This window comes from Salmo salar, chromosome ssa25, assembly GCF_905237065.1.
Source record: "Salmo salar chromosome ssa25, Ssal_v3.1, whole genome shotgun sequence".
NCBI lineage: Eukaryota > Metazoa > Chordata > Actinopteri > Salmoniformes > Salmonidae > Salmo > Salmo salar.
The window spans coordinates 53,898,080-54,007,066 of NC_059466.1; the positions used below are offsets into that span (position 1 = coordinate 53,898,080).

The 108,987-nt window shown below is 42.3% G+C and overlaps 1 protein-coding gene across 1 annotated transcript; it reads left to right on the plus strand.

Annotated features, from left to right (window-relative positions):
* The first annotated feature begins 1,603 nt into the window (after positions 1 to 1,603).
* Positions 1,604 to 97,466, plus strand: LOC106591790 (neurexophilin-2). Its single transcript, XM_045707789.1, has 3 exons — positions 1,604 to 2,094; positions 2,376 to 2,516; positions 96,321 to 97,466. The coding sequence occupies exons 2-3, from the start codon at positions 2,472 to 2,474 to the stop codon at positions 97,098 to 97,100; spliced, it is 825 nt and encodes a 274-aa protein (XP_045563745.1). The 5' UTR covers positions 1,604 to 2,094; positions 2,376 to 2,471; the 3' UTR covers positions 97,101 to 97,466.
* Positions 97,467 to 108,987: the final 11,521 nt, after the last annotated feature.

A 108,987-nucleotide genomic window follows, 5' to 3' on the forward strand; every position in this document is an offset into this window, starting at 1 on the left:
AGCTCCTCACCCCTCCCTGTTCCTCCTAGGTAGACCCCCTAACCCAGCTCCTCACCCCTCCCTGTTCCTCCTAGGTAGACCCCCTAACCCAGCTCCTCACCCCTCCCTGTTCCTCCTAGGTAGACCCCCTAACCCAGCTCCTCACCCCTCCCTGTTCCTCCTAGGTAGACCCCCTAACCCAGCTCCTCACCCCTCCCTGTTCCTCCTAGGTAGACCCCCTAACCCAGCTCCTCACCCCCCTGTTCCTCCTAGGTAGACCCCCTAACCCAGCTCCTCACCCCTCCCTGTTCCTCCTAGGTAGACCCCCTAACCCAGCTCCTCACCCCTCCCTGTTCCTCCTAGGTAGACCCCCTAACCCAGCTCCTCACCCCCTGTTCCTCCTAGGTAGACCCCCTAACCCAGCTCCTCACCCCTCCCTGTTCCTCCTAGGTAGACCCCCTAACCCAGCTCCTCACCCCTCCCTGTTCCTCCTAGGTAGACCCCCTAACCCAGCTCCTCACCCCTAACCCAGTTCCTCCTAGGTAGACCCCCTAACCCAGCTCCTCACCAGCCCTCCCAGTTCCTCCTAGGTAGACCCCCTAACCCAGCTCCTCACCCCTCCCTGTTCCTCCTAGGTAGACCCCCTAACCCAGCTCCTCACCCCTCCCTGTTCCTCCTAGGTAGACCCCCTAACCCAGCTCCTCACCCCTCCCTGTTCCTCCTAGGTAGACCCCCTAACCCAGCTCCTCACCCTAACCCAGCTCCTCACCACTCCCTGTTCCTCCTAGGTAGACCCCCTAACCCAGCTCCTCACCCCTCCCTGTTCCTCCTAGGTAGACCCCCTAACCCAGCTCCTCACCCCTCCCTGTTCCTCCTAGGTAGACCCCCTAACCCAGCTCCTCACCCCTCCCTGTTCCTCCTAGGTAGACCCCCTAACCCAGCTCCTCACCCCTCCCTGTTCCTCCTAGGTAGACCCCCTAACCCAGCTCCTCACCCCTCCCTGTTCCTCCTAGGTAGACCCCCTAACCCAGCTCCTCACCCCTCCCTGTTCCTCCTAGGTAGACCCCCTAACCCAGCTCCTCACCCCTCCCTGTTCCTCCTAGGTAGACCCCCTAACCCAGCTCCTCACCCCTCCCTGTTCCTCCTAGGTAGACCCCCTAACCCAGCTCCTCACCCCCCTGTTCCTCCTAGGTAGACCCCCTAACCCAGCTCCTCACCCCCCCTGTTCCTCCTAGGTAGACCCCTAACCCAGCTCCTCACCCCCCCTGTTCCTCCTAGGTAGACCCCCTAACCCAGCTCCTCACCCCTCCCTGTTCCTCCTAGGTAGACCCCCTAACCCAGCTCCTCACCCCTCCCTGTTCCTCCTAGGTAGACCCCCTAACCCAGCTCCTCACCCCTCCCTGTTCCTCCTAGGTAGACCCCCTAACCCAGCTCCTCACCCCTCCCTGTTCCTCCTAGGTAGACCCCCTAACCCAGCTCCTCACCCCTCCCTGTTCCTCCTAGGTAGACCCCCTAACCCAGCTCCTCACCCCTCCCTGTTCCTCCTAGGTAGACCCCCTAACCCAGCTCCTCACCCCTCCCTGTTCCTCCTAGGTCGACTCTAAAGGGAAGTCTCTCTGTGTGCCCAGACAGAGGATTGGACTCTTTGAACGCGTGGCTGTTAATGCGCATTCAGACAAACTCTCAACTACTGAGAGGATACTCTGCTCCGCACGCTAGAGCAGTAGCCTGTACTCTACAGCGTCCGCTGACCAAACATAGTGCATGCTCTGGTAGAAAACATCATTTAACCAAGACAATGTGTTTTTATCGCTTTATGAAAATGCTGCTCTGGAAAAAGTAAAAAAAAATAAAAGAGCAGCCAGATGGGAAATAGGCTTTAAGGCTGGACTCACCGGAAGATGAAGTCTCAATCAAGACACCGAATGCAGTCACTGGAAATGAATTTGAACACAATTCTTTGGTAGAATTAGCAGGGGTTTTTTTTCCCCCAATAAACAAGAGGTTTCTGCTTTGGAACAGTGAAACCAGTTGATAGGTCGTCAGCGGTCTGCAACCTGGGCGGACTGCTCTCCTGAATCGCATGGATTCATGGTCTATCCCGAAATAACGAAGGTATTGCGTTTTGGGGGAAAAAGTTCAGGTGGATTTGAATGTGATTAGTAATGCATGTAGTCTATTCATCCATAGTATTGTGAGGTTATGTAGCCTACTCTAAATGTATTTTTAAGGAATGAAAAAAACAACTTTAGTGGAAGGTTTGGGCTTGTCTGCTATTCTTCCTGTGACGGGCTGTACCAGGGGGATGCATTTCATACATGTGTCGTGTGTAAATAAATATTAATGTCAGTAAGCTACGCTATAATATGTTGGTGGTGTTTTTATTCCGTCCACAGCCAATCACCGCAATGACATCTACACGTGCGTCCTCTTGTCCCAAAACGTTCCAGAGTGGATTTAATCGTCATTCCTCCTAAATAAAGTTACAAAACATGACAACACCAAGATCACTCCTGGTCATTTTCCTCCTACATCAGGTGAGTGATTTCATGTTTAGTAAACTATTTTCTCTCTGCAGGTGTTAGGAATAACCTACAGTCGAACGCGCACAAAGACATTATTTTGTTAATTCAGTGTATTCATGGTAAAATGTCATTACAAGGTCATTTAGGCTCAGTAAGGATCTGGTTGCGCTTTAATATATACATTGTAAATCATGGCAAATATATACATAGATTGTCAGATAATAAGAGTTTAGTTTAATATTACTGTATTAACAGCAAGTTAAACGTGGTAATATTGTCCTTTGATATTTGCAAGCCACCTACAAAAAAGTCTGTATTCAATGTATACATTTTACTTTACAGAAATTAGTTGAAGATTGGTCTGCCTGTCACTGTGTTGATAGTAATGATAACAGTAATGATAATTATAGCTTTACAGGAGAAATCTATTTAATGCAACTAATTGTAATAACCATGTCATTATTTATAAATCGCTGAAATTATATAATATAAACTCTATGTTCTCCGTCTTGTAGAGTTCTCTATTAGAACCTCTATATTCTCCATCTAGTGGAGTTTTCTATTAGAACCTCTATATTCTCTGTCTAGTAGAGTTCTCTATTAGAACCTCTATATTCTCCGTCTAGTAGAGTTCTCTATTAGAACCTCTGTATTCTCCATGTAGTAGAGTTCTCTATTAGAACCTCTATATTCTCCGTCTAGTAGAGTTCTCTATGAGAACCTCTATATTCTCCATCTAGTAAACCTCTATATTCTCCGTCTAAGAGAGTTCTCTATTAGAACCTCTGTATTCTTAATCTACTAGAGTTCTCTATTAGAACCTCTATATTCTCCGTCTACAAGAGTTCTCTATTAGAACCTCTATATTCTCCGTCTAGTAGAGTTCTCTATGAGAACCTCTATATTCTCCGTCTAGTAGAGTTCTCTATTAGAACCTCTATATTCTTCGTCTAGGAGAGTTCTCTATTAGAACCTCTATATTCTCTGTCTAGTAAACCTCTATATTCTCCGTCTAGGAGAGTTCTCTATTAGAACCTCTGTATTCTTAATCTACTAGAGTTCTCTATTAGAACCTCTATATTCTCCGTCTAGTAAACCTCTATATTCTCCGTCTAGGAGAGTTCTCTATTAGAACCTCTATATTCTCTGTCTAGTAGAGTGCTCTATTAGAACCTCTATATTCTCCGTCTAGTAGAGTTCTCTATTAGAACCTCTATATTCTCCGTCTAGTAGAGTTCTCTATTAGAACCTCTATATTCTCCGTCTAGGAGAGTTCTCTATTAGAACCTCTATATTCTCCGTCTAGTACAGTTCTCTATTAGAACCTCTATATTCTCCATCTAGTAGAGTTCTCTATTAGAACCTCTATATTCTCCGTCTACAAGAGTTCTCTATTAGAACCTCTATATTCTCCGTCTAGTAGAGTTCTCTATTAGAACCTCTATATTCTCTGTCTAGTAGAGTTCTCTATTAGAACCTCTATATTCTCCGTCTAGTGGAATTCTCTATTAGAACCTCTATATTCTCTGTCTAGTAGAGTTCTCTATTAGAACCTCTATATTCTCCGTCTAGTAGAGTTCTCTATTAGAACCTCTATATTCTCTGTCTAGTAGAGTTCTCTATTAGAACCTCTATATTCTCTGTCTAGTAGAGTTCTCTATTAGAACCTCTATATTCTCCGTCTAGTGGAGTTCTCTATTAGAACCTCTATATTCTCTGTCTAGTAGAGTTCTCTATTAGAACCTCTATATTCTCCGTCTAGTAGAGTTCTCTATTAGAACCTCTATATTCTCCGTCTAGTAGAGTTCTCTATTAGATCCTCTATATTCTCCGTCTAGTGGAGTTCTCTATTAGAACCTCTATATTCTCCGTCTAGTAGAGTTCTCTATTAGTACCTCTATATTCTCCGTCTAGTAGAGTTCTCTATTAGAACCTCTATATTCTCCGTCTAGTAGAGTTCTCTATTAGAACCTCTATATTCTCCGTCTAGTAGAGTTCTCTATTAGTACCTCTATATTCTCCGTCTAGTAGAGTTCTCTATTAGAACTTTTATATTCTCCGTCTTGTAGAGTTCTCTATTAGAACCTCTATATTCTCCTTCTAGTAGAGTTCTCTATTAGAACCTCTATATTCTCCGTCTAGTAGAGTTCTCTATTAGAACCTCTATATTCTCCGTCTAGTAGAGTTCTCTATTAGAACCTCTATATTCTCCGTCTAGAAGAGTTCTCTATTAGAACCTCTATATTCTCCGTCTAGTAGAGTTCTCTATTAGAACCTCTATATTCTCTGTCTAGTAGAGTTCTCTATTAGAACCTCTATATTCTCCGTCTAGTAGAGTTCTCTATTAGAACCTCTATATTCTCCGTCTAGTAGAGTTCTCTATTAGAACCTCTATATTGTCAGTCTAGGAGAGTTCTCTATTAGAACCTCTGTATTCTCCATGTAGTAGAGTTCTCTATTAGAACCTCTATTTTCTCCATCTAGTAAACCTCTATATTCTCCGTCTAAGAGAGTTCTCTATGAGAACCTCTATATTCTCTGTCTAGTAGAGTTCTCTATTAGAACCTCTATATTCTCCGTCTAGGAGAGTTCTCTATTAGAACCTCTATATTTTCTGTCTAGTAAACCTCTATATTCTCCGTCTAGGAGAGTTCTCTATTAGAACCTCTGTATTCTTAATCTAGTAGAGTTCTCTATTAGAACCTCTATATTCTCCGTCTAGTTCTCTATTAGAACCTCTATATTCTCTGTCTAGTAAACCTCTATATTCTCCGTCTAGGAGAGTTCTCTATTAGAACCTCTATATTCTCTGTCTAGTAGAGCTCTCTATTAGAACCTCTATATTCTCCGTCTAGTAGAGTTCTCTATTAGAACCTCTATATTCTCCGTCTAGTAGAGTTCTCTATTAGAACCTCTATATTCTCCGTCTAGGAGAGTTCTCTATTAGAACCTCTATATTCTCCGTCTAGTATAGTTCTCTATTAGAACCTCTATATTCTCCGTCTAGAAGAGTTCTCTATTAGAACCTCTATATTCTCCGTCTAGTAGAGTTCTCTATTAGAACCTCTATATTCTCTGTCTAGTAGAGTTCTCTATTAGAACCTCTATATTCTCTGTCTAGTGGAGTTCTCTATTAGAACCTCTATATTCTCCATCTAGTAGAGTTCTCTATTAGAACCTCTATATTCTCAGTCTAGGAGAGTTCTCTATTAGAACCTCTGTATTCTCCATGTAGTAGAGTTCTCTATTAGAACCTCTATATTCTCCATCTAGTAAACCTCTATATTCTCCGTCTAAGAGAGTTCTCTATGAGAACCTCTATATTCTCCGTCTAGTAGAGTTCTCTATTAGAACCTCTATATTCTCCGTCTAGGAGAGTTCTCTATTAGAACCTCTATATTCTCTGTCTAGTAAACCTCTATATTCTCCGTCTAGGAGAGTTCTCTATTAGAACCTCTGTATTCTTAATCTACTAGAGTTCTCTATTAGAACCTCTATATTCTCCGTCTAGTAAACCTCTATATTCTCCGTCTAGGAGAGTTCTCTATTAGAACCTCTATATTCTCTGTCTAGTAGAGTGCTCTATTAGAACCTCTATATTCTCCGTCTAGTAGAGTTCTCTATTAGAACCTCTATATTCTCCGTCTAGTAGAGTTCTCTATTAGAACCTCTATATTCTCCGTCTAGGAGAGTTCTCTATTAGAACCTCTATATTCTCCGTCTAGTACAGTTCTCTATTAGAACCTCTATATTCTCCATCTAGTAGAGTTCTCTATTAGAACCTCTATATTCTCCGTCTACAAGAGTTCTCTATTAGAACCTCTATATTCTCCGTCTAGTAGAGTTCTCTATTAGAACCTCTATATTCTCTGTCTAGTAGAGTTCTCTATTAGAACCTCTATATTCTCCGTCTAGTGGAATTCTCTATTAGAACCTCTATATTCTCTGTCTAGTAGAGTTCTCTATTAGAACCTCTATATTCTCCGTCTAGTAGAGTTCTCTATTAGAACCTCTATATTCTCTGTCTAGTAGAGTTCTCTATTAGAACCTCTATATTCTCTGTCTAGTAGAGTTCTCTATTAGAACCTCTATATTCTCCGTCTAGTGGAGTTCTCTATTAGAACCTCTATATTCTCTGTCTAGTAGAGTTCTCTATTAGAACCTCTATATTCTCCGTCTAGTAGAGTTCTCTATTAGAACCTCTATATTCTCCGTCTAGTGGAATTCTCTATTAGATCCTCTATATTCTCCGTCTAGTGGAGTTCTCTATTAGAACCTCTATATTCTCCGTCTAGTAGAGTTCTCTATTAGTACCTCTATATTCTCCGTCTAGGAGAGTTCTCTATTAGAACCTCTATATTCTCTGTCTAGTAGAGTGCTCTATTAGAACCTCTATATTCTCCGTCTAGTAGAGTTCTCTATTAGAACCTCTATATTCTCCGTCTAGTAGAGTTCTCTATTAGAACCTCTATATTCTCCGTCTAGGAGAGTTCTCTATTAGAACCTCTATATTCTCCGTCTAGTACAGTTCTCTATTAGAACCTCTATATTCTCCATCTAGTAGAGTTCTCTATTAGAACCTCTATATTCTCCGTCTACAAGAGTTCTCTATTAGAACCTCTATATTCTCCGTCTAGTAGAGTTCTCTATTAGAACCTCTATATTCTCTGTCTAGTAGAGTTCTCTATTAGAACCTCTATATTCTCCGTCTAGTGGAATTCTCTATTAGAACCTCTATATTCTCTGTCTAGTAGAGTTCTCTATTAGAACCTCTATATTCTCCGTCTAGTAGAGTTCTCTATTAGAACCTCTATATTCTCTGTCTAGTAGAGTTCTCTATTAGAACCTCTATATTCTCTGTCTAGTAGAGTTCTCTATTAGAACCTCTATATTCTCCGTCTAGTGGAGTTCTCTATTAGAACCTCTATATTCTCTGTCTAGTAGAGTTCTCTATTAGAACCTCTATATTCTCCGTCTAGTAGAGTTCTCTATTAGAACCTCTATATTCTCCGTCTAGTGGAATTCTCTATTAGATCCTCTATATTCTCCGTCTAGTGGAGTTCTCTATTAGAACCTCTATATTCTCCGTCTAGTAGAGTTCTCTATTAGTACCTCTATATTCTCCGTCTAGTAGAGTTCTCTATTAGAACCTCTATATTCTCCGTCTAGTAGAGTTCTCTATTAGAACCTCTATATTCTCCGTCTAGTAGAGTTCTCTATTAGTACCTCTATATTCTCCGTCTAGTAGAGTTCTCTATTAGAACTTTTATATTCTCCGTCTTGTAGAGTTCTCTATTAGAACCTCTATATTCTCCTTCTAGTAGAGTTCTCTATTAGAACCTCTATATTCTCCGTCTAGTAGAGTTCTCTATTAGAACCTCTATATTCTCCATCTAGTAGAGTTCTCTATTAGAACCTCTATATTCTCCGTCTAGAAGAGTTCTCTATTAGAACCTCTATATTCTCCGTCTAGTAGAGTTCTCTATTAGAACCTCTATATTCTCTGTCTAGTAGAGTTCTCTATTACAACCTCTATATTCTCCGTCTAGTAGAGTTCTCTATTAGAACCTCTATATTCTCCGTCTAGTAGAGTTCTCTATTAGAACCTCTATATTGTCAGTCTAGGAGAGTTCTCTATTAGAACCTCTGTATTCTCCATGTAGTAGAGTTCTCTATTAGAACCTCTATTTTCTCCATCTAGTAAACCTCTATATTCTCCGTCTAAGAGAGTTCTCTATGAGAACCTCTATATTCTCTGTCTAGTAGAGTTCTCTATTAGAACCTCTATATTCTCCGTCTAGGAGAGTTCTCTATTAGAACCTCTATATTTTCTGTCTAGTAAACCTCTATATTCTCCGTCTAGGAGAGTTCTCTATTAGAACCTCTGTATTCTTAATCTAGTAGAGTTCTCTATTAGAACCTCTATATTCTCCGTCTAGTTCTCTATTAGAACCTCTATATTCTCTGTCTAGTAAACCTCTATATTCTCCGTCTAGGAGAGTTCTCTATTAGAACCTCTATATTCTCTGTCTAGTAGAGCTCTCTATTAGAACCTCTATATTCTCCGTCTAGTAGAGTTCTCTATTAGAACCTCTATATTCTCCGTCTAGTAGAGTTCTCTATTAGAACCTCTATATTCTCCGTCTAGGAGAGTTCTCTATTAGAACCTCTATATTCTCCGTCTAGTATAGTTCTCTATTAGAACCTCTATATTCTCCGTCTAGAAGAGTTCTCTATTAGAACCTCTATATTCTCCGTCTAGTAGAGTTCTCTATTAGAACCTCTATATTCTCTGTCTAGTAGAGTTCTCTATTAGAACCTCTATATTCTCTGTCTAGTGGAGTTCTCTATTAGAACCTCTATATTCTCCATCTAGTAGAGTTCTCTATTAGAACCTCTATATTTTCAGTCTAGGAGAGTTCTCTATTAGAACCTCTGTATTCTCCATGTAGTAGAGTTCTCTATTAGAACCTCTATATTCTCCATCTAGTAAATCTCTATATTCTCCGTCTAAGAGAGTTCTCTATGAGAACCTCTATATTCTCCGTCTAGTAGAGTTCTCTATTAGAACCTCTATATTCTCCGTCTAGGAGAGTTCTCTATTACAACCTCTATATTCTCTGTCTAGTAAACCTCTATATTCTCCGTCTAGGAGAGTTCTCTATTAGAACCTCTGTATTCTTAATCTACTAGAGTTCTCTATTAGAACCTCTATATTCTCCGTCTAGTAAACCTCTATATTCTCCGTCTAGGAGAGTTCTCTATTAGAACCTCTATATTCTCTGTCTAGTAGAGTGCTCTATTAGAACCTCTATATTCTCCGTCTAGTAGAGTTCTCTATTAGAACCTCTATATTCTCCGTCTAGTAGAGTTCTCTATTAGAACCTCTATATTCTCCGTCTAGGAGAGTTCTCTATTAGAACCTCTATATTCTCCGTCTAGTACAGTTCTCTATTAGAACCTCTATATTCTCCATCTAGTAGAGTTCTCTATTAGAACCTCTATATTCTCCGTCTACAAGAGTTCTCTATTAGAACCTCTATATTCTCCGTCTAGTAGAGTTCTCTATTAGAACCTCTATATTCTCTGTCTAGTAGAGTTCTCTATTAGAACCTCTATATTCTCCGTCTAGTGGAATTCTCTATTAGAACCTCTATATTCTCTGTCTAGTAGAGTTCTCTATTAGAACCTCTATATTCTCCGTCTAGTAGAGTTCTCTATTAGAACCTCTATATTCTCTGTCTAGTAGAGTTCTCTATTAGAACCTCTATATTCTCTGTCTAGTAGAGTTCTCTATTAGAACCTCTATATTCTCCGTCTAGTGGAGTTCTCTATTAGAACCTCTATATTCTCTGTCTAGTAGAGTTCTCTATTAGAACCTCTATATTCTCCGTCTAGTAGAGTTCTCTATTAGAACCTCTATATTCTCCGTCTAGTAGAGTTCTCTATTAGAACCTCTATATTCTCCGTCTAGTGGAATTCTCTATTAGAACCTCTATATTCTCCGTCTAGTAGAGTTCTCTATTAGTACCTCTATATTCTCCGTCTAGTAGAGTTCTCTATTAGAACCTCTATATTCTCCGTCTAGTAGAGTTCTCTATTAGAACCTCTATATTCTCCGTCTAGTAGAGTTCTCTATTAGTACCTCTTATATTCTCCGTCTTGTAGAGTTCTCTATTAGAACCTCTATATTCTCCGTCTAGTAGAGTTCTCTATTAGAACCTCTATATTCTCCGTCTAGTAGAGTTCTCTATTAGAACCTCTATATTCTCCGTCTAGTAGAGTTCTCTATTAGAACCTCTATATTCTCCGTCTAGTAGAGTTCTCTATTAGAACCTCTATATTCTCCGTCTAGTAGAGTTCTCTATTAGAACCTCTATATTCTCCGTCTAGTAGAGTTCTCTATTAGAACCTCTATATTCTCCGTCTAGTAGAGTTCTCTATTAGAACCTCTGTATTCTCCGTCTAGTAGAGTTCTCTATTAGAACCTCTATATTCTCAGTCTAGGAGAGTTCTCTATTAGAACCTCTGTATTCTCCATGTAGTAGAGTTCTCTATTAGAACCTCTATATTCTCCATCTAGTAAACCTCTATATTCTCCGTCTAAGAGAGTTCTCTATGAGAACCTCTATATTCTCCGTCTAGTAGAGTTCTCTATTAGAACCTCTATATTCTCCGTCTAGGAGAGTTCTCTATTAGAACCTCTATATTCTCTGTCTAGTAAACCTCTATATTCTCCGTCTAGGAGAGTTCTCTATTAGAACCTCTGTATTCTTAATCTAGTAGAGTTCTCTATTAGAACCTCTATATTCTCCGTCTAGTTCTCTATTAGAACCTCTATATTCTCTGTCTAGTAAACCTCTATATTCTCCGTCTAGGAGAGTTCTCTATTAGAACCTCTATATTCTCTGTCTAGTAGAGCTCTCTATTAGAACCTCTATATTCTCCGTCTAGTAGAGTTCTCTATTAGAACCTCTATATTCTCCGTCTAGTAGAGTTCTCTATTAGAACCTCTATATTCTCCGTCTAGGAGAGTTCTCTATTAGAACCTCTATATTCTCCGTCTAGTAGAGTTCTCTATTAGAACCTCTATATTCTCCGTCTAGAAGAGTTCTCTATTAGAACCTCTATATTCTCCGTCTAGTAGAGTTCTCTATTAGAACCTCTATATTCTCTGTCTAGTAGAGTTCTCTATTAGAACCTCTATATTCTCCGTCTAGGGGAGTTCTCTATTAGAACCTCTATATTCTCTATCTAGTAGAGCTATTAGAACCTCTATATTCTCAGTCTAGGAGAGTTCTCTATTAGAACCTCTGTATTCTCCATCTAGTAGAGTTCTCTATTAGAACCTCTATATTCTCCATCTAGTAAACCTCTATATTCTCCGTCTAAGAGAGTTCTCTATGAGAACCTCTATATTCTCCGTCTAGTAGAGTTCTCTATTAGAACCTCTATATTCTCCGTCTAGGAGAGTTCTCTATTACAACCTCTATATTCTCTGTCTAGTAAACCTCTATATTCTCCGTCTAGGAGAGTTCTCTATTAGAACCTCTGTATTCTTAGTCTAGTAGAGTTCTCTATTAGAACCTCTATATTCTCCGTCTAGTAGAGTTCTCTATTAGAACCTCTATATTCTCTGTCTAGTAGAGTTCTCTATTAGAACCTCTATATTCTCCGTCTAGTAGAGTTCTCTATTAGTACCTCTATATTCTCTGTCTAGTAGAGTTCTCTGTTAGAACCTCTATATTCTCCGTCTAGTAGAGTTCTCTATTAGAACCTCTATATTCTCCGTCTAGTAGAGTTCTCTATTAGTACCTCTATATTCTCCGTCTAGTAGAGTTCTCTATTAGAACTTTTATATTCTCCGTCTTGTAGAGTTCTCTATTAGAACCTCTATATTCTCCTTCTAGTAGAGTTCTCTATTAGAACCTCTATATTCTCCGTCTAGTAGAGTTCTCTATTAGAACCTCTATATTCTCCGTCTAGTAGAGTTCTCTATTAGAACCTCTATATTCTCCGTCTAGTAGAGTTCTCTATTAGAACCTCTATATTCTCCATCTAGTAGAGTTCTCTTTTAGAACCCATATATTCTCCGTCTAGTAGAGTTCTCTATTAGAACCTCTATATTCTCCGTCTAGTAGAGTTCTCTATTAGAACCTCTATATTCTCCGTCTAGTATAGTTCTCTATTAGAACCTCTATATTCTCCATCTAGTAGAGTTCTCTATTAGAACCTCTATATTCTCCGTCTAGAAGAGTTCTCTATTAGAACCTCTATATTCTCCGTCTAGTAGAGTTCTCTATTAGAACCTCTATATTCTCCGTCTAGTAAACCTCTATATTCTCCGTCTAAGAGAGTTCTCTATGAGAACCTCTATATTCTCCGTCTAGGAGAGTTCTCTATTAGAACCTCTGTATTCTTAATCTAGTAGAGTTCTCTATTAGAACCTCTATATTCTCCGTCTAGTTCTCTATTAGAACCTCTATATTCTCTGTCTAGTAAACCTCTATATTCTCCGTCTAGGAGAGTTCTCTATTAGAACCTCTATATTCTCCGTCTAGTAGAGTTCTCTATTAGAACCTCTATATTCTCCGTCTCGTAGAGTTCTCTATTAGAACCTCTATATTCTCCGTCTAGTGGAGTTCTCTATTAGAACCTCTATATTCTCCGTCTAGTAGAGTTCTCTATTAGAACCTCTATATTCTCCGTCTAGTGGAGTTCTCTATTAGAACCTCTATATTCTCCGTCTAGTAGAGTTCTCTATTAGAACCTCTATATTCTCCGTCTAGTAGAGGTCTCTATTAGAACCTCTATATTCTCCTTCTAGTAGAGTTCTCTATTAGAACCTCTATATTCTCCGTCTAGTAGAGTTCTCTATTAGAACCTCTATATTCTCCGTCTAGTAGAGTTCTCTATTAGAACCTCTATATTCTCCGTCTAGTGGAGTTCTCTATTGCTACTCATAGTGATGCGTCCCGTCCATATGATGTGATTTACAGAGTTAATATCCCAATACGCTGGTGCTTGTTAGCACATGATATTCAGCGTTCATTAATGTTAGTTTGACAGTACACTGTGATAATAGTCAGAATCTACAGAAGACACAGAGCTGATGAGTGAAGGTGCTGAGCATCGCTCCACATACAGTGATAGTACAACATGATAAATCATATGACTGTGTAATACATGTTCTCTCGTTTACTCTCGTTTACTCATACTGTATGCCGTAGAATTCACAATCCAATCCTAGTTTGTTTTCCTTCTTATTTCTAAATGTGCAGTGTTTCTTTAGAGGTATGAAGTGGTTCTGTTTTTAGCGCTGAATTAATGACAGCATAAAAAGTCTAAACCAGTAGCGTAATATGAGCGATTTCCTTTAGTCCACATTGTGTCAAGTCCTATTACATAGGGCATGTTTCAGTCCAGCTTCAGTGTTAATGGGTCAGAACAGCTTCAGTGTTAATGGGTCAGAACAGCTTCAGTGTTAATGGGTCAGAACAGCTTCAGTGTTAATGGGTCAGAACAGCTTCAGTGTTAATGGGTCATGTCTCAGAACAGCTTCAGTGTTAATGGGTCAGAACAGCTTCAGTGTGAATGGGTCAGAACAGCTTCAGTGTTAATGGGTCAGTCCAGTTTCAGTGTTAATGGGTCATGTCTCAGAACAGCTTCAGTGTTAATGGGTCAGAACAGCTTCAGTGTTAATGGGTCAGAACAGCTTCAGTGTTAATGGGTCAGAACAGCTTCAGTGTTAATGGGTCAGAACAGTTTCAGTGTTAATGGGTCAGAACAGCTTCAGTGTTAATGGGTTAGAACAGCTTCAGTGTTAATGGGTCAGAACAGCTTCAGTGTTAATGGGTCAGAACAGCTTCAGTGTTAATGGGTCATGTCTCAGAACAGCTTCAGTGTTAATGGGTCAGAACAGCTTCAGTGTTAATGGGTCATGTCTCAGAACAGCTTCAGTGTTAATGGGTCAGAACAGCTTCAGTGTTAATGGGTCAGAACAGCTTCAGTGTTAATGGGTCAGAACAGCTTCAGTGTTAATGGGTCAGAACAGCTTCAGTGTTAATGGGTCAGAACAGTTTCAGTGTTAATGGGTCAGAACAGCTTCAGTGTTAATGGGTCAGAACAGCTTCAGTGTTAATGGGTCAGAACAGCTTCAGTGTTAATGGGTCAGAACAGTTTCAGTGTTAATGGGTCATGTCTCAGAACAGCTTCAGTGTTAATGGGTCAGAACAGCTTCAGTGTTAATGGGTCAGAACAGTTTCAGTGTTAATGGGTCATGTCTCAGAACAGCTTCAGTGTTAATGGGTCAGAACAGTTTCAGTGTTAATGGGTCATGTCTAAGAACAGCTTCAGTGTTAATGGGTCAGAACAGCTTCAGTGTTAATGGGTCATGTCTCAGAACAGCTTCAGTGTTAATGGGTCAGAACAGCTTCAGTGTGAATGGGTCAGAACAGCTTCAGTGTTAATGGGTCAGTCCAGTTTCAGTGTTAATGGGTCATGTCTCAGAACAGCTTCAGTGTTAATGGGTCAGAACAGCTTCAGTGTTAATGGGTCAGAACAGCTTCAGTGTTAATGGGTCAGAACAGCTTCAGTGTTAATGGGTCAGAACAGCTTCAGTGTTAATGGGTCAGAACAGCTTCAGTGTTAATGGGTCAGAACAGCTTCAGTGTTAATGGGTCAGAACAGCTTCAGTGTTAATGGGTCAGAACAGCTTCAGTGTTAATGGGTCAGAACAGCTTCAGTGTTAATGGGTCAGAACAGCTTCAGTGTTAATGGGTCAGTCCAGTTTCAGTGTTAATGGGTCAGAACAGCTTCAGTGTTAATGGGTCATGTCTCAGAACAGCTTCAGTGTTAATGGGTCAGAACAGCTTCAGTGTTAATGGGTCATGTCTCAGAACAGCTTCAGTGTTAATGGGTCAGAACAATTTCAGTGTTAATGGGTCATGTCTCAGAACAGCTTCAGTGTTAATGGGTCAGAACAGTTTCAGTGTTAATGGGTCAGAACAGCTTCAGTGTTAATGGGTCAGAACAGCTTCAGTGTTAATGGGTCAGAACAGCTTCAGTGTTAATGGGTCAGAACAGCTTCAGTGTTAATGGGTCAGAACAGTTTCAGTGTTAATGGGTCATGTCTCAGAACAGCTTCAGTGTTAATGGGTCAGAACAGTTTCAGTGTTAATGGGTCAGAACAGCTTCAGTGTTAATGGGTCAGAACAGCTTCAGTGTTAATGGGTCAGAACAGCTTCAGTGTTAATGGGTCAGAACAGTTTCAGTGTTAATGGGTCAGAACAGCTTCAGTGTTAATGGGTCAGAACAGCTTCAGTGTTAATGGGTCAGAACAGCTTCAGTGTTAATGGGTCAGAACAGCTTCAGTGTTAATGGGTCAGAACAGCTTCAGTGTTAATGGGTCATGTCTCAGAACAGCTTCAGTGTTAATGGGTCAGAACAGCTTCAGTGTTAATGGGTCATGTCTCAGAACAGCTTCAGTGTTAATGGGTCAGAACAGCTTCAGTGTTAATGGGTCAGAACAGCTTCAGTGTTAATGGGTCAGAACAGCTTCAGTGTTAATGGGTCTAGATGCTTCAACATTCTATGGTTATAATTACCAGCTCTTTGTGGGTTGCACTTCAGATGCATGTGTGAGTTGTTTACAGGTTGATTCTGGGGCCGTATCTTCCAGCAACACTAACGAGTTAGGATGCAGTGTGGATGTTAACCCTCTTCTAAAGACATGCATGGATGACATAAATAGTAATTCATAAAATTATTTTCATTTAATGGATTTGAACAAGATTTAACCTTTGGATGTAATCCTTAATGATCGGCCCGTTCAGATGAACGCATCACAACAACCCACTGATACACAACAGAGCCTGCTCAAACAATAATAATCTCTGAACACAAGGGCTTTCTGAACCTTACAGTTCATCTTCTCTTCTGGAATATATGATTTGAAGATAAATCTGTGTAAATCCAGGGAATTTATTCCTGTATTTACCATCTTAATCTGGGCAAAGCCCTCTGTGACCCGATGTTGTTTTCCCTGCAGGACGCTTTAATCTCTCCAAAGATAGATCAGAAGATTTAAGGAAATAAAACTCCACATTATTCACTGTTAGTATTTAAATGTTCCTTTGCAGTAGCAGTACAGATGTCGGATTTTAATTTGACCTGTTTCGTTGCAGGAGGAAAATAATCCTGCAGTCCGTGGTTTCAAATATCTGAGTAAATATTTAGAATCTGTGTTCGTATACAATGCAGTACTGTACCTACAGGAAGTACAGGGCATTCGGAAAGTATTCAGACTCCTTGACTTTTTCCACATTTTGTTACATCACAGCCTTATTCTAAAATGTATGAAATTGTTTTTTCCCCTCATCAATCTACACACAATACCCCGTAATGACATCACAATAGCCCGTAATGACATCACAATAGCCCGTAATGACATCACAATACCCCATCATGACATCACAATAGCCCGTAATGACATCACAATACCCCATCATGACATCACAATACCCCATCATGACATCACAATAGCCCATAATGACATCACAATACCCCATCATGACATCACAATAGCCCGTAATGACATCACAATACCCCATCATGACATCACAATACCCCGTAATGACATCACAATAGCCCGTAATGACATCACAATAGCCCGTAATGACATCACAATACCCCATCATGACATCACAATAGCCCGTAATGACATCACAATAGCCCGTAATGACAAAGAAAAAACTTTTTTGTTGTTGATTTTTTTCCGACCCTTTAAAAAACATTACATTTACATAAGTATTCAGACCCTTTACTCAGTACTTTGTTGAAGAACATTTGGCAGCGATTACAGCCTCGAGTCTTCTTGGGTATGACGCTACAAGCTTGGCACCCCTGTATTTGGGAGGCTCCTGAGTGGTGCAGCGATCTAAGGCACTGCATCTCAGTGCTAGAGGCTTCACTACAGACCCTGGTTCGATCCCGGGCTGTATCACAACTGGCAGTGATCGTAGGGCGGCACACAATTGGCCCAGCATCGTCCGGGTTAGGGAAGGGTTTGGCTGTCATTGTAAAATAAGAATTTGTTCTTAACTGGCTTGCCTAGTTAAATAAAGGTTAAATAAAAAATGTAACATTTGGGGAGTTTCTCCCATTCTTCTCTGCAGATTCTCTCAAGCTCTGTCAGGTTGGATGGGGAGCGTCGCTGCACAGCTATTTTCAGGTCTCTCCAGAGATGTTCGATCGGGTTCAAGTCCGGGCTCGGGCTGGGCCAATCAAGGATATTCAGAGACTTGTCCCCAAGCCACTTCTGCGTTGTTTTAGCTGTGTGCTTAGAGTCATTGTCCTGTTGGAAGGTGAACCTTCGCCCCAGTCTGAGGTCCTGAACACTCTGGAGTAGGTTTTCATCAAGGATCTCTCTGAACTTTGCTCCGTTCAACTTTCCCTCGATCCTGACTAGTCTCCCAGTCCCTGCTGCTGAAAAGAATCCCCACAGTGTGATGCTGCCACCACCATGCTTCACCGTAGGGATGGTTCCAAGTTTCCTCCAGATGTGACGCTTGGCATTCAGGCCAAAGAGTTCAATCTTGGTTTCATCAGACCAGAGAATCTTGTTTCTCATGGTCTGAGTCCTTCAGGTGCCTTTTGGCAAACTCCAAGCAGGCTGTCATGTGCCTTTTACTGAGGAGTGGCTTCCGTCTGGCCACTCTACCATAAAGGCCTGATTGGTGGAGTGCTGCAGAGATGGTTGTCCTTCTGGAAGGTTCTCACATCTCCACAGAGGATCTCTGGAGCTCTGTCAGAGTGACCATCGGGTTCTTGGTCACCTCCCTGACTAAGGCCCTTCTACCCGATTGCTCAGTTTGGCCGGGCGGCCAGCTCTAGGAAGAGTCTTGGTGGTTCCAAACTTCTTCCATTTAAGAATGATGGAGGCCACTGTGTTCTTGGGGACCTTCAATCCTGCAGAAATGTTTTAGTACCCTTCCCCAGATCTGTGCCTCGACACAATCCTGTCTCGGAGCCCTACGGACAATTCTATCGACCTCATGGCTTGGTTTTTGCTCTGACATGCACTGTCAACTGTGGTGGGAAAAGTAACCAATTTTCATACTTGAGTAAAAGTAAAGATACCTCGTCACCCAGTAAAATATTACTTGATTAAAAGTATTTGGTTTTAAATGTACTTAAGTATCAAAAGTAAAAGTATATATAATTTATAATGTCTTATATTAAACCAGACGACATGATTTTCTTCTTTTTTAAATTTACGGATAGCCAGGGCACAGATCAACGCTCAGACACAATTTACAAACAAAGCATTTGTGTTTAGTGAGTCCTCCAGATCAGAGGCAGTAGAGATGACCAGGGATGTTCTCTGTTTAGTGAGTCCTCCAGATCAGAGACAGTAGGGATGACCAGGGATGTTCTCTGTTTAGTGAGTCCTCCAGATCAGAGGCAGTAGAGATGACCAGGGATGTTCTCTGTTTAGTGAGTCCTCCAGATCAGAGGCAGTAGGGATGACCAGGGATGTTCTCTGTTTAGTGAGTCCTCCAGATCAGAGGCAGTAGGGATGACCAGGGATGTTCTCTGTTTAGTGAGTCCTCCACATCAGAGGCAGTAAGGATGACCTGGGATGTTCTGTTTAGTGAGTCCTCCAGATCAGAGGCAGTAGGGATGACCAGGGATGTTCTCTGTTTAGTGAGTCCTCCAGATCAGAGGCAGTAGGGACGACCAGGGATGTTCTCTGTTTAGTGAGTCCTCCAGATCAGAGGCAGTAGGGATGACCAGGGATGTTCTCTGTTTAGTGAGTCCTCCAGATCAGAAGCAGTAGGGATGACCAGGGATGTTCTCTGTTTAGTGAGTCCTCCAGATCAGAGGCAGTAGGGATGACCAGGGATGTTCTCTGTTTAGTGAAAATGTGGAAAAAGTCAAGGGGTCTGAATTTCCGAATGCCCTGTATATAATGATGAAAAATATATACGCAACATGCAACAATTTCAAAGATTTTAATGAGTTACAGTTAATATAAGGAAGTCAGTCAAATTAAATAAATAAATTACGCCATAATCGATGGATTTCACATGACTGGGCAGGGATCCATGGATGGGCCTTGGAAGGCATAGCCCCCCCCCATATGGCAGCCAGCCCACCCATTGCAGAGCCAGGCCCAGCCAATCAGAATGAGTTTTTCCCCACAAAAGGGCTTTATTACAGACAGAAATACTCCTCAGTAATGTAGTGTAGTGCAGTAGTAATGTTGTAAAATAGTAATATAGCGTAGTGGTAGCAGTAACAGTAGTAATGTTGTAAAGTATTAATGTAGCGTAGTGGTAGCAGTAGTAATGTTGTAATGTTGTAAAGTAGTAATGTAGCGTAGTGGTAGAAGTAGTAATGTTGTAAAGTATTAATGTAGCGTAGTGGTAGCAGTAGTAATGTTGTAAAGTATTAATGTAGCATAGTGGTAGCAGTAGTAATGTTGTAAAGTAGTAATGTAGTGTAGTGGTAGCAGTAGTAATGTTGTAATGTTGTAAAGTAGTAATGTAGCGTAGTGGTAACAGTAGTAATGTTGTAAAGTAGTAATGTAGCGTAGTGGTAGCAGTAGTAATGTTGTAATGTTGTAAAGTGGTAATGTAGCGTAGTGGTAACAGTAGTAATGTTGTAAAGTAGTAATGTAGCGTAGTGGTAGCAGTAGCAGTAGTAACGTTGTAAAGTATTAATGTAGAGTAGTGGTAACAGTAGTAATGTTGTAAAGTAGTAATGTAGCGTAGTGGTAGCAGTAGTAATGTTGTAATGTTGTAAAGTAGTAATGTAGCGTAGTGGTAACAGTAGTAATGTTGTAAAGTAGTAATGTAGCGTAGTGGTAGCAGTAGCAGTAGTAACGTTGTAAAGTATTAATGTAGAGTAGTGGTAGCAGTAACAGTAGTAATGTTGTAAAGTATTAATGTAGCGTAGTGGTAGCAGTAGTAATGTTGTAAAGTAGTAATGTAGCGTAGTGGTAGCAGTAGTAATGTTGTAAAGTATTAATGTAGCGTAGTGGTAGCAGTAGTAATGTAGCGTAGTGGTAGCAGTAGTAATTTTATGATATAGTAATGTAGCAATATATAGTAGTAGCATATAATATATATATATATAGTATATGATATAGTAATGTAGCAATGTATTGTATTGTTAGCAGTTGCAGTAGTAATGGGCTCCCAAGTGGCGCAGGGGTCTAAGGCACTGCATCTCAGTGCTAGAGGTGTCACTACAGACACCCTGGTTCGAATCCAGGCTGTATCACAACTGACTGTGATTATAAAATAGTAATGTAGCATAGTAATAGCAGTAGTAATGTTGTAAAATAGTATTGTGGTGTAGTGGTAACAGTTGCAGTAGTAAGGTTGTAAAATAGTAATGTTGTGTAGTGGTAGCAGTAGTAATGCTACTGTAGCAGTAGTAATGTTGTAAAGTAGTAATGAGGTGTAGTGGTAGAACAAGCAGTAGTAACGTTGTAATGTAGCATAGTGGTGGTTGTTGTAGCAGCAGTAGCAATGTAGTGTATTGGTAGCAGTAGTAATGTGGCACTTGTCATCTCCCGTCTGGATTATTGCAACTCGCTGCTGGCTGGGCTCCCTGCCTGTGCCATTAAACCCCTACAACTCATCCAGAACGCCGCAGCCCGTCTGGTGTTCAACCTTCCCAAGTTCTCTCACGTCACCCCGCTCCTCCGCTCTCTCCACTGGCTTCCAGTCGAAGCTCGCATCCGCTACAAGACCATGGTGCTTGCCTACGGAGCTGTGAGGGGAACGGCACCTCCGTACCTTCAGGCTCTGATCAGGCCCTACACCCAAACAAGGGCACTCCGTTCATCCACCTCTGGCCTGCTCGCCTCCCTACCTCTGAGGAAGCACAGGTCCCGCTCAGCCCAGTCAAAACTGTTCGCTGCTCTGGCACCCCAATGGTGGAACAAGCTCCCTCACGACGCCAGGACAGCGGAGTCAATCACCACCTTCCGGAGACACCTGAAACCCCACCTCTTCAAGGAATACCTGGGATAGGATAAAGTAATCCTTCTAACCCCCCCCTTAAAAGATTTAGATGCACTATTGTAAAGTGGTTGTTCCACTGGATATTATAAGGTGAATGCACCAATTTGTAAGTCGCTCTGGATAAGAGCGTCTGCTAAATGACTTAAATGTAAATGTAAATGTAAATGTTGTAAAGTAGTAATGTGGCATAGTGGTTGCAGTAGTAATGTTGTAAAATGATGGTAGTGTTGTTGTATGAGTAGTAATGTTGTAAGTAGTAATAGCAGTAGTAATGTCATAAAGTAGTAATGTTTACAGTTGCAGTAGTAATGTTGTAAAGTAGTAATATAGAATAGCAGTAGCAGTATTAATGTAGCGTAGCAGTAGTAATGTTTTAAAGTAATAATGTAGTGTAGTGGTAGCAGTAGCAGTAGTAACGTTGTAAAGTATTAATGTAGCGTAGTGGTAGCAGTAACAGTAGTAATGTTGTAAAGTATTAATGTAGCGTAGTGGTAGCAGTAGTAATGTTCTGAAGTAGTAATGTAGCGTATTGGTAGCAGTTGCAGTAGTAATGTACAATTGTTATGTAGCATAGTGGCAGCGGTAGTAGTGTTGCAAAGTAGTCATGTAAAGTATCAGTATCAGTTCCAGTAGTAATGTTGTAAAATAGTAATGTTGCATAGTGAAGGCAGTATTAATGATGTAAAGTATTAATGTAGCATATTGGTAGTAGTAGTAATGTTCTAAAGTAGTAATGTAGCGTAGTGGTAGCAGTATTAATGATGTAAAGTATTCATGTAGCATATTGGTAGTAGTACTTATGTTCTAAAGTAGTAATGTAGCGTAGTGGTAGCAGTATTAATGTTGTGTAGTAGTAGTAGCAGTAGAATGTTGTAAATTAGTAATGTAGATTTGTAATAGCAGTTGCAGTAGTAATGTTGTAAAATTGTAATGTAGCATAGTGGTAGCAGTTGTAGTGTTGTAAAGTAGTAATGTTCCGTAGTACAGTAGTAATGTTGAAAAATAGTAATGCAACATAGTGGTGGCAGTAGCACTAGTAATGTTGTAAAATAGTAATGTAGCGTAGTGGAAGCAGTAGCAGTAGTAAAGTAGCAATGTAGTGTTGTTGTAGCAGTAGTAATGTTGTAAAATAGTAATGTAGCGTAGTGGTAGCAGTTGCATTAGTAATGTTGTAAAATAGCAATGTGTAATGGTAACAGTAGCAGTAGTAATGTTGTAAAGTAGTAATGTATCGTGCTGGTAGCAGTTGCATTAGTAATGTTGTAAAGAAGCATTGTTGTGCAGTGGTAGCAGTAGTAATGCTGTAAGGTAGTATTGTAGCGTAATGGTACTGTAGCGGTGGTAATGTTGTAGAGTAGTAATGTAGCATTGTGGTAATACTAGCAGTAGTAATGTTATAAAATAGTAATGTAGCATAGTGGTAATAGTAGTAATGTCATAAAGTAGTAATGTAGCATATTTGTAGCAGTTGCATTAGTAATGTTGTAAAATAGCAATGTGTAATGGTAACAGTAGCAGTAGTAATGTTGTAAAGTAGAAACGTAGCATATTGGTAGAAGTAGTAATGTTGTAAAAAAGTAATGTGGCGTAGTGGTAGCAGTAGTAATGTTGTAAAGTAGTCGTTTAAAGTAGAAATAGCAGTATTAATGTAGCATAGTGGTAGCAGTAGTAATGTTTTAAATTAATAATGTAGTGTAGTGGTAGCAGTAGCAATGTTATAAAATAGAATTGTAGTAATGTTGTAAAGTATTAATGTAGTGGTAGCAGTAGCAGTAGTAATGTTGTAAAGTATTAATGTAATTTAGTGGTAGCAGTAGCAGTAGTAATGTTGTAAAATAGTAATGTAATGTAGTGGTAGCATTAGCAGTAGTAATGTTGTAAAGTATTAATGTAATTTAGTGGTAGCAGTAGCAGTAGTAATGTTGTAAAGTATTAATGTAGCGTAGTGGTAGCAGTAGTAACATTGTAAAGTATTAATGTAGCGTAGTGGTAGCAGTAGCAGAAGTAATGTTGTAAAGTATTAATGTGGCGTAGCAGTAGCAGTAGTAATGTTGTAAAGTATTATTGTAGCGTAGTGGTAGCAGTAGTAATGTTGTAAAATAGTAATGTAGCGTAGTGGTAGCAGTAGCAGTAGTAACATTGTAAAGTATAAATGTAGTGGTAGCAGTAGCAGTAGTAATGTTGTAAAGTATTAATGTAGCGTAGTGGTAACAGTAGCAGTAGTAACATTGTAAAGTAGTAATGTAGCGTAGTGGTAGCAGTAGTAATGTTGTAAAGTATTAATGTAGCGTAGTGGTAGCAGTAGTAATGTTGTAAAGTATTAATGTAGCGTAGTGGTAGCAGTAGCAGTAGTAATGTTGTAAAGTATTAATGTAGCGCAGTGGTAGCAGTAGCAGTAGTAATGTTGTAAAGTATTAATGTGGCGTAGCAGTAGCAGTAGTAATGTTGTAAAGTATTATTGTAGCGTAGTGGTAGCAGTAGTAATGTTGTAAAGTATTAATGTAACGTAGTGGTAGCAGTAGCAGTAGTAATGTTGTAAAGTATTAATGTAGCGTAGTAGTAGCAGTAGTAATGTTGCAAAGTATTAATGTAATGTAGTGGTAGCAGTAGCAGTAGTAATGTTGTAAAGTATTAATGTAGTGTAGTGGTAACAGTAGTAATGTTGTAATGTCGTGTAGTGGTAGCAGTAGTAATGTTGTAAAATAGTAATGTAGCGTAGTGGTAGCAGTAGTAATGTTGTAAAGTATTAATGTAGTGTAGTGGTAGCAGTAGTAATGTAGCGTAGTGGTAGCAGTAGTAATGTTGTAAAGTATTAATGTAGTGTAGTGGTAGCAGTAGCAGCAGTAATGTTGTAAAATAGTAATGTAGCGTAGCAGTAGCAGTAGTAATGTTGTAAAGTATTAATGTAGCGTAGTGGTAGCAGTAGTAATGTTGTAAAGTATTAATGTAGTGTAGTGGTAGCAGTAGTAATGTTGTAAAGTATTAATGTAGTGTAGTGGTAGCAGTAGTAATGTTGTAAAGTATTAATGTAGTGTAGTGGTAGCAGTAGTAATGTTGTAAAGTATTAATGTAGTGTAGTGGTAGCAGTAGCAGCAGTAATGTTGTAAAATAGTAATGTAGCGTAGTGGTAGCAGAGGACTGTAGCAGAGGACTGCAGCAGATGACTGATTTACAATGCTATCAAATTAATTATTCACAGGTTAAACTTGTGTAGGGCTGTAAAAATATTCAAATTGCATTAAAGTTGCTTTCGAAAGCCCTGTGCAGCGCTATGCGTGGCTATGGCCCTATTCTCACTTCCCATCCTCCCCGTAGCCCCAACCAGCCTCCCTGTGGGCCTCCTGTCCCCTGGCTCCCTCCCTGAGGACCCTCGCTGTCTATGGACATATTGGCTGTGCCACACACACCACACACACACAAACACACACACACCCACACACACACACACACACACACACACACACACACACACACACACACACACACACACACACACACACACACACACACACACACACACACACACACACACACACACACACACACACACACACACACCACACACACCCACACCCACACCCACACACACGGTGTAGCCACAGCATCTGTGCAGTCCCCTAGGGAGAGATAGGGGGGTCAGAGTCTTCACAGGAACTATTCTCTCTGTGACATCTGCTGCAGTCCCCTAGGGAGAGATAGGGGGGTCAGAGTCTTCACAGGAACCATTCTCTCTGTGACATCTGCTGCAGTCAGTGCCTGATCATCTGACAGCACAACAATGTATCTGAGGACAGAGCCACTTGAGCTCTGCTCTCTAATGTTTTACTGTATTAGTAGATCATGTATCACTGTTCTAGTCCTATAGTGTACATGATGTATCATGGAATGTTGGGACAAAAAAAGGTTTACTGTTCAGGATTACTAATGAAAAGATGACTACATTCACCATGTCTTAATGGAGTATCTCACTACGAAGCTCGGTGTTGCTTTATGTCACAACCCAAACATCCACAAAGCAGCTGGATGCATGTAACTGAGCTATGTTACAGTCTCTACTATAAACTATTACGAGTCATTCTGGTGTGCACAGATTCATGGGATGGACTCCCTGCTGGAGATGGAGTATTCTATAAAGAGATGTAGTATTCTATAAAGAGATATAGTATTCTATAAAGGGATGTAGTTTTCTATAAAGAGATGTAGTATTCTATAAAGAGATATAGTATTCTATAAAGAGATATAGTATTCTATAAAGAGATGTAGTATTCTATAAAGAGATATAGTATTCTATAAAGAGATGTAGTATTCTATAAATAGATGTAGTATTCTATAAAGAGATGTAGTATTCTATAAAGAGATGTAGTATTCTATAAGGAGATATAGTATTCTATAAAGAGATGTAGTATTCTATAAAGCGATATAGTATTCTATAAAGAAATGTAGTATTCTATAGAGAGATGTAGTATTCTATAGAGAGATGTAGTATTCAATAAAGAGATGTAGTATTCTATAAGAAATGTAGTATTCTATAAAGAGATGTAGTATTCTATAAGGAGATATAGTATTCTATAAAGAGATATCGTATTCTATAAAGAGATGTAGTATTCTATAAAGAGATGTAGTGTTCTATAAAGAGATATAGTATTCTATAAAGAGATATAGTATTCTATAAAGAGGTGTAGTATTCTATAAAAAGATGTAGTATTCTATAAAGAGATATAGTATTCTATAAAGAGATGTAATATTCTATAAAGAGATATAGTATTCTATAAAGAGATATAGTATTCTATAAAGAGATGTAGTATTCTGCTATAAAGAGATGTGGTATTCTATAAAGAGATGCTGTGTTCTGTAAAGAGATGTAGTATTCTATAAAGAGATGTAGTATTCTATAAAGAGATGTAGTATTCTATAAAGAAATGCAGTATTCTATAAAGAGATGAGGGTATTCTATAAAGAGATGTAGTATTCTATAAGAGATATAGTATTCTATAAAGAGATGTAGTATTCTGTAAAGAGATGTAGTATTCTATAAAGAGATGTAGTATTCTATAGAGAGATGAGGGTATTCTATAAAGAGATGTAGTATTCTGTAAAGAGATGTAGTATTCTATAAAGATATCTAGTATTCTGTAAAGGAATGTAGTATTCTATAAAGAGATGAGGGTATTCTATAAAGAGATGTAGTATTCTATAAGAGATGTAGTATTCTATAAAGAGATGTAGTATTCTATAAAGATATCTAGTATTCTATAAAGAGATGTAGTATTTTGTAAAGAGATGAGGGTATTCTATAAAGAGATGTAGTATTCTATAAAGATATCTAGTATTCTATAAAGAGATGTAGTATTCTATAGAGAGATGTAGCCTGCTATAAAGTGATGTAGTATTCTGTAAAGTAATGTAGTATTCTATAAAGAGATGTAGTATTCTATAGAGAGATGTAATGTCCTATAAAGAGATGTAGTATTCTATAGAGAGATGTAATGTCCTATAGAGATGTAGTATTCTGTAAAGTAATGTAGTATTCTATAAAGAGATGTAGTATTCTGTAAAGTAATATAATATTCTATAAAGAGATGTAGTATTCCATATAGAATGCTTATTAATTCAATAGGATCTCATTAGACTTTTAAAATGTATTACCTTTTATTGTGGCATAAATTCAACCTGTCGCGTTTTCATCTGATTGTCAAAGAAATCACTTGTGAGGGTTCCTTTACTAGGCTCTATGCTCATCCACTCTCAACATATTTCCAGCCTCCAAACAGTGGTGAATGAAAAGAGACATCTTTTACACAAAACACCAGAAAGTGCAGGTGTAATGACATTTGGCTGATCTGCCTTGTTCTCGTCTAACCACATCGCATTTTGGAGTGTAGGCTATACCAGCCGTTTCAAAGTCCATTCGCTAATGTGGCATGCCTCTGTCATGCCTCTGACATGCCTCTGTCATGCCTATGACATGCCTCTGTCATGGCTCTGTCATGCCTCTGACATGCCTCTGTCATGCCTCTGTCATGCCTCTGACATGCCTATGACATGCCTATGACATGCCTCTGTCATGCCTATGACATGCCTATGACATGCCTATGACATGCCTCTGTCATGCCTATGACATGTCTCTGTCATGCCTCTGACATGTTTTACCAGTACGGTGTACCCCCACAATTTATTTTGCCGTTACGCCATACCGCCTTACTTTCACCGTGGCTGCACACCCCCTGGCTGCACACCCCCTGGTTGCACACCCCCTGGTTGCACACGCCCTGGCTGCACACCCCCTGGTTGCACACGCCCTGGCTGCACACCCCCTGGCTGCACACCCCCTGGCTGCACACCCCCTGGTTGCACACGCCCTGGCTGCACACCCCCTGGCTGCACACCCCCTGGTTGCACACCCCCTGGCTGCACACCCCCTGGTTGCACACCCCCTGGCTGCACACCCCCTGGTTGCACACCCCCTGGTTGCACACGCCCTGGCTGCACACCCCCTGGTTGCACACCCCCTGGCTGCACACCCCCTGGTTGCACACGCCCTGGCTGCACACCCCCTGGTTGCACACGCCCTTTTAACCTCAGAACAGCCTCAATCCTTTGGGGCATGGACTCTACAAGGTGTTGAATGTGTTTCACAGGGATGCTGGCCCATGTTGACTCCAATGCTTCCCACATTTGTGTCAAGTTGGCTGGATGTCCTTTGGGTGGTGGACCATTCTTGATACACACAGGAAACTGTTGAGTGTGAAAAACCCAGCAGTTCTTGACACAAACCGGTGCACCTGGCACCTACTACCATTCCCTGTTAAAAAGGCACTTAAATCTTTTGTCTTGTCCATTCACCCTCTGAATGGCACTCATACACAATCCATGACTTAATTGTCTCAAGGCTTAAAAATCCTTCTTTAACCCGTCTCCTCCCCTTAATCTACACTGATTGAAGTGGATTTAACAAGTGACATCAATAAGGGATCATAGCTTTCACCTGGATTCACCTGGTCAGTCTATGTCATGGAAAGAGCAGGTGTTTCTTAATGTTTTGTAGTGTATGTAAAGAATTTTTTCCATTACGTCATAAAGTATACTGCAAATGGTTTACTTAAAATGGACCAGAATATTTTTGTTGCTTAAATGTTGCAATAAAATGGAAGCCAGTGTTAGACAGAGAGAGTGGAAGGGAAAGTTGAAGGGGTTCGTCAAGGACACCAGTTTGAGTCCCGTCTTCATAATAAACCATACATTGTGTCTAAACTAAAGTCTCTCCAGGGCATGCTCTTCTTCAGCCCTCTTCCCTTCCCTGGGCACAATTAGCTCTGCTTTCATTCTTTATTTATTGTATATTTAAAGGCAACTAACAGTGTCAGTGTAATAACTGTACTCTTGAGGATTAGGAGCTGCAGCTTTAATCTCATGCTTCTAATAATGCTGCATGGACTGATTGATTCGTTTTTCAGGAAGCTTATGTCAGAAAAACTAATCCGTCTTTGGATTGTGCCAGCCTTGTACGGTTTTCCGCTCCGCCACTTTATCATTGCAGTGAATTCCAGAGCTGCTGGGCTGTGATAAGGCTGGTTTCTTTCTCAGTCCCTTCCCCACGGACAATCAAAACACTGTTTATATTCTTGTGAAGTGGCTGTAGCATCGACGGCAGCCCCGGCTTCACATCACCCTCTCCCAGGACTGGCCTTCTGAGGCACAGCAACTTTTCCTCTCCAAAACGCCCGACAAGCCAAATGGGAGAGAAATATATTGGAGGAAATGGCAGTTGGTCAAGCCAGCAACCCAGGAATGGCTCTGTATGTGATTACATTAGGATTTGAGTGAGTTTGTAAAGACGAGAGGCTTATAAGGTGTTGATGTGTATCAGAGCTCATATTGGGGTCAAAGTGTTTTAGCAAGAAGACCTGACTAAACCCCTCATAAACAGTCACAGTGATGGAGCCAGAGAGCCTGACTAAACCCCTCATAAACAGTCACAGTGTTGTACATATTGGGGATGTAACAGTAGGTCTTAGTGATATTATATATTAGTGATGTAACGGTAGGTATTAGTGGTATAATATATTAGTGGTGTAACAGTAGGTATTAGTAGTGTAACATATTAGTGGTGTAACAGTAGGTATTAGTAGTGTAACATATTAGTGGTGTAACAGTAGGTATTAGTGGTGTAACAGTAGGTATTAGTGGTGTAACAGTAGGTATTAGTGGTGTAACAGTTGGTATTAGTGGTGTAACAGTAGGTATTAGTGGTGTAATATATTAGTGGTGTAACAGTAGGTATTAGTGGTTTAACAGTAGGTATTAGTGGTGTAATATATTAGTGGTGTAACAGTAGGTATTAGTGGTGTAACAGTAGGTATTAGTGGTGTAACAGTAGGTATTAGTGGTGTAATATATTAGTGGTGTAACAGTAGGTATTAGTGGTTTAACAGTAGGTATTAGTGGTGTAATATATTAGTGGTGTAACAGTAGGTATTAGTGGTGTAACAGTAGGTATTAGTGGTGTAACAGTTGGTATTAGTGGTGTAACAGTAGGTATTAGTGGTGTAATAAATTAGTGGTGTAACAGTAGGTATTAGTGGTGTAATAGTAGGTATTAGTGGTGTAATATATTAGTGGTGTAACAGTAGGTATTAGTGGTGTAATATATTAGTGGTGTAACAGTAGGTATTAGTGGTGTAACAGTAGGTATTAGTGGTGTAACAGTAGGTATTAGTGGTGTAATATATTCGTGATGTAACAGTAGGTATTAGTGGTGTAACAGTAGGTATTAGTGGTGTAACAGTTGGTATTAGTGGTGTAACAGTAGGTATTAGTGGTGTAATATATTAGTGGTGTTACAGTAGGTATTAGTGGTGTAACAGTAGGTATTAGTGGTGTAATATATTAGTGGTGTAACAGTAGGTATTAGTGGTGTAACAGTAGGTATTAGTGGTGTAACAGTAGGTATTAGTGGTGTAATATATTAGTGATGTAACAGTAGGTATTAGTGGTGTAATATATTAGTTGTGTAACAGTAGGTATTAGTGGTGTAACAGTAGGAATTAGTGGTGTAACAGTAGGAATTAGTGGTGTAACAGTAGGTATTAGTGGTGTAATATATTAGTGGTGTAACAGTAGGTATTAGTGGTGTAACAGTAGGAATTAGTGGTGTAACAGTAGGTATTAGTGGTGTAATATATTACTTGTGTAACAGTAGGTATTAGTGGTATAATATATTAGTGGTGTAATATATTAGTGGTGTAACAGTAGGTATTATTGGTATAATATATTAGTGATGTAACAGTAGGTATTAGTGGTGTAACAGTAGGTATTAGTGGTGTAATATATTACTTGTGTAACAGTAGGTATTAGTGGTATAATATATTAGTGGTGTAACAGTAGGTATTAGTGGTATAATATATTAGTGGTGTAACAGTAGGTATTAGTGTTGTATTATATTAGTGATGTAACAGTATATTTTAGTGGTTGTAACAGTAGGTATTAGTGGTATAATATATTAGCCATGTAAACGCAGGTAATAGTGTTGTAATATATTAGTGATGTAACAGTAGGTATTAGTGGTGTAATATATTAGTGACGTAACTGTAGGTATTAGTGGTGTAATATATTAGTGGGGTAACAGTAGGTATTAGTGTTGTAATATATTAGTGGTGTAACAGTAGGTATTAGTGGTGTAATATATTAGTGATGTAACAGTAGGTATTAGTGATATAACAGTAGGTATTAGTGGTGTAATATATTAGTGGAGTAACAGTAGGTATTAGTGATGTAACAGTAGGTATTAGTGATGTAACTGTAGGTATTAGTGGTGTAACAGTAGGTATTAGTGATGTAACAGTAGGTATTAGTGATGTAACAGTAGGTGTTAGTGGTGTAATATATTAGTGGTGTAACAGTAGGTATTAGTTTTGTAATATATTAGTGGTGTAACAGTAGGTATTAGTGTTGTAATATATTAGTGGTGTAACAGTAGGTATTAGTGATGTAACAGTAGGTATTAGTGGTCTAATATATTAGTGATGTAACAGTAGGTATTAGTGATGTAACAGTAGGTATTAGTGGTGTAACATAGGGATTAGTGTTGTAATATATTAGTGGTGTAACAGTAGGTATTAGTGATGTAACAGTAGGTATTAGTGGTGTAACATAGGTATTAGTGGTGTAATATATCAAATCAAATCAAATGTATTTATAAAGCCCTTCTTACATCAGCTGATATCTCAAAGTGCTGTACAGAAAACCAGCCTAAAACCCCAAACAGCAAGTAATGTAGGTGAAGAAGCAAGATGGCTAGGAAAAACTCCCTAGAAAGGCCAGAACCTAGGAAGAAACCTAGAGAGGAACTAGGCTATGAGGGGTGACCAGTCCTCTTCTGGCTGTGCCGGGTGGAGATTATAACAGAACATGGCCAAGATGTTCCAATGTTCATAAATGACCAGCAGGGTCAAATAATAACAATCACAGTGGTTGTGGAGGGTGCAACAGGTCAGCACCTCAGGAATAAATGTCAGTTGGCTTTTCATAGCCGAATATATTAGTGGTGTAATATATTAGTGGTGTAATATATTAGTGATTAACAGTAGGTATTAGTGGTGTATTATATTAGTGGTGTAACAGTAGGTATTAGTGTTGTAATATATTATTAATGTAAAATTAGGTATTAGTGGTGTAACTGTAGGTATTAGTGGTTAAATATTGAATTGTGTAACTGTAGGTATTAGTGGTTAAATATTGAAAGGGGGAACAGTAGGTATTAGTGATGTAACAGTAGGAATTAGTGGTCTAATATATTAGTGGTGTAACAGTAGGTATTAGTGATGTAACAGTAGGTATTAGTGATGTAACAGTAGGTATTAGTGGTCTAATATATTAGTGGTGTAACAGTAGGTATTAGTGGTGTAACAGTAGGTATTAGTGGTGTAACAGTAGGTATTAGTGGTGTAATACATTAGTGATTAACAGTAGGTATTAGTGATTAACAGTAGGTATTAGTGTTGTAACAGTAGTTATTAGTCATGTAACAGCAGGTATTAGTGCTGTAATATATTAGTGGTGTAAAAGTAGGTATTAGTGTTGTAATATATTATTAGTGTAAAATTAGGTATTAGTGGTATAGTATATTAGTGATATAACAGTAGGTATTAGTTGGGTAATATATTAGTTGTGTAACAGTAGATGTTAGTGGGATAATATTATTGATATAACAGTAGGTATTAGTGGTTAAATATTGAAAGGGGGAACAGTAGGTTTTAGTGGTGTAACAGTAGGTATTAGTGGTGTAACAGTAGGTATTAGTGATGTAACAGTAGTTTTTATTGATTAACAGTAGGTATTAGTGGTGTAACAGTAGGTATTAGTGGTATAATATATTAGTGGTGTAACAGTAGGTATTAGTGGTGTAACAGTAGGTATTAGTGGTGTAACAGTAGGTATTAGTATTGTAATATATTCGTTATGTAACAGTAGGTATTAGTGGTGTAACAGTAGGTATTAGTGATGTAATATATTAGTGTTGTAACCGTAGGTATTAGTGTTGTAATATATTAGTGATGTAACAGTAGGTATTAGTGGTGTAACAGTATAGTGTTGTAATATATTATTGGTGTAACAGTAGGTATTAGTGGTTTAACAGTAGGTATTAGTGATGTAATAGTAGGTATTAGTGGGGTAACAGTAGGTATTAGTGATGTAACAGTAGGTATTAGTGGTGTAACAGTAGGTATTAGTGGGGTAACAGTAGGTATTAGTGATGTAACAGTAGGTATTAGTGGTGTAACAGTAGGTATTAGTGGTGTAACAGTAGGTATTAGTGATGTAACAGTAGGTATTAGTGGTGTAACAGTAGGTATTAGTGATATATTAGTGGTGTATCGGTAGGTGTTAGTGGTGTAGCAGCAGGTATTTTTGATGTATATCCTGAGGCTGCATTTATTGTAGCTGGGGATTTTAACAAGGCTAATCTGAAAACAAGGCTCTCTAAATTTTATTACCATATTGAAACAACCACCCGGGCTGGCAAACCCTGGATCATTGTTATTCTACCTTCCGCGTCGCATATAAATCCCTCCCCCGCCCTCCTTTTGGAAAATCTGACCACGACTCCATTTTGTTGCTCCCAGCCTATAGACAGAAACTAAAACAGGAAGCACCCGTGCTCAGGTTTGTTCAACGCTGGTCCGAACAATCGGATTCCACGCTTCAAGATTGCTTCGATCACTTAGACTGGGATATGTTCCATATAGCGTCAGACAATAACATTTGTGAATATGCTGTTTCGGTGAGCGAGTTTATTAGCAAGTGCATCGGTGATGTTGTACCCTCAGCGTCTATCAAAACATTCCCCAGTCAGAAACCGTGGATTGATGGCAGCATTCGCGCAAAACTGAAAGCGCGAACCACTGCTTTTAATCAGGGCAAGGTGACAGGAAACATGCCCGAATACAAACAGTGCAGCTATTCCCTACATAGTACCCTCCAAACTTGTCATTAAGCTCGAGACCCTGGGTCTTGACCCCGCCCTGTGGAACTGGGTCCTGGACTTCCTGTTGGGCCTCCCCCAGGTGGTGAGGGTAGGTAACAATACCTCCACCCCCTGATCTTCAACACTGGGGCCCCACAAGGGTGCGTTCTCAGCCCTCTCCTGTACTCCCTGTTCACCCATGACTGCGTGGCCATGCACGCCTCCAACTCAATCATCAAGTTTGCAGACGACACTACAGTGGTAGGCTTGATTACCAACAATGACGAGTCGGCCTACAGGGAGGAGGTGAGGGCCCTCGGAGTGTGGTGTCAGGAACATTTTATTTATTTATTTCACCTTTATTTAACCAGGTAGGCAAGTTGAGAACAAGTTCTCATTTACAATTGCGATCTGGCCAAGATAAAGCAAAGCAGTTCGACACATACAACAACACAGAGTTACACATGGAGTAAAACAAACATACAGTCAATAATACAGTAGAAAAATAAGTCTATATACAATGTGAGCAAATGAGGTGAGATAAGGGAGGTAAAGGCAAAAAAAAGAAATAGAAATAATGGGGTGCAAAGGAGCAAAATAAAAATAAAATAAATAAATACAGTAGGGGAAGAGGTAGTTGTTTGGGCTAAATTATAGCTGGGCTATGTACAGGTGCAGTGATCTGTGAGCTGCTCTGACAACTGGTGCTTAAAGCTAGTGAGAGAGATAAGTGTTTCCAGTTTCAGAGATTTTTGTAGTTCATTCCAGTCATTGGCAGCAGAGAACTGGAAGGAGAGACGGCCAAAGGAGGAATTGGCTTTGGGGGTGACCAGAGAGATATACCTGCTGGAGTGCGTGCTACAGGTGGGTGCTGCTATGGTGACCAGTGAGCTGAGATAAGGGGGGACTTTACCTAGCAGGGTCTTGTAGATGACCTGGAGCCAGTGGGTTTGGCAACGAGTATGAAGCAAGGGCCAGCCAACGAGAGCGTACAGGTCGCAGTGGTGGGTAGTATATGGGGCTTTGGTGACAAAACGTATGGGACTGTGATAGACTGCATCCAGTTTATTGAGTAGGGTATTGAGTAGGGTATTGGAGGCTATTTTGTAAATGACATCGCCGAAGTCGAGGATCGGTAGGATGGTCAGTTTTACGAGGGTATGTTTGGCAGCATGAGTGAAGGATATTTTGTTGCAAAATAGGAAGCCGATTCTAGATTTAACCTTGGATTGGAGATGTTTAATGTGAGTCTGGAAGGAGAGTTTACAGTCTAACCAGACACCTAGGTATTTGTAGTTGTCCACATACTCTAAGTCAGAACCGTCCAGAGTAGTGATGCTAGTCAGGCGGGCAGGTGCGGGCAGCGATCGGTTGAAGAGCATGCATTTAGTTTTACTTGTATTTAAGAGCAGTTGGAGGCCACGGAAGGAGAGTTGTATGGCATTGAAGCTCGTCTGGAGGGTTGTTAACACAGTGTCCAAAGAAGGGCCAGAAGTATACAGAATGGTGTCGTCAGCGTAGAGGTGGATCAAAGACTCACCAGCAGCAAGAGCGACATCATTGATGAATACAGAGAAAAGAGTTGGCCCAAGAATTGAACCCTGTGGCACCCACATAGAGACTACCAGAGGCCCGGACAACAGGCCATCCGATTTGACACATTGAACTCTATCAGAGAAGTAGTTGGTGAACCAGGCGAGGCAATCATTTGAGAAACCAAGGCTATTGAGTTTGCCGATGAGTATGTGGTGATTGACAGAGTCAAAAACCTTGGCCAGGTCAATGAATACGGCAGCACAGTATTGTTTCTTATCAATGGCGGTTACGATATCGTTTAGGACCTTCAGCGTGGCTGAGGTACACCCATGACCAGCTCTGAAAACAGATTGCATAGCAGAGAAGGTGCGGTGGGATTCGAAATGGTCGGTAATCTGTTTGTTGACTTGGCTTTCGAAGACCTTAGACAGACAGGGTAGGATAGATATAGGTCTGTAGCAGTTTGGGTCAAGAGTGTCCCCTCCTTTGAAGAGGGGGATGACAGCAGCTGCTTTCCAATCTTTGGGAATCTCAGACAACACGAAGGAGAGGTTGAACAGGCTAGTAATAGGGGTTGCAATAATTTCGGCAGATCATTTTAGAAAGAAAGGGTCCAGATTGTCTAGCCCGGCTGATTTGTAGGGGTCCAGATTTTTCAGCTCTTTCAGAACATCAGCTGACTGGATTTGGGAGAAGGAGAAATGGGGAAGGCTTGGGCGAGTAGCTGTGGGGGGTGCAGTGCTGTTGACCGCAGTAGGGGTAGCCAGGTGGAAAGCATGGCCAGCTGTAGACAAATGCTTATTGAAAACCAATTATAGTGGATTTATCGGAGGTGACAGAGTTTCCTTTCCTCAGTGCAGTGGGCAGCTGGGAGGAGGTGTTCTTCTTCTCCATGGACTTTACAGTGTCCCAGAACTTTTTTGAGTTTGTGTTGCAGGAAGCAAATTTCTGCTTGAAAAAGCTAGCCTTGGTTTTCTAACTGCCTGTGTATATTGGTTTCTAACTTCCCTGAAAAGCTGCATATCGCGGGGGCAGTTCGATGCTAATGCAGAACGCCACAGGATGTTTTTGTGTTGGTTAAGGGCAGTCAGGTCTTCAGAGAACCAAGGGCTATATCTGTTCCTGGTTCTAAATTTCTTGAATGGGGCATGCTTATTTAAGATGGTGAGGAAGGCATTTAAAAAAAATAACCAGGCATCCTCTACTGACGGGATGAGGTCAATATCCTTCCAGGATACCCGGGCCAGGTCAATTAGAAAGGCCTGCTCGCTGAAATGTTTCAGGGAGCGTTTGACAGTGATGAGTGGAGGTTGTTTGACCGCTGACCCATTACGGATGCAGGCAATGAGGCAGTGATCGCTGAGATCTTGGTTGAAAACAGCAAAGGTGTATTTAGAGGGCAAGTTGGTTAGGATGATATCTATGAGGGTGCCCATGTTTATGGCTTTGGGGTGGTACCTGGTAGGTTCATTGATAATTTGTGTGACATTGAGGGCATCAAGCTTAGATTGTAGGATGGCTGGGGTGTTAAGCATGTCCCAGTTTAGGTCACCAAGCAGCACGAGCTCAGAAGATAGATGGGGGGCAAACAGTTCACATATGGTGTCCAGAGCACAGCTGGGGGCAGAGGGTGGTCTATAGCAGGCGGCAACGGTGAGAGACTTGTTTTTAGAGAGGTGGATTTTTAAAAATAGAAGTTCAAATTGTTTGGGCACAGACCTGGATAGTAGGACAGAACTCTGCAGGCTATCTCTGCAGTAGATTGGAACACCGCCCCCTTTGGCCATTCTATCTTGTCTGAAAATGTTGTAGATAGGGATGAAGATTTCAGAGTTTTTGGTGGACTTCCTAAGCCAGGATTCAGACACGGCTAGGACATCCAGGTTGGCAGAGTGTGCTAAAGCAGTGAATAAAACAAACTTAGGGAGAAGGCTTCTAATGTTAACATGCATGAAACCAAGGCTTTTACGGTTACAGAAGTCATCAAAAGAGAGCGCCTGGGGAATAGGAGTGGAGCTAGGCACTGCAGGTCCTGGATTAACCTCTACATCACCAGAGGAACAGAGGAGGAGTAGGATAAGGATATGGCTAAAAGCTATGAGAATTGGTCGTCTATGACATCCAGAAGAGAGAGTAAAAGGAGCAGGTTTCTGGGGGCGATAAAATAGCTTCAAGGTATAATGTACAGACAAAGGTATGGTAGGATGTGAATACAGTGGAGGTAAACCTAGGCATTGAGTGATGATGAGAGAGATATAGTCTCTAGAAACATCATTGAAACCAGAAGATGTCATAGCATGTGTGGAAGGTGGAACTGAAAGGTTGGATAAGGTATAATGAGCGGGGCTAGAGGCTCTACAGTGAAATAAGCCAATAAACACTAACCAGAACAGCAATGGTCAAGGCATATTGACATTGAGGAGAGGGATGCTTAGCCGAGTGATCAAAGAGTCCAGTGAGATTCAGACAGCTAGCCGGGCCATAGGTAGCAAGCTGGCAGAAGATGGAGGGAGGTCTGTTTTTAGCCACATCGTGCGTTTCCGTCTGTAGATTAGTGGGGTTCCGTGTGGTAGTGGGGTATTAGTGTTGTAATATATTAGTGGTGTAACAGTCGGTATAAGTGGTGTAACAGTAGGTATTAGTGGTGTAATATATTAGTGGTGTAACAGTAGGTATTAGTGGTGTAACAGTCGGTATTAGTGGTGTAACAGTCGGGATTAGTGGTGTAATATATTAGTGGTGTAACAGTAGGTATTAGTGGTGTAATATATTAGTGATGTAACAGTAGGTATTAGTGGTGTAATATATTAGTGGTGTAACAGTAGGTATTAGTGGTGTAACAGTCGGTATTAGTGGTGTAATATATTAGTGGTGTAACAGTAGGTATTAGTGGTGTAATATATTAGTGATGTAACAGTAGGTATTAGTGGTATAATATATTAGTGGTGTAACAGTAGGTATTAGTGGTGTAATATATTAGTGGTGTAACAGTCGGTATTAGTGGTGTAATATATTAGTGGTGTAACAGTAGCTATTAGTGGTGTAATATATTAGTGATGTAACAGTAGGTATTAGTGGTATAATATATTAGTGGTGTAACAGTAGGTATTAGTGAAGTAACAGTAGGTATTAGTGGTGTAATATATTAGTGATGTAACAGTAGGTATTAGTGGTATAACAGTAGGTATTAGTGGTGTAATATATTAGTGGTGTAACAGTAGGTATTAGTGGTGTAACAGTCGGTATTAGTGGTGTAACAGTCGGGATTAGTGGTGTAATATATTAGTGGTGTAACAGTAGGTATTAGTGGTGTAATATATTAGTGGTGTAACAGTAGGTATTAGTGGTGTAATATATTAGTGGTGTAACAGTAGGTATTAGTGGTGTAACAGTCGGTATTAGTGGTGTAATATATTAGTGGTGTAACAGTAGGTATTAGTGGTGTAATATATTAGTGATGTAACAGTAGGTATTAGTGGTATAATATATTAGTGGTGTAACAGTAGGTATTAGTGAGTAACAGTAGGTATTAGTGGTGTAACATGTATTAGTGGTGTAACAGTAGGTATTAGTGGTATAACAGTAGCTATTAGTGGTGTAATATATTAGTGGTGTAACAGTAGGTATTAGTGGTGTAATATATTCGTGGTGTAACAGTAGGTATTAGTGATGTAACAGTAGGTATTAGTGTTGTAATATATTAGTGGTGTAACAGTAGGTATTAGTGGTGTAATATATTAGTGGTGTAACAGTAGATATTAGTGGTGTAATATATTAGTGGTGTAACAGTAGGTATGAGTGGTGTAACAGTAGGTATTAGTGGTGTAATATATTAGTGGTGTAACAGTAGGTATTAGTGGTGTAATATATTAGTGATGTAACAGTAGGTATTAGTGGTGTAATATATTAGTGATGTAACAGTAGGTATTAGTGGTGTAATATATTAGTTCTGAAAATAACCTCACACTCAACATCAACAAAACAAAGGAGATGATCGTGGACTTCAGGAAACAGCAGAGGGAGCAGCCCCCCTATCCACATCGACGGGACAGCAGTGGAGAAGGTGGAAAGTTCCTCGGTGTACACATTACGGACAAACTGAAATGGTCCACCCACACAGACAGCGTGGTGAAGAAGGCGCAGCAGCGCCTCTTCAACCTCAGGAGGCTAAAGAAATTCGGCTTGTTGCCTATGCCGTTCGGCCATCGGTCATTCATATATTTTTATGTACATGTTCTTATTCATTCCTTTATACTTGTGTGTGTATAAGGTAGTTGTTGTGAAATTGTTAGGTTAGATTACTTGTTAGATATTACTGTATGGTCGGAACTAGAAGCACAAGCATTTCGCTACACTCGCATTAACACCTGCTAACCATGTGTATGTGACAAATAAAATTTGATTTGATTTGTTGTAACAGTAGATATTAGTGGTATAATATAGTAGTGGTGTAACAGTAGGTATTAGTGTTGTAACATATTAGTGATGTATCAGTAGGTATTAGTGGTGTAACAGTAGGTATTAGTGGTGTAACAGTAGGTGTTAGTGGTGTAACAGTAGGTATTAGTGGTATAATATATTAGGGATGTAACAGTAGGTATTAGTGGTGTAACAGTAGGTATTAGTGGTGTAATATATTAGTGGTGTAACAGTAGGTATTAGTGGTGTAACAGTAGGTATTAGTGGTGTAACAGTAGGTATTAGTGATGTAACAGTAGGTGTTAGTGGTGTAACAGTAGGTATTAGTGGTATAATATATTAGGGATGTAACAGTAGGTATTAGTGGTGTAACAGTAGGTATTAGTGGTGTAACAGTAGGTATTAGTGGTGTAACAGTAGGTATTAGTGGTGTAACAGTAGGTATTAGTGGTATAATATATTAGTGGTGTAACAGTAGGTATTAGTGTTGTAATATATTAGGGATGTAACAGTAGGTATTAGTGGTATAATATAATAGTGGTGTAACAGTAGGTATTAGTGGTATAATATATTAGTGATGTAACAGTAGGTATTAGTGGAGTAACAGTAGGTATTAGTGGTGTAACAGTAGGTATTAGTGTTGTAATATATTAGTTGTGTAAAAGTAGGTATTAGTGGTGTAACAGTAGGTATTAGTTTTGTAATATATTAGTGGTGTAACAGTAGGTATTAGTGTTGTAATATATTATTGATGTAACAGTAGGTATTAGTGGTATAATATATTAGTGATGTAACAGTAGGTATTAGTGGTGTAATATATTAGTGATGTAACAGTAGGAATTAGTGGTGTAATATATTAGGGTGTAATGTATTAGTGGTGTAACAGTAGGTATTAGTGATGTAACAGTAGGTATTAGTGGTGTAATATATTAGTGGTGTAACAGTAGGTATTAGTGTTGTAATATATTAGTGATGTAACAGTAGGTATTAGTGGTGTAACAGTAGGTATTAGTGGTGTAATATATTAGTGGTGTAACAGTAGGTATTAGTGATGTATCAGTAGGTATTAGTGGTGTAATATATTAGTGATGTAACAGTAGGTATTAGTGGTGTAATATATTAGTGATGTAACAGTAGGTATTAGTGGTGTAACAGTAGGTATTAGTGGTGTAATATATTAGTGATGTAACAGTAGGTATTAGTGGTGTAACAGTAGGTATTAGTGGTGTAATATATTAGTGGTGTAACAGTAGGTATTAGTGGTGTAACAGTAGGTATTAGTGGTGTAATATATTAGTGATGTAACAGTAGGTATTGGTGTTGTAATATATTAGTGATGTAACAGTAGGTATTAGTGGCGTAATATATTAGTGATGTAACAGTAGGTATTAGTGGTGTAACAGTAGGTATTAGTGGTATAATATATTAGTGATGTAACAGTAGGTATTAGTGGTGTAACAGTAGATATTAGTGGTGTAACAGTCGGTATTAGTGGTGTAACAGTAGGTATTAGTGTTGTAACAGTATGTATTAGTGGTATAATATATTAGTGATGTAACAGTAGGTATTAGTGTTGTAATATATTAGTGATGTAAAAGTAGGTATTAGTGATATAATATATTAGTGATGTAACAGTAGGTATTAGTGGTGTAACAGTAGGTATTAGTGGTGTAACAGTAGGTATTAGTGGTGTAACAGTAGGTATTAGTGATGTAACAGTAGGTATTAGTGGTGTAACAGTAGGTATTAGTGGTGTAACAGTAGGTATTAGTGTTGTAATATATTAGTGATGTAACAGTAGGTATTAGTGATATAATATATTAGTGATGTAACAGTAGTTATTAGTGGTGTAACAGTAGGTATTAGTGATGTAACAGTAGGTATTAGTGTTGTAATATATTAGTGATGTAACAGTAGGTATTAGTGGTATAATATATTAGTGATGTAACAGTAGGTATTAGTGGTATAATATATTAGTGATGTAACAGTAGGTATTAGTGGTGTAACAGTAGGTATTAGTGGTGTAATATATTAGTGATGTAACAGTAGGTATTAGTGATGTAACAGTAGGTATTAGTGGTGTAACAGTAGGTATTAGTGGTGTAACAGTAGGTATTAGTGGTGTAACAGTAGGTATTAGTGAAAGTAGTGTAACAGTAGGTATTAGAGTTGTAATATATTAGTGATGTAAGAGTAGGTATTAGTTGTATAATATATTAGTGGTGTAACAGTAGGTATTAGTGATGTAACAGTAGGTATTAGTGGTGTAACAGTAGGTATTAGTGGTGTAACAGTAGGTATTAGTGGTGTAATATATTAGTGATGTAACAGTAGGTATTAGTGGTGTAACAGTAGGTATTAGTGATGTAACAGTATGTATTAGTGTTGTAATATATTAGTGATGTAACAGTAGGTATTAGTGTTGTAATATATTAGTGGTGTAACAGTAGGTATTAGTTGTGTAATATATTAGTGGTGTAACAGTAGGTATTAGTGGTGTAACAGTAGGTATTAGTGGTATAATATATTAATGGTGTAACAGTAGGTATTAGTGTTGTAATATATTAGTGATGTAACAGTCAGTATTAGTGATGTAACAGTAGGTATTAGTGTTGTAATATATTAGTGTTTTAACAGTCAGTATTAGTTGTGTAACAGTAGGTATTAGTGTTGTAATATATTAGTGTTGTAACAGTCAGTATTAGTGGTGTAACAGTAGGTATTAGTGGTGTAATATATTAGTGATGTAACAGTAGGTATTAGTGGTGTAATATATTAGTGGTGTAACAGTAGGTATTAGTGTTGTAATATATTAGTGATGTAACAGTAGGTATTAGTGGTGTAATATATTAGTGTTGTAACAGTAGGTATTAGTGGTGTAACAGTAGGTATTAGTGTTGTAACAGTAGGTATTAGTGGTGTAACAGTAGGTATTAGTGGTGTAACAGTAGGTATTAGTGGTGTAACAGTAGGTATTAGTGGTGTAACAGTAGGTATTAGTGGTGTAACAGTAGGTATTAGTGGTTTAATATATAAGTGATGTAACAGTAGGTATTAGTGGTATAATATATCAGTGGTGTAACAGTAGGTATTAGTGGTGTAACAGTAGGTATTAGTGGTGTAACAGTAGGTATTAGTGTTGTAATATATTAGTTGTGTAAAAGTAGGTATTAGTGGTGTAACAGTAGGTATTAGTGATGTAACAGTAGGTGTTAGTGGTGTAACAGTAGGTATTAGTGGTATAATATATTAGGGATGTAACAGTAGGTATTAGTGGTGTAACAGTAGGTATTAGTGGTGTAACAGTAGGTATTAGTGGTGTAAGAGTAGGTATTAGTGGTGTAACAGTAGGTATTAGTGGTATAATATATTAGTGGTGTAACAGTAGGTATTATTGTTGTAATATATTATGGATGTAACAGTAGGTATTAGTGGTGTAACAGTAGGTACTAGTGGTATAATATATTAGTGGTGTAACAGTAGGTATTAGTGTTGTAATATATTAGGGATGTAACAGTAGGTATTAGTGATGTAACAGTAGGTATTAGTGGTGTAACAGTAGGTATTAGTGGTATAATATAATAGTGATGTAACAGTAGGTATTAGTGGAGTAACAGTAGGTATTAGTGATGTAACAGTAGGTATTAGTGGTGTAACAGTAGGTATTAGTGGTATAATATATTAGTGATGTAGCAGTAGGTATTAGTGGAGTAACAGTAGGTATTAGTGGTGTAACAGTAGGTATTAGTTTTGTAATATATTAGTGGTGTAACAGTAGGTATTAGTGTTGTAATATATTATTGATGTAACAGTAGGTATTAGTGGTATAATATATTAGTGATGTAACAGTAGGTATTAGTGGTGTAATATATTAGTGATGTAACAGTAGGTATTAGTGGTGTAATATATTAGGGTGTAATGTATTAGTGGTGTAACAGTAGGTATTAGTGGTATAATATATTAGTGATGTAACAGTAGGTATTAGTGGTGTAATATGTTAGTGGTGTAACAGTAGGTATTAGTGGTATAATATATTAGTGATTTAACAGTAGGTATTAGTGTTGTAATATATTAGTGATGTAACAGTAGGTATTAGTGGTGTAACAGTAGGTATTAGTGGTGTAATATATTAGTGGTGTAACAGTAGGTATTAGTGATGTATCAGTAGGTATTAGTGTTGTAATATATTAGTGATGTAACAGTAGGTATTAGTGGTGTAACAGTAGGTATTAGTGGTGTAATATATTAGTGGTGTAACAGTAGGTATTAGTGGTGTAATATATTAGTGATGTAACAGTAGGTATTAGTGGTGTAACAGTAGGTATTAGTGGTGTAACAGTAGGTATTAGTGGTGTAATATATTAGTGGTGTAACAGTAGGTATTAGTGGTGTAATATATTAGTGATGTAACAGTAGGTATTAGTGGTGTAATATATTAGTGGTGTAACAGTAGGTATTAGTGGTGTAACAGTAGGTGTTAGTGGTGTAACAGTAGGTATTAGTGGTGTAATATATTAGTGGTGTAACAGTAGGTATTAGTGGTATAATATATTAGTGATGTAACAGTTGGTATTAGTGGTGTAACAGTAGGTATTAGTGGTATAATATATTAGTGATGTAACAGTAGGTATTAGTGGTGTAACAGTAGGTATTAGTGGTGTAATATATTAGTGATGTAACAGTAGGTATTAGTGGTGTAACAGTATGTATTAGTGTTGTAATATATTAGTGATGTAACAGTAGGTATTAGTGTTGTAATATATTTTTGGTGTAACAGTAGGTATTAGTGGTATAATATATTAGTGATGTAACAGTAGGTATTAGTGTTGTAATATTTTAGTGGTGTAACAGTAGGTATTAGTTGTGTAATATATTAGTGGTGTAACAGTAGGTGTTAGTGGTGTAACAGTAGGTATTAGTGGTATAATATATTAGTGGTGTAACAGTAGGTATTAGTGTTGTAATATATTAGTGATGTAACAGTCAGTATTAGTGATGTTACAGTAGGTATTAGTGTTGTAATATATTAGTGTTGTAACAGTCAGTATTAGTTGTGTAACAGTAGGTATTAGTGTTGTAATATATTAGTGTTGTAACAGTCAGTATTAGTGGTGTAACAGTAGGTATTAGTGTTGTAATATATTAGTGATGTAACAGTAGGTATTAGTGGTGTAATATATTAGTGGTGTAACAGTAGGTATTAGTGGTGTAACAGTAGGTATTAGTGTTGTAACAGTAGGTATTAGTGTTGTAACAGTAGGTATTAGTGGTGTAACAGTAGGTATTAGTGATGTAACAGTAGGTATTAGTGGTGTAACAGTAGGTATTAGTGGTGTAATATATAAGTGATGTAACAGTAGGTATTAGTGGTGTAACAGTAGGTATTAGTGGTATAATATATTAGTGGTGTAACAGTAGGTATTAGTGGTGTAACAGTAGGTATTAGTGATGTAACAGTAGGTATTAGTGATGTAACAGTAGGTATTAGTGGTGTAACAGTAGGTATTAGTGATGTAACAGTAGGTATTAGTGGTGTAACAGTAGGTATTAGTGATGTAAAAGTAGGTATTAGTGATGTAACAGTAGGCATTAGTGGTGTAACAGTAGGTATTAGTGATGTAACAGTAGGTATTAGTGATGTAACAGTAGGTATTAGTGGTGTAACAGTAGGTATTATTGGTGTAATATATTCGTGATGTAACAGTAGGTATTAGTGGTGTAACAGTAGGTATTAGTGGTATAATATATTAGTGGTGTAACAGTAGGTATTAGTGGTGTAACAGTAGGTATTAGTGATGTAACAGTAGGTATTAGTGATGTAACAGTAGGTATTAGTGGTGTAACAGTAGGTATTAGTGATGTAAAAGTAGGTATTAGTGATGTAACAGTAGGCATTAGTGGTGTAACAGTAGGTATTAGTGATGTAACAGTAGGTATTAGTGTTGTAACAGTAGGTATTAGTGGTGTAATATATTAGTGATGTAACAGTAGGTATTAGTGTTGTAATATATTAGTGATGTAACAGTAGGTATTAGTGAAAGTAGTGTAACAGTAGGTATTAGTGGTGTAATATATTAGTGGTGTAACAGTTGGTATTAGTGGTGTAATATATTAGTGGTGTAACAGTAGGAATCAATCAATCAATCAATCAAGTTTATTTATAAAGCCCTTCTTACATAAGCTCATGTCACAATGTGCTGTACAGAAACCCAGCCTTAAACCCCAAACAGCAAGTAATGTAGGTGAAGAAGCAAGATGGCTAGGAAAAACTCCCTAGAAAGGCCAGAACCTAGGAAGAAACCTAGAGAGGAACCAGGCTATGAGGGCTGGCCAGTCCTCTTCTGGTTGTGCCGGGTGGAGATTATAACAGAACATGGCCAAGATGTTCCAATGTTCATAGATGACTAGCAGGGTCAACTAATAATAATCACAGTGGTTGTCGATTGTGCAACAGGTCAGCACCTCAGGAGTAAATGTCAGTTGACTTTTTATAGCCGATCATTCAGAGTATCTCTACTGCTCCTGCTGTCTCAAGAGAGTTGAAAACAGCAGATCTGGGACAGGTAGCACATATAGTGAACAGGTCAGTGTTCCATAGCCGCAGGCAGAACAGTTGAAACTGGAGCAGCAACACGACCAGGTGGACTGGGGACAGCAAGGGGTCATCAGGCCTGGTAGTCCTGAGGCATGGTCCTAGGGCTCAGGTCCTCCGAGAGAGAGAAAGAAAGATAGAAAAAGAGAAAGAAAGAGAGAAAGAGAGAGAAATTGAGAGAGAGAATTAGAGAGAGCATACTTAAATTCACACAGGACACCGGATAAGACAGGAGAAATACTCCAGATATAACTGACTGACCCTAGCCCCCCGACACATAAACTACTGCAGCATAAATTCTGGATGCTGAGACAGGAGGGGTCAGGAGACACTGGCAGGCAGTATATAACCCCACCCACTTTGCCAAAGCACAGCCCCCACACCACTAGAGGGATATCTTCAACCACCAACTTACCATCTTGAGACAAGCCCGAGTATAGTCCACAAAGATCTCCCCCACGGCACAACCCTAGGGTGTTTTTAGATATTGATGCTTCATGTTTGGATAGCATTGTCATTAATTTTCGGACAGATACTGAAGCTTTACTGGGCTGTATTGTGGCTCTTGTTACTAACACACCTTCCATACCTGATATAGGCTTCAGCTGTGGGAACAGTCTTCCTTCCCTGATATAGGCTTCAGCTGTGGGAAACAGTCTTCCTTCCCTGATATAGGCTTCAGCTGTGGGAACACAGTCTTGGGGGGATTATCGACTCGAACTAAGCGTGGGTAAATGGAAATTCATTCTCTTTTTATGTACTTTTTTTTCTATGAATATTCTGACCATTAATTTAAGCATGAGAATAGCATGCTATTAATTTGGGCTGGATATCAAAGAAATGAAGGTGTGTCTGCAGATACACCTTATTCTGCCTTGACTTAATTCCCTCATTATTCCACCACCTTTACGCTTGATGAAATGTTCAATAAGGTGGAGCAACCTTTCGGTTCCAAGTGGAACAACAACTACTTTATTTTTCCTGACCGTTCTCCATTGATTAGAGCTATTGATTAGAGCTGGGTAAATTAGTGAGCCGCTTGGATCAGGGAATTGTAAATATAAATGGCAATTGTTTTACATCTATTTGACCTTATAATCGCTGGAGACAAATGTGAAACCAGTCACATGGCAGCAAACTGATGCATATCAACATATCACCTTTCCCACAGTAAAGTTTATGAAATGCTCGTCTTACAACTTGCAAGGATAACATTTGGAGACCCAAGCTATAGGCTTCTGTAGCCATGCGCAAATGACAGTATAGTGCCAAACCTACCGAGTTGATTTATGATTTCTAGAATGGAGGGTTTTCAGTGAAGCACAAGGGAACCACACCTGTAAAGCCCATTACGCACCTGCAGAAGGTACATCTGAATACCAACCACTGAGAAGTGCGTACATTTCCTGAGGCTGAATTGTGCCATTACTGCACATCATCATCCAATGCAAATTGTCACATTCTCAAGAAACTACAACATTTCTCATTTATTTCCTCTTTGTAACCTCTTGCTGCCCATTTCAAATAACACAAAGCTTATTGATCATGCAGTCCAATACATGTGAGACGGTTTTGATATTTCTCTTGAGATTGTTACCAATGTGAGCTCTATTGGGGGGGGGGGTGTGACAACCACAGTGAGATTCGATGAAACATGTTGATAGCCTTTTCAATCACACCTCTGATCTATTGATGTGTGCTAGCAACGTACATGTGCTAGGTATTCACAGTGCTAGCTGTGTGCTAGCTGGGTATTCATAGCTGAATGCGTGCGCTTTGCTAGCGGTGTGCTAGTTGTGTGCTAGCTGTGTGGTAGCAGGGTACTAGCTGTGTGCTAGCTGTGTGTTAGCAGGGTACTAGCGGTGTGCTAGCTGTGTGCTATCTGTGTGTTAGCAGGGTACTAGTGATGTGCTAGCTGTGTGTTAGCAGGGTACTAGCGGTGTGCTAGCTGTGTGTTAGCTGTGTGCTAGCTGTGTGGTAGTAGGGTACTAGCTGTGTGCTAGCTGTGTGTTAGCAGGGTACTAGTGGTGTGCTAGCTGTGTGCTAGCGGTGTGCTTGCGGTGTGCTAGCTGTGTGTTAGCAGGGTACTAGCGATGTGCGTGCTAGCTGTGTGCTAGCTAAGTGCCACCAGGCTCTTCACAGAGCGCTCATATGTCTCATACCTTCACCAGACTGTGGTAATAATTACCACCTGATGTTAGGGAAGGGCAGCCTATCACAATGCATGTCACAGCTTTGTAAAATGATTGACCTTTTTAATTACATCACTACTGCGTTCTTCTACGAGACAGCTTTATAATAACAGGATAGCAGCTTTAGAATAAGAATGATAAATCTCAGCTGATTATTGTCTGTTTTCATCTTTCTCTTCTCTGTGGTCTCTTTGAGGGTTCTCTTTCAGCTTGTCATTCCCAGCCTAACAAAGTGCTTTCAGCTCCTCTCTGTCTCTGCATATTTCTTCTGAAGTACCTACCTGTCTCCATACAGCAGAGAGAAATGGAAGCTGTGCCTCTCTTCTGTCTCTGTCTTCAAAGGAACTGTCTCTCCTGTCTGAGTCAATGTGCTATCAGCTGAAAGAGCAGGAACATAAGTTATGTCAGACTGGGCTCATCCAGGGTTAGGGAATCAAGGAAACCTAATTTCACCCACATTTCAATATGGCAAAATGTTTACGCTGGGTTTTTGAAAAGAACAAAATAACTTTAAATTGCAGTTGAAATTGCAGTGAGAAATACTTGTCTAAAAAACAAAAGTAAATATCATTTTAGATTTGCAAAAGAAGAGAAAATAACATGTAGCCTTTAATGATAAAATGATTGTGGGGGCTGTCTTGTTAGACTTCTGTGCAGCTTTTTACATTATCGATCACAGTCTGATGCTGGAAAAACTTATGTGTTTTGACTTTATTGTGGATAAAGAGTTACTTGTCTAACTTAATGGAAGCCTCTCAAACATAATCCAGGTAGAATCAGGAATTCCCCAGGGTAGCTGTTTAGGCCCCTTGCTTTTTTCAATCTTTACTAATGACATGCCACTGACTTTGATTAAAGTGTCTATGTTTGCAGATCAACACTATACACGTCAGCTACTACAGCGACTGAAATGACTGAAACACTTAACAAAGAGTTGCAGTTAGTTTCAGAGTGAGTGGCAAGGAATAAGTTAGCCCTAAATATTTCTGAAACTAAAAGCATTGTATTTGGGACAAATCATTCACTAAACACAATGTGTAAATTGTAAATTGAGCAAGTTGAGATGACTAAACTGCTTGGAGTAACCCTGGATTGTAAACTGTCATGGTCAAAACATATTGATACAACAAGAGCTAAGATGGGGAGAAGTCTGTCTATAATACAGCACTGCTCTACCTTCACTATCAACAAGGCAGGTCCTACAGGCCCTAGTTTCTACCTTCTTAACAACACTATCAACAAGGCAGGTCCTACAGGCCCTAGTTTCTACCTTCTTAACAACACTATCAACAAGGTAGGTCCTACAGGCCCTAGTTTTGTTGCACATTGACTACTCTTCAGTCGTGTGGTCAGGTGCCACAAAAAAGGACTTTGCAAAATTGCAATTGATTCTGAACAGGGCAGCACAGCTGGCCCGTAAATGTACACAGAGAGATAATATTAATAATATGCATGTACATGTCTCATGGCTCAAAGTGGAGGAGAGATTGACTTCTTCACTACTTGTATTTATGAGAGGTATTGACATGTTGAATGCACCGAGCTGTCTATTTGAACTACTGGCACACAGCTCGGACACCCATGCATACCCCACAAGACATGCCACCAGAGGTCTGTTTAAACTACTGGCACACAGCTCAGACACCCATACATACACTACAAGACATGCCACCAGAGGTCTGTTTAAACTACTGGCACACAGCTCAGACACCCATCCATACCCCACAAGACATGCCACCAGAGGTCTGTTTAAACTACTGGCACACAGCTCAGACACCCATACATACCCCACAAGACATGCCACCAGAGGTCTCTTCACAGTCCCCAAGTCCAGAACAGACTATGGGAGGAGCACAGTACTACATAGAACCATGATTACATGGATCTCTATTCCACATCAGGTAACTGATGCAGCAGGAGAATCAGATTTAAAAAACAGATAAAAATACACCGCATGGAACAGCGGGGACTGTGACGCAACACAAAAATTGGCACAGACACATGCATACACACACACGATAACATACGCACTATACACACACATACACATGTATTTAGTACTGTAGATATGCGACCCGATTCAGGAAACTAGGCAGGCATATGTCGCAAGTCACGACTTCACAGGAGAGCCGTTTGGAAGTAAAACATTTTTTTAAATCAAAATGCATTTTTTGGGGGGGGCAGAAATGCCTTCTCGAACATATGAACATTCATGTGCCTTAAATAACAAACTTGCAATCTATAAATATGAATAAAATTGTTAAATTACAAGCCTTGTTGTTTAAGCCACAGAAAAAGAGGGGGCAACCTTCACACTAGCCGTGATTGGCTGAGATGATGAGTGGGCTGGACATTCCGAGAGAGGTTTTCAGATTGGTCTGCCATATAGAGGGCTTCTCTCTATTTGAGCTCGTCAGTCAGTGTTGGTAATCCTGTTGAACACCGCTTTTTTTTAAATGTATTGTGTAGTGGAGCTGCTACCACATACAGGGAGATGTGTCCATCATGCATGATGATGTACAGAAAATGTTTGGGCAGAACTGAAAAAGTGTGTGCGAGCAAGGAGGCCTACAAACCTGACTCAGTTACACCAGCTCTGTCAGGAGGAATGGGCAAAAATTCACCCAATTTATTGTGGGAAGCTTGTGGAAGGCTACCTGAAATGTTTGACCCAAGTTAAACAATTTAAAGGCAATGCTACCAAATACTAATTGAGTGTATGTAAACTTCTGACCCAGTGGGAATGTGATGAAAGAAATAAAAGCTGAAATATATCATTCTCTCTACTATTATTCTGACATTTCACATTCTTAAAATAAAGTGGTGATCCTAACTGACCTAAAACAGGGAATTTTTACTAGGATTAAATGTCAGGAATTGAGTTTAAATGTATTTGGCCAAGGTGTATGTAAACTTCCGACTTCAACTGTATGTGGTAGTAGAGTAGGGGCCTGAGGGAACACAGTGTATTGTAGATATGTGGTAGTAGAGTAGGGGCCTGAGGGAACACAGTGTATTGTAGATATGTGGTAGTAGAGTAGGGGTCTGAGGACACACAGTGTACTGTAGATATGTGGTAGTAGAGTAGGGGCCTGAGGGAACACAGTGTATTGTAGATATGTGGTGATGGTGGAGTAGGGGTCTGAGGGAACACAGTGTATTGTAGATATGTGGTAGTGGTGGAGTAGGGGCCTGAGGGAACACAGTGTATTGTAGATATGTGGTAGTAGAGTAGGGGCCTGAGGGAACACAGTGTATTGTAGATATGTGGTAGTAGAGTAGGGGTCTGAGGGAACACAGTGTATTGTAGATATGTGGTAGTAGAGTAGGGGCCTGAGGGAACACAGTGTATTGTAGATATGTGGTAGTGGTGGAGTAGGGGCCTGAGGGAACACAGTGTATTGTAGATATGTGGTAGTAGAGTAGGGGTCTGAGGGAACACAGTGTATTGTAGATATGTGGTAGTGGTGGAGTAGGGGCCTGAAGGAACACAGTGTATTGTAGATATGTGGTAGTAGAGTAGGGGTCTGAGGGAACACAGTGTATTGTAGATATGTGGTAGTGGTGGAGTAGGGGCCTGAGGGAACACAGTGTATTGTAGATATATGGTAGTAGAGTAGGGGCCTGAGGGAACACAGTGTATTGTAGATATGTGGTAGTAGAGTAGGGGCCTGAGGGAACAGTGTATTGTAGATATGTGGTAGTAGAGTAGGGGCCTGAGGGAACACAGTGTATTGTAGATATGTGGTAGTGGTGGAGTAGGGGCCTGAAGGAACACAGTGTATTGTAGATATGTGGTAGTAGAGTAGGGGTCTGAGGGAACACAGTGTATTGTAGATATGTGGTAGTGGTGGAGTAGGGGCCTGAGGGAACACAGTGTATTGTAGATATGTGGTAGTGGAGTAGGGGTCTGAGGGAACACAGTGTATTGTAGATATGTGGTAGTGGTGGAGTAGGGGCCTGAGGGAACACAGTGTATTGTAGATATGTGGTAGTGGTGGAGTAGGGGCCTGAGGACACACAGTGTATTGTAGATATGTGGTAGTGGTGGAGTAGGGGCCTGAGGGAACACAGTGTATTGTAGATATGTGGTAGTGGTGGAGTAGGGGCCTGAGGGAACACAGTGTATTGTAGATATGTGGTAGTGGAGTAGGGGCCTGAGGGAACACAGTGTATTGTAGATATGTGGTAGTGGTGGAGTAGGGGCCAGAGGGAACACAGTGTATTGTAGATATGTGGTAGTAGAGTAGGGGCCTGAGGGAACACAGTGTATTGTAGATATGTGGTAGTGGAGTAGGGGTCTGAGGGAACACAGTGTATTGTAGATATGTGGTAGTGGTGGAGTAGGGGCCTGAGGGAACACAGTGTATTGTAGATATGTGGTAGTGGTGGAGTAGGGGCCTGAGGGAACACAGTGTATTGTGAAATCTGTGAATGTATTGTAATGTTTTCAAAATTGAATAAACTGCCTTAATTTTGCTGGAGCAGCTAATGGGGATCGATAATAAATACAAATACAAATACAAATACTGTAGCAACTTTTTCTGTGTTCATGAATGAAGAAATTATGAAATTCCAGCAATTTCACAAATACAGTATATCTTTTTATAGTTTGATAATTTTTTTAAATCATTTTTTGATCATCTCCTCAGTCAGCCGTAATGGAGTTGGATTCAGATGGAGTGAGAAGGCAATGTAAATGAGGGTATAGAGGAGGTCCTCAGGGTAATGTAGGGTGTAGAGAAGGGAGGGTAGACTGGGGTGTAGAGAAGGGAGGGTAGAGGGGGGTGTAGAGAAGGGAGGGTAGAGGGGGGTGTAGAGAAGGGAGGGTAGAGGGGGGTGTAGAGAAGGGAGGGTAGAGGGGGGTGTAGAGAAGGGAGGGTAGAGGGGGGTGTAGAGAAGGGAGGGTAATGGCGGAAAAAAATAGAGGGCAGCCGTGCAGCCATGCTTCTAGCCCCTAGGCAACTTTGCAGTATTTTGTTTTTTTATGTGTTATTTCTTACATTATTAGGCCAGAATTTTAGATATCAGAGTGACGGTAACTCACCAGCATTACGACCAGGAATACGACTTTCCGAAATCGGATCCTTTGTTCGTACGACCCAGGTCAATTGAACTGATTCTGGAGGCTGCTCCAAAACACCGCAGGTGGAGAAGAGGTATTCAGAGTGGACTTCTAGTCCGACTCAGGAGGCGGGCACACCATCCACCGCTTCCGAGTGTATTATTCGCTAATGTTCAGTTTCTGGATATTAAAGTTGACGTGAGGATTTCTTTCCAGAGTGACATCAGGGACTGTAAAATACTCTGTTTCACGGAAACATGGTTCTCTCAGGATATGCTGTCTGAGTCCGTCCAGCCAGTTGGGTGCTCAGTTCATCGCGCAGACAGGAATAAATATCTGTCCGGGAAGAAGAAGGGCGGGGGTGTAGGTTTCATGATTAACTACTCATGGTGTGATTGTGATAACATACAGGAACTCAAGTCCTTTTGTTCACCCCACCTCGAATACCTCACAATCAAATGCCGACCGTATTACCTCCCAAGATAATTCTCTTCAGCTATAGTCACAGCCGTGTATTTAAGCCGATAGCACAACGGCCCTCAAAGACCTTCGCTGGACTTTATGCAAACTGGAAACCACATATCCTGAGGCCGCATTTACTGTTGCTGGAGATTTTAACAAAGCAAATTTGAGGAAAACGCTACCTGAAGTTCTATCAACACATTGACTGTAGTACTCGCGCTGCTAAAAAACTCAATCACTGCTACTCCAACTTCCTGGATGCCCTCCCCCGCCCTCCAGTCGGAAAATCTGATCATGAATACGTTTTGCTCCTCCCTTCCTATAGGCAGAAACTCAAACAGGAATTACCCGTGCTAAGGACTATTCAACGCTGATCTGACCAATCGGAAACCACGCTTCAAGATTGTTTTGATCACGCAGACTGGGATATGTTCTGGGTAGCCTCCGAGAACAACATTGATGTCCTGCTGTGGCTCAGTTGGTAGAGCATGGTGTTTGCAACGCCAGGGTTGTGGGTTCAATTCCCACGGGGGACCAATACAGAGAAGGGGAAAAAAAGTATGAAATGTATGCACTCACTACTGTAAGTTGCTCTGGATAAGAGCGTCTGCTAAATGACTAAAATGTTTTTTTTTTTAAATGAACACATTGATACGATGACTGAGGATATCAGGAAGTGTATAGGAGATGTTGTACCCACTGTGACGATTAAAACCTACCCTAACCAGAAACCGTGGATAGATGTTAGAATTCACGCAAAACTGAAAGCACGAACCACCGCATTTAACAATAGCAAGGCGACTAGGAATATGGCAGAATACGTGTGTATTTATACGTGTGTATTTAACAGTGTATTTATTGCCTCCGTAAGGCAATCAAACAGGCAAAACATCTCAGACACAAGACGTATGTGGCAGGGTCTACAGACAATCACTATAAAAGGAAAACCAGCCACGTCACTGACATCAACGTCTTGCTTCCGGACAAGCTAAACCATTTCTTCGCCTGACGCTAAACACACATCTCTGGCCTTAAATCCACACCTCTGGCCCTAGACACACATATCTGGCCCTTAACCCAAACCTCTGGGCCTTTACCCACACCTCCAACCCTAAACCCAAACCTCTGGGACTTTACCCACACCTCCGACCCTAAACCCAAACCTCTGGGACTTTACCCACACCTCCGACCCTAAACCCAAACCTCTGGGCCTTTACCCACACCTCCGACCCTAAACCCATACCTCTTGCCCTAAACACAAATCCCTGGCCCTTTACCCACAACTCTGACCCTAAACCCACCTCTCTGGCCCTAAACAAACACACATCTGACCTTAATCCAACACGCCTGACCCTAAACCCAGTCCTCTGGCCCTAAACCCACACTTCTGGCCCTAAACCCACACCCACATGCCTGACCCTAAGCCCACACGTCTCTGGCCCTAAACCCACACGTCTCTGACCCTAAACCCACATGCCTGGCCCTAAACCCAGACCTCTGGCCCTCACTAACCCTGGCTCTCAGTACCTCTGGCCCTAAACCCAGACCTCTGGCCCTCACTAACCCTGGCCCTCAGTACCTCTGGCCCTAAACCCATACCTCTGGCCCTAAACCCAGACCTCTGGCCCTAAACCCAGACCTCTGGCCCTCACTAACCCTGGCCCTCAGTACCTCTGGCCCTAAACCCATACCTCTGGCCCTAAACCCAGACCTCTGGCCCTCATTACCTCTGGCCCTAAACCTAGACCTCTGGCCCTCACTAACCCTGGCCCTCAGTACCTCTGGCCCACAATACCTCTACAAATAGCCACCCAAATAGCCACCCAAAGTATCCACCCTTTGCCTTGATGACAGCTTAGCACACTCTTGGCATTCTCTCAACCAGCTTCATGAGGTAGTCACCTGGAATGCATTTCAATTAACAGGTGTGCCTTGTTTATTTATTTTTTTAAATTATTTTTTTTAAATTTATTTAACTAGGCAAGTCAGTTAAGAACAAATTCTTATTTACAATGACGGCCTAGGAACAGTGGGTTAACTGCCTGTTCAGGGGCAGAACGACCGATTTACCTTGTCAGCTCGGGAATTTGAACTTGCAACCTTTCGGTTAGGGTTAGGGTTATTGAGTTTGAGCCAATTATTTGTGTTGTGACAAGGTAGGGGTGGTATACAGAAGATAGCCCTATTTGGTAAAAGACCAAGTCCATATTATGGCAAGAACAGCTCAAATAAGCAAAGAGAAACAGCAGTCCATCGTTACTTTAATACATGAAGGTCAGTCAATCCGGAAAGTTTCAAGAACTTTTCAAGTTTCTTCATGTGCAGTCGCAAAAACCATCAAGAACTGTGATGAAACTGGCTCTCATGAGGACCGCCACAGGAAAGGAAGACCCAGAGTTACCTCTGCTGCAGAGGATCAGTTCATTAGAGTTACCAACCTCAGAAATTGCAGCACAAATAAATGCTTCAGAGTTCAAGTAACAGACTCTATATGGTAGATACAATACATCACCAACAGTATGTGGACACCCCTTCAAATGAGTGGATTTGGCTATTTCAGCCTCACCCGTTGCTGACAGATGTATAAAATTGAGCACACCGCCATGTAATCTCCATAGACAAACATTGGCAGTAGAATGGTTTTACTGAAGAGCACAGTGACTTTCAATGTGGCACCGTCATAGCATGCCAGCTTTCCAACAAGTCAGTTCGTAAAATCTCTGCCCTGGTAGAGCTGCCCTGGTAGAGCTGCCCTGGTAGAGCTGCCCCGGTAGAGCTGCCCTGCTAGAGCTGCCCCGGTAGAGCTGCCCTGGTAGAGCTGCCCTGGTAGAGCTGCCCCGGTAGAGCTGCCCTGCTAGAGCTGCCCTGGTAGAGCTGCCCTGGTAGAGTTGCCCTGCTAGAGCTGCCCTGGTAGAGCTGCCCTGGTAGAGCTGCCCCGGTAGAGCTGCCCCGGTAGAGCTGCCCCGGTAGAGCTGCCCCGGTAGAGCTGCCCTGCTGGAGCTGCCCCGGTAGAGCTGCCCCGGTAGAGCAGCCCCGGTAGAGCTGCCCCGGTAGAGCTGCCCTGCTAGAGCTGCCCTGCTAGAGCTGCCCCGGTAGAGCTGCCCCGGTAGAGCTGCCGTGGTAGAGCTGCCCCGGTAGAGCTGCCCCCGGTCAACTGCCCCGGTCAACTGTAAGTGCTGTTATTGTGAAGTGGAAACGTCTAGGAGCAACAACTGCTCAGCCGCAAAGTGGTAGGCCACACAAGCTCTCAGAACGGGACTGCCGAGTGCTGAAGCGCGTAGTGCGTCTGTTCTCACTACCGAGTTCCAAACTTGCTTTGGAAGCAACGTCAGCATAAGAACTGTTTCGGCGGGAGCTTAATTAAATGGGTTTCCATGGCCGAGGGGAGTGGTGGGTAAGGAGGATGGGGAGAGTAGGGGTGAGGAGGATGGGGGAGAGTGGGGGTGAGGAGGATGGGGAGAGTGGGGGGTGAGGAGGATGGGGGAGAGTAGGGGGTGAGGAGGATGGGGGAGAGTGGGGGTGAGGAGGATGGGGAGAGTGGGGGGTGAGGAGGATGGGGGAGAGTAGGGGGTGAGGAGGATGGGGAGAGTGGGGGTGAGGAGGATGGGGGAGAGTGGGGGGTGAGGAGTGAGGAGGATGGGGAGAGTGGGGGGTGAGGAGGATGGGGGAGAGTAGGGGGTGAGGAGGATGGGGGAGAGTAGGGGGTGAGGAGGATGGGGGAGAGTGGGGGGTGAGGAGTGAGGAGGATGGGGGAGAGTGGGGGTGAGGAGTGAGGAGGATGGGGAGAGTGGGGGTGAGGAGTGAGGAGGATGGGGGATGGGGGAGAGTGGGGGGTGAGGAGTGAGGAGGATGGGGAGAGTGGGGGGTGAGGAGGATGGGGGAGAGTAGGGGGTGAGGAGGATGGGGGAGAGTAGGGGGTGAGGAGTGAGGAGGATGGGGGAGAGTGGGGGTGAGGAGGATGGGGAGAGTGGGGGTGAGGAGGATGGGGAGAGTAGGGGGTGAGGAGGATGGGGGGAGAGTGGGGGTGAGGAGAGTGGGGGGTGAGGAGGATGGGGAGAGTGGGGGTGAGGAGGATGGGGAGAGTAGGGGGTGAGGAGGATGGGGGAGAGTAGGGGGTGAGGAGTGAGGAGGATGGGGGAGAGTGGGGGTGAGGAGTGAGGAGGATGGGGGAGAGTGGGGGGTGAGGAGTGAGGAGGATGGGGGAGAGTAGGGGGTGAGGAGGATGGGGAGAGTGGGGGGTGAGGAGGATTGGGGAGAGTGGGGGTGAGGAGGATGGGGAGAGTGGGGGGTGAGGAGTGAGGAGGATGGGGGAGAGTGGGGGGTGAGGAGTGAGGAGGATGGGGAGAGTGGGGGTGAGGAGGATGGGGAGAGTGGGGGGTGAGGAGGATGGGGGAGAGTGGGGGTGAGGAGGATGGGGGAGAGTGGGGGTGAGGAGGATGGGGGAGAGTGGGGGGTGAGGAGTGAGGAGGATGGGGAGAGTGGGGGTGAGGAGTGAGGAGGATGGGGGAGAGTGGGGGGTGAGGAGTGAGGAGGATGGGGGAGAGTGGGGGGTGAGGAGTGAGGAGGATGGGGAGAGTGGGGGGTGAGGAGGACGGGGGAGAGTGGGGGGTGAGGAGGACGGGGGAGAGTGGGGGGTGAGGAGGACGGGGGGAGAGTGGGGGGGTAAGGAGGACGGGGGAGAGTGGGGGTGAGGAGGATGGGGGGTGAGGAGGATGGGGAGAGTGGGGGTGAGGAGGACGGGGGAGAGTGGGGGGTGAGGAGGACGGGGGAGAGTGGGGGGTGAGGAGGACGGGGAGAGTGGGGGGTAAGGAGGACGGGGAGAGTGGGGGTGAGGAGGATGGGGGTGAGGAGGATGGGGAGAGTGGGGGGTGAGGAGGATGGGGAGAGTGGGGGTGAAGAGAACGGGGATTCATGTACGGTCGTGGCCAAAAGTTTTGAGAATGACACAAATATTAATTTCCACAAAGTTTGCTGCTTCAGTGTCTTTAGATATTTTTGTCAGATGTTACTATGGAAAACTGAAGTATAATTACAAGCATTTCATAAGTGTCAAAGGCTTTTATTGACAATGACATGAAGTTGATGCAAAGAGTCAATATTTGCAGTGTTGACCCTTCTTTTTCAAGACCTCTGCAATCCGCCCTGGCATGCTGTCAATTAACTTCTGGGCCACATCCTGACTGATAGCAGCCCATTCTTGCATAATCAATGCTTGGAGTTTGTTCGAATTTGTGGGTTTTTGTTTGTCCACCCGCCTCTTGAGGATTGACCACAACTTCTCAATGGGATTAAGGTCTGGGGACTTTCCTGGCCATGGACCTAAAATATTGATGTTTTGTTCCCCGAGCCACTTAGTTATCACTTTTGCCTTATGGCAAGGTGCTCCATCATGCTGGAAAAGGCATTGTTCGTCACCAAACTGTTCCTGGATAGTCGGGAGAAGTTGCTCTCGGAGGATGTGTTGGTACCATTCTTTATTCATGGCTGTGTTCTTAGGCAAAATTGTGAGTGAGCCCACTCCCTTCGCTGAGAAGCAACCCCACACATGAATGGTCTCAGGATGCTTTACTGTCGACATGACACAGGACTGATGGTAGCGCTCACCTTGTCTTCTCCGGACAAGCTTTTTTCCGGATGCCCCAAACAATCGGAAAGGGGATTCATCAGAGAAAATGACTTTACCCCAGTCCTCAGCAGTCCAATCCCTCTAACTTGTGCAGAATATCAGTCTGTCCCTGTTTTTCCTAGAGAGAGAAGTGGCTTCTTTGCTTCCCATCCTCCAAAAGTCTTCGTCTCACGGTGCGTGCAGATGCACTCACACCTGCCTGCTGCCATTCCTGAGCAAGCTCTGTACTGGTGGTGCCCCGATCCCGCAGCTGAATCAACTTTAGGAGACAGTCCTGGCGCTTGCTGGACTTTCTTGGGCGCCCTGAAGCCTTCTTCACAACAATTGAACAGCTCTCCTTGAAGTTCTTGATGATCCGATAAATGGTTGATTCAGGTGCAATCTTACTGGCAGCAATATCCTTGCCTGTGATGCCCTTTTTGTGCAAAGCAATGATGACGGCACGTGTTTCCATGCAGGTAACCATGGATGACAGAGGAAGAACAATGATTCCAAGCACCACCCTCCTTTTGAAGCTTCCAGTCGGTTATTCAAACTCAATCAGCATGACAGAGTGATCTCCAGCCTTGTCCTCGTCAACACTCACACCTGTGTTAACGAGAGAATCACTGACATGATGTCAGCTGGTCCTTTTGTGGCAGGGCTGAAATGCAGTGGAAATGTTTTTTGGGGGATTCAGTTCATTTGCATGGCAAAGAGGGACTTTGCAATTAATTGCAATTCATCTGATCACTCTTCATAACATTCTGGAGTATATGCAAATTGCCATCATAAAAACTGAGGCAGCAGGCTTTGTGAAAATGAATATTTGTGTCATTCTCAAAACTTTTGGCCACGACTGTAGTTAGCCTCTCATGTTGGGTTCTTCAAAACAGGAGTCAGTAGAACCTGTGGACCCAGTCCAGTATCAACACTGTTCATTGACTATGCGAGTCTGGTCTATACTGTTCACTGACTCTGGAACTGAGGACATAGTTACTGCGGGTGGGACGGCACCATTTCCTATGCCCAGCGTTTCCCTATAAAGACAGGAATTAAGTTAATGAAGATTCAGGCACAGAGACTTAGCAGGGAAATGGATTGCAGCAAAGAAGTCAGGTCAATTTCCATCCTGTAGATAAATCCATGCAGCACAGAAGTCAGGTCAATTTCCATCCTGTAGATAAATCCATGAAGCACAGAAGTCAGGTCAATTTCCATCCTGTAGATAAATCCATGCAGCACAGAAGTCAGGTCAATTTCCATCCTGTAGATAAATCCATGAAGCACAGAAGTCAGGTCAATTTCCATCCTGTAGATACATCCATGCAGCACAGAAGTCAGGTCAATTTCCATCCTGTAGATAAATCCATGAAGCACAGAAGTCAGGTCAATTTCCATCCTGTAGATAAATCCATGCAGCACAGAAGTCAGGTCAATTTCCATCCTGTAGATAAATCCATGAAGCACAGAAGTCAGGTCAATTTCCATCCTGTAGATAAATCCATGCAGCACAGAAGTCAGGTCAATTTCCATCCTATAGATACATCCATGCAGCACAGAAGTCAGGTCAATTTCCATCCTGTAGATAAGACCATGAGAAACAGCTCAGTGCTTCACTGGAGCCAGAACCACCGGCCAGCCTGCTTCTCTCTGCTGCTCGGACACTCAGGTTAATTAGTCGTTATATTGTAGAGAGAAAATAGATCTGGAGCTACTGAACAAATCATCTACAGAAACACAACTATCTGGAAACAGTGTTACACTGTGGCAATACAGCAACAGCTTTTATGTTAGCTAGAGTGTGTAAGGATGCAAACCCTGTCACAGCCTGGTCTGAAAAAATATATTAAAAAAATCGGACAATAAGCAGGTGCCATGCTGTCTCTAGAACACTATTAGTCAGTGAAAAGAGGGAGGGAGGCCAACAAAATGACAGAAGCGAGGGACGGAGGTAGAGAAAATAGAGGAGAGGGAGTTGAAGAAAAGAGAACAAAATGGAATGAAATCGATTCCATCCTGACAGGAGAGCGGGCAGCCTGCGGCAGGGGACCATCGCTGTGGCACCGCTCACCACCCTGCTTCTCTCACATGATCTAGCGGCCAGATGATCTCACAGCTTCTTAATAACTTTCTAGAGGCTACTTCTGGTCACTGTGGTAATTACAATTATGTCAGCCTGTAAAAGATATGTCTCCCCACGGGACACAGCAGATAATGCTCATTACAGGGAAACGTCTCGTCTGGTTCATCCTGCTGCTACTGGGAGGACTGTCTAGGCACCCCTCATGTCTCTATGGCAACACTAACACCCCTCATGTCTCTATGGCAACACTAACACCCCTCATGTCTCTATGGCAACACTAACACCCCTCATATCTCTGGCAACACTTACTAACACCCCTCATATCTCTGGCAACAACAACACCCCTCATAACTCTGGCAACACTAACACCCCTCATAACTCTGGCAACACTTACTAACACCCCTCATATCTCTGGCAACATTAACACCCCTCATATCTCTGGCAACATTAACACCCCTCATATCTCTGGCAACATTAACACCCCTCATATCTCTGGCAACATTAACACCCCTCATATCTCTGGCAACACTAACACCCCTCATATCTCTGGCAACATTAACACCCCTCATATCTCTGGCAACACTAACACCCCTCATATCTCTGGCAACATTAACACCCCTCATATCTCTGGCAACACTAACACCCCTCATATCTCTGGCAACACTAACACCCCTCATATATCTCTGGCAACATTAACACCCCTCATATCTCTGGCAACATTAACACCCCTCATATATCTGGCAACACTAACACCCCTCATATCTCTGGCAACACTAACACCCCTCATATCTCTGGCAACACTAACACCCCTCATATCTCTGGCAACAACAACACCCCTCATATCTCCATGGCAACATTAACACCCCTCATATCTCTGGCAACACTTACTAACACCCCTCATATCTCCATGGCAACATTAACACCCCTCATATCTCTATGGCAACACTAACACCCCTCATATCACTCTGGCAACAACAACACCCCTCATATCTCTATGGCAACATTAACACCCCTCATATCTCTGGCAACACTAACACCCCTCATATCTCTGGCAACACTAACACCCCTCATATCTCTCTGGCAACACTAACACCCCTCATATCTCTGGCAACACTAACACCCCTCATATCTCTGGCAACACTAACACCCCTCACATCTCTATGGCAACATTAACACCCCTCATATATCTGGCAACATTAACACCCCTCCTATCCCTCTGTCAATATTAACAAATACTGACATATACCTTGCTATTAAACATGTGATATTAGGATCCCATGTATTTAGCAGTGACTAGGTGGTGTGATATACAGTGCATTCGGAAAGTATTCAGACCGTTTCCTTTTTTCCACATTTTGTTACGTTAAAGCCTTATTCTAAAATGGATTAAATATAATTTTTTCCTCATCAATCTACACAAAATATCCCAGAATTACAAAGCAAAAACAAGTTTTTAGAACTGTTTGCAAATGTATTAAAAATAAAAAGAATAATACCTTATTTACATAAGTATTCAGACCCTTTACTCAGTACTTTGTTGAAGCAGCTTTGACAGCGTTTACAGCCTCGAGTCTTCTTGGGTATGACGTTACAAGCTTGGTACATCTGTATTTAGGGAGTTTCTGGTATAGATGGTGTGGTATAGATAGTGTGGTATAGGTGGTGTGGTATAGATGGTGTGGTATAGATAGTGTGGTATAGATGGTGTGGTATAGATGGTGTGGTATAGATGGTGTGGTATAGATTGTGTGGTATAGGTGGTGTGGTATAGGTTGTGTGGTATAGATGGTGTGGTATAGATGGTGTGGTATAGGTGGTGTGGTATAGGTTGTGTGATATAGGTGGTGTGGTATAGGTGGTGTGGTATAGGTGGTGTGGTATAGATTGTGTGGTATAGGTGGTGTGGTATAGATGGTGTGGTATAGATGGTGTGGTATAGATTGTGTGGTATAGGTGGTGTGGTATAGGTTGTGTGGTATAGGTGGTGTGGTATAGATGGTGTGGTATAGATGGTGTGGTATAGGTGGTGTGGTATAGATAGTGTGGTATGGATTGTGTGATATAGGTGGTGTGGTATAGGTGGTGTGGTATAGGTGGTGTGGTATAGGTGGTGTGGTATAGGTTGTGTGATATAGGTGGTGTGGTATAGGTGGTGTGGTATAGGTGGTGTGGTATAGATTGTGTGGTATAGGTGGTGTGGTATAGGTGGTGTGGTATAGGTGGTGTGGTGTAGGTTGTGTGATATAGGTGGTGTGGTATAGGTGGTGTGGTATAGGTGGTGTGGTGTAGGTGGTGTGATATAGTTGGTGTGATATAGTTGGTGTGGTATAGGTGGTGTGGTATAGGTGGTGTGGTGTAGGTTGTGTGGTATAGGTGGTGTGGTATAGGTGGTGTGGTATAGATTGTGTGGTATAGGTGGTGTGGTATAGATTGTGTGGTATAGGTGGTGTGGTATAGGTGGTGTGGTATAGGTGGTGTGGTATAGGTGGTGTGGTGTAGGTTGTGTGATATAGGTGGTGTGGTATAGATTTTGTTATATAGGTGGTGTGGTATAGGTGGTGTGGTATAGGTGGTGTGGTATAGGTGGTGTGGTATAGGTGGTGTGGTGTAGGTTGTGTGATATAGGTGGTGTGGTATAGATTTTGTTACATAGGTGGTGTGGTATAGGTGGTGTGGTATAGGTGGTGTGGTATAGATGGTGTGGTATAGGTGGTGTGGTATAGATTTTGTTATATAGGTGGTGTGGTATAGGTGGTGTGGTATAGGTGGTGTGGTATAGGTGGTGTGGTATAGGTGGTGTGGTATAGGTGGTGTGGTATAGATGGTGTGGTATAGATGGTGTGGTATAGATTGTGTGGTATAGGTGGTGTGGTATAGGTGGTGTGGTATAGGTGGTGTGGTGTAGGTTGTGTGATATAGGTGGTGTGGTATAGATTTTGTTATATAGGTGGTGTGGTATAGGTGGTGTGGTATAGGTGGTGTGGTATAGATGGTGTGGTATAGGTGGTGTGGTATAGATGATGTGGTATAGGTGGTGTGGTATAGGTTGTGTGATATAGCTGGTGTGGTATAGGTTGTGTGTTATAGGTTGTGTGGTATAGGTGGTGTGGTATAGATGGTGTGGTATAGATGGTATGGTATAGGTGGTGTGGTATAGATGTTGTGGTATAGGTGGTGTGGTATAGGTGGTATGGTATAGGTGGTGTGGTATAGATGGTGAGGTATAGATTGTGTGATATAGATTGTGTGGTATAGGTGGTGTGGTATAGATGGTGTGGTATAGATGGTGTGGTATAGGTTGTGTGGTAAAGATGGTGTGGTAAAAGATGGTGTGGTATAGATTTTGTGATATAGGTGGTGTGGTATAGGTTGTGTGATATAGGTGGTGTGGTATAGATGGTGTGGTATAGAAGGTGTGGTAAAGATGGTGTGGTATAGATTTTGTGATATAGGTGGTGTGGTATAGGTTGTGTTATATAGGTGGTGTGATATAGATGGTGTGGTATAGATTGTGTGGTATAGGTGGTGTGGTATAGGTGGTGTGGTATAGATGGTGAGGTATAGATTGTGTGATATAGATTGTGTGGTATAGGTGGTGTGGTATAGATGGTGTGGTATAGATGGTGTGGTATAGGTTGTGTGGTAAAGATGGTGTGGTAAAAGATGGTGTGGTAAAGATTTTGTGATATAGGTGGTGTGGTATAGGTTGTGTGATATAGGTGGTGTGGTATAGATGGTGTGGTATAGAAGGTGTGGTAAAGATGGTGTGGTATAGATTTTGTGATATAGGTGGTGTGGTATAGGTTGTGTTATATAGGTGGTGTGATATAGATGGTGTGGTATAGATTGTGTGGTATAGGTGGTGTGGTATAGGTGGTGTGATATAGGTGGTGTGGTATAGATGGTGTGGTATAGATGGTGTGGTATAGATGGTGTGGTATAGGTTGTGTGGTATAGATGGTGTGGTATAGATGGTGTGGTATAGGTGGTGTGGTATAGATGGTGTGGTATAGATAGTGGGGTATAGATGGTGTGGTATAGGTGGTGTGGTATAGATGGTGTGGTATAGATAGTGTGGTATAGATGGTGTGGTATAGGTGGTGTGGTATAGATGGTGTGGTTTAGATGGTGTGGTATAGGTTGTGTGGTATAGATTGAGTGGTATAGATTGTGTGGTATAGATGGTGTGGTATAGATGGTGTGGTATAGGTGGTGTGGTATAGGTTGTGTGATATAGGTGGTGTGGTATAGGTGGTGTGGTATAGGTGGTGTGGTGTAGGTGGTGTGGTATAGATTGTGGGGTATAGATGGTGTGGTATAGATGGGTGGTATAGGTGGTGTGGTATAGATGGTGTGGTATAGATTGTGTGGTATAGGTGGTGTGGTATAGATGGTGTGGTATAGATAGTGTGGTATAGATGGTGTGGTATAGATGGTGTGGTATAGATGGTGTGGTATAGATTGTGTGGTATAGGTGGTGTGGTATAGGTTGTGTGGTATAGATGGTGTGGTATAGATGGTGTGGTATAGATGGTGTGGTATAGATGGTGTGGTATAGATAGTGTGGTATGGATTGTGTGATATAGGTGGTGTGGTATAGGTGGTGTGGTATAGGTGGTGTGGTATAGGTGGTGTGGTATAGGTGGTGTGGTATAGGTGGTGTGGTATAGGTGGTGTGGTATAGGTGGTGTGGTATAGATTGTGTGGTATAGGTGGTGTGGTATAGGTGGTGTGGTATAGGTGGTGTGGTGTAGGTTGTGTGATATAGGTGGTGTGGTATAGGTGGTGTGGTATAGGTGGTGTGGTGTAGGTGGTGTGATATAGTTGGTGTGATATAGTTGGTGTGGTATAGGTGGTGTGGTATAGGTGGTGTGGTGTAGGTTGTGTGGTATAGGTGGTGTGGTATAGGTGGTGTGGTATAGATTGTGTGGTATAGGTGGTGTGGTATAGATTGTGTGGTATAGGTGGTGTGGTATAGGTGGTGTGGTATAGGTGGTGTGGTATAGGTGGTGTGGTGTAGGGTTGTGTGATATAGGTGGTGTGGTATAGATTTTGTTATATAGGTGGTGTGGTATAGGTGGTGTGGTATAGGTGGTGTGGTATAGGTGGTGTGGTATAGGTGGTGTGGTGTAGGTTGTGTGATTATAGGTGGTGTGGTATAGATTTTGTTACATAGGTGGTGTGGTATAGGTGGTGTGGTATAGGTGGTGTGGTATAGATGGTGTGGTATAGGTGGTGTGGTATAGATTTTGTTATATAGGTGGTGTGGTATAGGTGGTGTGGTATAGGTGGTGTGGTATAGATGGTGTGGTATAGGTGGTGTGGTATAGGTGGTGTGGTATAGGTGGTGTGGTATAGATGGTGTGGTATAGATGGTGTGGTATAGATTGTGTGGTATAGGTGGTGTGGTATAGGTGGTGTGGTATAGGTGGTGTGGTGTAGGTTGTGTGATATAGGTGGTGTGGTATAGATTTTGTTATATAGGTGGTGTGGTATAGGTGGTGTGGTATAGGTGGTGTGGTATAGATGGTGTGGTATAGGTGGTGTGGTATAGATGATGTGGTATAGGTGGTGTGGTATAGGTTGTGTGATATAGCTGGTGTGGTATAGGTTGTGTGTTATAGGTTGTGTGGTATAGGTGGTGTGGTATAGATGGTGTGGTATAGATGGTATGGTATAGGTGGTGTGGTATAGATGTTGTGGTATAGGTGGTGTGGTATAGGTGGTATGGTATAGGTGGTGTGGTATAGATGGTGAGGTATAGATTGTGTGATATAGATTGTGTGGTATAGGTGGTGTGGTATAGATGGTGTGGTATAGATGGTGTGGTATAGGTTGTGTGGTAAAGATGGTGTGGTAAAGATGGTGTGGTATAGATTTTGTGATATAGGTGGTGTGGTATAGGTTGTGTGATATAGGTGGTGTGGTATAGATGGTGTGGTATAGAAGGTGTGGTAAAGATGGTGTGGTATAGATTTTGTGATATAGGTGGTGTGGTATAGGTTGTGTTATATAGGTGGTGTGATATAGATGGTGTGGTATAGATTGTGTGGTATAGGTGGTGTGGTATAGGTGGTGTGGTATAGATGGTGAGGTATAGATTGTGTGATATAGATTGTGTGGTATAGGTGGTGTGGTATAGATGGTGTGGTATAGATGGTGTGGTATAGGTTGTGTGGTAAAGATGGTGTGGTAAAGATGGTGTGGTAAAGATTTTGTGATATAGGTGGTGTGGTATAGGTTGTGTGATATAGGTGGTGTGGTATAGATGGTGTGGTATAGAAGGTGTGGTAAAGATGGTGTGGTATAGATTTTGTGATATAGGTGGTGTGGTATAGGTTGTGTTATATAGGTGGTGTGATATAGATGGTGTGGTATAGATTGTGTGGTATAGGTGGTGTGGTATAGGTGGTGTGATATAGGTGGTGTGGTATAGATGGTGTGGTATAGATGGTGTGGTATAGATGGTGTGGTATAGGTTGTGTGGTATAGATGGTGTGGTATAGATGGTGTGGTATAGGTGGTGTGGTATAGATGGTGTGGTATAGATAGTGGGGTATAGATGGTGTGGTATAGGTGGTGTGGTATAGATGGTGTGGTATAGATAGTGTGGTATAGATGGTGTGGTATAGGTGGTGTGGTATAGATGGTGTGGTTTAGATGGTGTGGTATAGGTTGTGTGGTATAGATTGAGTGGTATAGATTGTGTGGTATAGATGGTGTGGTATAGATGGTGTGGTATAGGTGGTGTGGTATAGGTTGTGTGATATAGGTGGTGTGGTATAGGTGGTGTGGTATAGGTGGTGTGGTGTAGGTGGTGTGGTATAGATTGTGGGGTATAGATGGTGTGGTATAGATGGGTGGTATAGGTGGTGTGGTATAGATGGTGTGGTATAGATTGTGTGGTATTGATTGTGTCGTATAGGTGGTGTGGTATAGATGGTGTGGTATAGATTGTGTGGTATAGATGGTGTTGCATAGATGGTGTGGTATAGATGGTGTGGTATAGATTGTGTGGTATAGATGGTGTGGTATAGATGGTGTGGTATAGGTGGTGTGGTGTAGGTTGTGTGATATAGGTGGTGTGGTATAGGTGGTGTGGTATAGGTGGTGTGGTGTAGGTGGTGTGATATAGTTGGTGTGGTATAGGTGGTGTGGTATAGGTGGTGTGGTGTAGGTTGTGTGGTATAGGTGGTGTGGTATAGGTGGTGTGGTATAGATTGTGTGGTATAGGTGGTGTGGTATAGATTGTGTGGTATAGGTGGAGTGGTATAGGTGGTGTGGTATAGGTGGTGTGGTGTAGGTTGTGTGATATAGGTGGTGTGGTATAGATTTTGTTATATAGGTGGTGTGGTATAGGTGGTGTGGTATAGGTGGTGTGGTATAGATGGTATTGGTATAGATGGTGTGGCATAGATTGTGTGGTATAGGTGGTGTGGTATAGGTGGTGTGGTATAGGTGGTGTGGTGTAGGTTGTGTGATATAGGTGGTGTGGTATAGATTTTGTTACATAGGTGGTGTGGTATAGGTGGTGTGGTATAGATGGTGTGGTATAGGTGGTGTGGTATAGATTTTGTTATATAGGTGGTGTGGTATAGGTGGTGTGGTATAGATGGTGTGGTATAGGTGGTGTGGTATAGGTGGTGTGGTATAGATGATGTGGTATAGGTGGTGTGGTATAGGTGGTGTGGTATAGATGGTGTGGTATAGATGGTGTGGTATAGGTGGTGTGGTATAGATGATGTGGTATAGGTGGTGTGGTATAGGTTGTGTGATATAGCTGGTGTGGTATAGGTTGTGTGATATAGGTTGTGTGGTATAGGTGGTGTGGTATAGATGGTGTGGTATAGATGGTATGGTATAGGTGGTGTGGTATAGATGTTGTGGTATAGGTGGTGTGGTATAGGTGGTGTGGTATAGGTGGTGTGGTATAGATGGTGAGGTATAGATTGTGTGATATAGATTGTGTGGTATAGGTGGTGTGGTATAGATGGTGTGGTATAGATGGTGTGGTATAGGTTGTGTGGTAAAAGATGGTGTGGTAAAGATGGTGTGGTATAGATTTTGTTATATAGGTGGTGTGGTATAGGTTGTGTGATATAGGTGGTGTGGTATAGATGGTGTGGTATAGAAGGTGTGGTAAAGATGGTGTGGTATAGATTTTGTGATATAGGTGGTGTGGTATAGGTTGTGTTATATAGGTGGTGTGATATAGATGGTGTGGTATAGATTGTGTGGTATAGGTGGTGTGGTATAGGTGGTGTGATATAGGTGGTGTGGTATAGATGGTGTGGTATAGATGGTGTGGTATAGATGGTGTGGTATAGGTTGTGTGGTATAGATGGTGTGGTATAGATGGTGTGGTATAGGTGGTGTGGTATAGATGGTGTGGTATAGATAGTGTGGTATAGATGGTGTAGTATAGATAGTGGGGTATAGATGGTGTGGTATAGGTGGTGTGGTATAGATGGTGTGGTTTAGATGGTGTGGTATAGGTTGTGTGGTATAGATTGTGTGGTATAGATGGTGTGGTATAGATGGTGTGGTATAGATGGTGTGGTATAGATGGTGTGGTATAGATTGTGTGGTATGGGTGGTGTGGTATAGATTGTGTGGTATAGGTGGTGTGGTATAGGTTGTGTGATAAAGGTGGTGTGGTATAGATGGTGTGGTATAGATGGTGTGGTATAGATTGTGTGGTATAGATTGTGTGGTATAGATGGTGTGGTATAGATGGTGTGGTATAGATGGTGTGGTATAGATGGTGTGGTATGGGTGGTGTGGTATAGATTGTGTGGTATAGGTGGTGTGGTATAGGTGGTGTGGTATAGGTTGTGTGATATAGGTGGTGTGGTATAGGTGGTGTGGTATAGGTGGTGTGGTGTAGGTGGTGTGGTATAGATTGTGGGGTATAGATGGTGTGGTATAGATGGGTGGTATAGGTGGTGTGGTATAGAAGGTGTGGTAAAGATGGTGTGGTATAGATTTTGTGATATAGGTGGTGTGGTATAGGTTGTGTTATATAGGTGGTGTGATATAGATGGTGTGGTATAGATTGTGTGGTATAGGTGGTGTGGTATAGGTGGTGTGATATAGGTGGTGTGGTATAGATGGTGTGGTATAGATGGTGTGGTATAGATGGTGTGGTATAGGTTGTGTGGTATAGATGGTGTGGTATAGATGGTGTGGTATAGGTGGTGTGGTATAGATGGTGTGGTATAGATAGTGTGGTATAGATGGTGTGGTATAGATAGTGTGGTATAGATGGTGTGGTATAGGTAGTGTGGTATAGATGGTGTGGTTTAGATGGTGGGGTATAGGTTGTGTGGTATAGATTGTGTGGTATAGATTGTGTGGTATAGATGGTGTGTTATAGATGGTGTGGTATAGGTGGTGTGGTATAGGTTGTGTGATATAGGTGGTGTGGTATAGGTGGTGTGGTATAGGTGGTGTGGTGTAGGTGGTGTGGTATAGATTGTGGGGTATAGATGGTGTGGTATAGATGGGTGGTATAGGTGGTGTGGTATAGATGGTGTGGTATAGATTGTGTGGTATTGATTGTGTGGTATAGGTGGTGTGGTATAGATGGTGTGGTATAGATTGTGTGGTATAGATGGTGTTGCATAGATGGTGTGGTATAGATGGTGTGGTATAGATTGTGTGGTATAGATGGTGTGGTATAGATGGTGTGGTATAGATGGTGTGGTATAGATTGTGGGGTATAGGTTGTGTGATATAGATGGTGTGGTATAGGTGGTGTGGTATAGATTGTGGGGTAAAGGTTGTGTGGTATAGGTGGTGTGATATAGATGGTGTGGTATAAGTGGTGTGGCATAGATTGTGTGGTATAGATTGTGTGATATAGGTGATGTGGTATAGGTGGTGTGGTGTAGGTTGTGTGATATAGGTGGTGTGGTATAGGTGGTGTGGAATAGGTGGTGTGGTATAGGTGGTGTGGTATAGGTGGTGTGGTGTAGGTTGTGTGATATAGGTGGTGTGGTATAGGTGGTGTGGTGTAGGTTGTGTGATATAGGCGGTGTGGTATAGATTTTGTTATATAGGTGGTGTGGTATAGGTGGTGTGGTATAGATGATGTGGTATAGGTGGTGTGGTATAGGTTGTGTGATATAGCTGGTGTGGTATAGGTTGTGTGATATAGGTTGTGTGGTATAGGTGGTGTGGTATAGATGGTGTGGTATAGATGGTATGGTATAGGTGGTGTGGTATAGATGTTGTGGTATAGGTGGTGTGGTATAGGTGGTGTGGTATAGGTGGTGTGGTATAGATGGTGAGGTATAGATTGTGTGATATAGATTGTGTGGTATAGGTGGTGTGGTATAGATGGTGTGGTATAGATGGTGTGGTATAGGTTGTGTGGTAAAGATGGTGTGGTAAAGATGGTGTGGTATAGATTTTGTGATATAGGTGGTGTGGTATAGGTTGTGTGATATAGGTGGTGTGGTATAGATGGTGTGGTATAGAAGGTGTGGTAAAGATGGTGTGGTATAGATTTTGTGATATAGGTGGTGTGGTATAGGTTGTGTTATATAGGTGGTGTGATATAGATGGTGTGGTATAGATTGTGTGGTATAGGTGGTGTGGTATAGGTGGTGTGATATAGGTGGTGTGGTATAGATGGTGTGGTATAGATGGTGTGGTATAGATGGTGTGGTATAGGTTGTGTGGTATAGATGGTGTGGTATAGGTGGTGTGGTATAGATGGTGTGGTATAGATAGTGTGGTATAGATGGTGTGGTATAGATAGTGGGGTATAGATGGTGTGGTATAGGTGGTGTGGTATAGATGGTGTCGTTTAGATGGTGTGGTATAGGTTGTGTGGTATAGATTGTGTGGTATAGATTGTGTGGTATAGATGGTGTGGTATAGATGGTGTGGTATAGATGGTGTGGTATAGATTGTGTGGTATGGGTGGTGTGGTATAGATTGTGTGGTATAGGTGGTGTGGTATAGGTGGTGTGGTATAGGTTGTGTGATATAGGTGGTGTGGTATAGGTGGTGTGGTATAGGTGGTGTGGTGTAGGTGGTGTGGTATAGATTGTGGGGTATAGATGGTGTGGTATAGATGGGTGGTATAGGTGGTGTGGTATAGATGGTGTGGTATAGATTGTGTGGTATTGATTGTGTGGTATAGGTGGTGTGGTATAGATGGTGTGGTATAGATTGTGTGGTATAGATGGTGTTGCATAGATGGTGTGGTATAGATGGTGTGGTATAGATTGTGTGGTATAGATGGTGTGGTAAAGATGGTGTGGTATAGATTTTGTGATATAGGTGGTGTGGTATAGGTTGTGTGGTATAGATGGTGTGGTATAGAAGGTGTGGTAAAGATGGTGTGGTATAGATTTTGTGATATAGGTGGTGTGGTATAGGTTGTGTTATATAGGTGGTGTGATATAGATGGTGTGGTATAGATTGTGTGGTATAGGTGGTGTGGTATAGGTGGTGTGATATAGGTGGTGTGGTATAGATGGTGTGGTATAGATGGTGTGGTATAGATGGTGTGGTATAGGTTGTGTGTTATAGATGGTGTGGTATAGATGGTGTGGTATAGGTGGTGTGGTATAGATGGTGTGGTATAGATAGTGTGGTATAGATGGTGTGGTATAGATAGTGTGGTATAGGTGGTGTGGTATAGATGGTGTGGTATAGGTGGTGTGGTATAGATGGTGTGGTATAGATAGTGTGGTATAGATGGTGTGGTATAGATAGTGTGGTATAGATGGTGTGGTATAGGTGGTGTGGTATAGATGGTGTGGTTTAGATGGTGTGGTATAGGTTGTGTGGTATAGATTGTGTTGTATAGATTGTGTGGTATAGATGGTGTGGTATAGATGGTGTGGTATAGGTGGTGTGGTATAGGTTGTGTGATATAGGTGGTGTGGTATAGGTGGTGTGGTATAGGTGGTGTGGTGTAGGTGGTGTGGTATAGATTGTGGGGTATAGATGGTGTGGTATAGATGGTGTGGTATAGATTGTGTGGTATAGGTTGTGTGATATAGATGGTGTGGTATAGGTGGTGTGGTATAGATTGTGGGGTAAAGGTTGTGTGGTATAGGTGGTGTGATATAGATGGTGTGGTATAAGTGGTGTGGTATAGATTGTGTGGTATAGGTTGTGTGATATAGATGGTGTGGTATAGGTGGTGTGGTATAGATTGTGGGGTAAAGGTTGTGTGGTATAGGTGGTGTGATATAGATGGTGTGGTATAAGTGGTGTGGCATAGATTGTGTGGTATAGATTGTGTGATATAGGTGATGTGGTATAGGTGGTGTGGTGTAGGTTGTGTGATATAGGTGGTGTGGTATAGGTGGTGTGGAATAGGTGGTGTGGTATAGGTGGTGTGGTATAGGTGGTGTGGTGTAGGTTGTGTGATATAGGTGGTGTGGTATAGGTGGTGTGGTGTAGGTTGTGTGATATAGGCGGTGTGGTATAGATTTTGTTATATAGGTGGTGTGGTATAGGTGGTGTGGTATAGATGATGTGGTATAGGTGGTGTGATATAGGTTGTGTGGTATAGGTGGTGTGGTATAGATGGTGTGGTATAGATGGTGTGGTATAGGTGGTGTGGTATAGATGTTGTGGTATAGGTGGTGTGGTATAGGTGGTGTGGTATAGGTGGTGTGGTATAGATGGTGAGGTATAGATTGTGTGATATAGATTGTGTGGTATAGGTGGTGTGGTATAGATGGTGTGGTATAGATGGTGTGGTATAGGTTGTGTGGTAAAGATGGTGTGGTAAAGATGGTGTGGTATAGATTTTGTGATATAGGTGGTGTGGTATAGGTTGTGTGATATAGGTGGTGTGGTATAGATGGTGTGGTATAGAAGGTGTGGTAAAGATGGTGTGGTATAGATTTTGTGATATAGGTGGTGTGGTATAGGTTGTGTTATATAGGTGGTGTGATATAGATGGTGTGGTATAGATTGTGTGGTATAGGTGGTGTGGTATAGGTGGTGTGATATAGGTGGTGTGGTATAGATGGTGTGGTATAGATGGTGTGGTATAGATGGTGTGGTATAGGTTGTGTGGTATAGATGGTGTGGTATAGGTGGTGTGGTATAGATGGTGTGGTATAGATAGTGTGGTATAGATGGTGTGGTATAGATAGTGGGGTATAGATGGTGTGGTATAGGTGGTGTGGTATAGATGGTGTCGTTTAGATGGTGTGGTATAGGTTGTGTGGTATAGATTGTGTGGTATAGATTGTGTGGTATAGATGGTGTGGTATAGATGGTGTGGTATAGATGGTGTGGTATAGATTGTGTGGTATGGGTGGTGTGGTATAGATTGTGTGGTATAGGTGGTGTGGTATAGGTGGTGTGGTATAGGTTGTGTGATATAGGTGGTGTGGTATAGGTGGTGTGGTATAGGTGGTGTGGTGTAGGTGGTGTGGTATAGATTGTCGGGTATAGATTGTGTGGTATAGATGGGTGGTATAGGTGGTGTGGTATAGATGGTGTGGTATAGATTGTGTGGTATTGATTGTGTGGTATAGGTGGTGTGGTATAGATGGTGTGGTATAGATTGTGTGGTATAGATGGTGTTGCATAGATGGTGTGGTATAGATGGTGTGGTATAGATTGTGTGGTATAGATGGTGTGGTAAAGATGGTGTGGTATAGATTTTGTGATATAGGTGGTGTGGTATAGGTTGTGTGGTATAGATGGTGTGGTATAGAAGGTGTGGTAAAGATGGTGTGGTATAGATTTTGTGATATAGGTGGTGTGGTATAGGTTGTGTTATATAGGTGGTGTGATATAGATGGTGTGGTATAGATTGTGTGGTATAGGTGGTGTGGTATAGGTGGTGTGATATAGGTGGTGTGGTATAGATGGTGTGGTATAGATGGTGTGGTATAGATGGTGTGGTATAGGTTGTGTGTTATAGATGGTGTGGTATAGATGGTGTGGTATAGGTGGTGTGGTATAGATGGTGTGGTATAGATAGTGTGGTATAGATGGTGTGGTATAGATAGTGTGGTATAGATGGTGTGGTATAGGTGGTGTGGTATAGATGGTGTGGTATAGGTGGTGTGGTATAGATGGTGTGGTATAGATAGTGTGGTATAGATGGTGTGGTATAGATAGTGTGGTATAGATGGTGTGGTATAGGTGGTGTGGTATAGATGGTGTGGTTTAGATGGTGTGGTATAGGTTGTGTGGTATAGATTGTGTTGTATAGATTGTGTGGTATAGATGGTGTGGTATAGATGGTGTGGTATAGGTGGTGTGGTATAGGTTGTGTGATATAGGTGGTGTGGTATAGGTGGTGTGGTATAGGTGGTGTGGTGTAGGTGGTGTGGTATAGATTGTGGGGTATAGATGGTGTGGTATAGGTGGTGTGGTGTAGGTTGTGTGATATAGGTGGTGTGGTATAGGTGGTGTGGTGTAGGTTGTGTGATATAGGCGGTGTGGTATAGATTTTGTTATATAGGTGGTGTGGTATAGGTGGTGTGGTATAGATGATGTGGTATAGGTGGTGTGCTATAGGTTGTGTGATATAGCTGGTGTGGTATAGGTTGTGTGATATAGGTTGTGTGGTATAGGTGGTGTGGTATAGATGGTGTGGTATAGATGGTATGGTATAGGTGGTGTGGTATAGATGTTGTGGTATAGGTGGTGTGGTATAGGTGGTGTGGTATAGGTGGTGTGGTATAGATGGTGAGGTATAGATTGTGTGATATAGATTGTGTGGTATAGGTGGTGTGGTATAGATGGTGTGGTATAGATGGTGTGGTATAGGTTGTGTGGTAAAGATGGTGTGGTAAAGATGGTGTGGTATAGATTTTGTGATATAGGTGGTGTGGTATAGGTTGTGTGATATAGGTGGTGTGGTATAGATGGTGTGGTATAGAAGGTGTGGTAAAGATGGTGTGGTATAGATTTTGTGATATAGGTGGTGTGGTATAGGTTGTGTTATATAGGTGGTGTGATATAGATGGTGTGGTATAGATTGTGTGGTATAGGTGGTGTGGTGTAGGTGGTGTGGTATAGGTGGTGTGGTATAGATGGTGTGGTATAGATGGTGTGGTATAGATGGTGTGGTATAGGTTGTGTGGTATAGATGGTGTGGTATAGGTGGTGTGGTATAGATGGTGTGGTATAGATAGTGTGGTATAGATGGTGTGGTATAGATAGTGGGGTATAGATGGTGTGGTATAGGTGGTGTGGTATAGATGGTGTGGTTTAGATGGTGTGGTATAGGTTGTGTGGTATAGATTGTGTGGTATAGATTGTGTGGTATAGATGGTGTGGTATAGATGGTGTGGTATAGATGGTGTGGTATAGATTGTGTGGTATGGGTGGTGTGGTATAGATTGTGTGGTATAGGTGGTGTGGTATAGGTGGTGTGGTATAGGTTGTGTGATATAGGTGGTGTGGTATAGGTGGTGTGGTATAGGTGGTGTGGTGTAGGTGGTGTGGTGTAGGTGGTGTGGTATAGATTGTGGGGTATAGATGGTGTGGTATAGATGGGTGGTATAGGTGGTGTGGTATAGATGGTGTGGTATAGATTGTGTGGTATTGATTGTGTGGTATAGGTGGTGTGGTATAGATGGTGTGGTATAGATTGTGTGGTATAGATGGTGTTGCATAGATGGTGTGGTATAGATGGTGTGGTATAGATTGTGTGGTATAGATGGTGTGGTAAAGATGGTGTGGTATAGATTTTGTGATATAGGTGGTGTGGTATAGGTTGTGTGGTATAGATGGTGTGGTATAGAAGGTGTGGTAAAGATGGTGTGGTATAGATTTTGTGATATAGGTGGTGTGGTATAGGTTGTGTTATATTGGTGGTGTGATATAGATGGTGTGGTATAGATTGTCTGGTATAGGTGGTGTGGTATAGGTGGTGTGATATAGGTGGTGTGGTATAGATGGTGTGGTATAGATGGTGTGGTATAGATGGTGTGGTATAGGTTGTGTGTTATAGATGGTGTGGTATAGATGGTGTGGTATAGGTGGTGTGGTATAGATGGTGTGGTATAGATAGTGTGGTATAGATGGTGTGGTATAGATAGTGTGGTATAGATGGTGTGGTATAGGTGGTGTGGTATAGATGGTGTGGTTTAGATGGTGTGGTATAGGTTGTGTGATATAGGTGGTGTGGTATAGGTTGTGTGATATAGGTGGTGTGGTATAGGTGGTGTGGTATAGGTGGTGTGGTGTAGGTGGTGTGGTATAGATTGTGGGGTATAGATGGTGTGGTATAGATGGTGTGGTATAGATTGTGTGATATAGGTGGTGTGGTATAGGTGGTGTGGTATAGATGGTGTGGTATAGATGGGTGGTATAGGTGGTGTGGTATAGATGGTGTGGTATAGATTGTGTGGTATTGATTGTGTGGTATAGGTGGTGTGGTATAGATGGTGTGGTATAGGTGGTGTGGTATAGATGGTGTTGCATAGGTGGTGTGGTATAGGTGGTGTGGTATAGATTGTGTGGTATAGATTGTGTGGTATAGGTGGTGTGGTATAGATGGTGTGGTATAGGTGGTGTGGTATAGGTGGTGTGGTATAGAAGGTGTGGTAAAGATGGTGTGGTATAGATTTTGTGATATAGGTGGTGTGGTATAGGTTGTGTTATATAGGTGGTGTGATATAGATGGTGTGGTATAGATTGTCTGGTATAGGTGGTGTGGTATAGGTGGTGTGATATAGGTGGTGTGGTATAGATGGTGTGGTATAGATGGTGTGGTATAGATGGTGTGGTATAGGTTGTGTGTTATAGATGGTGTGGTATAGATGGTGTGGTATAGGTGGTGTGGTATAGATGGTGTGGTATAGATAGTGTGGTATAGATGGTGTGGTATAGATAGTGTGGTATAGATGGTGTGGTATAGGTGGTGTGGTATAGATGGTGTGGTTTAGATGGTGTGGTATAGGTTGTGTGATATAGGTGGTGTGGTATAGGTTGTGTGATATAGGTGGTGTGGTATAGGTGGTGTGGTATAGGTGGTGTGGTGTAGGTGGTGTGGTATAGATTGTGGGGTATAGATGGTGTGGTATAGATGGGTGGTATAGATTGTGTGATATAGGTGGTGTGGTATAGGTGGTGTGGTATAGATGGTGTGGTATAGATGGGTGGTATAGGTGGTGTGGTATAGATGGTGTGGTATAGATTGTGTGGTATTGATTGTGTGGTATAGGTGGTGTGGTATAGATGGTGTGGTATAGATTGTGTGGTATAGATGGTGTTGCATAGATGGTGTGGTATAGATGGTGTGGTATAGATTGTGTGGTATAGATGGTGTGGTATAGATGGTGTGGTATAGATTGTGGGTTATAGGTTGTGTGATATAGATGGTGTGGTATAGGTGGTGTGATATAGATTGTGGGGTATAGGTTGTGTGGTATAGGTGGTGTGATATAGATGGTGTGGTATAAGTGGTGTGGTATAGATTGTGTGGTATAGATTGTGTGATATAGATGGTGTGGTATAGGTGGTGTGATATAGATTGTGGGGTATAGGTTGTGTGGTATAGGTGGTGTGATATAGATGGTGTGGTATAAGTGGTGTGGTATAGATTGTGTGGTATAGATTGTGTGATATAGGTGATGTGGTATAGGTGGTGTGGTGTAGGTTGTGTGATATAGGTGGTGTGGTATAGGTGGTGTGGAATAGGTGGTGTGGTATAGGTGGTGTGGTATAGGTGGTGTGGTGTAGGTTGTGTGATATAGGTGGTGTGGTATAGGTGGTGTGGTGTAGGTTGTGTGATATAGGCGGTGTGGTATAGATTTTGTTATATAGGTGGTGTGGTATAGGTGGTGTGGTATAGATGGTGTGGTATAGGTGGTGTGGTATAGGTGTTGTGGTATAGGTGGTGTGGTATAGATGGTGTGGTATAGGTGGTGTGGTATAGATTGTGTGGTATAGATTGTGTGGTATAGATGGTGTGGTATAGATTGTGGGGTATAGGTTGTGTGATATAGATGGTGTGGTATAGGTGGTGTGGTATAGATTGTGGGGTATAGGTTGTGTGGTATAGGTGGTGTGATATAGATGGTGTGGTATAAGTGGTGTGGTATAGATTGTGTGGTATAGATTGTGTGATATAGGTGATGTGGTATAGGTGGTGTGGTGTAGGTTGTGTGATATAGGTGGTGTGGTATAGGTGGTGTGGAATAGGTGGTGTGGTATAGGTGGTGTGGTATAGGTGGTGTGGTGTAGGTTGTGTGATATAGGTGGTGTGGTATAGGTGGTGTGGTGTAGGTTGTGTGATATAGGCGGTGTGGTATAGATTTTGTTACATAGGTGGTGTGGTATAGGTGGTGTGGTATAGATGGTGTGGTATAGATGGTGTGGTATAGGTGTTGTGGTATAGGTGGTGTGGTATAGATGGTGTGGTATAGGTGGTGTGGTATAGATTGTGTGGTATAGATTGTGTGGTATAGGTGGTGTGGTATAGGTGGTGTGGTATAGATGGTGTGGTATAGGTGGTGTGGTATAGGTGTTGTGGTATAGGTGGTGTGGTATAGGTGGTGTGGTATAGGTGGTGTGATATAGGTGGTGTGGTATAGGTGGTGTGGTATAGGTGGTGTGATATAGGTGGTGTGGTATAGGTGGTGTGGTATAGGTGGTGTGGTATAGATTGTGTGATATAGGTGGTGTGGTATAGGTGGTGTGGTATAGATGGGTGGTATGGGTGGTGTGGTATAGATTTTGTTATATAGGTAGTGTGGTATAGATGGTGTGGTATAGATGGTGTGGTATAGGTGGTGTGGTATAGGTGGTGTGGTATAGATGATGTGGTATAGGTGGTGTGGTATAGGTTGTGTGATATAGCTGGTGTGGTATAGGTTGTGTGATATAGGTTGTGTGGTATAGGTGGTGTGGTATAGATGGTGTGGTATAGATGGTATGGTATAGGTGGTGTGGTATAGATGTTGTGGTATAGGTGGTGTTGTATAGGTGGTGTGGTATAGGTGGTGTGGTATAGATGGTGAGGTATAGATTGTGTGATATAGATTGTGTGGTATAGGTGGTGTGGTATAGATGGTGTGGTATAGATGGTGTGGTATAGGTTGTGTGGTAAAGATGGTGTGGTAAAGATGGTGTGGTATAGATTTTGTGATATAGGTGGTGTGGTATAGGTTGTGTGATATAGGTGGTGTGGTATAGATGGTGTGGTATAGAAGGTGTGGTAAAGATGGTGTGGTATAGATTTTGTGATATAGGTGGTGTGGTATAGGTTGTGTTATATAGGTGGTGTGATATAGATGGTGTGGTATAGATTGTGTGGTATAGGTGGTGTGGTATAGGTGGTGTGATATAGGTGGTGTGGTATAGATGGTGTGGTATAGATGGTGTGGTATAGATGGTGTGGTATAGGTTGTGTGGTATAGATGGTGTGGTATAGATGGTGTGGTATAGATGGTGTGGTATAGATTGTGTGGTATGGGTGGTGTGGTATAGATTGTGTGGTATAGGTGGTGTGGTATAGGTGGTGTGGTATAGGTTGTGTGATATAGGTGGTGTGGTATAGGTGGTGTGGTATAGGTGGTGTGGTGTAGGTGGTGTGGTATAGATTGTGGGGTATAGATGGTGTGGTATAGATGGGTGGTATAGGTGGTGTGGTATAGATGGTGTGGTATAGATTGTGTGGTATTGATTGTGTGGTATAGGTGGTGTGGTATAGATGGTGTGGTATAGATTGTGTGGTATAGATGGTGTTGCATAGATGGTGTGGTATAGATGGTGTGGTATAGATTGTGTGGTATAGATGGTGTGGTAAAGATGGTGTGGTATAGATTTTGTGATATAGGTGGTGTGGTATAGGTTGTGTGGTATAGATGGTGTGGTATAGAAGGTGTGGTAAAGATGATGTGGTATAGATTGTGTGATATAGGTGGTGTGGTATAGGTGGTGTGGTATAGATGGGTGGTATGGGTGGTGTGGTATAGATTTTGTTATATAGGTAGTGTGGTATAGATGGTGTGGTATAGATGGTGTGGTATAGGTGGTGTGGTATAGGTGGTGTGGTATAGATGATGTGGTATAGGTGGTGTGGTATAGGTTGTGTGATATAGCTGGTGTGGTATAGGTTGTGTGATATAGGTTGTGTGGTATAGGTGGTGTGGTATAGATGGTGTGGTATAGATGGTATGGTATAGGTGGTGTGGTATAGATGTTGTGGTATAGGTGGTGTTGTATAGGTGGTGTGGTATAGGTGGTGTGGTATAGATGGTGAGGTATAGATTGTGTGATATAGATTGTGTGGTATAGGTGGTGTGGTATAGATGGTGTGGTATAGATGGTGTGGTATAGGTTGTGTGGTAAAGATGGTGTGGTAAAGATGGTGTGGTATAGATTTTGTGATATAGGTGGTGTGGTATAGGTTGTGTGATATAGGTGGTGTGGTATAGATGGTGTGGTATAGAAGGTGTGGTAAAGATGGTGTGGTATAGATTTTGTGATATAGGTGGTGTGGTATAGGTTGTGTTATATAGGTGGTGTGATATAGATGGTGTGGTATAGATTGTGTGGTATAGGTGGTGTGGTATAGGTGGTGTGATATAGGTGGTGTGGTATAGATGGTGTGGTATAGATGGTGTGGTATAGATGGTGTGGTATAGGTTGTGTGGTATAGATGGTGTGGTATAGGTGGTGTGGTATAGATGGTGTGGTATAGATAGTGTGGTATAGATGGTGTGGTATAGATAGTGGGGTATAGATGGTGTGGTATAGGTGGTGTGGTATAGATGGTGTGGTTTAGATGGTGTGGTATAGGTTGTGTGGTATAGATTGTGTGGTATAGGTTGTGTGGTATAGATTGTGTGGTATAGATTGTGTGGTATAGATGGTGTGGTATAGATGGTGTGGTATAGATGGTGTGGTATAGATTGTGTGGTATGGGTGGTGTGGTATAGATTGTGTGGTATAGGTGGTGTGGTATAGGTGGTGTGGTATAGGTTGTGTGATATAGGTGGTGTGGTATAGGTGGTGTGGTATAGGTTGTGTGGTGTAGGTGGTGTGGTATAGATTGTGGGGTATAGATGGTGTGGTATAGATGGGTGGTATAGGTGGTGTGGTATAGATGGTGTGGTATAGATTGTGTGGTATTGATTGTGTGGTATAGGTGGTGTGGTATAGATGGTGTGGTATAGATTGTGTGGTATAGATGGTGTTGCATAGATGGTGTGGTATAGATGGTGTGGTATAGATTGTGTGGTATAGATGGTGTGGTAAAGATGGTGTGGTATAGATTTTGTGATATAGGTGGTGTGGAATAGGTTGTGTGGTATAGATGGTGTGGTAAAGATGGTGTGGTATAGATTTTGTGATATAGGTGGTGTGGTATAGGTTGTGTTATATAGGTGGTGTGATATAGATGGTGTGGTATAGATTGTGTGGTATAGGTGGTGTGGTATAGGTGGTGTGATACAGGTGGTGTGGTATAGATGGTGTGGTATAGATGGTGTGGTATAGATGGTGTGGTATAGGTTGTGTGGTATAGATGGTGTGGTATAGATGGTGTGGTATAGGTGGTGTGGTATAGATGGTGTGGTATAGATAGTGTGGTATAGATGGTGTGGTATAGATAGTGTGGTATAGATGGTGTGGTATAGGTGGTGTGGTATAGATGGTGTGGTTTAGATGGTGTGGTATAGGTTGTGTGGTATAGATGGTGTGGTATAGGTGGTGTGGTATAGATGGTGTGGTATAGATAGTGTGGTATAGATGGTGTGGTATAGATAGTGGGGTATAGATGGTGTGGTATAGGTGGTGTGGTATAGATGGTGTGGTTTAGATGGTGTGGTATAGGTTGTGTGGTATAGATTGTGTGGTATAGATTGTGTGGTATAGATGGTGTGGTATAGATGGTGTGGTATAGATTGTGTGGTATGGGTGGTGTGGTATAGATTGTGTGGTATAGGTGGTGTGGTATAGGTGGTGTGGTATAGGTTGTGTGATATAGGTGGTGTGGTATAGGTGGTGTGGTATAGGTGGTGTGGTGTAGGTGGTGTGGTATAGATTGTGGGGTATAGATGGTGTGGTATAGATGGGTGGTATAGGTGGTGTGGTATAGATGGTGTGGTATAGATTGTGTGGTATTGATTGTGTGGTATAGGTGGTGTGGTATAGATGGTGTGGTATAGATTGTGTGGTATAGATTGTGTGGTATAGATGGTGTTGCATAGATGGTGTGGTATAGATGGTGAGGTATAGATTGTGTGGTAAAGATGGTGTGGTATAGATTTTGTGATATAGGTGGTGTGGTATAGGTTGTGTGGTATAGATGGTGTGGTATAGAAGGTGTGGTAAAGATGGTGTGGTATAGATTTTGTGATATAGGTGGTGTGGTATAGGTTGTGTTATATAGGTGGTGTGATATAGATGGTGTGGTATAGATTGTGTGGTATAGGTGGTGTGGTATAGGTGGTGTGATATAGGTGGTGTGGTATAGATGGTGTGGTATAGATGGTGTGGTATAGATGGTGTGGTATAGGTTGTGTGTTATAGATGGTGTGGTATAGATGGTGTGGTATAGGTGGTGTGGTATAGATGGTGTGGTATAGATAGTGTGGTATAGATGGTGTGGTATAGATAGTGTGGTATAGATGGTGTGGTATAGGTGGTGTGGTATAGATGGTGTGGTTTAGATTGTGTGGTATAGGTTGTGTGGTATAGATTGTGTTGTATAGATTGTGTGGTATAGATGGTGTGGTATAGATGGTGTGGTATAGGTGGTGTGGTATAGGTTGTGTGATATAGGTGGTGTGGTATAGGTGGTGTGGTATAGGTGGTGTGGTGTAGGTGGTGTGGTATAGATTGTGGGGTATAGATGGTGTGGTATAGATGGGTGGTATAGGTGGTGTGGTATAGATGGTGTGGTATAGATTGTGTGGTATTGATTGTGTGGTATAGGTGGTGTGGTATAGATGGTGTGGTATAGATTGTGTGGTATAGATGGTGTTGCATAGATGGTGTGGTATAGATGGTGTGGTATAGATTGTGTGGTATAGATGGTGTGGTATAGATGGTGTGGTATAGATTGTGGGTTATAGGTTGTGTGATATAGATGGTGTGGTATAGGTGGTGTGGTATAGATTGTGGGGTATAGGTTGTGTGGTATAGGTGGTGTGATATAGATGGTGTGGTATAAGTGGTGTGGTATAGATTGTGTGGTATAGATTGTGTGATATAGGTGATGTGGTATAGGTGGTGTGGTGTAGGTTGTGTGATATAGGTGGTGTGGTATAGGTGGTGTGGAATAGGTGGTGTGGTATAGGTGGTGTGGTATAGGTGGTGTGGTGTAGGTTGTGTGATATAGGTGGTGTGGTATAGGTGGTGTGGTGTAGGTTGTGTGATATAGGCGGTGTGGTATAGATTTTGTTATATAGGTGGTGTGGTATAGGTGGTGTGGTATAGATGGTGTGGTATAGGTGGTGTGGTATAGGTGTTGTGGTATAGGTGGTGTGGTATAGATGGTGTGGTATAGGTGGTGTGGTATAGATTGTGTGGTATAGATTGTGTGGTATAGGTGGTGTGGTATAGGTGGTGTGGTATAGATGGTGTGGTATAGGTGGTGTGGTATAGGTGTTGTGGTATAGGTGGTGTGGTATAGGTGGTGTGGTATAGGTGGTGTGATATAGGTAGTGTGGTATAGGTGGTGTGATATAGGTGGTGTGGTATAGGTGGTGTGGTATAGGTGGTGTGGTATAGGTGGTGTGGTATAGATTGTGTGATATAGGTGGTGTGGTATAGGTGGTGTGGTATAGGTGGTGTGGTATGGGTGGTGTGGTATAGATTTTGTTATATAGGTAGTGTGGTATAGATGGTGTGGTATAGATGGTGTGGTATAGGTGGTGTGGTATAGATGGTGTGGTGTAGGTTGTGTGATATAGGTGGTGTGGTATAGGTGGTGTGGTGTAGGTTGTGTGATATAGGCGGTGTGGTATAGATTTTGTTATATAGGTGGTGTGGTATAGGTGGTGTGGTATAGATGGTGTGGTATAGGTGGTGTGGTATAGGTGTTGCGGTATAGGTGGTGTGGTATAGATGGTGTGGTATAGGTGGTGTGGTATAGATTGTGTGGTATAGATTGTGTGGTATAGGTGGTGTGGTATAGGTGGTGTGGTATAGATGGTGTGGTATAGGTGGTGTGGTATAGGTGTTGTGGTATAGGTGGTGTGGTATAGGTGGTGTGGTATAGGTGGTGTGATATAGGTGGTGTGGTATAGGTGGTGTGGTATAGGTGGTGTGATATAGGTGGTGTGGTATAGGTGGTGTGGTATAGGTGGTGTGGTATAGGTGGTGTGGTATAGGTGGTGTGGTATAGATTGTGTGATATAGGTGGTGTGGTATAGGTGGTGTGGTATAGGTGGTGTGGTATGGGTGGTGTGGTATAGATTTTGTTATATAGGTAGTGTGGTATAGATGGTGTGGTATAGATGGTGTGGTATAGGTGGTGTGGTATAGATGGTGTGGTGTAGGTTGTGTGATATAGGTGGTGTGGTATAGATTGTGTGATATAGGTGGTGTGGTATAGGTGGTGTGGTGTAGGTTGTGTGATATAGGTGGTGTGGTATAGGTGGTGTGGAATAGGTGGTGTGGTATAGGTGGTGTGGTGTAGGTTGTGTGATATAGGTGGTGTGGTATAGGTGGTGTGGTATAGGTGGTGTGGTGTAGGTTGTGTGATATAGGTGGTGTGGTATAGATTTTGTTATATAGGTGGTGTGGTATAGGTGGTGTAATATAGGTGGTGTGGTATAGGTGGTGTGGTATAGGATGTGTGGTATAGGTGGTGTGGTATAGATTGTGTAATATAGGTGGTGTGGTATAGGTGGTGTGGTATAGGTGATGTGGTATAGATGGTTTGGTATAGTTGGTGTGGTATAGATTGTGTGATATAGGTGGTGTGGTATAGCTGGTGTGGTGTAGGTGGTGTGGTATAGATGGTGTGGTATAGATTTTGTTACATAGGTGGTGTGGTATAGATGGTGTGGTATAGATGGTGTGGTATAGGTGGTGTGGTATAGATGGTGTGGTGTAGGTTGTGTGGTATAGATTTTGTTATATAGGTGGTGTGGTATAGATGGTGTGGTATAGATTTTGTTATATAGGTGGTGTGGTATAGGTGGTGTGGTATAGATGGTGTGGTATAGGTGGTGTGGTATAGATGGTGTGGTATAGGTGGTGTGGTATAGGTGTTGTGGTATAGGTGGTGTGGTATAGATGGTGTGGTATAGGTGGTGTGGTATAGATTGTGTGGTATAGATGGGTGGTATAGCTGGTGTGGTATAGATGGTGTGGTATAGATTGTGTGGTATTGATTGTGTGGTATAGGTGGTGTGGTATAGATGGTGTGGTATAGATTGTGTGGTATAGATGGTGTGGTATAGATGGTGTGGTATAGATGGTGTGGTATAGATGGTGTGGTATAGATTGTGTGGTATAAGTGGTGTGGTATAGATTGTGGGGTATAGATGGTATGGTATAGATTGTGTGGTATAGATGGTGTGGTATAGATGGTGTGGTATAGATGTTGTGGTATAGATGGTGTGGTATAGAAAGTGTGGTATAGATTGTGTGGTATAGATTGTGGGGTATAGGTTGTGTGATATAGATTGTGTGGTATAAGTGGTGTGGTATAGGTGGTGTGGTATAGGTGGTGTGGTATGGGTGGTGTGGTATAGATGGTGTGGTATAGGTGGAGTGGTATAGATGGTGTGGTATAGGTTGTGTGATATAGATGGTGTGGTATAAGTGGTGTGGTATAGATTGTGTGGTATAGATTGTGTGATATAGGTGGTGTGGTATAGGTGGTGTGGTGTAGGTTGTGTGATATAGGTGGTGTGGTATAGGTGGTGTGGAATAGGTGGTGTGGTATAGGTGGTGTGGTATAGGTGGTGTGGTGTAGGTTGTGTGATATAGGTGGTGTGGTATAGGTGGTGTGGTGTAGGTTGTGTGATATAGCTGGTGTGGTATAGATTTTGTTATATAGGTGGTGTGGTATAGGTGGTGTGGTATAGGTGGTGTGGTATAGATGGTGTGGTATAGATTGTGTGGTATTGATTGTGTGGTATAGGTGGTGTGGTATAGATGGTGTGGTATAGATTGTGTGGTATAGATGGTGTGGTATAGATGGTGTGGTATAGATGGTGTGGTATAGATGGTGTGGTATAGATTGTGTGGTATGGGTGGTGTGGTATAGATTGTGGGGTATAGATGGTATGGTATAGTTTGTGTGGTATAGATGGTGTGGTATAGATTGTGTGGTATAGATGTTGTGGTATAGATGGTGTGGTATAGAAAGTGTGGTATAGATTGTGTGGTATAGATTGTGGGGTATAGGTTGTGTGATATAGATGGTGTGGTATAAGTGGTGTGGTATAGGTGGTGTGGTATAGGTGGTGTGGTATAGGTGGTGTGGTATGGGTGGTGTGGTATAGATGGTGTGGTATAGGTGGTGTGGTATAGATGGTGTGGTATAGGTTGTGTGATATAGATGGTGTGGTATAAGTGGTGTGGTATAGATTGTGTGGTATAGATTGTGTGATATAGGTGGTGTGGTATAGGTGGTGTGGTGTAGGTTGTGTGATATAGGTGGTGTGGTATAGGTGGTGTGGTATAGGTGGTGTGGTATAGGTGGTGTGGTGTAGGTTGTGTGATATAGGTGGTGTGGTATAGGTGGTGTGGTGTAGGTTGTGTGATATAGGCGGTGTGGTATAGATTTTGTTATATAGGTGGTGTGGTATAGGTGGTGTGGTATAGGTGGTGTGGTATAGGTGGTGTGGTATAGATGGTGTGGTATAGATGGTGTGGTATAGGTGGTGTGGTATAGGTTGTGTGGTATAGGTGGTGTGGTATAGGTGGTGTGGTATAGGTGGTGTAATATAGGTGGTGTGGTATAGGTGGTGTGGTAGAGGTGGTGTGGTATAGGTGGTGTGGTATAGATGGTGTGGTAAAGGTGGTGTGGTGTAGGTTGTGTGATATACGTGGTGTGGTATAGATTGTGTGGTATAGATTGTGTGATATAGGTGGTGTGGTATAGGTGGTGTGGTATAGGTGGTGTGGTATAGGTGGTGTGGTATAGATTGTGTGATATAGGTGGTGTGGTATAGGTGGTGTGGTATAGGTGGTGTGGTATGGGTGGTGTGGTATAGATTTTGTTATATAGGTGTTGTGGTATAGATGGTGTGGTATAGATGGTGTGGTATAGGTGGTGTGGTATAGATGGTGTGGTGTAGGTTGTGTGATATAGGTGGTGTGGTATAGATTTTGTTATATAGGTGGTGTGGTATAGATGGTGTGGTATAGGTGGTGTGGTATAGATGGTGTGGTATAGATGGTGTGGTATAGATGGTGTGGTATAGGTGGTGTGTTATAGATTGTGTGGTATAGATTGTGTGGTATAGGTGGTGTGGTATAGGTGGTGTGGTATAGATGGTGTGGTATAGATGGTGTGGTGTATGTGGTGTGGTGTAGGTGGTGTGGTATAGGTGGTGTGGTATAGATGGTGTGGTATAGATGGTGTGGTGTATGTGGTGTGGTGTATGTGGTGTGGTATAGATGGTGTGGTATAGATGGTTTGGTATAGGTGGTGTGGTATAGATAGTGTGGTATAGATAGTGAGGTATAGATTGTGTGGTATAGATTGTGTGGTATAGATGGTGTGGTATAGGTGGTGTGGTATAGATGGTGTGGTATAGATGGTGTGGTGTAGATTGTGTGGTATAGATTGTGTGGTATAGATTGTGTGGTATAGGTGGTGTGGTATAGATGGTGTGGTATAGATGGTGTGGTATAGATGGTGAGGTATAGATGGTGTGGTGTAGATGGTGTGGTATAGATGGTGTGGTATAGATGGTGTGGTATAGGTGGTGTGGTATAGATGGTTTGGTATAGGTGGTGTGGTATAGATAGTGTGGTATAGATAGTGTGCTATAGATTGTGTGGTATAGATTGTGTGGTATAGATGGTGTGGTATAGGTGGTGTTGTATAGATGGTGTGGTATAGATGGTGTTGTGTAGATTGTGTGCTATGGATTGTGTGGTATAGATTGTGTGGTATAGGTGGTGTGGTATAGATGGTGTGGTATAGATGGTGTGGTATAGATGGTGAGGTGTAGATGGTGTGGTGTAGATGGTGTGGTATAGATGGTGTGGTATAGATGGTGTGGTATAGATGGTGAGGTATAGATGGTTGTGGTATAGATGGTGTGGTATAGATGGTGTGGTATAGATGGTGTTGTATAGGAAGTGTGGTATAGATGGTGTGGTATAGGTGGTGTGGTATAGATGGTGTGGTATAGGTTGTGTGATATAGATGGTGTGGTATAAGTGGTGTGGTATAGATTGTGTGGTATAGATTGTGTGATATAGGTGGTGTGGTATAGGTGGTGTGGTGTAGGTTGTGTGATATAGGTGGTGTGATATAGGTGGTGTGGTATAGGTGGTGTGGAATAGGTGGTGTGGTATAGGTGGTGTGGTATAGGTGGTGTGGTATAGATTGTGTGGTATAGATGGTGTGGTATAGGTGGTGTGGTATAGATGGTGTGGTATAGATGGTGTGGTGTAGATTGTGTGGTATAGATTGTGTGGTATAGATTGTGTGGTATAGGTGGTGTGGTATAGATGGTGTGGTATAGGTGGTGTGGTATAGGTGTTGTGGTATAGGTGGTGTGGTATAGGTGGTGTGGTATAGGTGGTGTGATATAGGTGGTGTGGTATAGGTGGTGTGGTATAGGTGGTGTGGTATAGGTGGTGTAATATAGGTGGTGTGGTATAGGTGGTGTGGTAGAGGTGGTGTGGTATAGGTGGTGTGGTATAGATGGTGTGGTAAAGGTGGTGTGGTGTAGGTTGTGTGATATACGTGGTGTGGTATAGATTGTGTGGTATAGATTGTGTGATATAGGTGGTGTGGTATAGGTGGTGTGGTATAGGTGGTGTGGTATAGATTGTGTGATATAGGTGGTGTGGTATAGGTGGTGTGGTATAGGTGGTGTGGTATAGGTGGTGTGGTATAGATGGTGTGGTATAGATGGTGTGGTATAGGTGGTGTGGTATAGATGGTGTGGTGTAGGTTGTGTGATATAGGTGGTGTGGTATAGATTTTGTTATATAGGTGGTGTGGTATAGATGGTGTGGTATAGATGGTGTGGTATAGATGGTGTGGTATAGGTGGTGTGGTATAGATTGTGTGGTATAGATTGTGTGGTATAGGTGGTGTGGTATAGGTGGTGTGGTATAGATGGTGTGGTATAGATGGTGTGGTGTATGTGGTGTGGTGTAGGTGGTGTGGTATAGGTGGTGTGGTATAGATGGTGTGGTATAGATGGTGTGGTGTAGGTGGTGTGGTGTAGCTGGTGTGGTATAGATGGTGTGGTATAGATGGTTTGGTATAGGTGGTGTGGTATAGATAGTGTGGTATAGATAGTGTGGTATAGATTGTGTGGTATAGATTGTGTGGTATAGATGGTGTGGTATAGGTGGTGTGGTATAGATGGTGTGGTGTAGATTGTGTGGTATAGATTGTGTGGTATAGGTGGTGTGGTATAGATGGTGTGGTATAGATGGTGTGGTATAGATGGTGAGGTATAGATGGTGTGGTGTAGATGGTGTGGTATAGATTTTGTTATATAGGTGGTGTGGTATAGATGGTGTGGTATAGATGGTGTGGTATAGATGGTGTGGTATAGGTGGTGTGGTATAGATTGTGTGGTATAGGTGGTGTGGTATAGGTGGTGTGGTATAGATGGTGTGGTATAGATGGTGTGGTGTATGTGGTGTGGTGTAGGTGGTGTGGTATAGATGGTGTGGTATAGGTGGTGTGGTATAGATGGTTTGGTATAGGTGGTGTGGTATAGATGGTGTGGTATAGATTGTGTGGTATAGATTGTGTGGTATAGATGGTGTGGTATAGGTGGTGTGGTATAGATGGTGTGGTATAGATGGTGTGGTGTAGATTGTGTGGTATAGATTGTGTGGTATAGATTGTGTGGTATAGGTGGTGTGGTATAGATGGTGTGGTATAGATGGTGAGGTATAGATGGTGTGGTGTAGATGGTGTGGTATAGATGGTGTGGTATAGATGGTGTGGTATAGATGGTGAGGTATAGATGGTTGTGGTATAGATGGTGTGGTATAGATGGTGTGGTATAGATGATGTGATATAGATGGTGTGGTATAGATGGTGTGGTATAGATGGTGTGATATAGATGGTGTGGTATAGATGGTGTGGTATAGATGCTGTGGTGTAGATGGTGTGATATAGATGGTGTGGTATAGATGTTGTGTTATAGATGGTGTGGTATAGATGGTGTGGTATAGATGGTGTGGTATAGATGGTGTGATATAGATGGTGTGGTATAGGTGGTGTGGTATAGATGGTGTGGTATAGATTGTGTGATATAGGTGGTGTGGTATAGGTGGTGTGGTGTAGGTTGTGTGATATAGGTGGTGTGGTATAGGTGGTGTGGAATAGGTGGTGTGGTATAGGTGGTGTGGTGTAGGTTGTGTGATATAGGTGGTGTGGTATAGGTGGTGTGGTATAGGTGGTGTGGTGTAGGTTGTGTGATATAGGTGGTGTGGTATAGATTTTGTTATATAGGTGGTGTGGTATAGGTGGTGTAATATAGGTGGTGTGGTATAGGTGGTGTGGTATAGGATGTGTGGTATAGGTGGTGTGGTATAGATTGTGTAATATAGGTGGTGTGGTATAGGTGGTGTGGTATAGGTGATGTGGTATAGATGGTTTGGTATAGTTGGTGTGGTATAGATTGTGTGATATAGGTGGTGTGGTATAGCTGGTGTGGTGTAGGTGGTGTGGTATAGATGGTGTGGTATAGATTTTGTTACATAGGTGGTGTGGTATAGATGGTGTGGTATAGATGGTGTGGTATAGGTGGTGTGGTATAGATGGTGTGGTGTAGGTTGTGTGGTATAGATTTTGTTATATAGGTGGTGTGGTATAGATGGTGTGGTATAGATGGTGTGGTATAGATGGTGTGGTATAGGTGGTGTGGTATAGATTGTGTCGTATAGATTGTGTGGTATAGGTGGTGTGGTATAGGTGGTGTGGTATAGATGGTGTGGTGTATGTGGTGTGGTGTATGTGGTGTGGTGTAGGTGGTGTGGTATAGGTGGTGTGGTATAGATGGTGTGGTATAGATGGTGTGGTGTATGTGGTCTGGTGTAGGTGGTGTGGTATAGATTGTGTGGTATAGGTGGTGTGGTATAGATGGTGTGGTATAGATAGTGTGGTATAGGTGGTGTGATATAGATGGTGTGGTATAGATGGTGTGGTATAGATGGTGTGATATAGATGGTGTGGTATAGATGGTGTGGTATAGATGCTGTGGTGTAGATGGTGTGATATAGATGGTGTGGTATAGATGTTGTGTTATAGATGGTGTGGTATAGATGGTGTGGTATAGATGGTGTGGTATAGATGGTGTGATATAGATGGTGTGGTATAGGTGGTGTGGTATAGATGGTGTGGTATAGATTGTGTGATATAGGTGGTGTGGTATAGGTGGTGTGGTGTAGGTTGTGTGATATAGGTGGTGTGGTATAGGTGGTGTGGAATAGGTGGTGTGGTATAGGTGGTGTGGTGTAGGTTGTGTGATATAGGTGGTGTGGTATAGGTGGTGTGGTATAGGTGGTGTGGTGTAGGTTGTGTGATATAGGTGGTGTGGTATAGATTTTGTTATATAGGTGGTGTGGTATAGGTGGTGTAATATAGGTGGTGTGGTATAGGTGGTGTGGTATAGGATGTGTGGTATAGGTGGTGTGGTATAGATTGTGTAATATAGGTGGTGTGGTATAGGTGGTGTGGTATAGGTGATGTGGTATAGATGGTTTGGTATAGGTGGTGTGGTATAGATTGTGTGATATAGGTGGTGTGGTATAGGTGGTGTGGTGTAGGTGGTGTGGTATAGATGGTGAGGTATAGATTTTGTTACATAGGTGGTGTGGTATAGATGGTGTGGTATAGATGGTGTGGTATAGATGGTGTGGTATAGGTGGTGTGGTATAGATTGTGTCGTATAGATTGTGTGGTGTATGTGGTGTGGTGTATGTGGTGTGGTGTAGGTGGTGTGGTATAGGTGGTGTGGTATAGATGGTGTGGTATAGATGGTGTGGTGTATGTGGTCTGGTGTAGGTGGTGTGGTATAGATTGTGTGGTATAGGTGGTGTGGTATAGATGGTGTGGTATAGGTGGTGTGGTATAGATGGTGTGGTATAGATTGTGTGGTATAGATTGTGTGTTATAGGTGGTGTGATATAGATGGTGTGGTGTAGATGGTGTGGTATAGATGGTGTGGTATAGATAGTGTGGTATAGGTGGTGTGGTATAGATTGTGTGGTATAGATTGTGTGGTATAGATTGTGTGGTATAGGTGGTGTGGTATAGATGGCGTGGTGTAGATGGTGTGGTATATATGGTGTGGTATAGATGGTGTGGTATAGATGGCTTGGTGTAGATGTTGTGGTATAGGTGGTGTGGTATAGATGGTGTGGTATAGATGGTGTGGTATAGATTGTGTGATGTAGGTTGTGTGACATTAGATACTTATAGGAACATATAAAGAGAAAAGTGAGAAGAAAGTCAGTCACATTTCCATGGTCTCTTCCACATGCACTTCCCAACGCTGGCAGTTCATCTCATAGCTTTGAACACTTGGAATGAGGTCTTGTGTTTCCATGGTCTCTTCCACAGGCACATCCCAACCCTGGCAGTTAATCTCTGAGCTTTGAACACTTGGAATGAGGTCTTGTGTTTTCAACTTCATAAATCGGGGCTTATTACGATAATAGTGTCTGTTTTAAGCCACGTCGCCCTGGAATGCCTGGAGCATAGCGACTTCCTCCGCTTAACCAATCAGCATAGCAGCTCCGATTAACCAATCTTAATTAAGAAGCTTTTGTGTTTCTCCTTCATCAGACCTTGCCTGGCTGTTTTTTTTTTCTTTCTCAGTTTTGAAGTCTAAATTATTGCCTCTTCTTTTCATGTGACTGTTCAGGGCTTCACCAACACATTATACAGCAGCATGTTGTGTCTCATACAGCGCCAAGAGAAGGGAGAGAGAGAGGAGAGGGAGAGAGAGAAGGGGGAGAAAGAGAGGGAGAGAGGAGGGAGAGAAATAAGGGAGAGAGCGAAGGGAGAGGGAGAAAGAGGGAGGAGAGAAAGAGAGGAGAGGGAGAGAGAGAGAAGGGAGAAGGAGGGAGAGAGAGAGGAGAGGGAGAGAAGGGAGAGGGAGAAGGGAGAGGGAGCGAGGAGAGGGAGAGAAAGAAGGGAGAGAAAGAAGGGAGAGGGAGGGAGCGAGGAGAGGGAGAGAAAGAAGGGAGACAAAGAAGGGAGAGAGAGAAGGGAGAGGGTGAGGAGAGGGAGAGAAGGGGGAGAAAGAGAGGAGAGCGAGAGAGAGTGGGAGAGAGAGAGGGAGAGGGTGAGGAGAGGGAGAGAAGGGGGAGAAAGAGAGGAGAGGGAGAGAGAGAGGGAGAGAAAGAAGGGAGAGAGAAAAGGGAGAGGGTGAGGAGAGGGAGAGAAGGGGGAGAAAGAGAGGAGAGCGAGAGAGAGAGGGAGAGAGAGAGGGAGAGGGTGAGGAGAGGGAGAGAAGGGGGAGAAAGAGAGGAGAGGGAGAGAGAGAGGGAGAGAAAGAAGGGAGAGAAAGAAGGGAGAGGGAGGGAGCGAGGAGAGGGAGAGAAAGAAGGGAGACAAAGAAGGGAGAGAGAGAAGGGAGAGGGTGAGGAGAGGGAGAGAAAGAAGGGAGAGAGAAAAGGGAGAGGGAGAGGAGAGGGAGAGAAAGAAGGGAGAGAGAAAAGGGAGAGAAAGAAGGGAGAGAGAGAAGGGAGAGGGAGCGAGGAGAGGGAGAGAGAGAAGGGAGAGAGAGAGGAGAGGGAGATAGATTGTCAACTCAGGCTTTCAAGTTCACATTTCTCTCTGTATTTGCCATCCTTGTTGTCACAGCAATTTCCCCAGTTGTTCATCAGCCTTAGATGTTTCTCTCATTTCCATGATGCGGGATCTTGTCCAATCCTCACCTGAGCATCTTACTGAACATGCGGAATACATTTAGTTTCCTCTCAAGTCAGAGTACAATATGTTCAATAAAAAGAGGCAAAACAATAAATATTCTCCTGCTGCTATATATTATATTAAACGTTGTACAATATCATTGTATATATTTTATTTTCTGAAAGATAACCAGACAACATTCTAACACTGTGTAATGGTCGTAGACAAACATGTCTAGTTTGTTCGCTGTGAAGACATATGCTCCAATTAAGCTTACAGCTGAAGTTATAATTAGGTTGAAATACAGTAGAGCTCGTGTTAGATTTGAAACAGCCTTTTTTAAAGCTTCACATCTGGTGTAACCAGCCAGTGAGTCCAGGCCTCCGGTCCCTGCAAGCTAATTACCGCTAACACCTAACAGCTTATTACCATGTATTATGATTAAACTGTATCTAGACTGGCCCAGGAACCACTCCTGAAGCAGAGGCTGTGAGGTAGAGAGGATCACTGCTGAGTAGAGTGTCTAGATTACCACGAATACTTACAGCTGAACACTTAAAATCCAATCATGTATAGGAGGACATATTATAGTGGATTTTGTTCATTTTTTTTGTAAGTGGTGATATAGTAGGTCATAAAGTGGAATAGTAGTGGAACAATAGACAAACATCCACATAATTGCATCCTTTCGGTGTATGCAGATTGTGTCCCTATTTTAAATAACTGAAGAAATTACAGAATGTGGCTTTAATGTGTTTTATATTATTTTATGCATCCAGTCGCTCTGCTGTTTGAATATTACAGTTGTGGTATAGTGCATTGTATAGTTCATGTCCTCTAACTTTCTCTTCCTGTATCTCTCTGCGTTTCCTCTGTAGGTGTGGTGCAGGAAGGTCCAGCTGCAGTTCCCAGAGACAGAGCTGATAGAGTGGGAGGAGAGGGACCATGAGGAGAAATTCTCCCCCAGTGGAGCCGGGGCCAGTCCCAGAGTCCTCAACCCCCTGAGGCTATTCGCTAGGGGGGTTCCTGGAGCCGTCGGGCCCCCCAGCCTTAAACACAACCCCATCAGGGACATGACATACCTAGAGAACATGGAGGACTTCTGGGATTGGTTATCCAACCAGACAGATGTTCAGGCCAGCCAGGTCAGAGCAAAGCGACGACCCATCGTCAAGACAGGCAAGTTCAAGAAGATGTTTGGCTGGGGAGACTTCCACTCCAACATTAAGACCGTCAAACTCAACCTGCTGATCACCGGGAAGATCGTGGACCACGGTAACGGAACGTTCAGTGTCTACTTCCGCCATAACTCCACTGGCCTGGGGAACGTTTCGGTGAGTCTGGTGCCGCCGTCTAAAGTGGTGGAGTTTGAGATGGCTCAGCAGTCCACACTGGAGACAAAAGACTCTAAAGCTTTCAACTGTCGCATCGAGTATGAGAAGACGGACCGCAACAAGAAGACGGCTCTGTGCAGCTTCGACTCCTCCAAGGTGTGTTACCAGGAACAGACGCAGAGTCACGTCTCCTGGCTCTGCTCTAAGCCCTTTAAAGTAATCTGCATCTACATCGCCTTCTACAGCGTGGACTACAAACTGGTGCAGAAGGTCTGCCCGGACTACAACTACCATAGTGACACTCCCTACTCCTCCACTGGCTGAAGGTCTGCCCCGGACTACAACTACCATAATGACACTCCATACTCCTCCTCCACTGGCTGAAGGTCTGCCCGGACTACAACTACCATAATGACACTCCATACTCCTCCACTGGCAGAAGGTCTGCCCGGACTACAACTACCATAATGCCACTCCCTACTCCTCCACTGGCTGAAGGTCTGGCGGACTACAACTACCATAATGACACTCCCTACTCCTCCACTGGCTGAAGGTCTGCCCGGACTACAACTACCATAATGACACTCCCTACTCCTCCACTGGCTGAAGGTCTGCCCCGGACTACAACTACCATAATGACACTCCCTACTCCTCCACTGGCTGAAGGTCTGCCCCGGACTACAACTACCATAATGACACTCCATACTCCTCCTCCACTGGCTGAAGGTCTGCCCGGACTACAACTACCATAATGACACTCCCTACTCCTCCACTGGCTGAAGGTCTGCCCGGACTACAACTACCATAATGACACTCCCTATTCCTCCACTGGCTGAAGGTCTGCCCCGGACTACAACTACCATAATGACACTCCCTACTCCTCCACTGGCTGTTCCAGTCAGTAAGCACGTACCTGGATCTCCCTTAGAGTTAGTATGATCATAATATCACCACCCTGGTTACAATATCACCACCCTGGTTACAATATCACCACCAGCCCTGGTTACAATATCACCACCACCCTGGTTACAATATCACCACCCTGGTTACAATATCACCACCCTGGTTACAATATCACCACCCTGGTTACAATATCACTACCAACCCTGGTTACAATATCACCACCAGCCCTGGTTACAATATCACCACCAGCCCTGGTTACAATATCACCACCACCCTGGTTACAATAACACCACCCTGGTTACAATATCACCACCCTGGTTACAATATCACCACCCTGGTTACAATATCACCACCAACCCTGGTTACAATATCACCACCAGCCCTGGTTACAATATCACCAGCCCTGGTTACAATATCACCACCAACCCTGGTTACAATATCACCACCAGCCCTGGTTACAATATACCACCAGCCCTGGTTACAATATCACCACCAACCCTGGTTACAATATCACCACCAGCCCTGGTTACAATATCACCACCAACCCTGGTTACAATATCACCACCAGCCCTGGTTACAATATCACCACCCTGGTTACAATATCACCACCCTGGTTACAATATCACCACCCTGGTTACAATATCACCACCAACCCTGGTTACAATATCACCACCAGCCCTGGTTACAATATGACCAGCCCTGGTTACAATATCACCACCAACCCTGGTTACAATATCACCACCAACCCTGGTTACAATATCACCACCAACCCTGGTTACAATATCACCACCATCCCTGGTTACAATATCACCACCAACCCTGGTTACAATATCACCACCCTGGTTACAATATCACCACCAGCCCTGGTTACAATATCACCACCAGCCCTGGTTACAATATCACCAGCCCTGGTTACAATATCACCACACCCTGGTTACAATATCACCACCAACCCTGGTTACAATATCACCACCAGCCCTGGTTACAATATCACCACCAGCCCTGGTTACAATATCACCACCAACCCTGGTTACAATATCACCACCAGCCCTGGTTACAATATCACCACCAACCCTGGTTACAATATCACCACCAGCCCTGGTTACAATATCACCACCAACCCTGGTTACAATATCACCACCCTGGTTACAATATCACCACCAGCCCTGGTTACAATATCACCACCAGCCATGGTTACAATATCACCACCAACCCTGGTTACAATATCACCACCATCCCTGGTTACAATATAACCACCAGCCTGGTTACAATATCACCACCAGCCATGGTTACAATATCACCACCAACCCTGGTTACAATATCACCACCAACCCTGGTTACAATATCACCACCAGCCCTGGTTACAATATCACCACCAACCCTGGTTACAATATCACCACCAACCCTGGTTACAATATCACCACCAGCCCTGGTTACAATATCACCACCAACCCTGGTTACAATATCACCACCAACCCTGGTTACAATATCACACCAGCCCTGGTTACAATATCACCACCAACCCTGGTTACAATATAACCACCAGCCCTGGTTACAATATCACCAACCCTGGTTACAATATCACCAACCCTGGTTACAATATCACCAGCCCTGGTTACAATATCACCACCAGCCCTGGTTACAATATCACCAGCCCTGGTTACAATATCACCACCCTGGTCAATACACACCCTGGTTACAATATCACCACCCTGGTTACAATATCACCACCAGCCCTGGTTACAATATCACCACCAGCCATGGTTACAATATCACCAACCCTGGTTACAATATCACCACCCTGGTTACAATATCACCACCAGCCCTGGTTACAATATCACCACCAGCCCTGGTTACAATATCACACCAGCCCTGGTTACAATATCACCACAACCCTGGTTACAATATCACCACCAGCCCTGGTTACAATATCACCACCAGCCCTGGTTACAATATCACCAGCCCTGGTTACAATATCACCACCCTGGTTACAATATCACCACCAGCCCTGGTTACAATATCACCACCAACCCTGGTTACAATATCACCAGCCCTGGTTACAATATCACCACCAACCCTGGTTACAATATCACCACCAACCCTGGTTACAATATCACCACCAACCCTGGTTACAATATCACCACCAGCCCTGGTTACAATATCACCACCAACCCTGGTTACAATATCACCACCAGCCCTGGTTACAATATCACACAACCCTGGTTACAATATCACACCACCCTGGTTACAATATCACCACCAACCCTGGTTACAATATCACCACCAACCCTGGTTACAATATCACCACCAGCCCTGGTTACAATATCACCACCAACCCTGGTTACAATATCACCACCAGCCCTGGTTACAATATCACCACCAACCCTGGTTACAATATCACCAGCCCTGGTTACAATATCACCACCCTGGTTACAATATCACCACCAGCCATGGTTACAATATCACCAACCCTGGTTACAATATCACCACCAACCCTGGTTACAATATCACCACCAGCCCTGGTTACAATATCACCACCAGCCCTGGTTACAATATCACCACCAACCTTGGTTCAATCCTAGTGGAAAATTCTGTTAGTATGACCACAACATGATGAACCCTTATTCAACGTTGGGTCAACCTTGGGTCAACCCTGGTTCTGTTAGAATAACCACAATATGACCAACGGGGTAGGAGCGTTGGGCCAGTAACCGAAAGGTTGCTAGATCGAACCCCCGAGCTGACAAGGTACAAATCTGTCGTTCTGCCCCAGAGCAAGGCAGTTAACCCACTGTTCCCCGGGCCCTGAGCAAGGCAGTTAACCCACTGTTCCCCGGGCCCTGAGCAAGGCAGTTAACTCACTGTTCCCCGGGCCCTGAGCAAGGCAGTTAACCCACTGTTCCCCGGGCCCTGAGCAAGGCAGTTAACCCACTGTTCCCCGGGCCCTGAGCAAGGCAGTTAACCCACTGTTCCCCGGGCCCTGAGCAAGGCAGTTAACCCACTGTTCCCCGGGCCCTGAGCAAGGCAGTTAACCCACTGTTCCCCGGGCGCCGTTGATGTGGATGTCAATTGTAAGGCAGCCCCCCCCCACCCCACCTCTCTGATTCAGAGGGTTAAATGTGGAAGACACATTTCAGTTGAATGAATTCAGTTCGACAACTGACTAGGTATCCCCTTCCTGGTTCTGTTAGTATGACCAACCCTAGTTCTGTTAGTATGATCAACCCTGGTTCTGTTAGTATGACCAACCCTGGTTCTGTTTGTATGCCTAACCTTGTTCTGTTATGACGACCAGCTCAGGTTCTGTTATGACGACCAACCCTGGTTCTGTTAGTATGACCAAACCTGGTTCTGTTATGACGACCAACCCTGGTTCTGTTATGACGACCAGCTCAGGTTCTGTTATGACGACCAGCTCAGGTTCTGTTATGACGACCAGCTCAGGTTGACCACATGACGACCCCTGTGTTCCTCCTCCTCATCACCTCCATGTGTTCTCAGTAAATCCCAGCCAATTAGAACAGTCCAGATGTGTGGTATTGGGGTAGACCACAGGCTCTCACTACCACATGACACCCTGCAGACCTATACAACTATGCTAACATCAAATCACTTCCTAGGCTTGTTAAATATCTAAATATTCGATCATCTCGAAGGCATTCAAAAAAAGGGAATTTTGATTCTCTTAGGAGAATTTCAAGTTCAAGCAAACATTTGCTAGTTTTTTGTTCCTATTTCTTACTTTAATACAACATGCTGACTGTTTGGGTAAAATTATACCATTGTATGAAACCTGGACAGGTGCCTGCTAACAACAGAAGGTACAGGACAGATACAGTGAGCTCCAAAAGTGTTGGGACAGTGATGTCGTTTTGGCTCTGTGCTCCAGGACTTTGGATTTGAAATGATACAATGACTATGATGTTAAAGTACAGACTATCAGCTTTAATTTGAGTTTATTGTCATCCATATTGGTTGAATCTTTTAGCAATTAGTGCACTTTTTGTACATAGTCAAAACACACATCACGACGAGAAACAACACAACACTACATAAAGAGAAACCCAAGACAACCACATAGCATGGCAGCAACAAATAACACAGCATGGTAGCAACACAAAACATGGTACAAACATTATTGGACACATACAACAGCACAAAGGGCAAGAAGGTAGAGACAACAATACATCGCGCGAAGCAGCCACAACTGTCAGTAAGAGGGTCCATGGTTTCTTTGAATTAAGTCTTTGAATGAAGAGATTGAGATAAAACTGTCCAGTTTGAGTGTTTGTTGCAGCTCGTTAAAGTTGCTAGCTGCAGCAAACTGAAAAGAGGTGCGACCCAGGGATGTGTGTGTTTTGGGGACCTTTAACAGAATGTGACTGGCAGAACGGGTGTTGTATGTGGAGGATGAGGGCTGGTAGTAGGCATCTCAGATAGGGGGGAGTGAGGCCTAACAGGGTTTTATAAATAAGCATCAACCAGTGGGTCTTGCAACGGGTATACAGAGATGACCAGTTTACTTGACAAACACTTGGCAATGATGAGTGAGAAAGTTAGAGGCATAAAAAGAATACCCACAAAAAATGCTAACCTCCCCTGTTATTGTAATGGTGAGAGGTTAGCATGTCTTGGGGGTATGATATAAAATGCTAACCTCCCCTGTTATTGTAATGGTGAGAGGTTAGCATGTCTTGGGGGTATGATATAAAATGCTAACCTCCCCTGTTATTGTAATGGTGAGAGGTTAGCATGTCTTGGGGGTATGATATAAAATGCTAACCTCCCCTGTTATTATAATGGTGAGAGGTTAGCATGTCTTGGGGGTATGATATAAAATGCTAACCTCCCCTGTTATTGTAATGGTGAGAGGTTAGCATGTCTTGGGGGTATGGTATAAAATGCTAACCTCCCCTGTTATTGTAATGGTGAGAGGTTAGCATGTCTTGGGGGTATGATATAAAATGCTAACCTCCCCTGTTATTGTAATGGTGAGAGGTTAGCATGTCTTGGGGGTATGATATAAAATGCTAACCTCCCCTGTTGTTGTAATGGTGAGAGGTTAGCATATCTTGGGGGTATGATATTTGTACGTCTGTAACTTTCTTACTCCTCATGAATCACGATTCTATCAGGATTATTCGTTATCATGGTATCGTCCACATTAACGTAGGCGTTTAGAAACATATTCTATTCTTCTTTACAATAAAAGTTACTCCAAAATAACACAATACATTATTTACCATTAATTTCTACAGTCTGCACTTTAACCTCATAGTCATTGTATCATTTCAAATCCAAACTGCTGGAGTACAGAGCCAAAACAACGAAACGTGTCACTGTCCCAATACTTTTGGAGCTCACTGTAGATAATCCATAAGGCCAGCATCCCGGAGTCGCCTCTTCACTGTTGACGTTGAGACTGGTGTTTTGCGGGTCCTATTTAATGAAGCTGTCAGTTGAGGACTTGTGAGGCGTCTGTTTCTCAAACTAGACACTCTAATGTACTGGTCCTCTTGCTCAGTTGTGCACCGGGGCCTCCCACTCCTCTTTCTATTCTGGTTAGAGCCAGTTTGCGCTGTGCTGTGACGGGAGTAGTACACAGCGTTGTACGAGATCTTCAGTTTCTTGGCAATTTCTCGCCTTCATTTCTCAGAACAAGAGTAGACTGATGAGTTTCAGAAGAAAGGACTTTGTTTCTGGCCATTTTGAGCCTGTAATTGAACCCACAAATGCTGATGCTCTAGATACTCAACTAGTCTAAAGAAGGACAGTTTTATTGCTTCTTTAATCAAAACAACAGATTTCAGCCGTGCTACTGTAACATAATTGCAAAAGGGTTTTCTAATGATCAATTAACCTTTTAAAATGATAAACTTGGATTAGCTAACACAACGTGCCATTGGAACACAGGAGTGATGGTTGCTGATAATGGGCCTCTGTACGCCTATGTAGATATTACATTTTTTTTTAAATCTGCCGTTTCCAGATACAATAGTCATTTACGACATTAACAATTTCTGCACTGTATTTCTGATCAATTTGATGTTATTTTAATGGGCACATTTTTTTGCTTTTCTTTCAAAAACAAGGACATTTCTAAGTGACCCCAAAACTATTGAACGGTAGTGTATATAACAACAGGAGTTAAAGGAGAGGTGTCTGATAACAATAGAAGATACAGGACAGATATATAACAGGAGTTAAAGGAGAGGTGTCTGATAACAATAGAAGGTACAGGACAGATATATAACAGGAGTTAAAGGAGAGGTGTCTGATAACAATAGAAGATACAGGACAGATATATAACAGGAGTTAAAGGAGAGGTGTCTGATAACAATAGAAGGTACAGGACAGATATATAACAGGAGTTAAAGGAGAGGTGTCTGATAACAATAGAAGGTACAGGACAGATATATAACAGGAGTTAAAGGAGAGGTGTCTGATAACAATAGAAGATACAGGACAGATATATAACAGGAGTTAAAGGAGAGGTGTCTGATAACAATAGAAGATACAGGACAGATATATAACAGGAGTTAAAGGAGAGGTGTCTGATAACAATAGAAGGTACAGGACAGATATATAACAGGAGTTAAAGGAGAGGTGTCTGATAACAATAGAAGGTACAGGACAGATATATAACAGGAGTTAAAGGAGAGGTGTCTGATAACAATAGAAGATACAGGACAGATATATAACAGGAGTTAAAGGAGAGGTGTCTGATAACAATAGAAGATACAGGACAGATATATAACAGGAGTTAAAGGAGAGGTGTCTGATAACAATAGAAGGTACAGGACAGATATATAACAGGAGTTAAAGGAGAGGTGTCTGATAACAATAGAAGATACAGGACAGATATATAACAGGAGTTAAAGGAGAGGTGTCTGATAACAATAGAAGGTACAGGACAGATATATAACAGGAGTTAAAGGAGAGGTGTCTGATAACAATAGAAGGTACAGGACAGATATATAACAGGAGTTAAAGGAGAGGTGTCTGATAACAATAGAAGGTACAGGACAGATATATAACAGGAGTTAAAGGAGAGGTGTCTGATAACAATAGAAGATACAGGACAGATATATAACAGGAGTTAAAGGAGAGGTGTCTGATAACAATAGAAGATACAGGACAGATATATAACAGGAGTTAAAGGAGAGGTGTCTGATAACAATAGAAGATACAGGACAGATATATAACAGGAGTTAAAGGAGAGGTGTCTGATAACAATAGAAGGTACAGGACAGATATATAACAACAGGAGTTAAAGGAGAGGTGTCTGATAACAATAGAAGGTACAGGACAGATATATAAAACAGGAGTTAAAGGAGAGGTTTATTTTAGTCATTTAGCAGACGCTCTTATCCAGAGCAACTTACAGTAGTGAATACATACATTTCATCCTTTTTTTTCTTTTTTTTTTTGTGTGCAGGCCCCCCGTGGGAATCGAACCCACAACCCTGGTGTTGCACACACCATGCTCTACCAACTGAGCTACAGGGAAGGCTGTAGTGTGTCTGATAACAATAGAAGATACAGGACAGATATATAACAGGAGTGTTTAGTGAAACTGGCAGGCTGTTAACATCACTTTGTCACGGTCCGGACACCTCCTGGCTCTTCCTGACACTCAGCCTGAATCTTCATGGCTTCCATTAACATTAATTAGAGAGGGGAATTATAATTTACTCCATGTGACAGAGAAAACTAAAATGCTCAAAGTTAAAAAGTCTCCTCTTCTGGAATGATAACATGCTAGTGATCATGGAGCAGAGATAAACTGGAGATATTGTGAGATGTTACAGGAGTTGTGTGGGGTAGTGCTGATGTTAAACTGCTGCTCTTAAGGACACACATGCACTTGACAGGTAATTCTCCAAACTCAAAACACACTGAAAATAATCAAAGACAGATCCTCGCTCTTGTAACCCATCTGACAAAAACAAAAGCACCAAGTCTCTCCTGAATATTTGGCTGACAATTCAGACCGTTCCAAAGTGTTTTGGTTTTTTAGTGGATGTTTAGATCATTTAGAACGTTTAGAAAGTTTAGGGGTCGTTCGACGAATTGGGTTCCTTTTGAAAAGTGTAAAATAAATAAATAATTGTTTCACCTAATTTTAACATTCTGTCATTCATTAACATTCTGTTAATAAAAAAATTAAAATAAAAACACATTAACCCATCTCAAGAGGTTAAAGAAAAAAAAACTAAGCTAACATATGGAATTGTTTTAAGATGTTCATACAATGGATGATTTAGCTATTTCATTTTGAATTTTAGGACCCCTTTAGGTATCGAAATGAAATATTTACTACTATAGCCCATAGAAATGTATTGAATTACGCATTCATAAATGGAAAAAAAGACAGTCCAAAAATAAATCATAAGGAATAAGGTTTTGAAGTGTCTGTCCCATGTCTAGGAGATATAAGAAAGCTCAGGACATATTTAACCCCTTACTTTTGTGGCCACAAAAGTATCTCCATACTTCCATTGGTTTGTATGGGTTACCTTTAGAGTCTCCCCTTCCATAGAGAAGTCATGTATGGGTTACCTTCAGGGTCTCCCCTTTCCATAGAGAAGTCATGTATGGGTTACCTTCAGGGTCTCCCCTTCCATAGAGAAGTCATGTATGGGTTACCTTCAGGGTCTCCCCTTTCCATAGAGAAGTCATGTATGGGTTACCTTCAGGGTCTCCCCTTTCCATAGAGAAGTCATGTATGGGTTACCTTCAGGGTCTCCCCTTTCCATAGAGAAGTCATGTATGGGTTACCTTCAGGGTCTCCCCTTTCCATAGAGAAGTCATGTATGGGTTACCTTCAGGGTCTCCCCTTTCCATAGAGAAGTCATGTATGGGTTACCTTCAGGGTCTCCCCTTTCCATAGAGAAGTCATGTATGGGTTACCTTCAGGGTCTCCCCTTCCATAGAGAAGTCATGTATGGGTTACCTTCAGGGTCTCCCCTTTCCATAGAGAAGTCATGTATGGGTTACCTTCAGGGTCTCCCCTTTCCATAGAGAAGTCATGTATGGGTTACCTTCAGGGTCTCCCCTTTCCATAGAGAAGTCATGTATGGGTTACCTTCAGGGTCTCCCCTTTCCATAGAGAAGTCATGTATGGGTTACCTTCAGGGTCTCCCCTTTCCATAGAGAAGTCATGTATGGGTTACCTTCAGGGTCTCCCCTTTCCATAGAGAAGTCATGTATGGGTTACCTTCAGGGTCTCCCCTTTCCATAGAGAAGTCATGTATGGGTTACCTTCAGGGTCTCCCCTTTCCATAGAGAAGTCATGTATGGGTTACCTTCAGGGTCTCCCCTTTCCATAGAGAAGTCATGTATGGGTTACCTTCAGGGTCTCCCCTTCCATAGAGAAGTCATGTATGGGTTACCTTCAGGGTCTCCCCTTTCCATAGAGAAGTCATGTATGGGTTACCTTCAGGGTCTCCCCTTCCATAGAGAAGTCATGTATGGGTTACCTTCAGGGTCTCCCCTTTCCATAGAGAAGTCATGTATGGGTTACTAATGTGGAATAGACATTGAATGGACGTCTGTGCCCAGTGGGTTTTAAAGGGCATTTCATTTAATATAACAGGCTTTTAAAATTCAATATTTGCACACTATTTCTACTTAAAATAATCATAGGGCACTCATTTCATGGAACGACCCTTGGACTGGCTAGAATGTTTAGAATAGGTTATCAGTAAAACGTCACAATAAGGTGCAGAGCGTTTGGTGTCGTCACCTCTGGAAGAGCATAGAAATACAAATGTCAGATATTTCCACATTCTGCTGTATCAGTTATACAGCAGTAACTGCATGCTGTTCATGGCCATTTCAGATACGTAGCCTGACGATCTCTCTCAATATTGGCCACCATTGATTGGATATTTGAGTGATATAAAAGTAAACTATACCCGACAAGAATGAGTGGTTTAGGTTCATTTCCTGTCCTTTGTGGGCTCTTCCTGTCAAGCAGCAGAAGGGCTCATTTTACCAATGTAGTTAGCTGATAATATTTACAAGCTACCGGTATAAACTTGTTACAGGCTAAACAGAGGTAAATAGACCTACTGTACTTCTTTCTCCAACCAACGTAGGCCTACCTAGCAAAGTTAGCTAACATTATCCACTTCTCAACATTGTTTTTTTTAAGTGTTTAGTCACTATTGCTGCTGACAGAAATTATAGATGGGCTTCATTGATTGATGGATCACGTCAAATTGGCTAGCTAGCTAATAACAGATCGGGTCAATATGGGCTGGTTAACGAGCTAACTTCCTGGGGATAAACTTGAACTTGATTAGCTTGCCATCTATAGTGGTGATGACAGAAGTCCAACTGACCACTTCACCAGGACGAGGACTTGCTGATGTCAAGGTCTTTCCAAAAGCCTCATCTCTGATGAAGCCAACTAAATGAAAGGTTTGCTTAGTTAGCTACATGCCAAATGGATAGGCCACCCTCAGGTATCTGAAACTACATGATCAACTGATGTTACTGATCATGAACAGCATGTAGTTACTTACCGTATAACTCAGAGCTAAATGTGGAATAATCAGACGGGTAGTTCTGACTATGCGTTGGGGCGGGTGGTAGCCTAGTGGTTAGAGCAGCAGGTAGCCTAGTGGTTAGAGCGTTGGGGCGGGTGGTAGCCTAGTGGTTAGAGCGTTGGGGCGGGTGGTAGCCTAGTGGTTAGAGCAGCAGGTAGCCTAGTGGTTAGAGGGGCAGGTAGCCTAGTGGTTAGAGGGGCAGGTAGCCTAGTGGTTAGAGGGGCAGGTAGCCTAGTGGTTAGAGGGGCAGGTAGCCTAGTGGTTAGAGGGGCAGGTAGCCTAGTGGTTAGAGCAGCAGGTAGCCTAGTGGTTAGAGCAGCAGGTAGCCTAGTGGTTAGAGCAGCAGGTAGCCTAGTGGTTAGAGGAGCAGGTAGCCTAGTGGTTAGAGCAGCAGGTAGCCTAGTGGTTAGAGCAGCAGGTAGCCTAGTGGTTAGAGGGGCAGGTAGCCTAGTGGTTAGAGCGTTGGGGCGGGTGGTAGCCTAGTGGTTAGAGCAGCAGGTAGCCTAGTGGTTAGAGCAGCAGGTAGCCTAGTGGTTAGAGGGGCAGGTAGGCTAGTGGTTAGAGGGGCAGGTAGCCTAGTGGTTAGAGCGGCAGGTAGCCTAGTGGTTAGAGGGGCAGGTAGCCTAGTGGTTAGAGGGGCAGGTAGCCTAGTGGTTAGAGGGGCAGGTAGCCTAGTGGTTAGAGGGGCAGGTAGCCTAGTGGTTAGAGGGGCAGGTAGCCTAGTGGTTAGAGGAGCAAGTAGCCTAGTGGTT

Coding starts and splice junctions, on each gene's coding strand:
- LOC106591790 (XM_045707789.1), top strand. CDS start 2,472: ATGACAACACCAAGATCACTCCTGGTCATTTTCCTCCTACATCAG. Junction 2,517..96,320: donor TCATTTTCCTCCTACATCAG/GTGAGTGATTTC, acceptor TTTCCTCTGTAG/GTGTGGTGCAGGAAGGTCCA.